This window comes from Theobroma cacao, chromosome 7, assembly GCF_000208745.1.
Source record: "Theobroma cacao cultivar B97-61/B2 chromosome 7, Criollo_cocoa_genome_V2, whole genome shotgun sequence".
NCBI classification, from domain to species: Eukaryota; Viridiplantae; Streptophyta; class Magnoliopsida; order Malvales; family Malvaceae; genus Theobroma; species Theobroma cacao.
Genome location: NC_030856.1, coordinates 1,283,533 through 1,414,340, shown reverse-complemented (window position 1 = coordinate 1,414,340; position 130,808 = coordinate 1,283,533). Strand labels below are relative to the sequence as shown.

Here is a 130,808-nt window from a genome sequence, read left to right as displayed (position 1 = left end):
CCTTACTGTATGTTTTCACTCCATCCTTTATATATGGGCAAGGCTTGGCATAGGTCACTATTCATGCAAAGCTTCTATCAAAGTCTTAACTGGTTACGCCATGAAAGAAATAGTTGTGAAGGTTGTCAGGACCCAAAAGGATAAAGAGATGGGCTTGAGGATTACCAGTAAAGACGGAAATCTCGATCTGCTCCCCAAAGGAAACTGTGAATTGCGAGTTCAGAGTGAAAGTGGGGAGCTTGACTTGGAGTTAATCCAGGCTGATGGGGATTCACGTATCATTCGTGGGAAAGGGTGGAAAGATTTCATTCGCCACTATCAACTTGGTGCTACAGTGACACTTTACCTTGACGACAGTGGCAGCTACAAGCTCCAAGCACGCAAATGAGCGAGCGTGGCCTTCTTGTTATAATTAAGTGGTATGCAAAATCTTTTTCAACCTTTGAATCCATCAGGGTTTTTGATTATTTTTGCTTGTTGCTTGTTTTGTATGGCTAGATCTTCTGGGTGGTTGAATGAGGTTATGCTAACCTCTTGCTAATGAAGTTTTGCTGGGGTTTGCACTTTGCAGGATAGTCTAATCCTTGCCTAAGTTATTTTTTGTTATCTACAGGCATGTTCATATGTGGATGGAGAGGTTGAGTTCCTCCTGCTGGTTGTTTTTTCACTTTACCAATGAAATGGACATGACTTCAGCTCTTGTGTTTTCCAGTCTAAGGCCTTTTCTTGAACCTTAAGTGCTTCTTTTGTTTATTTGTTTCTTGTCTTCAAGTTTCTATATTTTCCAGGTATCCTGTGCTTACTCTGGTTAGCAGGAGAGAGTTTCCGGTCCCAAAAGTGTTGCATGCCATGGATATCATATATTTTTATTTTATATATATATATATATATATTTGTTCAGTTTATAAGCAAATACGATGTTTACACCTGGAGGAAGGACGAGCTTGGGAACTTGTTCATCTTCGGGGACCATGGGATCTGCCCCACCTGGATCCTCACCCCAATATGTAAGTATACCTTTCTTGTTGATGGTTATTTGTTGACTGCTGCCTCAGTGCTAGTCCACGTAAGCAAAAGATGATAGAAAGCAATCTCCAACAAAGAGGAGCGTGCAAAAACGCGTCACCTGTGAACCCCTATGGTCGTCGTTTTAGAGCATCGGAAAATATCGAACCAGGACAAAGAAAAAATGGAGCTTAAATAGTTATCAAGTTCATATTTGGTTTCATTTTCCATGTCATCTTCACCTTCTTTTATTGGTTGCCCTTTGCCTTTAAACGCCATTTTTTCCCCTCCTTTTATTATCAAATCCCTTTTTCAAGTTTTTAATGGTTGCCATTTGCCTTCCAGCCCTTCCTGTTTACTGAAAAGACGAGAGAAAACTCTTTCATACATCTTTAATCGTGAAACCCAATTCTAATGGAAGAGGAGAGGAACATGATAGAGTTGGAGGGGTTGCTTTCAGCTTTACATGTAAGATTACCAAGAGATGGAACAACATGATCACATGCTTAACATGTTTTGAGTGATGATATACAGGCAGTTTGCAACCATTACAAAGGTCCATGTTTCAAAGAATTAATTCCGCCTCACCTGTGCCCTCTAATGTTAGCTTTATCACAATACCAATGGCTTTTTTGTTCTCATTACTGACCATATTATTCCAACATACACCATTTATGGTAGTTTGACTACCATAACACAATATTAGTGCTGAAGGCAATCTTTGATGTGAAATTTTACCTTGACTCCATGGTGGTAGGATTTGATACAAAGACCGCGTGGCGAGTCTTGAGCTGATTGAAGTTAAGATTCCCGCTTTTCCTTATTAGGGCTCGCTTAACTCAGACGTTGCATTCCACACAAAATGATTGCTTTTCATACTTCACTTTATTTCTATAATGCCACCCAAGTCTCCATCTAAACGGCAAATGGCACTCAATTGTTTGCCTTTTCGTACTTGACCTTTATTTCAATAATGCCATCCAAGGTGTCAGAACCCGAAGTTTCCAACATGATTTCTGACGTGGTTACTAAGTGCATAGGGGACTACAATGTTTGCCCTCCATACTTGACTTTACTTCAATAATGCCACCCAACGTTTCCGAAGTCGGTGATTGCATGCATATTTGCACAAATAGAATGTTAGCCCACGACGTCAAGAATTTAATAATATAATTTATAATTTTTTATTAAAAAATAATAACATTTCAATTTAGAACGTTTTAAATTTAAAATTAATCTCGAAAGAGCTCGATTGAAGTCAGATCTATCATCTATTGTTAATGAAATTAGATCTACTCTTATATGTTTCAAATTTATCAGGTTTATCATTTCATTAAAGAATCAGTTTTGTTTCAAAACTTCGGTAAGATTTTTTAGCTATCGGCCTTTACAATCAACTATTCATATTGGATGATTAAGTAAGAAATAATGCATTTTGAAACAAAAGTATACTTTGCAAACTCATAGAGAGAAAAAAAAGACACAACGATCAAAAAACTCTTGAATTATTCAAGAATATTCAAATAAGCTTTACTTTCTATTGAGTTCAATTAAGTCTCTATATTTTTATGTTGGATCAAATAAATTTTTATGATTAATAATTGATTAATTACAATTAATCATAGTGGCATGCAACTATATCATCACGTCACAACAGTATATCGTGTTATCACTTATTATAACATATCAGCATGCCATGTCAGTGTCATGTGACATTAAAAATAATAAATGATATTTTGATTAATTTAACCATTAGTTATAAAAGTTTATTTGACTGAAAATAAAAATATAAAAATTTATTTAATTCAAAATAAAAGTAAATAGATTTCATTGAACGCAATAAAAGAATAAAAATTTATTTAAAATTTATTGAATAACTTAAATTTTTTTAAAATATTATACCTAAAAAGAAATTATCCATGCCATTTACTTATTTTCGACAACCTAATTTGGGTCAAATTAGACTTAAAAACCCAATTTAAAGGCCCAAAATTTAAGCATAATATCTCCATAATTCCACACCCTGACGTCATTGGTATATATTTAAATTCAAATTTTGGCAAAGATTTAATTTTAAGGTTTTATAAAGAACTTTGTCATAAAACTATGAATAACTTGTTAATTAGGTGTTTTAGCTACGAATTTTATTGAATAGGACATTATTTTTAAATTAAATTTCAATTTTAAAAGTAATCACTCACTTTTGAAAAACAGAGAAAAAAATAAACAAAAAAATCCTTGGAAAAAAAAGGATAAAAAGAGGAAAAGAATATCAAGAAAGAAAGAGGAACCGACGTCGTTTTAACTGTATCCTTGCTGAAACCTGAGAGGCCGCTACCAAGAGTCACATCTAATCTTCAAGTCGGGGTGTGATGAAAATGAACTGTTACTGAAAATCTCTCTAAAACCCTAAAGCCCTTTTTTTCTCTCTTTCCTTCTCCCCATTCAAATCCCCAGGAATTTCATTTGCAAGAAAGAACATTTCTTTTTTTGAAATATTTTTGGTAAAAAATGGTGAAACTTCAAGTGACAAACCCCAAGGACTTACCATCAACAGCATCTTCTCCTTCATTGTTGTCTTCAAGGCCGTGCTTTTCTTCCAAAAAAGCCCTTGAAAAGAAGCTGCTTGAGGCGTCATTTATTTATTTAGCCCATACTAGCCAACTAAGACCCAACATTCAAACCCCATTTATTTGTTTTCCACAATCTAATTTGGGTCAAATTAGACTCAAAAACCCAATTTAAAGGCCCAATATTTTGGCAAAGTGTGTCCATATTTCCACACCCTGTCCTCATAGTATATATTTTAATTCTCATTTTGGCAAAGATCTAATTTTAAGGTGTTTATAAAGAACTTTGTCATAAAACTATCAATAATATATTGTATGAACTTGTGCATTAGGTTTTTTTACCTACAAATTCACTGAATAGGACATGTTGTTAGATACTAAACTCTTTAACTATCTTGATCTGATATACATTATGCTATTAATTTGTAAAAATTCAATAATTGTTATGATTGTAGATTTAATGATTGTTGAATAAATCTTTATTCAACATAAACAATTTGGTATCTTCTCATATCGGATTCAGAATTGTGATATCTTTGGTTACCATTACCATGCAAAATCAAACTTTTGCAAGCATTTGCAACCCTAAACCCTAAATCCTAAATCATTATTTTTAAATTAATTCCAATTTAAATGTAATCATCCACTTTTGAAAATTAAAGAAAAAAAAAACAAGAAAAACATTGGCAAAAAAGATTAAAAATTGTCCAGAAGGAATGAAAAACCGTTGTGGTTTTAACTGTTTCGTTGCTAAAACCTAAGAGACCGCTAACAAAAGGCCAATTAAACAGATTTGGGCCAAATTAGACCCAAAAAACCAATTTAAAGGTCCAACATTTTGCATAGTGCCTTGATACATCCACAATCTGTCCTCATGGCATATGTTTAAATTCTAATTATACATAGACCTTACTTTAAAAGGTGTTTATAAAGAACTTGTTATTATAAACTCTAAATAATATATTTCCTTAGGTTATTTTAACTATAAATTCAGTGGATAACACACTTTATAAAATGCGAAACTCTTTTAAATACCTTTGATTTGTTATAAATTACGTTGCTAATTTTATGAGAATTTTGATGATTACTATTTTTGTAGATTTAATAATTGTCCAATAATTCTTATTCGACAAAGATGATTCGACATTTTCTCATGTTAGTTGTGTACGTAATTTATTTTTTCTAGTTGAAAAATGTAACTTTCAACGATTTTCAGAAAACATGTATCCATGAAAATCGGAATTGATAGGTTTAACAAGAAAGTCTAATTTTCAATAAAATATTTATTTTTCATTTTATGCAAACTGAGCAGGTATTAATTAATAATAAAAATAAAGAATTTTTTTGTCTTTTCATCAAACGTGTCCATTCAAGTTTCAGTGTATTTGATTAAGTTCTTGTGTAAAAACCATTCGATGATAACGAATTTCAGCTGGCTGAACGTCTGACATTTATTTGTACTGCGAGTTTAAAGTAAGATTACCTTACTGTAGAATTTCCCTCTATTTGTTGTGATATATAATTATTCAATTATTTGTCATAACCGCTTTGAAGTCTACCAAAATTTGGGATAATTTAGGTCAAATGGGCCCATTAACACCCAACATTGGAAGCCCAATTACTTGTTCCCATCAAGCCCAATTGAACTCAAAAACCCAACTTAAAGGCCCAATATTATGCATAGTGTCTTCGGATGTCTAAAACCTATCTTGATACTATATATCTTAATTCTAAGTTTGGCAAAGACCTGATTTGAAGGTGTTTATAAAGAAGTTGTCATAAAACTCTGAATAATATATTGCTGGTTTGTTCATTAGGTTCTTTTAGCTATGAATTCCGTGAAGAACACCCTTTGTTAAAGGTAGAACTCTTTAAATACCTTGATCTATTATAATCTAGTGTGATGTCCTTGCGTTGAGTTGGGGATTGTTAATTTTTTTAATTCAGTTTAGAGCGGTTGGTGTTATAGGCATTTAATGTTAATTGTCTTGGCATATAAAATATTGGTAAATATTTCAGTTACAAAAAGCATTTTTTTGGAAAAAGGTCATGCAATGTAAATGTGGATGAAGACAAAAAATTCCAACAAGCCCCCACTCTGGTCATATAGCGCTACACAGCAAAAGCAAATAATGTGGGCATAGCGGAAGCCGTTTGACATTCATCAGCTGGTAAAAGCTGAGCCGACTACAGCCAAACACGCTTTTGATTGTGACAGTCTGAGTCCCAACACAGAAATCCAAGTAGAGCCGTAACAATTATTATCCACAGCCAACTATCCCGAAAACGAAAGCAAAAACTTTGAACCGAAAAGATGCCTAGGGTCCAAATGCCAGGCGTGCACGTGAGAGAAGCAGCTACCTGTACAAAGACTATCCATCTTAATATCATCTTAATGACATTATTCATAAAAATTTCTGAGTCCATTCGGGACAGCAGGCTTCTATTCGAAATTAGGACCCCTCTCTTTGTCATTGGGTTTTTTTTGTTTTTACTTTATATGATTTTTGATACTGTTAGAGTGAGTGCACATGGGCCTTTGTGCATCTCCTCTCCTTCTTCAACATCTTTTCTGTCTCTCTATCCTCAATGTGGTAAACTCTGACCCCTTTGCATAGTGGGAAAAGAAGAGTCTACGCCTGTGGACAAGGGATATTTTTACGAGGAGTTGTTGCAAGAAAGATGTCGACCTTTTGACCATTGGTGCACCAAATGTGGGCACAATGAGGGTACAAGAGATTTCTATCCCTAACTAAGTGGTGGACAAATAAGTTGCGAGCCGCTTACTGTGGGGTCCATGTTAATTAACCTGATTAAAATACTTAACAGTCTAACTTTACCTGAGGTCCAGCTTTTTTTGTTGGTTATAATATATCTATATATCAATGGCTGATATTATAATTGACAGAGAGAGAGAGCTTACTGTAGAATTTGCCCTCCAGTGTGAGCTTCATCACAATACCATTAATGGCTTCTTCTGCTCATTAATGACCATATTATTCCGATATGCACCATTTATGTTGGTTTGAGTTCCATAACAAGGTGTACAATATAGAATTAGTACCAATGCATGGCTACTGCTGAAACTGTATTCAAAAGAAAAGATTGGTTGAGTTAGATAGTTAACAGTAGCGAATTTAAAATTTTATATGAAAAGTAATTAAAATGTAAATAGAAAAGTATCATATTATATATATATATATATATATCAAATTTTATATATATAGTAATAAAAAAATTAAAAAAACGAAAGGTGACACCGTCACTACCTCTTACCACCGACCTTGACTCTGCCATGGCAATGCTTGATACAAAATTCGCTTGACCAGTGGAATAAGGTTCTCCGCTGTTCCTTTCAAGTTAGGTATTGGGGTTCGCTTAACTCGATGACGTTGCATTTGGCACAAAATGATTGCCTTTCATACTCTACTTTATTTCGGTAATACCACCCAGAGTCCCCATCTAAGCGGCTAATTGCTCTCACTGTTTTCCTTTCAGACTTTATCACTATTTCAATAATGCCACCCAAATTTGTCAAAACCCCAGGTTTCCAACGTGATTACTAGTTCCATACGGGGACTACAATGTTTGCCTTTCATACTCAACTTTATTTCAAAAATGCCACCCAACGTTACCAAAGTCGGCAGTTGCATGCATATTTGCACACGTAGAATGTTAGCCCACGATGTCAAAAATTTAATAAAATTTATAATATTTTATTAAAAAATTAATAACACTACAACATAGAATATTTTAAATTTAAAATTAATCTCAAAAGAGCTTGGTTGAACTCAGATCTATCATCAACTGTTGATGGAAGTTATTGGCACAAATAGAATGTTAGCCCACAAAAATTTAACAAATTTATAATATTATTTTTAAAAAATAACATTTCAACTTACATTGTTTTAAATTTAAAATTAATCTCAAAAGAGCTCGGTTGAACTCAGATCTATCATCTATGCTTCTAAAAAAAGGCATAATGCTCAAAAAATCTTTGAGTTATTAACGAATATTTAAATAAGTTTGTATTCTTCTATTACGTTAAATTAAGTTTCTCTTTTTTTTTTTTTAGATTAAATAAAATCTTATGATTAATTGTAATCAATCAAAATATTATTTGTCATTTTATATCCACGTGATTTTGATGTAGAAAATAAAAATACTACATGACCATGTCATCATGCCTTTTTATTATCCATAATGACATATCGACAAAATCCAAAATTTTTGAAACATTATATTTGAGTTCAGGTTTAGGATATCCTAATTTGAATTCGTGTTTTAAAAAGCCTTACCTTAATCTTACCATAATCGAATATAAAGTACTCTAACCTTATGTTATCGGGTTGGATAAATCGAACCCATGTCAAATTTTAAAAGCCCCACCTTAATCCGGTCCATAACCTAATATAGGGTACACTAACCCTATGTTATCAAGTTGTATACCCACGAATACTCGTATAATGATAACCTTTTTACATCCCTAATTTTTTTAGTAGTTTGCCACCTATTTTCTTTATTATCTCATATCATATGCTATAATTGTTGTTATGGTGGTACAAAATTTACTTTCACTACAACATTTTTGACCTTTGACTGCAACAAAAATTACAACTATAGGTGAAAAATATGCAATCTTAGCTAATGTATGAAAAAATATGGATGCACTTACTTATAGGATTCAATAGCAAATTTAAAGTACAATTGTATACTATATGATTGCAATCTTAAATCATATAGTAGCATATAAAATGTGCAACTAAAATATAAAAGATAAAGACACATATAATCTTCTAATATGCAACAAGTTTTATGATAGAAACACATGTTCACAAATCATAAAATGCCTCTAAAATCAGATTGCAATAACTAATGCTTTAAAAATCAAAATTTTCAAAAATCATTTTCGAAAGTATTTACAACGTGTATAATATGAGGTTTCCTTAAAAATGATCAACTAATTTTAGTAATCTCTCTTTTCCTCTTCTTCTCTCCAAGTCATATTTGTACATATATGTTTGTCCATTCTCTAACCTAATAAAATCATCTGACATTGAAGTTCCCAGCCTTTCTTACCTACAAAGATTAATTTGCAAGATAATTTAATATGAGATAAAGCATACTCTTTAACTAAAGTTAAGACCAAGCATTTGACAATCTTGTGGTGAGCTCTAGTCTAGATAAGTGCGTAGAAATTAGGACCCAAGTTGGGGATTCTTTCAACGCTCTTGAAAGAAAAAAAAAAAAAAGGAAAGGACAGAGGGAAAAAAAGAAGAGAGGATATTTCACATGCCGAAATCTTCTAGAGAAAGCGTGTCAAAATCTAGAGAAGAAAAAATAAAAACTTGTAGGACAAGCAGATAAGACAGCCAGGAAGTGTCAAAATTAAAAAACAAAGTCGAGGTTAATTAAGTGTGAATGACATTGTTACGTTTTGTATTCAAGCCGAAGGTCACATCAAGGTTTGGTGTGTTAATTTTTTTTTCTTTTTACTTTATATATGATTTTTACTTTCATACTTACACTTTTCTTTCCTAGATTTAATTATTTTGTTTATTTTTTTACTAATTTATTTCATAGATTCAATATACTATTCGGTGGGAAAAAAAAAAAGAGTCTATGGCTTTGGACAAGGGTTTTAAGCCATACTGATTTTACCTACAAATTGTTGTCAATTGTGGACTGCTTCAGCAGGCACAACAACAGTATCTGCTAGCAAGGGTGCATTGCCCATTTCACAGCATTCTTGAAATCGCTCTCAATAATCAAACCATAACTAGCTGCTCAGGGTAATTTGAAGCACTAAAGATGGATAAGGCTGCATCTCCCCATCTTGTACCTGTAATTTAGAGAAGGTCGCCTTGGCCATTCCTCACTCGTTCTGAAGAATTCCACCAATTCCAGATTCTCCAGGACACTCGCTAGTTGTTCCAATCACGTTAAACTTGAACCAACAGCTATAGCAAGAGAAGGCAATCTACAAATATCTTGAACAAAATGGTTTCATCAGGCCACTTCGACTTTACCCACCATATATACCGCCACATGAAGTTAAATTAAGTCAAAGAATTTCAGCCATCCTATCCCATAATTTATCCTCCAACACAATCGCATTGCGTGAAAACCGTACAGACCCTGTGACATTAATAAAGAAAGCCACATGTGATATTCCGAAATTTCATCAGCTTGCCTTCACAGAGTGATAAATCAATCCATGCCATGATAACGGGCTGCCTAGGGACAAACCAGGAGATGCCCCACTCGTCACACCAAATTTTCCATACCTTCCAAGCCTTCTTCACTAGTGAAAGATACAAATGGCTTACCAACGCCCTTCCCAGACTTGTAGTCAAAAGGTTTGAAAACAACAAAGAATTCAACTGTGGGTTCCCGTTTATTAAGATTCCTTGATTGGCCAACAATCTTCTAGATTGCTTTGCTAAGGTTGGAGTTAGCCGTCATCCAAAGTCTGGTAAAAATTGAGCCGAGTAAAGCCGAAAACGACTTGATTGATTGTGATAGTCGAGTCTGAAAACAGATACCACGGAAATCGCATCAAAATATAGAAAAGGACAATAAAACAAAATTTAGCACTAGTCGATATCTATGACATCCAGAAACTGCCTAATTAAAATACTTGACCTTTCTGTATTTTTTCACTCCATTCTATATATTTTCACTATTCACGCAAAGCTTTCTGTCAAAAGTCTTAACTGGTTACGCCATGAAAGAAATAGTTGTGAAGGTTGTCGAGACCCAAAAGGATAAGGAGATGGAGTTGAGGATTACCAGTAAAGACGGAAATCTCGATCTGCTCCCCAAAGGAAACTGTGAATTGCGAGTTCAGAGTGAAAGTGGGGAGCTTGGCTTGGAGTTAATCCAGGCTGATGGGGATTCACGTATCATTCGTGGAAAAGGGTGGAGAGATTTCATTCGCCACCATCACCTTGGTGCTACAGTGACACTTTACCTTGACGATGATGGCAGCTACAAGATCGAAGCACTGCGGTGAACGACCGGGGCCCTTCTCATTAGTGGTAACTATGCAAAATCTTTTTGAATCTTTGAATATCTATCAGGGTTTTTAATTATTTTTGCTTGTTTTGTATGGCTAGATCTTCTGAGTGGTTGAATGAGAGGTTATGCTTTTGCTGGTGTTTGCACTTTGCAGGATGATCTGCAGGCTTGTTCCTATGTGGATGGAGAGGTTGAGTTCCTTCTGCTGCTTGTTTTTTCACTTTACCAATGAAATGAACATGACTTCAGCTCTTGTGTTTTCCAGTCTAAGGCCTTTTCTTGAACCTTAAGTGCTTCTTTTGTTTATTTGTTTCTTGTCTTCAAGTTTCTATATTTTCCAGGTATCCTGTGCTCATCCTGCTCAGCAGGAGAGAGTTGCTGGTGCCAAAAGTGAACCCCCAAAGCAGTTTGCCATGGATATTTCATGTATTTTTATTTTATTTGTTAGCAAATACGATGTTCACACCTTGGGGATGGACGAATTTTGCCCGAGGTTTTCCCCCAGTGATGGGAGGACGTCCTTTTCACACTTTATTTGGATTGAGACCCAACGTTTCCAACTTCGGAATGTTCATGCATATTTGCACGCATAGAACGTTAGCTCACGACGTCAAAAATTTAATATAATTGATCATATTTTATTAAAAAAATAATAACATCTCAATTTAAAACGTTTTAAATTTAAAATTAAACTCAAAAGAACTCGATTAAAATCAAATCTATCATTTACCATTAATGAAGTTAAATATTTTTTTATATGCTTCAAATTAATTTATCAGGTTTATCATCTCGTTAAAAAATCAATTTTGTTTTAAAATTTTCGTTAGATTTTTTAGCTATCGACCTTTACAATGGACTAAAAAAGAAAAACGAAAGTCCAGACTGAGGCCGTGATTGAGACCGGCGAGAAGTAGCAAAGAGAGAGAAATTGTAAGGAGAGAGAATTTAGAAGACGATAAAGTTAGTGACGGAAAGGAGCATGGCATCCACAGCTAACATTTGGGCCAATTTTGCCCAAACTAGCCCACTGAGGCCCAACATCTAAAGCCCATTTACTTATTTTTTCACAAACTAATATGAGACAAATTAGGCTCAAAAACTCAGTTTAAAGGCCTAATATTTAAGCATAGTGTCTCCATATTTCCACACCCTGTCTCCATAGTTTATATTTAAATTCTAATTTTAGCAAGGATTTAATTTTAACGTGTTTATAAAGAACTTTGTCATAAAACTATGAATAATATATTGTTTAACTTGTTAATTAGGTATTTTTAGCTACGAATTCAATGAATAGGATATGTTGTTAAACTCCGAACTCTTTAATTATTAATTTGTAAGAATTCGATGATTGTTATGATCGTAGATTTAATGATTGTAGAATAAATTTTTGTTTGATATAGATGATTCAGTATCTCTCGTGTCGGTTTTGCATTCAGAATTGTTACAATCCTAGTTACCACTACCATGTAAAATCAAACAACTAAAAGCATTTGCAAGCCAAAATGTTCAAAATTTTGCAAGCCTTTGCAACCCTAAACCCTAAACCATTATTTTTTTAAAATTAAATTCCAATTTAAAAGTAATCATTCACTATTGAAAACTAAAGAAAAAAAATCCCTGGAAACAAAGGGATAAAAGAGGTAAAAATTATCAAGAAGGAAAGAGGAACCGACGTCGTTTTAACTGTTTCCTTGCTGAAACCTGAGAGGCCGCTGCCAAGAGCCACATCTAATCTTCAAGTGAGGGTGTGTTTCCCCAAAGATGAAAATGAAATGTTACTGAAAGTCTCTCTAAAACCCTAGAACCCTTTTTCTCTCTTTCCTTCTCCCCATTCCAATCCCCAGGAATTTCATTTGAAAGAAAGAACAATTTTTTTTGCAATATTTTTGGTGTCTTTTTTTGGTAAAAAATGGCGACAGTTCAAGTGACAAAACCCAGGGACTTACTATCAACAACATCTTCTTCTTCAGTGTTGTCTTCAAGGCCGAGTTTTTCTTCAAAAAAGCCCTTGAAAAGAGGCTGCTTGAGGCGTCACCGTTTTGGAGGGATAAGCTGTTCCTTTGCTCCAATGGAGACTGCCAAGATAAAGGTGGTTGGTGTTGGTGGAGGTGGAAACAATGCTGTTAATCGGATGATTGGTAGCGGTTTACAGGTTGGTGTTTTTCAGGTTTTCTCAATTGGGTTTTACTTAAAGTTTGAAAATTTTGTGACTTTCAAGCTTAATAAGTGTCATTTTTTGAAAGAATTTTGTGTTTTTCCCACCATTTTTTGGACTCTGAAATTTGGTGTAAACTATTGAAGTGGTTTTGCTAGTGGGTTTTAGCCTACATCTTCATGTGATAAAAGTTGGGAAATCTAAGCTCTTTCTCACTCAAATATTTTGTTTCTTGAAGCCAATTTCAAGTTTTCCATGGTATAAACCCACTGCCATTGTGGCAATTAGTGATAAAATTTGAGGGACTTTGGTGATAAAATTGTATGATAGTTGCCACAATGTTTTGCTTTCATGGAGGCAATTACTGATGATATTGCTGCTTTGTTTTGGAATTAGGGTGTTGATTTCTATGCGATAAACACGGATTCTCAAGCACTATTACAGTCTGCTGCAGAGAATCCACTCCAAATTGGAGAGCTCTTGACTCGTGGGCTAGGTCCGGCACTCTTTTTTTATCAAGAAAAATCATGATTTTTGTGATTTTATGTATGGCTATACACTTGGCTTTGTATTGTGTTAATGATTTGAATTAATTGACTGAAATATAGGCACTGGGGGAAATCCGCATTTGGGGGAACAAGCTGCAGAGGAATCCAGAGATGCCATTTCAAATGCTCTTAAGGGCTCAGATCTTGTCTTTATAACTGCTGGCATGGGTGGAGGCACTGGGTCAGGTGCTGCTCCAGTTGTTGCCCAGATAGCAAAAGAGGCTGGTTATTTGACTGTTGGTGTGGTGACCTACCCCTTCAGCTTTGAAGGACGGAAAAGAACCATGCAGGCATGTGCATTTAACTTCTTATATGAGTTCTAGATAATGGGGATATTATCGTGAAAGTCTAGTCTATACGTTAGCAGTTGGGTTATGCACTAAAACCATGATAATAACTAGGTATATAAAGTTTCTGTCATTTTAATGTTATAGTAATTTTGTCATATCTATAAATTTGCAGGCTCTGGATGCTATTGAAAAGTTGCAAAAGAATGTTGATACTCTCATAGTGATCCCCAATGACCGTCTGCTTGATATTGCTGATGAGCAGACACCTCTTCAAGATGCTTTTCTTCTTGCTGACGATGTTCTGCGCCAAGGTGTACAAGGAATTTCGGATATAATCACGGTCAGTGATTCTTTCATATGCCAAGCAACATATTCCTAAAATAAGACTGTTTCAAGAAGTTTTAGATTCTATATAAACATTCTAGTTAACCATGCATGACTTTGCTTATGCAATGACTATTGACTAACATATAATGATAATTTTTCCTATCAAGCATTTTCTGGATTCAACTTAGTATCTTACTGAAATTTCTTCCATTCTTTTTTGTAGATACCTGGATTAGTGAATGTGGATTTTGCAGATGTTAAGGCAGTCATGAAAGATTCTGGAACTGCAATGCTTGGGGTAGGAGTTTCCTCTAGCAAAAACCGTGCAGAAGAAGCGGCAGAACAAGCAACTCTGGCCCCTCTAATTGGATCATCAATTCAGTCAGCTACTGGTGTGGTATATAATATTACTGGAGGAAAGGATATAACCTTGCAGGAGGTAAACAGAGTATCACAGGTACTTATGGTGTTTGGAGTGATTGATTTCCTGTTTGCTGATTTAATAGGAAACTGTCTTATCATCTTTCTGAAGGATGAAATACATTCCATATTACATTCTTCTAAATTTTTGGGCTTTCTTACAGTCTATAGATATTATCAGGAGTATTCTCTGTTTTAATCTGTATTATTTTTTGTGAATTTGCAGGTTGTGACAAGTTTAGCAGATCCTACTGCTAACATCATATTTGGTGCTGTTGTGGATGACCGCTACAATGGAGAGATCCATGTGACTATTATCGCCACGGGCTTCTCACAGTCATTTCAGAAGACGCTATTAACGGACCCCAAGGCTGCAAAACAGATTGACAAACTAGCCGCGGGTCAAGAAAGCAAGGGAATACCCTTACCGCTCAAATCAACGTCTCCTTCAACTGTTCCTTCGAGGTCATCTCCACGGAGGCTATTCTTCTAATTCCTTTGATCTCCCCTTTCTTTCTTCCTTCTTTTTGCTATTATCTGTGTAATGATTTTGAAGCTTATGTGTATTAGATGCCATTTGTTTCTATGTTTCTGTGCCCTGCAAAATTTCATGGGTTTTCGGTAGTCCAAAATAGATATTCATGATTGAATAACACAAATTAGTGTTATGACATGATCTTGAAAAGCTTCTGTTTTTGAGGTTATGAAAATCTATCACATGGATTCCATAAGTAAGAGTCATGATACATGTTCTCGGATAATCGAGTAATCTGAGGTGGATCAGGGACATCGACAATAAAGAATTTTGACAAAATTTCTTGTATTTCTGCATAAACAATAACCAAGTAGCCTACATCCTTTGAGAACTACATAATCTATTTATGAGCAAAAAATTGGCTTACAAGATATATACAATCTATAGTTTCAAAGGAAGGAATAATTTACACATTCTTGTGAAACAATTGGCTTTGGAGGTATAGTTTAATCAAAGGAAGATGGAAAGCTCGGGTTTGGGGGTAAAGGACAACATGCTTTCACCAAAAAGTTCAAATAGTGATGCTAGCAAGTTCCCAGCATGTGTGTCCTCCTTCCAAGCCTGAGCTAAAACTGTTGAAGTCTTTAAAACTCGACCACTGGCCTCCCTTCCCGATATGTTATCATTTGATAACTGCCGTGATATTGATGATACACCAATGTTGGAACCTCCCATTGTGGCGGAAAAGCCACCAACTGCCCCTTGCATGTCAACTTGCATGGAATTTATCGGCATCATACCACTTGCACTGTCGGTAGCCATTTTCTTGAGCGGTGGTTGCTGCATCAAGTTGTCTGTGCTTGCTTTGCGTTTATCTTGATTAATCAGAAAAAACCAAGATAGTGCATAAGGAAGAAGGAAAAATGAGACTAGTGGATCAAGTATATACAAGTCTATGGTTTGAAGAAATCATACTTCTTGTCACAACTTTTCCACTGCTTTTCCAGACAGGACGATTTGGAGGGGCTAGCAGACCAGGGAACATTTTAAGCCTATCATACATGCACAGCCCAGCTGCACGCTGGTAGTGGAAAATTTTACAGCATTGTTAGTTCTGCTGCAAAGTAACAGCAACTGCAAATCAATGCAGTGATGCACAAAACCTGGTATCAAATTGGATAATAAACTCACCAGCAAGGCACCATAAACACACCAAGCTTCATGCCTTTTTATTTCATTCTTCTGCTTCTCAGGCTGCATTTCTGGTTCAAGGAGTTGCAAATATGCCTCAAGATTTGGTAGTATAAGTAGACGAACCTATCGAAAGCAGAAACCAGAGGCATTAGCAAAACATATAAAAAAGAAAATTTACAGAAAAAAAAAATGCAAAAGTACTATGTAAAAGTGATGCATGATTAAGATATCTGCAGAGAAAATGCAAACTTTCATTTTTGAAGTTATCAATTTATCTTTTCTTCAGATCTTGCAGACAAGAGTGATGAAAACAGCCTTTCTGGAAGAAATGGGCAGAAAATTGCTATCCTTGCAGTATCTTTGAAAGTAAAAATGCCACAAAACAGGTATCTTATTATTTTGCTAGTACAAGTATTTGAGAATAGAGGGTACCACGCTGGGTCCAAGGGCTGCTAAACCTCGAAGTGCACCATAATGCTGAGGCAATGTTTTTGTTGGGTCCAAAAAAGCATGGAGCAGAGTCCTTGTCACACGTGGCTGAAGATTGTGATAAACATGCCCAAATCTACAAATATTGACCGGTGAGAAATGTATGTAACAGTTTGCATATAAAAGACAAATCATGTTGGAAATTAAGTTTTAATACTATCCAAATTCAACCAATTAGCTAAGCACATCTAAGTATATCATAGTAAAAAGAGTAGCCAGAATGATCAAGAACAGACATGCAAAGTAAGATGCTCTACTATATACATCAAGGCACATAAAACAAATCTATGTATCCTGCATATATAAGCATGTTCAAACCTTTGTGTTGCATGTGGAAAATAGCATAAAAATGAATATGCACCTGACTTTGAAGTGGAGGTCAAGTTTACAACAAACTATTGGAAAAACCAAAATTAATAAACTTGGCAGGGACATTCTTTGTTTCAGCACTGGAACGTATTTACTTCTACCATGGGGTTTAATATGTACCTGTGAATGTGCAAGTAAAAGAGAAATCAAATCTTCACCTTTTGCATATTGATGCCACTAGCTTTGCTGCGAAGTTTCTAAGTTCCCAGTGATTGTCAGTGAATTTATTCCCTAATCTTTTTGCAACAAGGCAGGTAATAACAGATGGCATCAATTGGTGTAACTGAAGAAATTTTCAAAAAGAGAGAAAAATCAGATAGGAAGAAAATAAACCACAGGAAATTAGGCATTAGTTTGGGTACTTCTGAAACAATTGAAACAAAAAACTCACATAAGGTTCAATGTGTATATTTTCATTCTGAACAAGGCTCCAGGCAACACGCATCAATGCAAATAAGAGACGGAAATTATTTAAATTACGTGCAACCTGAGATAAGTGTGGGAAACATGTAAGCTTGAGGTAACCAAACAAACGTTCTTCTGCCATAGACATATTAATAAGGTAGAAAGGATCTTCAAGATAACCTCATCAGTAATGAAATACGTGAAATAAGGAGTTAAAGGATGGACTCCTGGGTCTGTTGCCAAGCTCAGTAATGCTCGATTAAAGACGACAGAGACAGATCTATTCAAAGTAAGCTCCACAATTTTCTCAAAGTAAAGCTGCATAGCAACCAAAAAAGTCTGTTAATATCATTCATAGCACAAAGTCTTTCAAAAATGTTCCTAACATAAAAAGAAAAATAAATTGTCCAACATACTTGAAGGTCTCTAGATAATACGTGCTTAACAGGTAATTTAACATCAACAGAAAGTCCATCTTCCTTGTGTTCAGCCCTTTTGCCATCAGAAGGTGCTGCAACGAAAGCAAAATGCCAATTTAGCATACAGATGATGATAAGTCTTAATAGGTAAAAACGGATAAAATCACAAAAGAACAGAAAACACAAGTGTGTAGCAAAAGCATCTGAATTTCTAATCCAAAAGCTGTTATGAACATAGATAAAGTGAACTTCCATTAATTGTGGTCACTTATTCCATCAGTGTTAACTAAGAAAGTACCTTCAACCGAAGCATTTTCTGGAATTGCAGGTTGAACGCCTTCGATCGCTAGCCAGTGAGAAGTAACAGATGTCTCAAGTGGCGCTTTCGATAAAGGTGCTTCAATCACCTGCATATGTTAGGCACCATACGAAGAATATAAGCAAAAAAATGCTTTAGCCACAGGCAATTACAATGAAACTTCTAACGTTGTCTATAATTTCTTACTTCTTTAAACTCCACATCCTTGTCATCAATGTAGAACAAATCCTTATGCCCAGCAGCTCTTTTGAACCGTAGTGGATCACGAGAGGCAAAGCCATATATCGGCTGATGAACATAAGCAAGAATTAAACTAAAAAACTCAAACTTTCCATACTCAGACCAGCTTTGTGGATTAATACACATGAACAAGAAATTTTCGAACAATTCCGACAAATCAAGATGCGACACATCATCAAAAATCATACTAAGAAACAATACCAATCAGCACTATTTTCAAGTAACAAAAGAAAAATATATGAAATAATTTACAGAAAGCAAATGTACCTCCACATTTCTAAGATTAAGAGCATTGTCCACGTCATCAGCTGTCAGAACCGTCCGCCGCGAATGGCGCATGCATTTAATCGCCTCCTGCATATTAAACACAAAATTAAGCTTTCTTTTAATTTAAGAAATCGGCAAAAAAAAAAAGATTAAAACTTTACCTGCATGATCTCGCGAACGCGATATTCGACATCAGGAGCGAGGGCAAGGGCAACATCTGGGGACAAATTGGTAATTCCAATGCTCTGTGCTACCACTTCAATGGCTTCTTTTGGAACGTTGCTCATTCTTAACTTCAAATTTGAATCGTGTTCGTATAAATTTGTTGCGTTAAAACAAAAAAGGAATTGTCTTTGGAAAAATTGGGGGCAAATAGGAGGGTGAATTGGGATTTTTAGGGTTTAACTGCAAGACATGCAGAAAGAGTTACTGGATTGGGCCTGGCCAGTTTCAGTTTTGGGCTCATCTGGAGCTCAATCTAGCCCAATAAAAGGTTGAAAAAGGCTTTAATAGTAGAAAAGCCCTTATACTGTGATCACCTTTTCAATTAAGTCCCTCATTTTTTTTATTTATATTAAAATGAGCTCTTAAACTTTGATTTGTATACAATACACCCGAAACAGAAAATTAATTACCATCAAACCTGACACCAACTAGCATTTTATGCCGGACGTGATATATGATCTAACAAGTTGGCACTTTCTGACCATTGCCGTGGGCAGTTGACATGACCTGCGCAGTTGGCCATGTCAGCAGCTCTGATACGATTAATGTCGTTGTAAATTGATAATTACCCCTTTGAAGAAACAACATGAGTCCAAATTTGCTAGACTAATTTCCGCATTCCATTAGATATACAGTGATGCAATGACACTTTCAGAAAACATCAGACAAGCAACTGGGAATGTTGCTGGTTGCAATGCTTTAGATTTCAACAGACAAAAGAAGAAGATTCAATAAATAGTTAAAGATGTGCCCAACAAGACTTAAATTACTTTGTAAATTTACAAAGTTGTTCTGAACGGCTCAGCATTATCTTCACACAAGCAAAGCACCAGAAAGATATAAAGAGAAAAGGATGAGAAAGCAAAATGAGAAGTTTCCCAACATGGAAGTAATAATTGAGAACCAATTCCACACACGACACACACTAAACAACAAGCTTGCAAGCAAGCTTGTTGTGTTTTTTGGCTGTTGTTGTTGGTATTACAAGTATTTGATCAGTAAGTATATGGCGACAACCAGAATCACGATCCCGATAACAGCTAAAAGCATGCACATACACGAACAACCACCTTTCGTACGCTTGTTCAAAATTGCCAGGTTTTTCTGCACTCTCTGTTACAAGAAAAAACACGACGAACAAAGAAAACATAATTCTTAGAATCCATCATGATAGTAAAATTTCATTTTGGTAGGAAACTAGTGATGGTAAATGCTCTAAATTTCAACTATTCTGGACTATAAGCTGCAAGTAAACACTTGCATCTCTTTGAACATGTAATATTTCACGTAATCTATCATTGCTCACACCACCAATGAATCAATGGTCACAAGCAATATGAAGGTAAAGGAAAATGCAACATTATCAGCAGTTACCATATTGCTTTATTTTGCTTCATTTCAAAGTAGCCAAAGAAAAGTCATAACCCAATCGGTTCCAACATAATTCAATAACCAAAGCCTATAATTCTTATTTTATTCGAGGAGATCTTTATCTATTTTAAATACTGCTTGAATAACCATGAATTCCTTCCTTCACCCCTGATGTGATTCGTCTCCAAAGAACTCCCACCACATGTCATATTCTATCGATTCTGTGGCCGAAATTCATTGCCATGAAGTGAAAATAACTAGGATGCATACCATTTTACAGAAATGCTACTTGCTACTGGGGTGTACTAAATAACTATATCAAACAGCAGTCATTGGATTTTGTTTCATTCAAAAATGAAAGGAGGATATAGTGCTATGCATATAATTCAGTGTTTTACCGCTAGGCGAGAATCAGTAACATCCACATGTCGGTCCAGATCATCCTGCACAGAGGGAGCACAAGATAATGTAAAGTTTACAGAAGATGAATCAATTGTTTCTAAGCACTAATTTTTAAGAAATACAAGGCAAACGACTATAGAAGAAATGAACAGAAAACATACAATGAGGCTGGTGTGCAGATCAAGTTCTTCATTGACCGCCAATGCAATATGCTTTGTGCTTACTACTGTCTCCTCCAACTTCTCAAGACCCTCATCTTGCTCTGCTTGAACAAGAAACCCCATAAGCTGAGGAAACTCAAGCCATTATACAAGCTAGCAGATGCCATTTGAAACTAAATCAACTTGCCTTTCATTATTTGCCGTTGAAGACCAACAAGGCCAGAGTTATCCAAACCAACTGTTCTACTCATGGCATCTGGCTTAATTTCTGGCCCCAGCAAGCTATCTCTGTTAGCGAAGTTTGACATGTTGAATGCAGAAGCCATATGGTTCGCTTTGGATCTCAAATTTGCAACCATGTCCTTGCGTCGATTCATCTCCTTCTCTGTTCTGTGACAAAAATACAAAGCATCAACAAATAGACAGAGTCAGTTTATTCTTCATACTAAAAAAAATTCCCAATTTGCAAGAGAACATCAAAGTACCATATCTTATAAATATTCCAGAAGACACATGATCAAAATTACACAACTCAACATCAATTTACTCCTACATACACCTCACTTAAGAAGACTTACAAGGGCCTCCCAGTAGGTCTAGATAAAAGGGACTGCAATCCATCTAGTCTAGTCCCTAAAATCGTAATCTTCCTTCTTATTGCAGATGCATGACGCTGAGTTTCTGGTCCTGATGCAGGTAAGGAACTCCTGTCAGATATCATGCCATTGATATCATCTGCAATTTTTACAGCTTCGTTATATTCTTTGACCCATGGGTCTGAAGAAGATGCCATTGACCTAAACAATCACAACCAAATACAATCAAGTAAAGAGCTGATATAAATGACCGAAAAAAGGACTCAATATCCAACCAAAAGGCATAAATTTAAAACACTTGAACATCATTCAGACAATGAAAAAAGAACAGATCAAAGCTAACTTAAGCAACAATGAGCTTGCATAACCCTTCCCTTTTATCTTCTCTGTTTGATGGCCTCTTTAGAAGAACCAGAACATCACTCACGGGGAAAAAGAAATTCTTCATACAACTGAGTATGAGCTTAGTTATTGACAACAGAATAGATATCAAGAAAATCCCAATAAAATTAAGCAATCAAATTATACCAATTGTCCTTCTTGTAAAAGAAACTTCATTCAGAACCGTCAACAAAATTTCCCTTTTCCTTCAACTGATGCAACATTCAGCTTAATTCTAAAAAAAACCCATGTTCAATGGCTTCTTAAGAATCCATACTTAAACCAACAAAATAAAAAAAAAGAAAAACCCTTTTTTGAACTGGGTATGAGCTCAATCACTCAAAACTGGATGAATATTTACTGAAAAAGCCTAACAATTAAGCAATCAAATCAAACCCAATTGTCCAAATAAAGAGAAAGAACGAAACTTGATTGAAACCCCATCAATAAAATTCACAACTTTCCCAAATTTGATGGAAATTAAACAAACACCACACCATAGAATGCAGAATTCAATTAAAAAAAGCAGGAATTCAGTAGTAACTTACAATGAGGAAAAGCTAAAATTGGAATAGTTGTCGATCAAATCCCCCAAAAGAAAACGAAAACCCCGAAAAGAGGAAAGCTTTCAAAGATCGGTGGGAAGGACGAGATCGGATTGAACAAAAAGAAATTGAAATTTACCTGAATTTGATCGAAACTACGATTGTTATAATCGTGGGAATTAAGGGAATGAAACGGCGGCGTAGAAGCTAAGGGACAAGAGGCATAAGCAACATCAAACACGGTAACGTTTGTACGGCCCCGTCGTCGTCGTTTACCACATTATTACACCCATTTTTTCCTTTTTTTTTATATATATATAAGAGAATTCCAAAAAAGGGCATCATTCGTTGTCTCAAAAGCACCAATTATTCTAGGCCACGTAATTATTTAATTTCATGTCAATTTTCATATACCAAAATGTTCGGCAGTGTAGTAGAATAAGACTGTATACTTAAATATTCACACCATCTTTTATTTATGAGATATTTTTGTAAGATAAAATTATGAATTTTAATATATAAAAACGGATAATACCTTAAGTATTGATGTGGACCGTAACATGGAACCAAAAGGGATGATACGTTACAGGTTGACGTAAATCATGACAATATAGATTATAGCAATGTTTATGAGCTATGGTAATTGTGCAAAAAAATGGAGTGATAAGTAAAATGCATGGAATGAGAGACTTTGTAATGATTTGTATGAATGATTGCAGTATGATGGATTTGGTATAACGAAGAATAGATTTAGCAAGAAACAATTGCAGTCAAGGTAACAAGAATGGATCAAGGGCGAAATCGCCAAGGACCCAATGTTTTTCCTGGATGAAATAGGTGGCTTCTTTCTTGCCCTGCTGCGCAGCCTGGAAGAGGAGAGTGTTTCAGTCTCTTTGCCTTGGCCAAGTTTACCATCACCAGGGAGATCGCTTTTCTGGGTAGTACTGGACTTTAGGTAAGACCAACTTAAACCTCTTTTCTTTTGTTCCTTTGTCATTAATTGGTTAATCTGTTAATTGTTTCGTAGATGCAGTTCTTTGATGTTAACTTTTGTGGTTATGTATAGGCTAAGCAATGTTCAAGGAGATTCCAAGTTAGATGTATAAAAGGGAGCATGCTCATCACTCTACTCCTGCTAACAAAGCAATGGATTCAAGTGACAGTCAACCAGCAGCTCAGCAAAGCCATCTGATGCAGCCGAAGTCTGCTGCACAAGTAGCTAAGCATCTGCGGGCAGCTGCAATCGTAACATCAAGCGCTTGAAAGGAAGTAGGCAAGATGCTTCAATTCTATGTCAAGCAGGGAAGGAAATCCTGATGAGATTATAAGCGTGAACGCAGCACACTCCAATAAATTAACCTTTTGCTGAGAGGGTAATGAACCTGTGACACAAATCCATGACCAAGGCACAACAGGAGTTAAGCTAAGTCTACATTGCAGCTGCAACTAAAGTCTATCCACTTTGACAGTAATGATTCGAATGATCAAACAATTATCCATTTCATCAGCTGAATATTCAAAGCAAAGTTTATCCATTGAAGCTGTTAAAGACTTGAAATGTTTAAACTCAATTGGATTGCACTGATCATCATTGTGTAGTTCAAATTTAAATGTAGATAAGCCTCATCACCATGTCATGTAACCTGTATAAGTATGTATATACTACAGTACGTCAGTGAATCAGGTCCTTTATTCATCTATGAAGGAAAGGAGGAGATGATGCCTGATCAAACCGAAGAAAGTGTGCCATATGTGGATAGTAAGGAGGAAGAAGCAGAACAAACAGGACATCTTGATAAGCTTCCTTTGGATCTGCAATCTTTGGTCGCTAGCTGCCTCATGTTGCATGACAATATGAACTTTCGTTGGACAACTACCATAAGAAATTGGCGAGAAATTCTCTACCTCCATGGCTTATGTCTTGTAAGAAGGGCGAAGGTAAATGCAAGTTCATTGATTAGCTGCAGCCAAGAAAGATATCCAATGAATAATCCTAACAAATCAAAATGAATTCAGAACGTGCTACTCAAGAGAAGGTTAGTGCCTGATGTTATCCTTTTACAAAGAGAACTATTCTTCTGAATTCTCTTCTTGTTTTGATTTCTGAGGGCATTGGGGAAGTTGTTTCACTTTTGATTGGAAAGTTCTTGGCAAACCTCAAAGACCTTGCAAGTCATTCAATCAAAGTTTTCTTGTAGAAGGAAATGGGAAGCTCCTACATGTGTTCCTGGTTTTTCATAGGAAAATGGCTCAGAGTTTTCAAGTTGAATCTCTCTGCAATGGTTTGGGTTGAATCATCTTCCTCCACCTTAGCAACAACAGGAAGAAAAGAAGAACAAAGTTTGCCTTAACCAGGTTTTAGAAGGTGTTAAGGAAGACATTTACAACACAAAAGAACAATTACAGAGTGGTTGAATTCAACCAAGGTGGTTCTAACATATGTAATTATCCATGAAACCAGGGTTTCCAGTTCTCAACAAAAGAAAGTACTGACAACCAGAATTACCAGAACATGTAATATCCTCAAAAAGCTAATTACATACAGTTTAAAACCATGATACAGACAGGAGATGCTCAAAGAAAAGAAACCTCTAGCAGAAAGTAGATGTTCAGACAGTCCTATTCCATTTTACAGGTTTCAGACACCAGCTAGGCTTTCTACATAGTGACATACATGGTACCATTTGTATTGCATACAATCATAAACATTGTTGGCCCTCCAGCTTGAGAGCAGTTTCGAAGTGTTCAGCCTTGGATTGTGGGAGATGATCTTGCCAGGTAGCAGCAGCACCAGTTCAACGTCTTCCTCTACCTCTCCTCTGATAACGCCTAGTATAGAGTATGCATAATACTGAACCTGGAAGTCCTCCGGGCTGTTCTGCGCCAAATTCGGGAACTCATCTATGTATCTTCGAGCAATCTCAGGGAACTTGGATGCCACATTATTGAGATTAACTCTGTATTTCACAAACCAACGAGAGTAATCAGGCTTCATCTCGAACACACGAAACCTTGGTGTGCTGATGGAGTCAACTTCAATCAGATGTAAATGGCCACGACATTCTCCAAAATAGGGAAACCTCTGAGAGCTCCAGAAACCTGTTGGTCCTGTCTGCATGCGCGGCATTGTCATTGTTTTCAAGCTTTCACTGTCAACATCAAAGTAAAGGGAAACATCTGTGGGGCTGAGCCAGTGGATTGCACCATTCCAGAATACCCCATGCTCAAAGTCTGTGTAATGGGGTGCTTCGAAAGGACCTCCAGAGAGGGTCCAAGCTTTAGTTTCTGATGAAAAGATCTCAATCTGATAAGTAGGAGAAACAAAGTGTTCAATGTCATTAAGACCTTCCTCACCATGCAAAAGATTATTATCATTTGGAATTGGGTCTTGCAAGTTGTTCATCAAGACACAAATGACCTTATAATGGGTCGATTTTGGAGGATCAAAAGCCAAATTAATCCCTGCCATCGACCTGTTTGCAGTTGCATTAGGTAGAGGAACAGTACCGAAACTCTTGGTGCTGGGATTACAGACACAGTAAGTAAAGCCAGAGTTATTCTCTGCAGAACTAAAACGGCAGAGAAGAAGCAGCAATCCATTGCAAGACTGCAGGATTTCAATGCCTGAAGCATTGAGAAACGAGAGAGATGGTACCTTAAGCATGTTCTGATCTTTGTCAAAGTTAAGGAAACCGAAAGGGCTGCCATAGAAGTAGAGGCCAGAGGGTCCAAGGTTGACATGCAAACGGATATGTTTGACAGCAAACTGAGGATCAGAAATGAGGGAAACCCATCGTTTGGAGACGCATTTGGACTTGAAAACAGATTTCACAGGCAAACGCAACAGAATCTCTGTCAAAAGATCTTGGTTAGACGCTACCATCTCAGCTGAACACGTTTGGTTTTCTGAGTTATCAGTCATTCTTATCTCTCTTTCTCTCAAAGTCTGTTGAAACAGGTGAGGTTGTGAAAGTGAAAGGTTGAAAGAGTAAACGTTGGAGGAAAGATGGTAAAGAGCAAGAAAATTGGCTTGTTTTGACATGTAATGTAATCCACACGCGGCATCCATGCACGTTCAAGCTAGCCAACCTGGATTGGCTTGAAGAAACGTTTTCAGACAATTTACAAGACAAAGTTAGAACCCCGTCCAACAGCAGCCTCTTTCCTTTTTTTCACTTGCAGATGTTAGTAGCAAAACTTGATTTGTTCGATCTATCAAATCTGTCCATCATCTAATCCAGTTCAGTTAATCAAACTTGGGCACTGGAGATCAATCCAAAGATAAGTTCTAAGCTCTATCTGACATTTTCTTGGTTATTTTGTTTACCTTTCCGGGACTTTCAAGGGGTTGGTTTGTGTTTTTACAGCAGACTGAAGGTAAACATAAGCAGTATCTTGTACACAATCGTAGTAATAACAAGAGGAAAAGTATAAAAATTAACTCTGTTTTTGAACCATTCTTCAATGTATCTCAACATTTGACAGTTAGTAAGGAATGTTCAAAGTTATACAGCAAACAATTTTCTGTTGCAACTCTTTTTACCAACATGGAACAGTTTGAAATGGGAAAAAGAAATGGGCCGAGCAGCCCTTGATTAGATTAGATTGACATATAACATGAATTTCCGGCTGAAACAGAAAATAAAAAAAAAAAAGAGAAAAAAATTGTAAATAACTTTGATCGAAAAATGGATGATAATTGAAGAAGAGGGGTTGGTTTTTCCTTTGTCCCCATTTTGTCCTAGGGCCCCGGCCGGCCGGTGGTGGAAGAATTTCACGGCACCAACCAGGGTTTCATTGGGGATTTTCCATCAGAATCTGAAATCAGGATCCACATCCATTGCCCAAGCAAACTTTGCCAGAAGAGACTTGTTGAATATCTGTGAAGCAACATAATAAGAAATGAAACTCAATTGACTAATGCATTATATTGGTATACGATCCTCTAGAACTTCATCCCAGCAAACATAGCAAATACTGTTTACCTTCTCAATGGGAACTTCATGCCGCTTGCACCATGCAACTGTAATCCTAGGGTCAAGGTAATTGATTTTGGACGTGCCCAATGCCACGGTTTTTAGATCCTCTTTAGTCTGCATGTCCCGTTCCATCTTCTCAATCTTCGCATTTGTTTGATCTATCTTTTTCTGTATCCTGCATATAAGTTGATGAATCAATGAAAGGGAACATACGTGAAAATTATATAAAAGGCTTAAGAAAAGGGAACAATCTATAATACGCTTGTGGGGTCAAGTTCCTCTTCTGCTTCCCATCAGCATCCTTCAATGGGGGCTTCCCTTTCTTAGCCCTGTCCAAATCAATTTTTAGCTCCTTTAGAACACCCTACAAGAAACAAGGAAAAGGTCAGCCTAATGGACGGAATGGGAAAACACCAAATTGTGAGGAAGAATTATTGAAATTTGAAACCACCATATGCAGGACATATCCTAAATGTGTGAAGTAGAAAAGACACAAGGCCCAAGAAGGAGCTAATGAAATTTTGCAATTTTAAATAAAATATGGAAACAGTCTATCACCAATGCAAGCAAAGACAGGCCTGCATGGACAGAACATACATAGGGAGCAAGCAGAGAATCCATTAGTATTTGCTAGTTGGTCTACAGCCTTCCATGCCAACAAAGCACTACTACCCCAGATAGACCTTGATAAAAATCCATCTAAATTTTCCAAGAAATTTCTAGAAAGAGTTATTACCTTGAGTTCTGTTATTTTCTCAGTCAACCTTGACATTTGTGCACTATGAGATTTTGAAATACTACGCTGATGATTACAAATGATTGCAACCTGTAGCAAGAACAGTCAAAATTAAAGATGGCAAAGAGGCAACCCAAAATAGATTCCTATATTAGCTAAACATCCAGTAAGATACAGTCTTTACCTCTTTGTTTGCACGCTGATAAACCACTACTTTTTCTGCCACATCCCCATCTTTGGTTTCTTTATTCAACTGTCATCCAACCAAGGAAAATCCAAATAAGAATAAAGTTAAGCAAAAAATGTAAAAACATCTAATCCAACCGAAGCACTCAAGTATTAGAAACAACAGAAAACTCCATAAAGCATTAGAATTATACAATGGTATTCTATCATCAAAATTGTTAATCTAAAAGACAAACTCAGTATTTCCATGTGAAGTATTAACAGTCTTAGTATCGTTCAAACATCAAACATAAAAACAGGATGACAGTCATCAAATATATAACTTAACAAAGTTCGTACACTACTTTGAAAGCTCTCATAAATTGTTTATATATCACAATAACCATTCTTTTACAATAAATTTCTCTCACATGCTTACCAATGACTCACAACTAGGCTATGCACAACATACATGTATGCATGCCCATTAGCAGTAATATGCACGTCTCACATATGGGTTGCAACATACCATCTCATCCAATGTAATAGAAGCATTATAGGTACGGAAGACTTTTGCTGTAAGCCCAGGCATGAGTTCCTTCAAATGAGCATTTAGTTTACTAGTATCAAGCTTGTCAAAAAGATCATCACTTTTGCTTTTCCCTGCATAAAAGAGAGACCATACTCTTTGGCTTAAGTCACATATCATACACTTATGAATCCTAACAGAGGTGGTCAACAACTCACCAGTTTGAAACTGTCCAATGGCCTTGTATACGGGAAGCTCAACCTCAACCGTGTTCACATATTGAATTGAATCTTTACCAAGGAAGTCAAACTAAATAATCAAAACAAGAACAAAAAATTAACACTGGTATCAGCCAGCAGGTAAGTGACTAGCAGCAATAAAATTCTACAAACATCAATTACCAAGCACTAATACAAATTGCACATCAACTAAAATTAACATGTTTAAACTTGCAAAGTCTTAGAAATATTAGGTCCACTTCAACAGTAACCAAATTTAGTAAAAAAGAAATACTCAAAATCTCTTCTTGGGAGCATAAACTGATCATACCTTCAATTTATTTGGAGGAATACATTCCACATTCCCTACTTTAAGTGTGCAGCAACCAACAGTATCAGCTTCATCATCATCCTGCATATGGCCAACCATAACATGAAGAATACCCAAAAGGAATTGCTTGAAAGCTTCTTCATGACTAAAGGTTATAGATTAACAATTGGCTATCAACATCTTTCGATCTAAGTACCTAAATCATTTTAAGTCTCAAATATTTTTAGAGAATAGATTGTTTTAACAGACACCAGACAAAGAAGACCTACATAATATTACTAACAAGCAAAAACCTAGATTAGAAATGGCACAAATCAAATACAAGGGTTGTGCACTATTATTTAATTTGAAGTTGAAAGAGTTAAAAATTGAATAGAGACCCAAAAAAACTGAAAGAAGTTCAAACAGCAACCATTGCAAATGATTTAGTGGATGATGTCAACCCAATTTTGCCCTTCTGCTATACTAGGACCAGCCACTAACATTTTCATAAAGATCAAAAGCAATGCATATAGGAACACCGAATATAAAACCTGGACAACACAAAAAGCCTAATAAACTACATCAACTCTAACAAGCCTTTTCCTCCATTCAGTTCAACCCAAAAAAATTGTTAATGTACTTGTATACAAGTCAAAAGAAACACAAATAAGACAGTTCATTGTACACATGTGACATACCTTCTCATTACCCGCCCTAAGAGCTAATTTATCAATAAGATAGGTAGCAACTGCTATTTGCCGCTTCATGACATCTTTAGTTGTAAAATCCTTGGTATATGCAGCTCTGATGTTCTTGATATAATCCTGCGTTAAAAGCACAAACGTACGTTTATACATAGTTCACTAAATAAAAAAAGCATCATCACATTGCTTATTACCTTCAGCATCCTTGCTTTCTCATATTTTTCCTTGTCACTTTGCCCCTTCAAAGAACTACTAGCGGCCAAAAATACGTATTTGAATTCTTTTGGATTAATGGGATCATTCCAGAAAGCTAACCATGTCACAGTATTGTCATGTTTAATATCTTTCCATCTGCCAATCAAACAAAAAAATCTCAAAATTAAGATAATCCAAATTGAAAATAACCTCCAATCCTTTCAAATAATCTAGAAAATGAATGCTCTATCTCTGCTTCTTAACCTTTCACCAGGGATTGGACATTCCGGAATTGGGGCATCTTTTCCAATATTAATGGTAATGTCACTTGGACGAATACGTCTTTTCAACTTTCCCATCTGATAAGCAACAAAAAAATTAAAAGAACATAATATGAGAACACAGAAAATTCAACTATCAGACTAAATCCACATGATTTTCTACAGCTTTAGAGCTGTCAAGCATGTCAGTAATACCTTTGGATGCTCCCCCCGACCTCGGAAAAGCCCAGGTGGTTCAACTCTGAAATTTCCTACCTGCAATTAAAACAATCATCTGAATTAGCAGCAACTTACATAAGAAGCAGAGAAATATAAATAAATCAAAAGAAAGCAGTTCAATTTAAAAGACCAAGAGGAGATTGGTGGAAGAAGAGAAAAAAAACTTATATATCAATATTACTCTCTCCAAAACCAGGTTTGGAATGTAGATAAGCAGTAACAAATTAAATAAAATCCAAAAGCAGTGAAATAAGTTTTAAAAGGGATAAATCAATTTCTATATTGAGGCTAACTCTTCACCTTTTCCTTGACGCCATCAACAATCGCCCACATAAACTTTTCCTCCTGCTTCAACTTCTCTTCTTTCAAAGCCTTCTTCTCCTATACATACAGCAATTATGCGTAATGATTATTAAACTTAATGATATTATCCAGAAATTGCTTTGAAAGAACATGATGAGAATAGAGATATGTAGGTTCTAAGACAGATATACTACCAGAAGTGATTGTATACATCATAGCCAAAAATTATTTTCAACCAACTTACTTCAGAACTCATCTGTTTCTTCTTCTCTTTCTCCTGCAAATGCCATTCATATATTGGAGTGAAATCACATCTGTCCAAGTCCTTAATTGTATGGTTTTTCCCCAGTAACTTACTCCAATCCTCCCAGAAATTCTTCTTGAACTGTGTTTTACTCATGTAATCTGTATCTTTCATCACTGCAAACATTGTTGCAACCTGCAGAATAACGGATCAGGTTAAGACATCTTGCAGCGAGTCAAATGAGAACTTTGAACTTTCCAGACAATTGCAATAACAACAGAAGTTTTCATGAAAATACAATAAAATATATATACAAAAATCTTTAAATGTTATATATATAGAAAGAGAGAGAGAGAGAGAGAGAGACCTCCTCTTGTTCAGGAGTCAAATCAACTGGCCGCCCATCATACAGCATCTTAACCCCATGAGGCGTATACGGAGATGGAAAAATGACACCATTGTGAACCAAGGTACTCCACTTTTTCTGCCCATCACCGGAACTAGGTGGCACCTTCGTTGACTTAATATATTTAGAGCTTTTCATCTCTTTCTTCGACTTTTTATTTATCTTTTTAAATGAAGAAGATACAACCTTGGTCGTTTTTTGCTTCATAGACGACAATTTACTGTTCGATGCAGTTGACTTTTTCATTCGCTGGGCAATTGGCATATGATCATCATCTTCATCAGCCTTTTCTGCTTTCACTGTTACTTGCTTGGTTTTCATTGTTGTAGGTGCATCTGAAGTCTTTGGCTTTTTAGCAGAAGAGTGATCTGAGGAATTGCCCTTATCAAGAGGTCTCTTACCCGACAGCGTAGAAGAATTTTGCTGCTTGCCCTTCATGATGGAACCATTCTGCTGAATTTTAGAAGCCAGAGGTTTCTTCTCATCACAGTCATGGAGCCTACTACTTGATGTCCCAGTATTGGACTTCACGTTAAACCTCGCCGACAAAGGAGATTCATCATCAGGATCTTCGGCAGACACTTTCACCTCAGTCTTTGGTACCAATCGCCGTGACTGGGCAGGAGCAGAAGTGCTAGCCCCTTTGTTGCCCTGGTTTGAGATCCCCTTAAGCCTGGCACTCAGAGGTAATGAATCATCATCATCATCACTGTTTGGTTCAGTGGTACCTTTAATTGGACTTCTCCCTTCCTTGACAGCAGTAGTCATATTCTGCTTCAATGCTTGTTTTGACTGATCATTTAATGAAGTTGATGCCTTAAAATTCACCACTGGTGACTTCACTGGTAAGGCCTTCGTAGATGAAGTTGATGCTTTTGGGCTCAATATAGGTGATTTCACTGGAGGTGACTTAGAAGATGAGATTGACTTATTCTTTGGGGCATTGGAACTTTGACCGTTGGGAGATCGTACATCAGAGACCTGCCTCCCAGATTGCCCGTCAGACCTTTGAGACGATGCCTTCTTTACTTCCGAGTTTAACTGATTCTGCTTAGAGGATGAGGTATTATTCCTCTTGAACACTACAGGCCCATCATCATCGTCATCATCAAAATCATAAACATGTTTGGCAGGAGCCTCAACAGCCATTATCCAACCACGAACTGTGTTGGCATGTATATCAAATCAAATATCTGATTAAAACAGAATTCCAATTACTTTTGGGAACAAAGCGTACTTTCCATCTAAAACCCTTATAAGTTGGCAACTAATTAAACCAAACAGATTATAATTCCAAATACAAGCTCAATTAGAAAACCAGCAAACCAAATCAAGAACCCCAAACAAATCCCACCAGCTAACAATACCTATTATGCCACATATCCAAAATTCAAAAACCAACCCAATAACTACCAGAATCATCTAAACCCCACAAAGAAAATAAAGCTTTTTTCCTTTATAACCTAAATGCGTATTCATGCATATTCACATATAAATATCCATAAAACCCTTATAGTAATTAAGGTCAAAACAGAAACAACAAAAACAACAAAGAATTCCAAACAAATTCCCTTACATGAAAAATACCCATTATGCCAAACACCCAAAACTCAAAAACCAACCTAATAACTAGCCCAATCATAAAAAATCCACACAAAAAAAAAAGGCATTTTCCATTAAACCCAAATGGCTACACATGCAAACGGTCACAAATAAGATCAAACCAATAACCCTCTACCTAACTTACAATGCCAAAAACTTAAATAAACCTAACCATTGAAAATACCCGATTGAAGGTTCTTCACAGGAGAGCCAATAAAGCTAAACTCCTTGCTTCATTTCCCCCACATAAAACAAAGGCTCTTTTGCTTTAAAAAAAAAAAAAATTCACCAACAGCCTCAAACAGTAAGCTGAAGATAACCCAATTCATAAAAACCTATCAAATTTCAAATTATTTAAGCCCTTTGGGACAAACAGAAAATTGATAAAATAAAAAATAAAAAACCCTAAAGAGGAAACAATTATGGGAAAAAAAGAGCTCAAATAAATGGGAAAAAAAATGGGTTACCTTTAAAACAGAAGATCAAAGCTTTGATAGAGAGTAGATCGAGTCACCTCTTCTTTGTTTTCTTAATTATTTTTTTATTTTTTTCTTCCTCTTATTTTTCTCGTTTTCTTTTCTTTCTTCGGTTTCTGGGTTTTTTTTCTCTTTTTCCCTGCCCTTTCCCTGATTCTGTGTTGTGTGTTAAAATGATAAAGTTACCATCTGATTGGTGCCCTTTTAGGCCTAGTAGTAGTTCTTGGGGTTTTGGGCCATGTAAGATCATTTTGGGCCTATGGTCCATTTTATTTTTGTCCTTTTTTTAAATTTTTTGTTATTATCTTATTGAATTTTATTTTTCGGTTGACAAAAAAGTTTTTGTATTCGAAATTAACATTAATGAATTATGAAGTTCAACAAATTTTAATTATCAAGACAAATTCTCATCGGTTTGTATTGTTTTAAATTCAAATAATTAGGATAGAATTTTAAAATTCAATGTGTGAATTTATGTTCACGTTGTAAAATCGATTCTTTTTATAAAGCATAATTTATTTAAATTTAGTAAGTTTTGCTATTATCTTATGCACTTCTAAGTTTTGATCGGCAACAAAAATGTTATGGGTGCATTGGTTTTTTGATCTTTACGTTGAGATAAAATATTTTTACATATCTCACAAAAGTTTCGTAGTTAAAATTAATATCAAGGAAAGATTGTAAAATAGTTTAATATTAATATCGACAATTATGAAATTGAACAATTTTTAAATATCGATATAAATATGCATCAGCATGTATATGCCTTTGTTTAAATTTGAATAATTAGGGTAAAGTATAAGAACCAACATAGGAGTTTTCATTTATGTTATAAATCAGGGTTTTTTTTAAGAGAACAAAATTGGGTTTTTACCCTTTTTTTTCTTTTCTTTTAATTTAGAAAAAATGAAAAACTTATAAATGAATTTTTATTATTTAATCAATTTTGATAGGATATTTCAATTTAAATCGATTAATACTTAAAAAAAAAGAAATAATAAAATAAATAAAAACCAATTATATGCCACATAATTGTCTAAAAGAAAGGTGACATACAAATTTGACGTGAAAGCTACTCCAAGCTTCAATTGAAGCCACAAAATGGGCTCACTTCCTGTCAAATATCATGTGCTATCTGCTGCATTTTTTTTCTCGATAAATTAATTTTCGATTATCAAATGGAACATTAATAATTTACAAAAAAACATGTCTAATTTCACTAAAAATAAGTTTAATATTTGAAATTTTTTTAATTATTAAAAAAATTAAATAAATTTTTATATTTTAATGTGCTCGATCAAATTTTTATATTTTTATTTTAAATTAAATAAATTTTTATAATTAACGATTGTTAATTGTGAGTAATTAAAATGACATTTGTTATTTTATATTTACGTAACATTGACATGAAAAATAAAAATATCACATAATTATATCATTATGTCATATCTTAATGTCGCGTGATAATACTAGCGAAGTCAAAGTGATAGTGGGATGACGACAACCACCACTCCTCTAGTTTTTTACTTTTTAATTTTTTTTATTATTATATTATAAAAGTTAAGATATATAGATTCGTGACCTTGTATGATTACTCTTGTAATTATTTTTTATATAAAATCTTAAATCCACTCTACAGAGACAGAGACGAAACCCACTTTGATAAAAGTGATGTCAGATGACATCATTAAAGTGTTGAAAATTTTTACTAATTATATTATTGATGTTAAAATTTTATGTATTTAATCATGCTAATTAACTCATTAATTTTTTTTATAATTTTATAAAAAATGAGATTTAAAATTCCAAATCAAAGTAAATTTAGTCATGACACCATTAAAAAAAATTCTAGATCATTCTTGACTGTGTAACAACTGACTACATGGCATCGATTTTTTTTTGACAAGTTAATTTATATTTGACTAAAAATATCAATATCCTTTCATATATTATTTAGAAAAAGGTGTCTAAATTAGTTTAATTACAATTAATTAATCATTTTCACTTTGAATAAAAACCTTAGCAAAAAATCCAGTAAGACCTTGCACTCTCCAATGGCTCTCTCCGCCGCACCCGTCCTCAACAGCGGTGGGAAAAACAACCACATGGCGGTAGCCACCACGAACCCGATCGTCAACGGCGCCGACATGGCCCAATGCAGCCTAGGCTTACTGGGAAACAACCTTTTCACCCCAAACTCCGCAACCACACAAGCCCCATGCAGCACAAAGTACCATGTCACCTCCCACGTGGGACTCACGCGTGTCACGTAGTAGAACAGGAGCTCATGCATCAGACCAGAAACTAGGAAAGCCGCCAGCACCGCCGGAAGTGGAGCCCACTTGGGACCCAACATGTTGTCCGTAAATGATCGCATGGGTTTGTATACGGTGTGGCGGAGCAGATTTGTTACCATGAGGTTCCATCTCTTACCCCAAAAGTCTTGCAATGATGTTGAGAGGTAAGGCTCATCGGACGGCGGCTCGAGTTCCAGCCCCGACGTGGCATGCACTAGACCGTTGGATACACCGAAAATTATGTCTATCAACAAGTACACCATGCAACAATATAGAAGCAAAACAATCTTTGGGTGCACGAAGTGTTCATAATCATGCGCACCGACCAACATGGCAAAAACCAAGGCTTTGGTTGGCCAATTTAGAGGCAATCTAGGATGTTTCGGACATGTTTGTTGAGGTGATTGGGTGCTTTTGGATGATGGGTATTTTCCATTTTCCTTGATTCTTATAGGGAAACAAGCTATGAGGATGAAAATGGATTAGGGAACATGGTGGGTAATGATGAGATGAAAGTGGTTCTTTCCCAAAGGCAAAGAGGAGGAGCTTGAAGTTGCCCAACCAAGACAAGAACAAGGCTGTTAAGCCTATAGGGAAGACATGAGAGAGGAAGAGAGGGAGGATGGTGAAGAGGAAGAGAATTGGGAGGATAGCAAGGAGCCTAAGCTTGCCCTTGGGGAGCTTTAAGGCTACAAAATAGCAATAGCATAGAGATGGTAGAATTGAGAGCCATACCTTGACCAAGGTCTTGATTTCTCCTTCCATTTCCAGGCTTTGGGTTCTTGTGAGTTTCCTTTGCTCATCTACCTCTCATTGCTTTGTTTTTGTGTGTGGAGAATGGATCTTATTCCTTTGTTCCATGCCCAACCTGTAAAGACAGCCTTTTCATTTTTTAAATATTTTACTTTTCGATGGCATTGGTTTGTATTGATTTGACAAAGGGTCCATCTTAGAAGTGATCAAAGTGTGTAATTTTATATTAGAGAATTGATGCAAACTTCTTTTGACAATTTTTCTCCAAAAGATTAAAAAGAATATTAAATTAGCCTCAATCATATAGTTTATTCGATCTCTCAATTTGGCATTTAAAGTCTTCATAGCTAACTTTCGTTCGATATTCTTTTTATATTATTACGTTACGTGTCTAATATCTTTTATAAAACAGACATTTTCTACCTCTCAATGAATTCAAGAAAGTAAATCAAATACATAAATTTTTTATGATAAATAAAATACATATTTAAAAGCAATTGTGACTCACAATTTTTCTAAATATGCATGCTCCAATTTGACCATTTCAGCCATCTTTTTTGACCCATATATAATATCCCCTTTTCTAACTCATCTGTTTTGGTATTTCAAACTTCATTTAGTATAAGCTAATTCTACAAAATTCTTTTACAAAAAGAAAATTAAAGGATTTTGAGAATTAATTAAGGTCACTTACCTTTGAATTTAAGGTCATGATGATTCATGGTTATTCATAACAGTAAATATGTTTTGCATTATTTCTCTTAATAAAATAAATTATACCCAATATCATAAATACAAAAAAAAAATTTCTTTTTTCATTTGATCAAAAATAATACTATATTATGATAAAATAAAGTAAAAAAATAGAATATACCAGTTATTTTGCCTTGGGCCTTGGCTGGGCTGGTTGGCTTTGGATTATTCAACTTGGGCAGCTCAATTTTGACCAATTTTTTTCTATCACATTTGGCCCAAGTTAGGTTGTTAGCTATGGCCCATGATCTAGAGAAGAAATATTGAAAATTTGCGATCAAAGCTAGGATTATTTCTTTTCTTTTATTCTTCTTAGAAAGAGGAGAATATTAGGATCATTTCTAATTTAAAGTAAGAATATAGCTATTAGTATCGAAAAAATCATTAAATTGAGGGTATCAAATTGGAAAAATAACAAAAATTTATCATTAGCACTTATACGAATAACACAAAATAATTATCGATAGTGAATTACGATAAAAAAAGAAACCCGTTATGCATCACTAATTGTATTTCCATAGAAACAAAACTTGGCAAGTTTTGAGGAGGCATTTCAGCTTCAAGGTGGAGATCACACTAATGGAGATTGGAGGATCTACACCTTCAGAATCTTACTGAATTGGCATGAATTGATTGCTAAGAGGTTTAGAGACATTTTCCCACCATTCTTTGCAAGAACAATGTCACAATCTAAGCATTTTTGAGAGAAAAAGGATCTAACTTACTCAGCTATCAGAAGGGTGACTAGCTAGAACTTGAAAAGTTCTATTTCTTTGCAAAACTTGCATGTCTATGTGTTTAGGGTTTTTATAAATACACTAATCCAAATGCCATTTAATTTAGGGTATTACATAGAATATTTTTCATAAATGGGCTTGAGGCATAAGACGTTTTTAGGAATGATCCTCCCTATAATTTTATCTGTTTTTAGCCAAGAGAAAAAAAAATTAGACAAAATTGTCTTTCATGAAACCGACCCATTCACTAGGCTTTGCGCCTCAACCCGAAACCTATTAACGGGTCAAGTATATTTAGGTTTACGCCTCAAACTTACTCATATTTTTTGAACTTTTCTCACAAGACTATTCATCTCTGGAGTATTCTTTACCATAAAGAAAAACGTTTAAGCATTTTGGAGTAGTTTTTGATACACGAAGAAAACCTATGAGCGTTTTGAGCATTTTTAAACATTTTAGAGTGATTTTTGATATATGAAGAAAAATTTTCGAATATTTTGAGCATTCATATTTGTTAATTATGTTGTTAAATGGAATATGGTGTATTGTTTGAAATTGTTGATCTTATTAAATGGAATTCAATAGTTTTGGTGCTTGTTGGGAATTATGTAACTAGTTTTTAAGTATTGCGTAACTGACTTTGGACATTATGTGACTGATTTTTGATAAAGTATTGCGTGACTAGTTTTTGATAAGGCATTGTGTAGCTAGTTGATAGGCATTGCGTTACTAACTTTGGGCATTACGTTATTAGTTTCTGATAAGGTATTACGTGACTAGTTAATAGGTATTGCGTAACTGACTTTTGGCATTGCGTAACTAGTTTGTTATAAGGCATTGCGTGATTAGTTTTTGATAAGGTATTGCGTGACTAGTTGATAGGTATTGCATTACTAACTTTGGGCATTGCGTGATTAGTTTTTTTATAAGGTATTGCGCTACTAGTTTCTGATAAGGCATTGCGTGACTAGTTGATAGGCATTGCATTACTAACTTTGGACATTGCGTGATTAGTTTTTTATAAGGCATTGCGTGACTAGTTGATAGGCATTGCGTTATTAACTTTGAGTATTGCGTGACTAGTTTTTGATGAGGCATTGCGTGACTAGTTTTTGATAAGATATTGCGTAACTAGTTTTTGATAAGGCATTGCATGACTAGTTGATAGGCATTGCGTGACTTGTTAGTAAAGCATTGCGTGACTTGTTAGTAAAGCATTGCGTGACTAGTTCGTAAGGCATTGTGTGACTTAGGCATTGCTTAAAAATTAGTCATGTAATGTATAAAAATTAGTCACGCAATGCCTAAAACTAATTACGTAATAACTAAAAACTAGTCACACGGTGATTAAATCACGCAATACCTAAAAATCAGTAAACTCAATTTTGGGGTTTTATGAATAAATCAATAAACTCAAGAACCTAAAACACATATTTTTTTTTTGCTAAGCCATGAAATTGTGCATTTCATAAAAGATAGGTTACAAAACTCCATAACCCTCAAAAGCAAGAGAAAATATATCTCTATCGAGAGGTCTTGCTCACTCCTCTTATACAAAAACAAAATATATTTTNCAAAATATATTTTTTTACAAAATATTCCCTGAACAATTTCAACTCAAAATCTCATAAAAAAAATCAAAATCCCTAACAAACATGCTTAACAATCATCCTAATCCCAGACACAACAAAACCGTGAACCACCATAAAACCCATCAAACATGCTTCAGCTGTTCTTTCTCCCTGAGCAAAATCGCTGCCTGTAAAGAGCAAAATCGTTGTTCATCGCCCTTAAGAACCCCAAGATTCTCTATCTAAAAAAATAAAACAAAATAAGAAAGAGCTTGATGTCATATCTGCGAATTGGATGGCAAGATAGACATATTTGAGCAGAGAGAGAAATCGAGATTTAATTTTAAAATTTTTATCTAGATGACGGGAGTGAGAGAAAACTGAAACCATTTTAATTTGTCCGAAATTGTTTAAAAAGTATTGTTGTCAAGTCATACCAAAAATTGGCCAAAAAATAATTAAAATTATAAAAAAATGATATTTTTGAATTGGGTTTATAAAGAAGGTTATTTCTCACAATTTCCTCTATTACATATTTGCTCTCAAATTAACTTGATTTTTCTTGTTTTATTAAGTCAAAACTCAAAAATTTAACAGTGACTGATCTTCTTGATCATCTCATCTTTTCTCTTATATAAAACTCGTTAAGGATATTAAACTGATCATTATATTCCTTACAGCAGATAAACTTTTAAAGACGTTAATGAGGTTTCACCTTCACAGAACTCTTTATGACTTTAATACGAGAAGAATAAAGCTCGTTAAGGTCATTCAACTCATTAAATTCTTTAAAGGCTTTAATGAGTTAACCGGCCTTTGACTCTACAAACAGTTTTTATGGTAAAAAAAGATAAAAAATGACTAAAAAGACTTGTCGATGTTAATTCCCAGAAAGGGAAGAACGTTACTAAGCTAATATGGAAGCAAACGTCTACTATCATAACCCAAATGACAGTTTCAGATTGTCCTAAATCATGCTGAACCTTTTTAGAAACTCCAGGAACGCATTGAATTCATTAATGACCTTTTCATCTACCCCATTTCTCAGGAGTTGTCTGTAAGATAACCAGCCAGCAGTCACTGCCAGATTTGCCAACGCTAGTGGTCCTGAAACCGATCTGTGAAGTCGAAACAGGAGCTTCTTCTTCAGTACAATCTCTATATCAACGAAGATCCCTTGCAGGACGAAGAACCAAGTTACTTCCCAGGTGGGAAACTCACGAGTTATGTGATAGTAAATGAGCTCGTGCATCAAACCCGAAGTGAGAAACGTTGCAAAGACAGCAGGTAACGAGGCCCATCGAGGTCCGATTATACGAGTAGAAACACTGCGGATAGGGCTGTATACGGTTGGACGTAGAGTGTCAGAGACCCTCAGGTTCCACCTACGACCCCAGAAGTCCTGCAACGAAGTGGCCAGGAGAGGTGCGTTGAACTGTGGCTCGAGCTCTACACCGAGGAGGATTAGAGCTGGGATTGCAGCCAAAGCCAGGAACAACTGTATCGTAAGGTAAGTATGGAAGAAGTAAAGGATCAACAAAACCTGTCTGGGAAAGCATTGTCTGTAGTTATAACAATGAAACAGCAATGCTAGAAGTGCAGCCTTGTTTGCAGCCTCTGATACAACATTCGGACCAGTAGTCCTCTTGGTTTTGGGTTGGGATTGTTTGATCCTGAATGGGGAACAAGCTGTCAGGATGAAAAGATGAGCTCCAGGAGGAGGTGGTGACAAGGGGCCTTGCTCGAAGGCTAGCAAGAGAAGCTTGAAATTGGTAATCCAAGCAAGGATAAACACTACGGGAGTACCTATATGGAAGCTGTGAATGTTCAAGGGGAGGACAGAGAACAAAGTTATGACAGGGAGGAGGGAGATGAGCCTTGGCAAGCCCTGTGGGATCTTTGCTGCAATGTAGTAACAGTAGTACATGGATATAAATCCCATAATGATTACACTGATGAAATTTTTGAGCTCACCCTCCATTGTTCCTTCCCTAATCCGTCAATCTTCACTCCTCCCCTCCTTTCGTTTCCCTCTATATAGGAATGGAGTTGGGAAATATACAACTGTAGATACTCTTAACCTAGTCTTTGGATACTACTTCTACCTCTTTTATTCGATCTATCTTTCCTTTCGTTACGTCTTAAACTAAAAAAGGAACAAGTATCGAGACATGAAAGCGATGTTTGAATACTCTTTTTTAATAATTTGGGCATTAATTCCACTACAGTGAAACATCCCAAACCTAATTCTTAACGAATAAATCAAATCATACCCAACATTCCTTATTGCTGTCTAAATTTTTTTTATTACACTTTCCTAATCTATGCATCCTATCATAATTATAAACATGGAATGAATATTAAAAAATAATTTTAAAAAAATAGTCATGAAGGGGACAACCGTCCAATTAATACTTAATTATGTGATACTTGTACATCATCCAACTACCCATATGTAGAATTAAATTCCATGCAAATTTATTGATCCTGAACTCTTGGCATGTGTCTCCACATTTTCTTCCAAGAAACATTTACTCTAATTAGGAGGGAAAAAAAAAAGTAGGTACAACTACCAACAAATTGCCATAAATAAAGTAGCTTTTTTGTTTTTACGAATTTATCCCATCCATCGATACGATTTTAAATCGAAATATTTTAGTTATTTTCGACTTACATAAGATGACAAATTAACGTTTGGTTCTATTTATTCAATTAAAATAATTTTATAATTGACTTAAACTTATAGTATTATTTAAAAATTTTAATCAAATCGACTGAAGATCAAGTATTAACTGTATTTATTTCTGAATTGATCGATTAATTTTACATAATTTTCTTCTAATTGGCCCCTAACTATTTAGAATTATTCAGAACTTTTGGGCCTTTTCTTCTTGCTATTGTTATTAGGGCTTTTTTTGAATTTTGGGCCAATTTGATTCTTCATTTTCTCTCTGTTATGCTCTATATTCAGAATTTGGGCCCAAATTTTTCCTGTTATTAGGCCTTTTTTAATATTGGGCCAATTTGATTTATTTTATATTTTTCAATAATGTATAAATAATAATGAAAACAAAATAGCTGAAATTAAATTAAAATTTAAGCTAATTTATAATTTAATTTATATTCAAAAATAAATTAAAGATAATCATAATGGACTCCACCAACTTTAAATGTATTAATTTGATGGAAATGGAAGCACATGATTCTTTATAAAATCTACCAACATGAAGTACTCTCCTATGGCCTTCTCATCCACTCTATTCCTCAATAGTTGTGGGAAAAACAACCAAAATCCGGACACCGCCACGAATCCCAAAGCCAACGGCCCGGAAACCACCGGAGGTAACTTCCAATTGACCGGCGTCACCTTCTTCGCCACCACCTCTATTGCCACAGCAACTCCTTGCAAGATAAAGAACCACGTCACCTCCCATGTGGGATACACGCGAGTTATATAATAATAAATCAACTCGTGCATCAAACCAGACACGACGAATACGGCGATGACAGCGGGCAACGAGATCCACCTTGGTCTGACTATATGAGTAGAGATACGACGTATAGGATGATACACGGTGGGGCGTAGAATACTAGTCACCATGAGGTTCCATCTATGACCCCAAAAGTCTTGTAGGGAGGTGGCAAGGTAGGGCTCATTGAATTGTGGCTCTATTTCAAAGCCAAAGATGGCTCGAGCCGGGATTGCACTTATGGCTAGGACTATCTCTAGCTCGAGGTAGGTGTGCACACAGTACATGGCTAATATTAAATTCTTGTGCAAGTGTTGCTTGTAGTTGTAAGAATGAAATAAGACAGCCAATAGCAAAACTTTTACAGCTAACAGGATTGACTTAGCGTAACCAGATGACGAGCTTTGGGGTGGTAAAGCTTTGTTTTGAATTGGGTTTCGTTTGGTTTTAATGGGGAGGGAAGCTATGGAGATGAAATGGAAAACACTAGGTGGGGGTGGTGAGAGAGGGCCTTGGTCAAAACAGAAGAGTAGGAGCTTGAAACTGGCAAGCCAAGCAAGGAAGAAAGCTGTTGGGCCACTGAGGTGGAAGGATGAGAGGTTCAAAGGGAGGATGAGGAAGAGGAAGAAGATGGGTAGTAAGGAAATAAGCCTGAGCATGCCCTTGGGGACCAGTCTTGCTGACACATAGAAGCAATAGCAGAAAGATGTTATGGCCAAGGTCCATACCTTGATGAAGTTGTGAAGCTCAACATCCATGAAGTTGTTGCTTTCTTCTTCGCTGTCAAGCTCTCTTTTTTCCTTGTGGAAAGAGCTTCTTCATGCCTTTATTTACATCACATGGATTGCTGAAAAGAGAGTAATTAAGAGGCAATAAAGTAAAGCAGAAATGCCAAGTCTAGCATGTGGACCTTGGAACAATATGGGATAGTTTATTAGTAAGAATTGCTATGGAGATTTGACTAAATCAGAAGGATATTGTAAATCTAGATACCCCATTGTCTCATCTTTTTATGAAAAAGGATTCAATTACAAATAAACTATATATATTTCCATTACTTGAGGGGCCTTTTGTCAGATCTACGATCACATTCCCAATATTTTCTTTACAAAATTTAAAGAGATTAAACTTTCTTGTACAAGCTTCTCATCTATGCCATAGGTCACAATTTGTGCGAAAAACAACCAAAAACCTGTCACCACCACGAACCCCACCGTCAACGGCACCGAAATTGCTGGGTGCAACCTCCACCTGTCAGTCGTGACGATCTTCTTCATCGCCACCTCCATAGCCACACAAACACCGTGTAGCATAAAAAACCATGTCACTTCCCACGTTGGATGCATGCACGTGAAATAGTAATAGATTAACTCGTGTATTAAACCCGACACGACAAACGCTGCCAAGATAGCTGGTAGTGGGGCCCACTTTGATCCGAGGGCAGGCATAGATATACGGCGTATAGGGTTGTATACGGCTAGGTGTAGGATACGTGTGACCATGAGGTTCCATCTGCGGCCCCAAAAGTCTTGGAGTGAGGTCGCTAAGTAGGGTTCGTTGAAATGTGGCTCGAGTTCGAACCCCAGAAGGACTCGGGCCGGGGTTGCACACAAGGCTAAGGCAATCTCAAGTTCAAGATAAATGTGGCAACAATACAAAGTAAGGACCATATTTTTAGGCAAATGTTGCCTGTACTCGTACAAATGAAATACAACAGCAAGAAGCACTGCTTTTATGAACAATAAAATACGTTTATGAGTTCTGGGGAAGGCCTTTTGGGGTGTTTGAATGCTTTGATGGCGGCATGGGGTTTCGCTATTTTTACTGTTCAAAGTTTTTCCGATAGCTGAGGATGACGTTTGTGGTGGCTGTGAAGGTGGGTCTTGCTTGACTTTTATAGGGAGGCAAGCCATGGAAATGAAATGGAAAAGTTTAGGTGGAGATGGGGACAAAGGGCCTTGACCAAAGGAGAGGAGGAGGAGCTTGAAATTTGCCAGCCATGCAAGGCAGAAGGCGGTGATGCCGCAGAGGTGAACGGTGGAGAGGCTGAAAGGGAGGATGAATAGAAGGTAGATAATAGGGAGGAAGGATAGCAGCCTTGGGAGACCCTTGGGGACTCTGGCTGATATGTAGTAACAATAACAAAGAGATGTTATGGCCAGAATCCATACCTTGATGAAGTTCTGGAATTCTCCGTCCATTTCTCCTCTAATTTCTTTGCAGCTCTCTCTCCCTCTCTCTTCAAAAGTGCATTTTTGAAACTAATGAAGTCACATGAAGTACAGGTAGGATACCTCAATTTCTACGTCAGACTATTTAATTTATTAATTGATGAATGATTTTTTTACTTAAAAAGTAAAATTCCATCTACTCCTCTCAATTTCCCAAAAAAGAAAATTTACAAGTACAATATGGAATCATTTAAACCAGATTGGAGCAGCCATGGATGTTCCCTTTCAGTCATACATCATAATTATGAAGGCCAGGGGCTTAGAGTTTTTTTTTTAACCTTTGTTCATAGTTGGTTACTTTGACGCAGTAAACAAGCCATGTTTAAGCTGATGATTGCACAAACTTAAGATTCTAAACCCCACATAACTAAAAATCTATTGTGGACTAACTTTTAAGTAGTTGGTAAATACATACCTACTAAGAAAAGAGAGGAATCACCGGACACCAAAATGATCTAAAATAGAACTTTATACAATCTATTTACAAAGTCATCTTAAATGGCTTCCAACAAGCAAGTTTGTGAAGATTGACATCCTAGAGTCTGTCACAATAAGAAACTAACTATTCATGGAGCCATCCAGCCGAATTCTGATGTGAATAAGGGTGGTATGGACCAGGAGCGAAAGCCATTGGGTGGGAAGGTCGGGTGGCTCTAGGATCGGGAACGGGAGGGCCTCTAAGATCATAAAAGGAAGGGCCTCTTGGATCATAAAAGGCATTTTGAGTTCCCATGCGTGGCTCAGGCCCTGGAGTACCCATCCTTGTGTGATTTCCCATAGGTGGCTCAGGCCCTGGAGTTGCCATTCTTGTGTGATTTCCCATGAATGGCTCAGGCCCTGGAGTAGCCATCCTTGTGTGATTTCCCATGAATGGCTCAGGCCCTGGAGTAGCCATCCTTGTATGATTTCCCATGGGTGGCTCAGGCCCTGGGGTAGCGAACCTTGTGTAGTTCAATTCATCTAGACGAGGAGCATATCGCTGCATTGCAGAAGTATTCATCCTGTAGGAGGGATCCACTGTTGCACCGAGGTGTACATAAGAGGGAGTTGACAGGGATACTGCTGGACCATATGCAGAGTCCAACCCAGCCGGATAATTTCTCTGAGTAGATACATCAGGATCCTGCCCATAGAGGCGAACTTTTGACCGTATATTAGCTTCTCTCTCTACTTCAGTGGCATAAGGTCCATGACCAAGGTTGTGGGATCCAACTGGATAAGGGTCGGTGTTATTTATGCTGTATCTTCTTCCCATATCATCAGCGACGCTGGTCCTCGTGTCACCGTATGAAGTTCCAACCTGCACCTGTGAACCATGCATGGTGGGAGTATGATGCCGATGAACTTTCTCACCAATCCCAGTAAGTGGTGCCGTCCTATGAGATTTGGAGACACCTTCCACTGAGTATCTACCACCCATCACATTGGATGGAGAAGAGTGAGGAATTCCACGGTGCATCTCACTTATAGGAGTCCTTACACCACTCTGTTTATCTAAGGGTGATTTTCCATCAGTTCTCCTTCCACGATTTCTCCCTCTATGCTTCTTCTTCCTCAAGGGTTCCTTGGATTGCTTCTTCACATGGCCATGATTGTCTTGGCCTTCTCTCTCACACTGCTGGTGAGGAGAGCATTCTTTTGGAGTTACAGTTACAGATGTCTCCTCTCTACGCTCCTCAACTTTATGATTTTGCATATGATCTTTCAACTCAGAAGCATCATTACAGTGACTGTCATCCTCCAATGGCTGTTCAGATATGTGTGTTTCATCGATATTTCTTTCCTGATTTGAACTCTCCGGTTCCCTAGGTAGGTGACCATGCTTTTCAGCTACGGTCTTGTGCATAGCTGAAAAATCAGAACGACTCCAAAGATAGAGAGGTGGAGCCATCACATTCCACTGATCCATTTGTTTGTCATTTGTATCAACAGAGCCAGGCAGGTAAAATGACTGGAAAAGAAGATACGAAAATCATCCACAATACCACAAGACTGTAATAAGAACATCACTGAAGTTCAACTACAAGGAACTGCACAAAGCAACATCTTAGTTACCTTTCCAGATAAAAATTGATTATCCTCCCAGACTAGTTCGTAAGAAGATTTCAAAAGTTTCTTTTTATCCAACCTGGTCAAAGGCAACAAATGTGAGTGTTTGAGAGAAAGAGAGTGAGCAAGTATGCGAGAGAGAAAGAAAGAAATGAAACAACTACCTTTCTGTTTCTGGTGGAACAATAAGGATCAAAAGCTTTGGGTTAAACTCGAGGGCCTTATTAATAAACTTGTTTGCCAAACCAGCTTTAACTCCAAAAGGAGGATTTAGCCCCATTATCTACTCAAAGGGTATACAAAAATTGATGTGAAATATTTAAACAGGAACACCTACATGTTTTAATTCTTAAATGAGAAAAAAACTCCCTCACCAATTGTGACCCCCTTGGCAACTCCTTTGGTCTCACAGTCATCCAATCCCTTTTCTCAAAATTAAAATCATTCTGCCAAAGACAAGAATATCAGCCACCCCAAAAAGATAAATGTTTACATGTAAAAACAAGGATTCTGGATTCTCTATAGATGTATTCAAACAGTCAGGATCCTTCTCTAATCACATGCAGGAAGACCAGTAAATACCATTGTCAAACCATGATGGACACTATATTGAGCTTGACCTCTAGGGCAGCCACGATGTACATTCATAATGCATAAACTGATTTATTAGAAAATAACATTAAAATCCAGGAAAGTAGAGCATACCTTTGCTTGGAAAATATCATAGTTTTTGTATGAGCACTTCTTCCCTGTCTCTTCAAGCTTTCTTTTCATTAGTAAACTAAAATCATTAGCACCACAACAAAAGTCGACAATCTGTTCATGGAAATAATCAATAGTAAGATAACCAGCTCAAGTTCCTTCTCATCTTTTCTATTATAGTGCTGCACATTATAGGGTGAAGGAAGGAACTGTCAACAAATAACATGTTTGTGGTTTTTCCAGCTCCTGACAAGGATATAAAAACAGCAGCCATATAGGGTGTATCAGAATTTGGAATAATTACTGTAAATGGTTTCCTAGGTAAGTTTATATTGTATATATCCAAGAATTGATAGAACTGATGTAACAAAATATTTCTTTTCTGTTTCTTTCATGATCTTTTTCACTTAAAAATGTGCATGAAACATTCCATAATGAAGCAAACATCACAGTGTAATCACATAGACTTGAGTGCCAAAAACATAAAAAGCAAAAGATTAAAACATTGCCAGCAAGAGAGAAAATAAAAAGATTTTTTTTTGGGGGGGGGGGGTAGACACAGAAACCCTTACTGTATCACCATCTTGAACATACCAATGAAGTCTATCAACAATCTGCACAATAAAAACCATAATTTAGCATTTCACAAGCACTATCAAAACAATTCTAGATGCATCAAACCATAATAGAACATGTAAAAGATACAAATGAATCGGATCAATTAACAAGAGTATGTAAGGTAATAACCATAAAATGAGGGAACAAAATGAAATTATTGTCAAAGAATAGACAGTATTATTCATGAAAATGAGATTTTATTTGTAAGAAGGGGCATCGTGGAATTCCTTATTCATAAGGACAAGGATTCTAAGAGTTGTAACTATAATTTATAAACAATTGCTGTTATTAGTTTCAGTAAGAATTTGGCTTTTTGAATATTGAAATCACTTTCCTGTACTCTCACCCATTTCTCCTTGAGTCTTTCCCTTTCTCCCTCTACTTTCTCTCAATATTCTCTGTTTTTCCACCTACCTCTCCCTGACCCTATTCCTCCTCCTGTCTAACATCAAGAAACTAAATATGTGTTAGATGGACAAAAACATGGTCACGACTCATGCAAATTCAAACAGTGGAATCCAACCCCGCTTTACCTCTATTTCAAGTTCCTTCAGTTTTAAAGGAATAACCAAACCTTATTAACAGAAACCAAAAATCCATTTATCTAACACTGACCATATGCAGATTACCAGAATAACTTATATCATAAAACAAAATTGAGCCAGAATGTTACATGTATCAACATAACAATGACATAAGGCATAAAAGGATCAAGGAAATTATAATAATAAGAAAACAGATATTAATGATTGAATTAGAAGATATTAGAACTAAAGCACAAGTAAAACAGAGCAATTTACCTCTTTAAGTTTGTCCACTTTAGTAAAATGGCGACCAAATGATGTGTAGCGCATGCCATTTAGAAAAGGTGCAAGATATACTCTGAGTTTGTTCTGAGAATAATAATTTTAATAGATTCAAGAACAAGAAAAAGAGAGAATGAGACAATGTACTAAATGGCAACTTGTAAAACATTTATGTGCAATAAACTCACAGTGCATATGTCCAGGGAAACTTTGAAGAAGGAAACAGACTACTTATACAATTTCACATCATCTTCTTTTAAGAAATAGGATAAATAGGATACAAATGCATCCCCCAACCAACCATTAGTTTTCCAATGAAACATAATGAATGCAGAACAAAGAATGCAAAGTCCTTCAAAAACGAAGTCATGGATACTGATTACCCTCTAATAAAGTAACTAGTAATAGGATAATTACAAATAATTACCTGCCACTTAAATATCTGGTTCAGAACCTCTGGCTCACAAACAGCCTGAGCATCTTCAATATTACAGCCATCCTCTAGTTTTGCTAAAGCCATCCGAACAGCCTGTAAACAGTTGAATAAAGGCTCAAAGGAAAAGAACACACACAAACATAGTAAAATCATAATTTTGCTAAAAGTTATAAAGCAAACTTGTTTGGGATTATGAAATACATCAACTGAACCCTCTATCTTCCCAAGAGTAATTGTTCTGTCTACAACACTTTTTGATGAATATGCATGTGTGGATGGAACCTTGTGCTTTGCTATGATATCTTCCAAAGTTATTGATGATTCAACCTCTTTCATCAGAGCGAATAATCTACATTGGAAAGAATAAGTCTAAGAACAAGGCAGAAGGCACCATTTGATGCATAAACTAAAACATCAAATCACATTAGTTTGCTTCTACGTTATTAAATATTAGAAAACAAGAAAAATACAACCAACTAAAGCAGAAATAAAAAGGCCACCTTCTCTCAGAGTCAGCATCCAATGAAGGCATTCCAGAGCTCATTTTTTTTGCAGTAGACTTGACCACGGCAGTCTTATTACCACCTTTGAGCATATCCTGTCTCCCAGGCTTAACCTGCTCACTCTGAGTCATAAAGGCGAACAGTTTGTCACCCAGGGAGGTCCTGTTTTGATCAGTTGCAGAGGATTTGCCAACCTTCATTGGCACAGAATTTAATTTCCCTTTCAAAGGCTTTATGGATGAACCAGGTGCTTTGACTTTTCTATGGGAATTTGTCCCAGGAGTAACTTTTTCACTCTTTTTGCTAGTTTGACCATCTTTAACAATAGAAGACGACTGCTTTTCTGCTTTCATGGCAGTTCTTTCCCATGAAGAGTCTTCTAATGCAAAACTTTTCTTCTTCAACCCAACTTTTTCATGACTTGTGGGCAAATCTGATGCCTTTCTCTTCTTCCTTTCATCAAAAGCAATCTTCCTATCTTCAACAATGGGGAATTTTATATGGTCCCTTTCCGGAGTCCCAATTTCATCATTGATCTTATGTTTTCTAGCCAAAACAACAGGATAAACAATTTAGCAAACGACTAAAGCATATCAGAGAAGGAAAACAACACATTTAAAACACTTACAAGCAATATATCAGTACACGATTGACAAGTAGACCATCCCAAGCCCTTGTTACAATACCTTCTTCGTCTATATCATCAAATCCAATCTCTCTGGTAGAAGCAAAAAGACCAACTAACTAGACCGTTAAAGATGTGCCATATTCTGATAACATGTGCTTAAAATATAAATAAAAAGATGAAAAATCTCAGCTGTACCTTGGTAAGCATTTCCTGTGGTATGATGTGGGGCAACGTCTACATAAAGCAAATTGCAGGTCCTGAACCTTCTTGTTTTCTCCTTGTTGACAAACACAACATTTATGAATGGGGCATGTAAAAAATTCCCCTGCTGAAATTTTTTGCCCATGCTCTTCTGCAGCAACTTTATCCCCCTTATGGAGCAATTTTGCCACACAATGTGGATGATAAAAGTGGCCACAGGTTGCATTACTACAGCGAAAGACCTGATGAAATAAATGAAACTTTTTTTGAGCCATTGCGGAGCAAGTGATGATAACTAGTCACAGGGAAAACAATCTGATAGATAAAATGCCATTAAAACAAATAGGCCAATGAGAAAACAAATTGACCAATGCCGATGAATCAAAAATAAAAAATTCCGATCTATATTTATTGTTCAGGGTTGATTTCACTACAACTGGATTATCTAAATATTTTGTTGCATGAAATGATAAATGACATTGCTAGATATAATACCTCTGCACCAGAGGACTTATCAGATGAACCTAACTTCCCACATGCAAAGCATTGATGCTTATTATACTCACAATTCTTGCATGAGAAAGTCTGCATTGCCTGCCATTCAGTATGAATTTAATAATTAGAAAATAGACAACAACAAACTAAAAAGCCGATTAAGCAAATATGGGTCACTAGCTTACTTCAACTTGCTTCTGAGTAAAGCCAAGAGATTCACAGAAAGATTCTTCACCAGCCTCTACAGTTGCATGAAATGATCTCAAGCATTTACCGTCACAACATAAAAGTTCACCCCCATTGTCACAAAAGGCACAAACTGAATCAAACAATTCATCATCCTCGTCATTGGAATCATCTTGCTCAGGGCCATCAACTGCATCATCTGCATCATCAACTATAAATCCAGAAATTGATGTGGCTCGAACATCCTGGATGATCACTAGGTAGACTTGCTCAAAATAATGTAATTTAGTGAAAGACATAAAGTAAGAGAATAATCAGATTTGAAGGAGTAATAAACCAAGAAAAGGCATATGTATAAGTGGAAATGTCCAACCTCATCAGCAAGTTTCCTCTTTATGGGCTTCTCCTCCAAAAATGTATGCAAAAACTGTTCAAAACATATACCTTCATTGAATTCAATTGTAGAAAAAACCAGAAAGATAGCAGCATCATTTAAAATAACTACCATCCCTAATATGTGCCTCTCAGGTTTTACAAATCAAAGAACCATGATATAAAATCCATTTCAGATTAAGACATGCTAAAAACAACTCCCACATCATCCAGTAACAAATAACATTTGAATGCACCAACAGAATATTACCAAATTACATACAAACCTTGGATTTTGCTAACGAAGCAGTACTTTTAACAGCCTCACAAATCAACTCCCTGTGATCCACCAAATCGTTTTGTGAAGGCTTCACCTCATACAAGCTGCAAACAACAGAAAAAAGAAAAACCCATTAACCATCATACTTGAAAACATAGCACATTCTGAAGGAAAAAAGAGAAACAAACACCCAACACCCAATAGGACTAATAAACTACCTAAAAGCTTTAGCTAACTGATCCCACAACGATTTCCTTGACAAATCCGGATTCCAACTAAGAAGATGCAAGCAATGAACCGTTATCAAAACGCTCCTAATTACAGGCTCAAAGCTCTTCCTGGGCTTTTGTAGCTTAATCCACCCGTTTTCTTTACTTAAAACCAAAATCTCCGGCTTCCCAAAATTAGACAAATCAAATTTCCACGCAGTGACAAGCTTGCAAATTGTCAAGAGCCCGTCATCGGCTGTTCCTCTCAGAAGCAGTTTCTTTATGGCTCCATTAATTAAGCTTTCTTTGCCCCCCAATTGAAGTGGCAACTCAGAAAAGGAAACCTTCTCGTCTTTCTCATCATCGAAGTAGTAGTTCGAGACGGAACGGAGTAAACTCTCTTCTTCTTCTTCATCAGAAAACGCCATTTCCACTCTGATCAAATTTAAAAAAAAAAATTAAAAAAAATCAAAAGCAATCGATTCCTACTAGGAAACGAGAAAGGGAAAAAAAAACACAATTCTTTTTCAAATAAACGGAAAACCAGAAAGTTCTTTTCCTTTCTTTTTGTTGTGAATATTCTCGGGAAACAAACGGCATTCTTATATCAATCAGTATGTTAAAAAGAAGAGAAAAGATTGAAAACAAAACGAAGAAAGAAAAATTAGTACCAGAGAAGATATTCAAAGGCCAAAAACCCTAGAACTTTCGCGCTTTTCAGTTCCTGACTATCTTCAGAATTTTTGGAGCTTGGGAAAATTTAAAAATAAAAAAATACATAAATAAATAAGAAGGAAGTTTTGAAGTTTGGATTTGGGCTTATAAATCTCTTGACTTTGGGCTCTGTTTTGGGCTTTAATTTGAGTCTGGCCTAAGAATTAAAATCAAAACTGATTTTTTCGTACTAAAATTTTAACTCAATTTCGAGCATTTTTGAAAGTTCGAGTCAATTTCAAAACTAATAAACAACAAAATTAAAAAAAAAAAAAAAAAAACTCGAGAAATGATAAATACTCAGTATAAGATTCAAAATTTATATTTTATAAATTTAACGTAAATCGAATTTCTTATTTCAAGATTCGATTTATTATTTGTTTAAATTTATAGAATAAAGCCTTCACAGTTTTATCCATTTTAAGAAAATGATTACGATCGACAGTTCTATTAATCGTATTTACTAATTTTTGTTATCAATTTTTTTAAAATAAATAAATATAAAAATAAGCATTTTCACCATAAAAAATAAGAAATAAATCTAATCTTCAAACTTTCTAAATATAGGGTTAATATGCAGGAAAACATGCAATCACATCAATCTAAGACACCCATAAAAACTTTCTATGAATAGATGGACTTTGAGCTCAACTATCCTTAATCATGAATCAACATTTCCTGGAAAAACCTCCATGAATGTTCCTTTCATAACCATAGAGCTAAGAGCACCAAGAAAAAGGGGTGTCTTTCCCCTGGAATCCTGTTTCCAAGCTGCAAATTTATAACCCAATATGGTTGTAAATTTGAAGAAACTTGCCCCAATCTTTGAATTGATAAACAGTATTCAGAAGTAAGAGTATACCATTTATGATATTTATGCTATTAATGTCAAAGAATATTATCTAAACGACTAAAAAGTATGTCCCCGCCGGCATCTCTTCTTTTTAAAAAACGTAGCCGGTTCAGAACCCTTTTTTTTTTTTTTCATTTTACTGTGTTTCAGGGAGGAATTTTCCTCCTCCCTATCTTTTCAATGAAAAAGAATAAAAGAACGAAAGAAAGTATAGCAATCCTTTTCCAGGTCTTGGTGGATGAGTAGATGCGCCATCTGCCTTTTTTCTTCATTTAATGGGGGCATAAGCTCTACCTTGCCTGCAACCATATTCACTCTTTATCCCTTCTGTCTGTCCTGATCATGTATGGGAGGTAAATAGTTGCAATTCAATATTGACTATTCAACAGGAGTATCTTCATTCTCGGCTTGAGATGAGACTGTAATGTCTGAGGCAGCATCATCGATGGTTAAGCTTGAGATCTCACCACACAGCGAGGAGCTTTCGTCTTCACCACTAACAGATGGTGCTGGAGATGCATCTAGCGTATTGATACTACCGTTGCCATTAGCAGGGGAGAGAATTGTCTCACCCTCTTCCGCTGCATGTTGAAGGCACCAGTACATTATGCTGGCTGTTAGAGTGAGGATCATTTTCTGGTTTACCTGCCATACCAAAAGAAGAGCATTCATTTCTGAACTCTACATAGTCAATTTACTCAGGAAAAGCTTGCAATATCTAAAACTGATTAGAGGAGTAGGGATCTAATCCATTTCCTAATTCCTATTCGTTGTAGAGATGTGAATTCGAGATTCACATTGTGGCTTTCATGCCTATGGAATTGTGCTAATTCTATTTTCCTCATTTTAGTTCTCTCTTTGAATGCTACAAGTAGTAGCTCTAAGAGAAACAAAAATTCATGCAATTCAATTATTTATGTTCTCATTACTTAATAGCTTGACAAAGTTGCTGAGACTAATGCATCAATCTGACAATGCAATGAAGAAGTAAATGACCTAGCACAGTTGCACCCATACCTCCATGATGTCCTCAGGCAACAAGAAAATGGAGCACCCAATCTTTCGAGCCACGCTTATGATATATGTTGCATTCAACCTCTTCTCCTCATCTATAATTCCAACAGGGACAAGAAGTGTTAAAGTTCAGCTAAATCTTGGCATTTCTCAGACGAAGCAAGAGAACTCATTCGCTCCTTTCTAAGTATAAATGATTCCAGTTAGCAAGATATCATACCACTTTCACCCTTAGTCACAAGGTTCCAGTTCACCACTCTTGGCTCCACGGCACTTAGAAGCTCAAGGAAAAACAGTCCATTGGAAAGGCTCTTATCCTGCAATTTAAAATAATGTATAAATCATTCTCAACTCTTAAGTATGATCGTTACTACCAAAGAAAAATGCCAATCATTGTAAAACCTTGAAGCTTTCAATTTGAGTAGTTCTTCCTGTACTTCTGACTTTCCTGTTTGCCCAATTTATGATATCAGCATCAGTTATCTCCTTTCCTCGGGAGCGGGATCTCAAACTCTTCAGAAGTTGAAGCATATTAAACCTCATCAATTGCCATAGGAATGCTGTAACACATGTAAACCATTTTGAGCATTTGCACAACCATCCAACATTCAACTTTAAACTGAAAATCTTTGCCAATATCAAACAACAAAAGGTTATATATATTTAGCCAAGCATTTAACGAAGAATAAATAAAAAAATATAGTGCAAGTAATTCCTGACAACATGTCGCAAGTAACCACCAACTTTACACGAAAGCTAAGTACAGAATGAAGAAAGCTCAAATATATTATGACAGGATATTCAGGACCAAGAAGTATACCCCTGAAGTTCTCTTACTAAAGGGGGAAAGTGGGGAAGGGGAATCCATTAGTATAACCTGAAAACATGCAAAGAGTTAAAATTTTCAAACTGCTTGCTTTTCCCTCACTTTACGGATTAATTTCCAATTAAAACAACAGCTAAATCAAATTATAAACAGAAAGCAAGATACACCAAAAGATGAAAAGCAACTTGTGATCATTTGCATACAGGTAGATGTAGTCAATTTACACCTGATATAGATTCTTTCTATTAAAATATACATATGAGTGTAAAACAAGGTTGAAGGTTGTAATGGAGGCAAAACATGCCAAGCTGTGAAGGAAATCATATGAATGCAAGGAAAACAAGCCAGAGGAGATTACCAACTATGAGTTTTTTATTTCCTTGCACTATATCATTTCCACCAACATTCACAACGGAAAATTTCAAGTGCTTCCCAATCTTTACCACTTGGTTGCAGTTCTCTACTTTTCTAAATGGAAACTTAATTGGAGGTTTTGTTGCATGCTTCCAGTTGACTGATCCAGGAGAAACCTTATCGAGCACCTCCAAAAGTATCCATCTGCATCAAAATCAAGCTTTTAACTTCGAAATTTCTGATATTGGAATTACAAAGCTACCTCCCTTCAAAGATCATCATAAATTAATATGACGGAAACAAACTTAAGTTGAAAGTGTTGAAACATATGCAAAAAGTGCCATCAGCTTGGCAATGAAAAAAATACATGTATGCCCTCTTGTACATTAAAAATGCGCACATAACCTCGCCCTAAGAGAAAGGACAAGCAATAAACCTGATGCTTTCATGGTTTCAACTTTCTCAGAAGGATTTCAAAACCTAAACCTTCTTTGTAATGTTTGCAGCAAATCTACAATAGGGATAATGCATGAAAATCGATCATTTTAACTACATCAACGAAGAGGAACACTTACCCAGTTCTGACATCCTCAAAGACATTATTAACATAACTCTCAATTCCAAGACTGTTGATCCATAGTCGAAAACATCTCTCTTCTCTGGAAATTTGCACATCATCAGTCATCCTTTCTGCAAAAGAAATCTTTTTGCTATCTGTACTCAGGCCATTCCTGCGAAAGCACACATGTTTTTCTTTCTCAATTATAGAACTAGACAGCATGTAAAGAGCAAAAAGCAGACTTAATGTTACAAAGTCAGTAAACAACCTAAAGCACCGACATGATAAAAGGATTGAAGACACAGGAAAACCATCGTAAGCAAACCATTGGGAATATACCACAGCCAAACTGTTTTAATATCAAATCATAGACCTTCTCCCAATCTGTTCTAGCAAAAAACTATGGATGGCAGAGAACCACTAGTAACATGCAAGACGTTACCAAAAAGCCATTCATGACCTATAGTACATGAGAAAAATCCACGCATCTTGACTCCTATTAATTTTATATTAACAATTTTGTAAGGAACAAGATCACAGCCTACTCCTATAACCTCTTAGAGTGGAGTGAGCTCCAGATTTGATCAGAAAACAGTCTTCTATGAGAAATACTACTAACTGAAAAGATTAAAAAAAAAAAGAAAACTCCTAAAAGGTTTGTGGTTTCTCACCTTTGATGAAAGATTTGAGCCACAAATGCAAGATTCAAGTTTGGTGAGCCCTCAACAATGTCTTTTGGGCTCAAATATCGTTTGCAGCCCATTCTCTCTGCATGGTCAAGTACTAGTTTAGCCCTTTCGGCAGCATCCTTAGTATCAAGGGTCAATGGATTGCAGTGCTCTGGTGCCAGAACATTAAGCAGGTAAGCATAGGCTTTTGCATCCTGCAAGTATGAGAAAATAAGTAAAAACATATCAAATTATCAATGCAAGTAAAATAGAGCAAAGCATCTAATTGATGTATAAGCATCCACCTCAATCCACTGTATCAGTTTATCATACCCTTGCACTAAATGTAATATTAATGTAGTCAAATACCTTCACATCTGAGGAAAAATTTGTAACAGTTTTCTCATAGCCTGCTTTATTTAAATGGAAATTCATCCATTTTAGTAGAACCTTCTCAGGAGCTAACCCCATAAGTTCCTCAACATCCTGCAAGTTACAAAAATTCAAAGGGAAAATATCAATCCATTTGTTTAAAACATGTTTATTTCAAGTATTTATTCTTAGCTAAAGATCAATCACATGATAAACAGATGTATTACTGAATTGCTATCCTCCACCAATTCCACAAGCTGAGGTGTCTTCTTAAGGTTGAGATCTGCTAACAGTTGGATCTGCAGTGGCCACAGATAGTAAGGATGAGAAAAAGAGTACCTAATAACAATTTGTCTTAAGTTACCATCCTAGTTTTCTCAGTCTATCAAGACAGTTTAAAGCCAATACAAGTAATCGCACATAAACAATAGAGATGAAATTTAGATGCCCACCTTTATAATTTGAGAGATCAACCCAAGTAAGAGATGAGGCTGCAATAAAAATAATCAAGATGAAAACCATCATATTATCAGAATATTTCATCCTAACTCACATAGGTAACTGTTTTGCTGTACTAACCCTTCCTTCAACCAAGTCCTGTGTGCCAATGTTTACCACTGTGCAGCCAATAGCCTTTGCAGAGTTGAGACAAAGGGTATGGTTCTCATTCCTCTCCCATGGGTTAAGTACCCTTTTTGTGTTGATCGCTCGTTCATCTATTGTTCCAGGCACAGCAACATTGATAAGCTTACTGCAAAAATACAAGACAGAACAGAATCAGTGCCACCACTCTGTACCAGATTGAAACAAAAAAAAAAAAGCAAATGCATAATGGAGGACACCCCATAAAAATACCATAAAAGTACTCCATCTTTTGCAAGATTGAAAAGGTCATTCGTAGTTGGATCCAGGGGAAGAAACTGCTTTAAAAATGGGTCATCCCCAAGATAAATGTTTATGTGTGTAACATAAGAGGCTTTTTCTGATTCACTGATTGTGTGAAGAAGAGTGGTTGTGGAGGCCTTTAGGAAGGATGATGAATTTTTTGGACCACCCAATTTTCCTGTAGCTTGACCTTGCAAATTTAAATACACCTGCTCATTCCATGCAACCAATCAAAATGTTAGCTCCCTTCAATGGATTCCAGTATTGGCCAGAGTTAAAGTTTATAATTCCCACTTGTATGCAACTTAACAGAATGTAAACTGCCATATAAGTTTGACTGAAGCAAATGATTCCTTTTTTCCATATGTTACAATATCACGCTGTTAATTGCAGTGAAAAAGAATACAACTGAGAGCATGCATTAGCAGATATATATATATATATATATATATATATATACATGACTCACCCTGAGGAACGTTTCAAAATCAATTTCATTGCTCATGTCACTATAGGATTCATCCAATATCTGCCTAATCTCATCCTCAGTCAACATGGTACTAAAAGCCTTCAATTTTACCATCAAGGACGGCAAATCCCCAACTGTGACTTTACCATTTTGGTTCTTTACTGAAACAAACTAGAAATCATAAAAATAAAAAAAAGAAAAGACAGTTAAAATTCAATCAAATTACATTCACAAAAAGTAACAATAAAATTGAATAATAATACAATAGTTGAAGCAATAAGCAGATGAGGAGGGAGCAAAGTATGCCTACCTTGGATTTAAGGCTGCGAAGCTCAACTTGTGTGAATTGGCTTTGAAGCCATTGATCAGAGACAAGAACACCAACAAAACTAGACATATCTACAGATTAGCCAAGCAAAGAAAAGCAAATTCTACCAAAATTTCTTCTCGAAATTACAACTGAACCCAGAATCCAATGCAGGACTCAGATTACACTCCTGACCAAAGCAGGATTCAAATTACACTCCTGAATTTCCTCTTCAAAACAACACCCGAGTAGCTAAACCTTCCAACAAGATTCCTCAAGCCCAGAATCTAAAAATCCAAAAACCAAATCAATGACTCAGCTTTAGATCATGAAACTATCCACATAGATTGCTTTAAACTTATATCAATCATGAAAATCCAATTCCTTTGTCCCTCACACATACAAACTAATCAAAAAGAATAGTCTAAAAATCAAAAATCCAAATCCAGAACTCGACTTTAGATCCCATAAACATTAGTACTAACAAGAACCCATCATAAAGCCATCGCCATAGATTGCTTTTAAGTTATACCAATCACCAAGAGCATCACAAAAAAATTGGAAATCCAAGAAACCGCCACCAAGATAACTAATTTTGTTCCAAAATTGAAAACTGGCCAAACTTTAAAACCTCATTTGACCAAAATGCAAAACAAAGATAATTCAACAGGAAAAACCAATTATGAAACACAAAGAAAACTCCCCTAAAAAAAATGAAAACCCAATAAAGAAAACATTAAAACAAAGCAAACCCAGAAATACTTACCTGTTAAAAAAAAGGATTCTTCCTGTTGTTTCAATAAACAAATTCAGTTCCTCTCTCAAAGTTTTTGACTTTACACCACATCAAAATTTACACAACCAATAACCATTTAAAGAATTAAACAAATGTATACTTATATTTATATATAGAGAGAGAGAGAGAGGAATGGGGCTGTAGAGAGAGAAAGGATCAATTTTTCTTCTAAGAAGAGCAAAGTGAAAAGGAGGAAAATAAAAAAAAATAAAAAACAAAAAAAAAACCGTTTTTAGTTTTTACCTCGAAGACAGAAGAGAACAGGACTGACTTTGAAACAGATTTGATTCTCTTCTTTCTTTAAGATTTGGGTGTTTCTGAGAGTATTGCAAAGAAAACGAACTCGCTTTGATTGTTTGACAGATCAGCAATCTGACAGGACACGTGTCCACATGGGGCCTGGAGGTGGAGTTTGGGATCTTGTGCAACGACCTTTTGGCTACAATTTTTGTACTTTTTTATTTTTTGGTGGAGAACTTTATTGTAATTTCACTACTTATTTAATATAATATAGTACAATATTGTATATACTTCAACTTAAAGAGTTGTCAAAAATTCAATGAGCAAAAATAGTTTGTGATGATGAAAGACAATAATTACTATAATTAATTATGATTAATTCTTGTATTAAATTAATTACAGCTCTATTTTCTTTGTCATTAAATTTTTTTAATTTTCACAAAAATTAAAATAAAAGAATCTTTAATTTTATTATATTTTATATTAAAATTTGATATATGTAAAACATTTAATACATTTTAATATGAAAAAAAGAGTATTCAATGTCTCGAAATGAAAAAAAATCATTTTTAAACATTTCAAAAATAAAAGAAATAAAACCCAAAGTGTAAATCTTAATAATTCTTAAGAAAAAAAAATATATCTTATACATTGTTGTTGAAATTTTTAAAGTATTGTATGCGAAAAACGTGTTATATTAAAAAATAATAAATTAATATAAAAATTGAATAATGAAATTTAAAATTTTTAATTGATATATAAAATAATAATTTGGAATAAAAATATTAATGAATAAGTTTTATATTATATAAAATAAATATGACTTTTTTGGTTTTGTTAATTTTCAATTAGATAGAATAGGGTGTGGACCAAAGAATTTGGGGCCAAATACTTTATTGTGATTACATTGGTATGGTCAAAAAGTAATATACAAATTAGATAATTTTTTGATTAAATAATTCAACTATATGGTATAGTTTATTAGGTAAAAAATAAAGCTGCCCAAATCTAGGATTTTGATTGCCAAATGAGTGAAGATTGTCCCCATCTTAACCCCATGATGGGAAATAAATTGGATCCAACTAGTGGTCCCTTTGTCCCCCACAACCCATATGCTCTCCACATATTTATATAAAAAAACAAAAAAAAATCATGTAAACCCAAAATAATTTTACGTGCACAGTTTGTCCGTTGACACGTTTTTAGATTTCACGTGTTTCGTAAATAAAGTAATACGTTATAGGTAGATTAGTAAACTTATTATCCCTGTCTGCGTATTTGGTTATAATTTACGTCTTAATCTTAATAATAATTTGTTAAGATCATTATATCTGTTTACGTATTTGATTATAATTTACGTCTTAATTTTGATAACAATTTATTAAGATTACTATCTTTATCTGCGTATTTAGTTATAATCTATGTTTTAATCTCGATAATAATCTATTTGTTTGTAAATTTTTTTTTAAAGAAGAGTCATTGGATGAATGAAGCATTCAATCTAATAAATTCTTCAATGTTGATACACATTATTATCTCCTTTTTAACAACCAGCTACCGACCAAACCGACCTTCATTCATATATACTTAATTCCAAATCTTATCCATGTGCCTCGCACGACATCCTATTTTGTTTGGAAAGGGACAAGAAGATACTGCCATTCTTTTAAGGGATAAGGTGCATTGATTTGCTACCCTGTGGGCATATATACGAGCATTCAAGGGGTGATACATCGAATTTCGAATTCAGTTTAAACTCTAATATAAGATATTTGAATTTTATATAATCGAATCAGATATTCGTAAATATTTATTATCATTTTTGCATGAAAAATAAATTTTTTTTTATTTGATTTTATGGTGAGCTCAATCGATTTAGATGTTAATTCTAATTAAAGCTTAAAAGAATGGCGGATAGCTCTATGTCTTTTGACAGCCCATTGAAATCTAATTACATTTTAATTGTTTGGACCTAAGCTTAATACTATAGAAGAGTTCTTACTCAAAACTCCTTCAAGTGAATAAAATTGAATGAATTCGATTAATTTAATTTTATTAATTTCAATAATTTTCATCGATTTTAGATATATAAAATTTATCAAACTAACTAAACTTGAATTTATTTAAAATTGATTGAATTCGATTAATTTAGATATAGATTCCGTCTGAAATCCGTTTGGACTTTTTTTTTATTATTATTGATAATTCAGTTAATTCAATGAATACTGACCCTTTGGCATGGATGAGCATTGAAATTCCATGTGAAAAGATTCCCATGAAATACATGACCAGGAAAAGAACAAGCCCAGATTTTCTCAATCTTAACAAAGAAAGATCAAACCGACATTCTTCTTTTTTTAATTCAGAATCCATGGAAAATATTCTTCATGGAACTTTGTTGGTTACCGAGCAACAGCCCTCTCGTGACTCTCCTACAGACTGGATTCACATGACATTTATAGAACCATATGCTTCAGGAGATTCCTATAAGTAATTGATTCTAGAGCAAGGGCTGTTAACTTGGCATTGGATTCAGGGATAGTTCTTGAGGCAGGAGAAATGGCCATGGCAGGTGAGAGACTTCTGGTGCATTGCCTGGCAGTGATGTTGCTCATTGCATTGGTGGAAGGAACCACCAACGAGCCAACCGTATGTAACATTGCCCTGACCAAGCTGAACTTGTGCCGGCCGGCGGTCACCGGGCAATACCCTCCACCACCAACCAAGGAATGCTGTGGTTTGATGAAACAGGCCAACTTGACTTGTCTCTGCAAGTTCAAGGAGGCTCTCCCTGCCTTCGAGATTGACCCTGCCCGCGCATTTGCATTGCCTAAGAAGTGTAATCTTCGCACACCACCACAATGCAAGGGTAAGTTCTTGACAGAGCAGTTCTCTTAATGATGAAGTGATGCTAAGTTGCTTTCTAAATTATAACTGATGTATTTTGTTGTTGCTCGCAGTCTGAAGAACTACAAGCTCACATCCACTTCAATGTTTCCTTGGGGCAATTTTCTTTTCACCACATGCTGAAGATTTCGATTCAAATCATGTTGAGATATAATTTGTATTGGAAGTTTATGTAATTTGTACTATTTTTCTTCTTTGTTGCAATCACTTCAATTTCTTCACATTTCTCCCTTGCTTTTGACTTTAGAGAGTGATAAATACTCCACAGATAGAGTCGACTCCTTTTTAAGGCAGTCGACCATTAAGCATAGATGGTTTCATCACCTAGAAGCACCAGCAAGAAGAGAAAAAAGCTGAAATATATGAAACTAAATCATATAAGTATGTGAATCATACAAGACAGCTTATCAGCAATGTCATGTACACAAATGGTAGTCTACAAAGTCTAAACCAGACTCATCCGACCCCTCTAGCATTCTGCTATCTCACGCTGCAAAGCAATCATGCTGCAGAGCTAAATACGCGCTCTATGGACATTAAAATCCCAATAGAGGGTTTAGGAAACGAGCAAACTTACTGTCATCAAGTGAGGCCTTGCCAATTTTTCAGACTGGACTTACCACTGGCACTAACAATTTCATGAAATTAGCATGATGTCGGCTATCTAACATGCCGGTGGACCGCTGCTAAGAGGGCCACCAAATATAGGCCTCATGTAGGTGTCATCAAACTTTCTCCAGTAGGAATGCACGGTGTACACAGGCCTTTCGATTAACATTGTCAAACTATCCTTTGCACGAAGGATATTGGTTGACGCAGATGCTTCGAAGGAGAGCAAAGGGAGGATCGTGTCCTCCTTTGGCGATTTTGATCCTAAGCTGCTGTCGGTCTTGTCAATTGCACGGGGAGGAAGCAGGTAGTATATAAGGGGCTTTGTTAGGAAGCCAAAGACCTGAAACAAAATGATTTCCTAGAATGTCAACTACAATTTCATTTATATAAGACAAGGCATGGACTGCTGATTAACAGTAGTTTGCATTAAGACAACAGAAATCAAGAAAACATTACTTCCGAATATACAGCCATATGGCACTATAACAATTCCTTCTTGGATTCCAAATCTTTAAAACAAAAATTTTCAGTAAAATTAAGTTACATACCAGCGTAGTGAACAAGACAACGATTATGGTGTTGGTTAGCATTGCAGCGCCAATTGGATCCCATGTAACACCAGAGTAGGTGAACTACAACAGTGAAGCAAGAAAATTGATGGAATCCCAATGAGCAAAGTTTAGTTATACATGCAATTCGAACATTACTCTAACCACATCGAACATCTAGCAAAATCGAGAAGAAAAAACACCTGTTTAAAAGCCAAAGCAATAGATACTGCCCCTCTCATCAGCCCAGCCCACCAGATAATTACCTGGATAAGTACAATGTTCATAAATTTCAAAACATCACATAATAAATTTCTTATGAGAAGGTTAGCATGGCAAAATGTGAAATAGTGACCTGGTGTTTAAAAGTTAATGGCAGTGGTCTCTCAGGACACCTGTTCATATAATTGGAGAATGCAGAGAGAGGGAATATAAATGCAGCACGCCCGAGCAAAATTAGAAAAACTATGGTGCCAAAGCTGGCCATTAAAGTCCCAAAACTGAAACCAACAAGTCAGGGCTACAGCTTTTCTAGAGAAATAAACAACTTTAGCAAGCTATGAGTAATTTTTTTCACCGATTCATCATCAGTTCACTTCTGTCTTTGATGAGTAACCAGAGTTAACAAGAAAAGGTAAGCATAAGTAAACACCTCAGTCTAGTGATCTTCCACTTCTCCATGTCAAAAGCATCCATTCCTACATAGAGAAAAATGAAGGTTTCTGCAACAAATGACATCATTGCAAATATATGCCTGCAAAGGAGATAACTAGAAGAAATCGGTGAGATGTGAAGCCTTGCTGAGCTCAATCATCCAAGAAACATTAGTCACTAATATCAAAATACATGCCTGGTTGTGATTCTTGAACTTTCAGTCACATTATGCCATGCATAGTGTGACATCAGAATTCCACAGAAGAAAACAGTGAGAATTCCACTAAGGGCTAACAGCTGCACCGACAAAATTGTTGTTGAGATAAAGAACAGGAAATTGCGGAAACTCTATTTTCTTTGATAATAGTTTTGCTTTAATGCTATAAAACATTAAATTTCAACCTTTTACCAGGGATTACCTCAGCTAACGTGTAAGACAGATAAGCCATTAAAACCATAATAGCAAGTTCACGAACAGTTGAATGTCTGCAAACGGATAGGAATACAGGTTTTACTAGGATGTCTCCACTATAATGAACGCAAAACAATGAGCATTGTGGCATTTTCCAATGTTTTTTAATTTAAAAAAAGTTACTAACCTTCCAAAGTAGAAGGTTTTAAGCAAATATGCTGTTACAAGTCCAAACTGCAAGTGAACAAGAAATAGACATGCCAAGATTTAGAACTATGAGACCAGCAAAGCCTAATATGACATATTAATATTTGGCATGTACTGTCGGAGAATGCTCTACAAGAGCAGTAACTCACAGTAATTCCGAGACCGGTACTCATTGAGAACAGGTAAAAGAAATCTCCAATCAACTGGAGAGACGACCGGCTGTTAATTCTTGCAATGTCGATTTTTTGAATTGCATTGAAGAGAACAATTGATGTTGCATCATTCACTACTCCTTCTCCAAATACTAGGCTGTGTAATAAGGGAGTTTCATCTTGATGAAGAACCTACAAGGAAACCAATGAAGTCTTGAAATTATCTCTCTATGAAACAATGCTATGAGCTGCTCATAAGCGAAAAATTGCAAAATTGATCAACCTGCAATGTACACACGGTATCTGTTGCTGAGAATATAGTCCCTACAGCTGAAACAGAACAGAATGAAATTCACAGGCAACTCTATTATAAGCTATCAATGCATAAGAAATTCAATTCTGCATATACATAACATAAATAAGGATCTAACCGAGATAGTCTCGTGCAGTCAAACCAACAAATCCTAGCTTGGGAAACAGCCACCAACTGCCTAGGACAAGAGTACCATTCATGAACGTATAAATACTTGATGCAAGTTGTTGCAATAAACTACACCTGACAAACTAACAGGAAAAAGGAAAAGAACCCAAAGCTTATATGGAATCAAAATTACCATCTGTAACAATTGAGGCTGAGATGAAAACCCCAATTACTCCAAACAGCATGATGGTTATAAAGTTTTGAAAGAACTGTTTCTTCTTCATCTGAAATCTGCAAATGAAGTAGCAACAGATAATGAAGTTAGTGAGTTTTCAAAAGCCATGTTCAGTCAAGAATTTGCATGACATATGAAAACTGACCTTACCCTGCATTGAATATGATAGGCGGAAGGAGATACATGAAGAACAGTTCTTCACTGAATCTTAGGATGTGAGAGCTTTTTCCTTTGCTCAAGAACAAGATCACTGTTCCAGCTATAAATCCCTGACCAAGAAGATGGGCATTTAGACTTTAACGCAATATTCAAATTGAGTAAGAAAACAAGAATACTAACAGAAATAAAGTAAAAAAAGAAAAAGAACAAAGAAATGAGAGAAAGAAAGAAGTTACAATGAAGATGGCAGTGATGGATTCATTGACCCAACGATTCTCTTCAAGCAAGTGACCTATGACTAAACACAGGCAGAGAATTGCCACAAACAATGAAATAGGCACCACCTTTTCATGCTGCTGAACTACATTTCTTATAAACTCAAACATCTCCATTCTTGTTCCTTCCTTTTACTTAATTCTGCATTCTTTATCATTAAATATCGATCAGATCAACTAATCAAAATCTTGGTCTTCCTTTCTTTCTTATGCTGATGCCTTGTGATTCTGCGACAAGAACAACTTGGGACATGAGATGTAGAACATGGGAAACAAAACAAGAGTGATGAGTTTTGCCAGGAAATATGAGTGTTGGCAGGTGGCAATAACACGTGGGGTTTCACTTGCATGGCTGTTTGCCAGGTGCCAACACAAACCATGGGTTAAACCTCTTGCTTGACAGCAGGTCCTGAAACTTCAGAAATGGATCAAGCTTTGCTTGTGGAATGCACAGGGTTTGGCCCAGTTTGAGGATTCCTCCTTGGGCCCTTCTCTAAGATATCCATCACATTCTCAACCTCTGATCTCCCACTCCTTTGGTAACCTCATCAATTTCTTGTTCCTGGTAATAAATGTTTTCCATTCTGGGAGCTAGGATTCAAATCCCAACCAAGGCAAGCTGGAGCTCTTTTAATCTAGATTCCTTGTTTCAATGCAAACCATAAAAAAGGGTATAGCTTGCTTTTGCTTTCTTAAGACGGAAAAAAGCAAATAACCACTCTTGTTATAGTGCCCCATGTCAGATACTTGATCATCAACACTATTCTCACATCTCCATCACATTACCTTTTAGAGCTCCTATTGGCTGGCATGCATATGTCATTTTCACACAAAGACTCACTGGTGAAAAAACTCATTTTCGATGAAATTTTCGTTAAAAAATTTAAATATTAAATGTATCAAAAAATTTCGTCAGAAATCTATAAAGTTCTTTGGATATAGCTTTTGTCGAACCTTGAAATCAATACAAAATTTTTGAAAATTTATCCGATGGAATTATTTGGATTATTATTGTCTTGGGGGTACAAAGAGAGAGAGAGAGAGAATAAATTATGTCATTGCATGTGCCAAGACCTGGCAGCATATGTACCTATATATAGAGAAAACAACCACATGCCCTACCATGTGTTATTGACTTGTTTCTGCAACATTTTAAAGACTATAGTTTTCCCTAAATTGTAAGACTATGATGCTAACATTAATGCTAATTTTTCCCAAAGTTTATGCCAGGGCAGTGGGCAGCTAGCCTTAATCTATCATTGCTCTAAAATTAGTAACCCTAACCCTAACCCTAAGTATTCAACATGCCCCCTATCGTATACAAAAATACTTTCCAAAAGTGATTTAAAAAAAAATCAGAACACAACGTTTTAAACTCAAGTCTCGCATATGAATTGGTGTTAATTTTTACGTTTTTCTCATAACTTTGATATCCGATTAATTTCTTCGTTTGTTTGTTAGTTGATTGATTATGTGTTTATGGACTTGTTTGCACCCGTACTAAAAAAAAAATACTAAATAAACTCTCGAATTATTTAACCACAACACTTGATTTTGCCAATGTCAGAAGAAAACATATCTTAGCTTTTATTTTTCTTTTTCTCTTTTGGGGGAATGCCACTTTGTTCATGTGGCTTGATTATTTGTAAAATTTATATTGTGAAATTTATCTTCAAAATATCAACTAATTTCGAGCTAATGCTGTCTCGATCTTATTAAAAAAAAAAAGTAAGATTTATATATCTTCAAAACATCATTGAATGTCTTAAATTGAATTAGTCGACATCATCTTGATTAATTTTTTATATTTCCAAATTAAGCAGATAAAATAGTGCAAATGGTGTTTAAATTACCCTTAATATCATTATCTTTGACTTCCTTTCTTTGCTCCTAATTATATCCAACTAATAAACCAAGCAGACAATTTTGATTTTGCATTAGAATAAAACAGAAACCCCTTCCCTCTATTAATCTAATTTTTAATTTTTTTTTATTTTTTTAATAATAATATATCTCACATCTGTTAAATCGAGAATATATGTAAAGATAATAAGAACCTTTCACTTATTATCAATCGGTTTCACGTTAATTGTCCGTTGTAAAATATATCAGATATTATAATAAATCTATCATCTTTATACATAAAAAAAATAAAAATAATAAAAGTAAAATCACACATATGTTATCTTCATAATAGGTTTGTCGTCCTTATTTGTTACAAATATCTAGACATATAAATATATCGAGCGTCATTTTGTTGTATATGCATTGACTCAAACCCTAAAAAAAATTCCCAAAGTCTACACCCAATTTGCCAAATGTTTCAATTTCACCATAAAAAATTGTTTATAATTGCTGCCCCAATTTTTCCTTCCCTTGTAGTGGTGGGATCCCACCTAGAACGTGACCATTTTGCGCGTTTCGGTGACCTCACGGTGGTGGGCTGGGACCAATGGGTTCATCCCACGTGGGAACTTGCCGGGCTGGCGATACCCATGTTGTGGACCCCATCTAGCTGTCCTCCAATCAGAAACTCTGTTGCTGGCTTGGGTTGCTGGCTCGAGCCATGGGTGCCCTTTTTGTTTGACCTGTTCAAGTCTTAGTCATTCTGTGGCAAGTGACGGGCTGGGCCCTATTATTGCTGCAGGCCAGGACATTCTGCAGTTAATTATTGGTTTTGATTGCATCAAAATTTCCAAACCCTCATGATCATCATGAAAAATCTTGACCATAGAAAAGAGTCTGATCTATCCTGATGTCATAATTGCTAGGTATAATTCCATTGTTTTCACTTTTATAAAATCGAGAGATCTCGAATTCACACAGGATTAGATCAAAGGTGACTGTCAACCCTTAAATTTTATGTTGTAATTTTATTTTATTTTAAAAAATAATTAATTTTTACTTTAAATATAATTATTGATCTGATTTAAGATTTTATATAATTATCTTTTAATAAATTTTTATACAAATTTTGATTTATTCAAAATTTTATTTTTAAATTATTTTTTTAACAACTGAACTTTGATAAATAAATAAAAAATATATTTCTCTCTTTATTAATTGAAGTAACTTGTACGGATAAATTATCTCTTTCAAAAAAACGTATCATGTTGTCTTGATCCGGATTAATGATAAATTATGTATTTTTAAATTTAATTTTTTTATTTTATTAAATTTAAAATAATTAATATGTTATAATCATTACATTTATAAACAAAATAATTTTATATAAAATTCTGATTTACAATTTTTTTTGACGTTAACTTTTCATTATAAATATGTAGGGTACATATTGCAATTAATTTTTACTTTAATGAGATCTTCCAACTACTTTTATAATTACATGCAACTACTTAGGAAAACTACGAGGACCAAAATGAAAATCACATGAAACTTGGAATTAATCCTTGTAATTTTTCCCTAAATTCGAATTCAACTTTAAATATCTAAATAAAGTAAAAAAAACAAAAGAAAAAGAAGAGAAAAGAGAAGCTCATGGTGATCATGTGGGAGCGATCACACTCAATCATTATCCCACAGCTTAGGACAAAACCTCCGACCAGCCGAGAAGCTTCCTTAGCGGGCTCTAGCCGAGCTTAGGACAACGCGTAATTCAGTTGGAAAAAAACTAATTTTAATTTATTTTAATTAAATAAAAATAAAGTCTATAAATAATAATTAAATAATTTAATTAATTAAAATTGAAGAAGATAAATAAGGAAGCCAACAACAAAGGCCAGCCTAAAAGTTGCAGTCTTTCTCTCTCTCTAAACTTGTACCGGTTTACGAAGTGAGGAAGAAACCGGCGGCGGAGATCAGTGGCGGAGGTGAGCTGAGGTTGTCAGCGGAGGAGATAGTTCCGGCAATGGGAAGCTTGCGCGGCATTACGGTTGCCGTTTTGGTAGTTCAAGCTCTGTTAGCTTCAGTAGCTTTGGTGTCTGCTCAGGGATCTAGTAATCGTTCTCGTTGGCAGACATTAAACGGTGTGTAGATTCTTTCTTTATTTATTTTTACTCAATTAATGAAATGACGGGAAAAAAGTTTTTTTTTTTGTGTTTGTTCGAGCTTGTTGTTTGATTTTTTTTGAGGTGGTTTCTGTTTGGTTGATGAGAAAGGGGAGGAAATGTTGAGAAAATAGCTTGTTAAGCTGGGAGCATTTTCAAATTTTCCTGTGTTTTGGCTTAATTGTTAGCTAGTTTTCGTTTGGTTTACTGGAAAGTGGAGGAAATGATGAGAAAATTTTGCTCAAGCTAAGCTTGCTTGTGAGCTGCTTGAGCTTTTCGCTGGATTTGTTAAATGTTGATTTTTCTTGAGTTATGTATGATTTTTAGTTAGTTTCTGTTTGGTTTCCAAGAAAGGAAAATGGTGAAACAATTGCTCCAACTATGCTAGTCTGAGCTTGACTTTTATTTTTTTTTCTTTAAATATTTTCTGTTTGTTTGCAAAGAAAGCGGAGGAATCATAAAGAGAAAAGTTCAAGATCCTTCAGAAAAAAAAAATTCAGGTTTTTTTTCTTTTTTTTTTCCGAAAAATTTGTCTAATTTCTCTTTGGCTACTTACAAAATGGAAGAAACGATGAGAAAAATGCATGTTTAAAGTTTTTAAATAATTCCCAAGCTTCTTGAAGTTGAAATCTTTTCCGTTTCCTTTTTAAAAAAATTTTCACTTTCTCTTCATAAATTTATGTTCCTCTTATTTGAAATTTAGTTTTTTTTCTTTTTTTCTAAAAAGAAATGCAATTTTTCTTCTTGTTCATAGTCAACCGCAATTTATAATCTTCTTTTTAACATTTCTGCTTTCTATGTTTGGTTAATATGTAAGCTAGCTTTGAGTCCTCTATTGATTTGAATTATACACTAGTAGAAATTTTGGACTTTTGTTGATGGGAAAGTGGAACAAATTGATGGAAAATACAGCTTCAAGTCTTGCACTGTTATATATACATGTATGTATGTATGTATGTATCATAAAACGTTGGGCATTTTTTTTATACCAAAGACCTTTCTCCTCCTCCCTCTACTACCTCTTTCTATATACAAATATGAGATTCAATAAATTCTCTTTTGTTTCTTATAGGAAGAACCGATACAAAAATCCGAAAAAGCCCTTTTTGTTTCTATAAAAAAAATTATTATGGTGCTTCTTCCTCCGATGAATAGGATAACAAAAAAAAAGTGCTAATTCTTGTTTGGTTATGAAGAACATTGACGGGAAGCAAATAACATGCGTTACGACATTTAACATTATGAGAAATAGACATGCTTTTTCAATTTCTGTTATTCAATAAGCTTAAATGGTTTGATTTGATACGCAGGTGATGTACCCTTTGTCATAGCACGTGGTGGATTTTCAGGAATGTTTTCAGACTCTAGTCCTGCAGCTTATCGTTTGGCGTTATTAACTGGTCCAACCAATGTGATCTTGTGGTGTGATGTGCAATTAACAAAAGATGCTGCTGGGATTTGCTTTCCTGATCTTAAGCTAGATAATAATTCTGACATTACAACTGTTTTCCCGAATAAGCAGAAGACTTACCTTGTTAATGGGGTCGCTACCAAGGGATGGTTTTCTGTTGATTACACCCTCAAGGACATCGGAAATGTCATCTGTAAGTTCAGCTCACAATTTTTCCTCTTTGTCTCTTTTTCCTGTCTTCATCAATGTTCTCACTATCATCATTAGTGATGTGCTTGTTGCCATTCTCATCATTATTTGTTATCTTCACAAACTTTGCTTGACGGATAATTAATGAACTTGTGATTACAAAGTTTATTTTAATGGTGTCAAACTAAGTTTTTAGTTTTGTAACATCAAACACTAACTTTGTCCTGACCACTAAGAACTCAGTTCAAGCACTTTTTACCAGCAATCAGGTAATTTATTCTGATTTTGATATGCTTATGCTAGCTTTCATGACAACATTATTCTTTATTGAGGTTCAGCATGTTGGTTTGATAAGTTTGTTTGGCTTGACGAGCTCTAAAGTGTTGAAACTATGAAAAAAATGTACTAGTAGTAATTTCTGGTTAAGCTGCTTCTCTGCCTTCTGCTATTTGTTTGATAAGTGACATTCTAATTTGATATTTGTTATCTGGACAGTAAATCAAGGTGTCTTTTCTCGAAGTAATAAGTTTGACGGTAATAATTACCCAATTATGACTGTTGCGGACACATATACGCTATTGAAACCACCTGGTTTTTGGTTGAATATTCAGGTAAAAATTGATCAATGCTTAATAATGCTTTTTTTTACCCTCTCCTCTCTTCTTTCTTCTTATCCCCTTGTTAAATTAGTATAACTTCATCTTCCTGTTCTTAGATTTAATTGACTGTCTTTCTGTTTTTGCAGCATAATGCATTCTATGCACAACACAATTTGAGCATGAGAAACTTTGTAATATCTTTAACTAGAAATGTGACTGTAACCGTTGATTATATCTCATCACCGGAGGTGGCTTTCTTGCGAAGTATTGCAGCACGTTTCCAAAGAAGCACAACAAAACTTGTCTTCCGGTTTCTAGAATTAGACACGGTGGAGCCTTCAACCAACCTGACTTATGGATCTCTCTTAAAAAATCTCACATTTGTCAAGACATTTGCCTCTGGAATCATTGTTCCCAAGTCTTATGTATGGCCTGTCGATTCAAATCTTTACTTGCAACCTTCTACCTCTGTTGTCTTGGATGCTCACAAAGAAGGGCTTGAAGTTTTTGCATCAGACTTTACAAATGATGTTCCATTTAGCTTCAATTACTCCTATGATCCTGTGGCTGAGTATCTTCAGTTTGTTGACAATGGCAAATTCTCTGTTGATGGTGTGATATCTGACTTCCCAATAACTCCATCAGCAGCTATAAGTAAGTCATATAACTGCTTGTATAAGCAATGTGAATGCTTGAAGATTTCTTCAAATTTGTTTTTGCACCTGATCCACAGATGTTTGTTTTTCAACTTCAAGTATGCTAAAATTTAAATTATTCTTATCTTTGTCTGAGTGACTTGCGCTGCCATCTTGCAAATGTCTTTCCTATTTTTGTAGCTTTCACAAATTAGGGAGCATATCCTGCTTTAGGACTTTGTTGGAAAACAGATGCCTGCTTTAGGACTTTGTTGGAAAACAGATGCCTGCTTTAGGACTTTGTTGGAAAACAGATGCACCTAAGAGTCTTGCACTTTGTTGGTTTTTTTCTCTCTCTATGTTTGCCTCATACTATGGTTGTATCATATGAATAAGAGGGTGAAGTGAAACCGTGTCTGCTTTTCCTGTCTCTTTTTACTGTCTTGGCCGATATGCCCAACAGAATTGCTTCGTCTGATTATTGAAAGAAAGGTTGTCTTACTTTTACTAGATACCATTATCTTTTATCCCTATTCGATAAGAACCATTTCACTTGAGATGCCAAACTTTTGTTTCACATTGCAGATTGCTTTGCTCACCTAGGCAGAAATGCTTCAAAACAAGGTATGCCATTATAGAAAAATCCTTCTGATCAAAAGATTTTGTTTTTTCTTGATGAGAGTTGGTGATAATGGTCACCAGATTATATGTTTTATGGTTCATTATAACCTGGTTTTCTTTTGTTGCCATGCTACAGTGGATCTGTTGGTCATCTCAAAAAATGGAGCAAGTGGAGACTATCCTGGTTGTACTGACCAGGCATATACAAAAGCAATTCAAGATGGTGTAGATGTTATTGACTGTCCTGTTCAAATGACAAAGGATGGGACACCTATTTGCTTGGGCTCTATAAATCTGATAGATAGCACAGATGTTGCTCAGTCAAGCTTTAGCAATCTTTCGAAAACAATTCCAGAGATTATGCAAGGCAGTGGAATATTTACCTTTGACATGTCATGGAGAGATATTCTAAGCTTGACAAGTAAGTTTAGTTCTCATTTGCTTGTTCTTTATTGTATTGAACTTTTGTGTTCTTTTCTTTTTCCTTTTTTTCTTTTTGAATAAAACTCTGCTTTGGGAGATCAATATTTCCTTGCATACAGTACTTTTCTCAGATTTATTTACTTTGCCCTATCTTCTAAATATGTGTCTTTGTTGCTGAGATTTAGCTGGCTTAGTCTATTGTTTATTAAATAGATATAATTGGCCTCAACTTTTTGTCAACATCCCTCTATTAATCTATCATTACTTAACTGCAGCTGCAATATCTAGCCCACAGTCAGAGTACAAATTGTTTCGAAATCCAAAATTCAAAAATGTTGGGAAGTTCTTGACATTATCTGAGTTTTTGGCCATGGCAAAGAGCGCTAGCTCTCTTCAAGGTGTCTTAATCGCCATTGAGGTCAGTTCTTGTCATCCTATATTTTTCCTTTTCAAGTTCAAAGTTTCTTGCAGTAGAGTTTACCGCCATTATTTTCATTCTCTACTAACATTATTGAATGGAATGATGGTTTCTTCTAGGTTAGGCACTGTGCATGGTGGCTAAGGTTGTCTGCCGTGCCAAGGGATAATGTTAGCATGGTATCTAATTTTGTCTCAGGAACATATCAGATTGAGTCATAATCCTAACTGGTAGTTTTGATTTATGCCATGTGAAAATATATTGAGCTGAATGGTCAAAGAAACATAGAAATGTAGTGTAATAAGAAGCTGCCACCATTGGCAACTCGACATATGTGGATTCATTGAATCCCTCTAAAGAGCCTATATCACTCAAAATCCCCTAACTTCTAGGGTGTTCAAAACTTTTAATAGTCATCATAATTGAATGTCATCGAGATTGGAAGACCATTCCCTTTGTTTTCCAAGTGTTGAAATAAAGTACACCCGTCTTGTAAGATGTCTTCCCTTATATGTAAGCTACCATATTTTGTTTGAACTTACTTGCAAAATAATGTTAATAGAGACAGGAAAGCTCTCTTCTAACTTAACTGATACTAAACAGAGTAATCTTCATGATTATTTCCCCTATTTGGGCAGCAAAATATTCTTGTTGTTCATATATTTTCTTGAGACTCTGTAGCAAAATCTCCAATCCCCTTTCCTTTGTTTTTTTTGGTAATCGAAAATCTGCCATCTCTTGAAACTCCTTATCTGCTTATAATCTTCATTAATGTTGATTTCGAGCTGGCTGTAAATGCTGTATATTTGTATTTCAAATGGTTTTTCTTTCTTAGATAACATAACACAAACAATTTGGTGAAGATTTTTGACATTTTTGAATTGTATGTTCCTTTCAGAATGCTGCTTACCTTGCAGAGCAGGGATTTGGTGTAACTGATGCAGTGTTTGATGCCTTGAGTGAAGCTGGCTATGATAAACAGACCGCTCAGAAGGTTATGATCCAGTCCAGTAATAGCTCTGTTCTAATGAAGTTCAAGGGTAAAAGCAACTATAAGCTCGTCTACAAGGTTGATGAAGATATTGGTGGTGCTCAGCAGGCATCAATTGATGACATTAAGAGCTTTGCTAGCGCTGTGGTCATTAGCAAGGACTCTGTCTTCCCTGAAAATAATGCATTTCTCACTGGTGTTACAGATGTTGTACCAAGACTACAAGCAGCTAATCTCTCTGTATATGTTCACACATTCAGTAATGAGTTCACATCTCAAGCATGGGACTTCTTCTCTGATGCAACTGTTGAGGTCAATTCGTTCCATGTAGGAGGCCGTATTAATGGTGTCATTACAGACTTCCCAGAGACTTCTGATAGATACCGGAGTAAGTGCTTGCTGGTCAAATTTTCACACTTTCTATATGTGTAAACTAAAAAATTTTCATGGCATTGGACTACCAGCTTTTTGCTTTTATATTAATTGGAATATGAATGTCTTACAGACTGATGTTGATGTGATAATCTGTTGTAGGGAACCGATGCTTGAACAAAGGCGATAACACACCTGGTTACATGAGCCCTGTCCAGCCTGGTAGCCTTCTCCAACTAGTCACAGCTGAGTACTTGCCACCAGCTGAAGCTCCGAGCCCCTACCTGACTGAGGCAGACATTGCTGAGTCCCCTTTGCCTCCTGTTGCAGCAAAAACACCAACCTCCAGTCCATCTGGTGCTGCACCATCCCCAACATCACCAAATGGACAGCCTAAAGTTGCTGCTTCTGTTATCGTGCCGCCTATGGCTGTGCTTCTCGCCTTTTGTTTACTGTTTTGAAGCAGTAGAAGAGTCAGCCTGCACTTAAACCATTTTGCCCCCTTTGTTTTTCTGTGTCATTGCTCGGATATCAAGTAGCTTGAAGCTTGTGCTGCAGGAGTGCTTGCGGCAAATACCACTCCTTTTGGTTCTCTTCCCCTCCAAACAGCAGTTAAATTATCTTACCTCTTTTCTTTTTGTAGGTATGTTCATTCTTCTCACTTGTATTTTGGAAAAAAGCACAAATTCTCGAGAGGTACATGTCTTGATGAATCCATTCCCTCTATTTGATTGGTGTAAGATATCTTGTGATCATTCTTTTTCGTGTGAAAACTATTATTTATGGATCGAATAGTCAAAAAAAAGCATGAAAACACGAGTAGTGCTATTCAACACTCGTCTCTCTCTCCCGTCGCTTACCTAGCTTTAGTTTCATCCGATTTTTCTGTAGAATCATGCATAAAAACCCAGTGGAAAAGTTGTCATGTTCTTCTTTCTTAAAGAAAAGTTGTCATTGCTGCCAAGATCTTATATAGATTCAGTTCTTTATCATTCCTAAGGTATTGTAAGTGGCAGAGTCGCCTTACTGTCATGATCTACTGAGATTCCGTCTTTAGAACTGGCATTAAATTTCGGCATTTAATGTTATTCAGGTTAAATTTTTGCCATTTCTCTGTTCATTCAGGGAATCTAAACATGTAATGATACCAATCAAGGGATGAAAATCAGCCCAACCATTGCTCTTTTCTCTCTTAACAAAGTGAACAAAGGTTTTGACCCTTTTGGTGGTTTGGGGAATTGGGATTATGGGAGAAAAACCTCACTTTTCCTTTGAAAGTATATGAATTTGGGGGGCATCTCTGCTTTAATTAATGGAGAATCTAACTGGTTTAATTACTTTGTCAGTAAAAAGAGTCACCAATCTCTGCCCAATGCTTCTTTAGTAACGCATTCTGCAACATTTCTCATACCCCTCTTCACAATTTAAAATATGGGTTTAGCTTATCATCATAAGAAAAGTTTTTGATAAATCGAAATTAAAATAAAATTATGGAAGATCGATTCTATAGAAGTGAATGTATAATATTTAATCACACAGCTTAAAAATTTATTTTCCGATGTTAAAAACGAGAGTCTAAAATTTTAATTTTTAGAATCATCTTAATGTAATTTAAACTTGTATAATTATAACTTGGTCTCTTATTTTAATTTTTCTATCTTAATAAATGAAAAAGATTATGCATTTAAGTGAAACAGATTTCATTGAGGAATCAGGGGGGGTAATGTTAATTCCTAGAAGCAGAAGCAATAAAATCATATTAAAGCCAAAATTAAAGGGACAAAGACAACATGGTTTAATTGTCTGTCCAGTTATATCCATGAAGACAATGCTATAAGCAAGTCTAAAGGAAGAAGAGGAATCAAATTAAGAAGAAATGGGTTCTTCTTCCAATTCAGTATTCCAATGTTTCCTCTTCATGATGTTCATGTTCCTGTATGGAAACCAGCAGGTCCAAGCAGCAGCCGCAAATCTGTTTAATGTGCTGCAATATGGTGCCTCAGGTGATGGAAAAACAGACAACTCCAAGGTACAATGTCAGTTTCCATTGGAAACTCTTGATTTCAAGTTTGATATTAGCTTATACTCGTCTATATTGGCTTGGTATAACTAAGATTGAATAGTAAGATTTTGCCATTTTGGCCTCTCAAGTGAGGCTCTGCCTCGAATTTGGCTCTTTGAATAGAAAGATACCCATATTTATCATTGAATCAAATATTCGGATGTTTGTCGTAATTTCATTTCATATACCTGTTATGGATCAAATATTTGAGTGTCTGTCGCCTTTTTGTTAAGCTGAAAACATAAGGGAAAAGAAAAGGAAAAAAAAGGAGATTATGATGTAATCCATTTCATGTTTTTCATTGTTAGGCCTTTACTAATGCATGGAAGCAAGCTTGCCAGAGTGGAGGAAACAGTGTGGTTTTGATCCCATTAGGGACATACCTGGTGCTTCCGACTGTTTTCCAGGGTCCATGCAAGGGTGCCATCGCGTTTCAGGTCAAGGGGGTGCTGAGGGCTCCCACCGACGCAGCCTCACTTCACCTTGACCATTGGATTTCCTTCCGGTACATTGACAGATTGACAATCACCGGTGGTGGCTCACTCGATGGCCAAGGTGCCTCAGCTTGGCCTTACAACACTTGCCTTACAGATCCTAATTGCCCTCCTTTCCCTGTTGTAAGTTCTTCAAGAAACATCCACCTAGAAGGATATATGCATTAACAATAAAAAGATCTAATGATCATTTTCTCGTTTATTTTTGGATTGTGTATCAGACACTGAGATTTGATTTCGTGACCAATTCATGGATCAATCACATAACATCAATCAACCGCAAGAACTTTCACTTCAACATTTTCGCTTCCACAAACATTAGAATCCACCAAGTCAACATATCAGCACCTGGTGACAGTCCCAACACAGATGGAATCCACATAGGAGACTCCACTGGGATCCATATTTCGGATTCGGAGATAGCCACTGGAGACGATTGTGTTTCCATGGGGCCAGGATCCCAAAACATCAACATCACGAATGTTCATTGTGGTCCGGACCATGGTTTCAGCGTTGGGAGCCTGGGGAAATCCCCCAATGAAAAAGATGTTGCTGGTGTAACTGTGAGAAACTGCACCTTGACAGGAACTCTTAATGGTTTGAGGATCAAAACATGGTCTCCGTCTCATTCAAGCAGATGTTCTGATGTTACATTTGAGCATGTTAATGTCGAAAATGTTAACAACCCAATTTTCATTGATCAAAACTACTGCCCATCTCACAAATGTGGCCGACAGGTATTGTCTTTTTTGTGCTTGTACATGCCAATGAAATTCAAGTATTGAAAAATTAACCCACTTTGGGGTGATTTTTTCTCATGTTTGCAGTGGGAGTCAAGGGTGAAGATTCAGGGTGTTAGGTTCAGAAACATATGGGGCAGCTCAAGCTCGAGAATCGCTGTCAATCTGCAGTGTAGCAGAAGCACACCATGTGAGAACATTGAGCTTAGGAACATAAACATAGATTACAATGGAGGTGGAGGAGGAGCAACAGCAGCAGCAGCCGCCTCCTCATGTTCTAATGTTCATGGTGTTGCATATGGACAACAACACCCTCCCTCTTGCATGTGGAAATCGTTTTCCACCATGTCGGCCCAATAGTTCCAACTGTTCTTTCTCATCTGCAGGCCAAACTACATAATGAAAAACTTTGAAATTCCAATCAAGTATTGAATACCTTACATTCATCTGCCCCCCTCTCTGCCTCATTCATTTCCTTCCCTAACCCTAAATTACTCATTAACATTCCCAACAAACTCATCGCCAATCTTCAGATACACACCTAAAACCATCAAGCAACATGATAAATTTTGGTCAATTTTAGTTTGTTGAATCTTGGACATTATATGGTTATGAGTAGTTGAGTGTTCATTGGATATGCCTCCCTATAATTTACAGTGGGCGGTTGAAAAGATTACCTAATTTAAATAAATGTTTTTCATGCTACAACTAAAATGTACCTTTAACCTTTAACATATATAAATAGGCTTTTGTAATTTGGTAACAAATAAGTTTTTAATAATAATTTAATTAGTATCATTTCTGTCATTTATTTTTTAAAATAGATCATTTTTATTGATAATTTGATATAAGTTGAAAATAATAAAAAAACAGAAACAACTCTTCGTTCGAATTTACTCTTTAACTGTAAAATCATGCACTAATTATTGAATTAAATACTTGAGTGTGATTTTTCGGTATAATTTGAACTCGGAAACTAGATGAAAAATTACAAATTAATTAGGATTCATTACCCTAAGTGCTAAATCACATTTTCCAATCCCATGGCTATATACAATGTCATACCGTATCTTTGGCTGGGCAAAAGGAAAACAATAAGAGAGAGAGAGAGAGAGAGAGAGAGAGAGAGAGCTGAGCTAGCAAAATGGAGGGTGAGCTCAACAATTTCTTAAGGTTATCTGTTATGGCCATGGCATCTCTACTCTACTGTTACTTGATTGCAGCAAAGATCCCAAAGGGCTTGCTAAGGCTCCTCTCCCTCATCCCTGTCATCACCCTCTTATCTATCATCCCCTTCAACCTCCACAGCTTCCATATAGGTGTCCCGACCTGGTGTTACCTTGCTTGGTTGGCCAACTTCAAGCTTCTCTTATTTGCCTTTGAGCAAGGCCCTTTATCATCTCCATCATCATTATCTCCATGGGGTTTTCTTGCCTTTTTGCTCACAGCTGCTTTCCCATTCAAAATCAAACAAAACTTATCTAAAACCAACTCAAAAGCATTGCCAAATTCAATTTCAGAGGCTTCAAACAAAGCTGTGCTTCTAGCCTTGGTGCTCCATTGTTATAGCTACAAGCAGTATTTTCACCAACAGGTCTTGCTAACCTTTTACTTCTTATACTCTTACTTCTCAATCCAACTCCTCCTGGCCGTGGGTGCAATCCCGGGTCAGCTTATCCTCGGCTTGGAACTCGAGCCACAGTTCAACGCACCCTTACTTTCCACTTCACTGCAAGATTTCTGGGGGCATAGGTGGAACCTCAGGGTCTCCGATCTTCTTCGTGCCGCCGTATATGACCCCGTACGTCATGTTTCTACACGTATGATTGGACCTCGATGGGCCTCACTGCCGGCTGTTTTCGTGACGTTCTTCATCTCGGGCCTGGTGCACGAACTGCTATACCATTACATCACTCGTGCAAGCCCGACATGGGAAGTGACTTTGTTCTTTGTCCTGCAAGGAATGTGGGTGGATATGGAGATTGTGCTGAAGAAAAAAATGGTGGCGACCAACAGATTTCGACTCCACAGGGCGGTTTCAGGACCACTGGCATTGGCATATATAGCAGTGACTGCTGCCTGGTTGTCTTATACACAGATTCTCAGACATGGAATAGATGAAAAGATCACCAGAGAATTCAATCTGTTTGTGGATTTCCTCGAGGGCACACACAGCATTCTCAGAAGAAACTTAGTTTTGCACTAAACAGTCATGTATTAGAGTTTACAATTATAATTACTGGACCATCTCAGCTTGCCAATTACTACTTTGAAGCAGGAAAGCATGCATTAACAAGTCTTTGACAAATGAATTTGTAATTCAATGGCTTTAAACTTGAGTGTACACCAAGCATTTATGCTTATATTTTTATTTTACTTTATTTTATGTTGCTTTCTTGTAATGGTAAGCTGGGCTTTTTTATGTCTTTGAAGTATGATCCGGGCTATTGTAAAATAGACCCATAATTTTAGACCTTTGAATTTTAAGATCCATGAATTTCAAATAAAAAATAATATATATAAAAATATAATAAATAAAATAAAATTTAAAAAAAAAAAGAAAAAAAAGGAAAATGGCAATCTAAAAGCTGATGAAACTAAGAAAATGGGAAAGGCCCATGCTTCAGCTGTTGGTGCCCCCAGCAGCTTTGGACTTGGCCCATGCTAACTCATGTCAGAACCCGAGGTCCTTGGGCCATTTTGAGCCCAAGTAAGGTATGGGCCCGAAAACCATTTTGTTGTTGGGTTTTGATTAAGATATAGGGATGTTATTTTTAGTTGTAGTTGGTAGCAACTTAAGTTAGTATATATGTAATAATAAAATTATCTCAATAAGAAGTATAATAAAATAAAATGAGATAGATTGATACGTATAAAATGAAATGACATGATATTATACAAAAAAAAAAAGTCAATCTACAAATATACTTGTAAAAAAAAAATGGCATAAGAAAGAGTTTCGACGAAAAAATGTGTTATTTGAGTTGACCCGATGATGGAATTTCATTCAGAAAGACAAAGAGTTGTTATTTTTGGGATGATTTTTTTAAGTGCGAGATACGATTAGCATTTCTCCTGAAGTGTCAGGATAAACTTTAATCTTATGTTCCAATATCTTGTTAATTTAATTAATCATCTTAAATATTTAAAAGAAAAAACTCATAGAATATTTTATTTAAAATTAAAATTAATATAGTTATTAATTAATTCAAACAATTATTACAAATAAAAAATTAGTGGAACCAAGTTGATTATTCAATAAAAGTAGTTTAAAAAAATAATAATAATTCATAAAAATATTGATTTAAATATAATTTTTTAAAAAATATATATAGTAAGAATAAAAGAAGTATTTAAGTATATTAAAATATTAAACATATTATTGTATAAATTATAATTAAAGAAATTGTTTTATAAACGCATTTATTTGGCACCATTCATGATTTTATCTTGACATAACATACAACACGTTTATTTTGCTAATGAGACGACAATTTCGATGATGAGATTTTCTTGAAAGACTTGTAGAGATGAATTCTTTGGAGGATATCCTAGATGGAGAAAACTTCTAAACTTCATCAAAGCATTGGAATGGTTAACCAATGATTTTTTATACACGTGATTTTTGTTTCCCATTTACTTAAAAGTGGTAAATCATGACCTCATTTCATAATTGCATCATATACGTCCATAAAGTTGAATAATGACATTTGATTTAAAAAATAATTAGAAAATAAGATTAGAAAAAAATAAAAATATGTAAAATCAAGAATAAAAAATATATAAGAAGATATGAGAATAAAATCAAAAGTTAAGATTAAAATAGGATAACATATGATTAAACAATACCATTCATGAAACAGGCGTCATAAGATGCTAATTCTTCCGTGTGTGTAAACGTACTCTCGAACCCAATTTTAAGAAACAGAATCGCAAACCAGGTTATTGTATTTTAGACGAACTTAAAATCAATTTAAAACTTTATCGAGTAGAACAAATTTTATAGATGATCAATCACATTTTGATAAAAAGATTGATGATGATTCTCAAATTTTTATGTCGAGGCAAATCGGTTTTCGAACCTGCACGTTATGACATCGGGGCAATGGCCTTGACATTGTTTCAATATCGAACCTCTCACTTGACATTTCATTTCACAATTGACATCAATTTAATTTACAATGTGTGTATATGTCCGTATGACAAATAAAAAAAAGCAACAAAAAGGACTTTAATTTTTTTTCTTACCACGTGGATACGGCCACATGAAAGAGCCACTGATAGGGATGATGGAACTCTGAACGAGGATAAAAGATTTTTATTTCTCCATTTTTACGTGTATTAGTAATATAAAAAATACAATCTTAATTAACGTATGCAATTTTTATAATAATATTTTGTTTATAATATTATTAAAAAATTATATGAAAAATATTATTAAAAATATACCGTTTTGAGCCAAATTTGTTATAATGGATTATATATTCATGCGTGTTGGCAGGAAGCCAAACTTTTTTGCAAAATTAGCTAAGCAAGTAAACAATCATGAAGTTACCATGCATCATGCACCAATATTGTTTGCTTTATAAATAGATTTCATTAAATGCTGGAGGTCACTCAATTTTATAACCCACCAAAATATTAAAAAAAGTTGGCATTTCACCTAACAATTTGATCTTACATTAAAATATTAAAATTGAATAAAATATGATCTTACAATAGTAAATTATCAGGTTCAGAAATTAATAATTTGATAAATTTTTATTCATTGATCAAAAGCATCCACAAATCACATAAAGTTAAATACAAAAATTAAATAATCAAACAATATATCTACAAAATAAGTTTAAAACAAAAAGACTTATAATTTCAAAATATTATTTGACATACAATATTATTTTCTACTAGATTTTGTTTAAATCCCAAACTATCAAATTAATAAAAAAAAAATTTAAACATGAAGTATTTAAAAATTTAATTTTGATTGAAAATTACTTACTATTGAAACCTAGATTAGTTGTTTTGAAAACGCAACCAAAGATCGAGAAGATAAAGCATCACTGCATGTCTCAAAGGTAGATCTGCCCTTGGTTATTTGTATTCATTGCACTAATAAGAAGTGAATACGGTTTGGAAATTAAGATGATATTTATTAATGAAACCATCATTTTTAATAACAATTATGTACAAAAGTAAAATTTAGGTTAGAGTACTTAATTAAAAACCGAACTTAATTTAATGCTTCAAAATATAAGATTAACTTGTTCAATGTTGCATATAATTAAAGAACAAACTAAACCATATATATTACGTTAAAATAAGAAAATGAAGGGGACGAGAGAAATGAAAGAAGCCAAGGAAATGGAGGGTGAGCTCAAGAACTTCATCAGGTTATGTGTTCTCACCATGGCATCTCTACTCTATAGTTACTTCATTGCAGCAAAGATCCCAAAGGGTTTGCTAAGGCTCATCTCCCTCCTCCCTGTCATCATCCTCTTATCCATCCTCCCCTTCGACCTCAACAGCTTTTACATAGGTTTGCCGGCCAGGTTTTTCCTTGCTTGGCTTGCCAACTTCAAGCTCCTCCTGTTTGCCTTCGATCAGGGCCCTTTGTCACTACCAAAACATGACCTTCTTCGTTTCATCCTCATGGCTTGTTTCCCTTTCAAGATCAGACAAAACCTACCTCCAGAAACACCATCTGAAGCCAAGAGTAACCCCATTTTGGAGGCTGCAACTAGAGCTACAATTGTATCGATTGTGCTTCGTACTTATGAAAACTATAAACACTGCGTGAATCACAAACATGTCTTTTTGATCTATGCTTTCGTCACGTACCATGGAACACAACTTCTCTTTGCCTTGTCTGCAATCCCTGCTCGACTCCTCCTCCAAGGCGTCGAACTCGAGCCACAGTTCAACGCACCGCTGTTTTCCACTTCACTACAAGATTTTTGGGGCCACAGGTGGAACCTCAGGGTCTCGGACCTCCTACGCGAAACCGTCTACAACCCCGTACGTCGTGTCTCCACCATTATCATCGGACCTCGATGGTCCTCGTTGCCTGGTGTTTTCGTGACGTTCCTCGTCTCTGGTTTGATGCACGAACTGCTTGTTTCCCGCATGTTTCGTCAGAGCCCGACGTGGGAAATGACTTGGCTTTTCATCCTGCATGGAGGGTTGGTGGATGTGGAGATAGTGCTGAAGAAGAAATTGGTGACGACCAACAGGTTTCGGCTTCACAGGGCGATTTCAGGACCATTGGCTTTGGCAAACTTATCTGTGACGACTAGCTGGCTGTTGTACACGAAGTTTCTGAGGATTGGCATGGATGACAGTTCAAACTCTCCATGGAATTTCTCAAGGGCTTGGCAACAGGCAAATACTAAACCAATTGCTCCACTGGCATAGGCCAAATGGTTCCTCATAGCTAGAAATGCCAAAATACTCATGTCCCATCAACTTTACACTTCTTGTTTGAGTGAAAAATTTAACAAATTAAGAGTTCTATCTATCCTACACTTAAAAATCATTATCTAGATAATTCTATTATGATCATATAAAATTTTGAATATTAAATTTAAAATATAAATATTTTTTTACGTATAGAGATAATAAATTTGTCTCGTAATTTTGAATATCAAATATATATATAATAAACTTATCGTTACGAGATAACAATTAAGATTTTGAATATAAAACATAAATATTTTTACGTATAGAGATAATGGGTTTATCTTGTACCTTTGAATATCAATTAATTTGTATAGGCTTGAGGTTTTCTTTTAGCTGCCACCATTCTAAACTGGTCCATGGCTTGAACTCAATGCTATATACATGAACTAAAGTAGAAACCAGGAAAACATGGGGTTAATTACCAGAAACAAAAGCAATGACAGAAATTACTCGTTGCCTTTTTCATAATGTCATAGTATTATATAAGTCCAAGAGAGTTAAAGAAGCCATGGAAATGGAGGGTCGTTAGCTCAAAAAACTTCATCAGGGTTTGGGTTTTGACAGTAACATATCCATGTCTCCTACTGTTACTTCATTGCAGCAAAGATCTCAAAGGGCCCTCTCTGATCTATTCTCCCCTTCAGTGTATCTACAGCTTGCCATATCTAGGTGTGTGGACCATCATGATACAGTTATAATAATGTTAAATTATGATTACATACTGTTAATTTAATTTTTTTTAAATTATTGAGAAGTTTAAGTCCTTAACCAATAGTCTCTCTCCCCCTTTTTAAATGTTTCAAATCTTATTTAAATATAGAAGAACTGACCTTAGTGCAACAAAACAGGAGAAAAGAGAGGTAAGATTCATCAATTTATTATAAATTAATTTACTAAAAAAAGGATAATAGCATCATCATATTGTAATCCCCAAATCATCATCACTGTGAAACATGCTGCTGTCTAGCTGGTTTTTGAAATTAAAGATTCCAAAAGTCTACACCCTGTTGCTTGGCAGACAATATAGTATTTGCTTAGGTTTACACCAAGGTCTTCCTTGTAATAAGCTTTTGACTTGACTTTTTTGTTTTCTTCAATTGTCCAACAAAACCCAAAGAGCGGGGATACGTTCTGTCCCTTCGTGTCATGCTTTTGTGCAAATGATGTCATTTTGGGATGAAACTTTCAACCTAAGACCAAAAAGAGAAGAAGCCCACCATAAGAAAATGGACCATCCCACCAAATCCAGAAGGCGGGGTGCACCACCATGAGAAATGGCCCAAGCCTTCATGGTTAATGATGATCATGCAATTAACTTAGCATTTAATGGTCATTAATTAATTAGATGGTTTTGAAGCAAAAGTTTTGTTTGTTGTTAGTTGCAATGAAGCAAGTGGGAGGAGAGGCTTTTGGTTTAGGCATGTACCCTTTTATCTTAGAAGCAACATCCCTTTCCCTTTCTTTAATTTCCTTCTAGAACATATACATATATATATATATATATATATATATATATATATATATATATATATATATGGTGCCAATTATTAAAAAACACAAAAAATAAAAACTGAAAGTATGATTAATCATTTTCTATTTTTATTGCATACGATTTCATCAATTTGGTTGAAAACATATTTATCTTTATTAATTAATAAGAATCGGTTTTAATTTTCAATCACGGGATTAACGGTATTAATCCCAATAATTCAGATTGATGTAAACAACATTTTGATTGAAAAACAAGCAAGAAAAAGACCTTATAATTCAAGTGATTGTGGTGTGGACTCGTGGGAGAAAATTTTGAAAATGCCACAAAATGAAAACTCATTCTTTGCTTTAGATTTTTTGTTTCTCTTTCCAAAAGAGTGACCAAGATATAATTGGAAGTCTCCCATTTTCTCATTAAAAATTGTCTTAATCCAAATGTTTAGTCATTGGTTCATTTGAATTATTCGCCTTGGGGAACCTTTTTCAAGCTTCTTACAATGCACTAGACAAGCAGTTGATATTGAATATATTGATGTGATTAGCTAGATATTTTGGCTAGCTTGACTATCCTATTCTCCCACCTTCTCCACAATTTACATTGACTAAACCTAAAACCACAATCAAAATGCTTCAATGTAACTGGAAATTAATGATAGTGATTCTTGAGGCTAGAAACCATGTATAGTATTATGATTTTTTAGGTATTATGCTAACAAATTTGTCACCTTCAAGCTTGGCAAGGGTACAATTTCACATTTCAAAGATTCAAATTGAATCACTTGCATGATGAACTCTATATATATAAAACCCTTGATTTTCTTTTGGATTAATGAAGAATTAATTATTAGAATAAATAAAATGTATGAAAGATTTGGGTGATGCTGTATATTGTGTTGTTGGGATTAAAGGGTTCGGAAGGTTACACTTCCTCTTGTATCTATTTTCATTTTCCATTCACAAATTGCAAATTTTTTTTATAACAAATATAATGATTTTTTTCTGTTTTGTTAATCAAAGGTATTAATGGACGTTTAATATAATGAGTATCGAAAAATTGATTTTCTAAAATCATTCTAATATAAGTGAAACTCGAAAAAAATATCAAGAAATTAAATTGAACCATGAATATTTATTCATAATGTTAAGGGTATTGAAAATTAGCAAAGCTTATTCCTTTTGGCAAGGGGAATAAGGTAAAGAGAAACAAAGAAGAATATGGAACAAGAATATCTCCCTTCATATTTGTGGACCAATAATCATGCTTTTGAGCTTTAAATTGTCACCCCCACATCAAAGATGCTTGAACCCTTGGAGTTCACTGTGGGGGGTGGAAAAATAATGACATGAAATGGACCATAGTTTGACACGTGTCAATCAATCAAAGGATGGGATGGAAACCACCCCCTGGCTTCCATCCCCACATCATGGCAACGCTATGCTGACGTTAATGGAAGAAGAGCTCCCTCCAGCTCAAGCAAACTCCTATGTGGGTCTTATTTGGCCGCCAACATTTCCCCTTTGACCTTCCAAAGTGTCACCAATTATGTCTCTCTTTCTCTACCCCAAGTTTCACTCTTTATATATTCGTTCAAATTCTTGAGCTTTTTCTTCACAAACCTTGTAACAAAGCCCAAGGCTTTTAGTAAACTTTAAACAGACAGAAGGAGGATAGAAATGCCTGAGAGAGAGAGTTCTTGTGTTGGTTTGAATGAGCCAAGGTTGGTGGTGAGGAAGTTCTTGGCTAGGCCACAACATGAAGGAGTTGGAGCAATTGTCAGAAGAAGCATAGGCCGGTAAGCCGAGCGGGAAAAAATGACATAAATTTGGTGTTTTTTTCAAAACAAGGAATGAACTTTTGATGAATTTGAGGTGTTTGGATTAAAGGGTATTTTTGTTTTTGCAGGTTTGAGTTGAGACACTTCGATCCTTTCCTTGTTTTGGATGAATTTTCAGGTTGGTGTCTCTGTTTTCGCTCTGTTTTTCTTTCTCTGTTCTTTTGCTCTGTTTTTTCCTAAAGGTTTTGATTTGGGATATTGCAGTTACAGCACCTGCTGGATTTCCTGATCATCCACACAGAGGTTTGATTCTTCTTCTTCTTCTTCTTCTGTTCTACTTTCGTGTTTGCAGATGTGAAATCATTTGGGTTCTTATCCTCTCTGTTTTTGTGTTAACAGGATTCGAGACAGTCACCTACATGCTTCAGGTACAGAAATGATCATTCTGACAATCTGGAATGCTTTTTTCTTAACAGATTAAGCATAATATGATCATCTCCTTTCTCTCTTTCTCTTAAAACTTTTTCCTTTTTTCATCCCAAAAATAATTGGAAAATGTAGTGTTTATGTACATTTAGAAACTATTCATTGCCGAATTAATAATGTCATTCACACTATCAAATTTAATTAAGCATAAAAAAGGGGTCAATTAGATGTGATTGTTCAACATAAAAGAAAGCAACAGATGGCTGAATTTAGTTGCACTCTAAGGCTAGAAATGAAATTGTCATTTCAAGTCATACCAGCCATACCAAATAGGGATTTGACAATGCCCCATAATCATCAAACGTAGACCTCAAATAATATGGTATGTTGGGTTTGCTTTATTGATTGTGTAAGCTTACCCCTGGGCTGCATGCAATTGGTTGATTTCATTAGGGGGCTTTAACACATGAAGACTTTGATGGGCATAAGGGGACCATTGGACCTGGTGACATTCAATGGATGACTGCAGGAAGAGGTATTGTCCACTCAGAGATGCCTGCAGCACAAGGAACCCAAAAGGGTCTACAGCTATGGATCAACCTCTCCTCCAAAAATAAAATGTAAGCTCAATCCATGGAGATACACAAGTTTTCCATTTAACTTTTTATCATATTATCTTTATTTCGAATACAAAATCGAATTTGACTGCAATGATTTGTCATTATGGATCTTTTCTTAAAAGTGGTTTTTGAATGCAGCACACTTTGCATTGCAATGTTTTTGCATATATTATGGTCAGCTTTTACTAAATGTGCCTGTCGTTTGAGCCTTGAAGAGAGAACCTTTAATGATGGAATTGGCTTAATGCTTGTTCCACTAGCTGGACATGCTGCCACAAAATCCTGCTAACTTTTTCAACCCTTCAACCCTCAATTGTTTAATCTTTTATTTTTCCAGGATTGAACCAAGGTACCAGGAAATATCAAGCAAGGATATAGGAGAAGCAACAAAGGATGGAATCAAAGTTAGAGTTGTAGCTGGTGAGGCCTTGGGATCAAAGTCACCAATCTACACCAGAACCCCAACAATGTACCTGGACTTCACTCTAGAACCTGGAGCTCACCTCCAACAACCAGTACCTGAATCCTGGAATGCATTCGTTTATGTCCTGGAAGGAGAAGGTACCTTCGGGCGGTTGAAATCTTCCCCTGTGAATGCTCACCACCTGCTTCTGCTAGGATCTGGGGATGGCTTGGAGGCATGGAACAAGTCCTCTAAGTTGCTGAGGTTCATCCTAGTGGGAGGTGAACCATTGTGTGAACCCCTGGTGCAATTTGGACCTTTTGTGATGAACACACAGGAAGAGATTGATCAGACAATTGATGATTTCGAGAACTATACCAATGGATTCGAGAAAGCAAGGCATTGGAGATCTGAATCTGGTCTTACCCTGGATTTCTGATTCTTTTGTTTTTGTCAGAGAATTCCACTGGTTAGCTTTGGCAAGGAGAAAATGTCATTGATATTCTAATAATCAAATATGTAAATTATACATTATGCTTAGTTAAGGCAGTTTCATTAATTTACTCAATTTACTCGATTTTATACACTACTAGTGAACCAAATGTTATCACCTAGCTTATTAAATTTTATTAATCAAGAATTTAGACAAACGATATGAACAGCAACAAAAATACGTTTTTTTTTATTTTTTTCAATCTTTTGTTTCAAAATAATAAATAAAGAAAAACATTTATAATGAAACTAAAACACAACCCTGCAAAGAAATTTGCTGCTAACCTATTGAAATTATTGCTTAATTAATCATGGGCTAGAAATTTTTTTGTTAATGTTTTGAATGTTATTAATAATATTAATTTTAATTTTTTTGTATATTTATGAAAAATTAAGAAAATATAATTTAAAAAAGAAAAAAAGACAAAGGTAAAAGTACAAAGCTACAACTCACTTTAACTTTCCCAAAAGGATCTAAACTTCTGAGAAAGACAACACAAAACGTGTAAACTCTGAGCCAAACTCGGGGAAACTTCCGAAACAAAGACTCTGTTTTTCAGTTTTGTTGTCAAACCAAAGTCATCGAAACCCACAAAACCTTAAAAAAAATCTTAGAACCCCAGAGGAAAAGGAGAGAAAAACAGCCCACCATGAACAAGAAACACGAAATTCTTCTCTGGATCCTCTTGGCTCTCTTTGCTCTCAACTCCATCTCTCTTTACCTTTACTTCTCCTCTTCCAACCACCGTCATGGGGCGGAGAACCACCGTGACACGACGGCGGAGGGTTTTACCGGAATGATCCCACACCATGGACCCCATTTGTCGAAGCCCTGGCCGATCATCCCATCATATCTTCCTTGGTCGTTGACCTCAAGCGTAGTTCCAAAGTCATGTGAGGCTTATTTTGGGAACGGGTTTAAAAGGGTGGCTGATGTTTTGCCCGCAAAGGCTGCAGTGAGATCCGGGTCGAGTTGGTTTCGATGTCATTACTCGGAGACTTTGAGGAGTTCGGTTTGTGAAGGTGGGAAGATAAGGATGGATCCTGAGAAGATTAGGATGTCAAGAGGTGGTGAGAAGTTGGAGGATGTTATTGGGAGAAGTGAAGAAGAAGAGATGCCTGAGTTTGAAGATGGAGCCTTTGAGGTTGAAGGCGAAGGAGCGAAATTGAAGAAAAAGAAGCTTGTGGGGCAGGAGTTTTTGAATGATTTTTTTCCTGTTGGGGATGTTTTGAGACATACTATGAGGGAATTGGTTAGGTCTGTTGTTGTTGTGGGTGAAAATGATTTCACTTGTCAAGAGGTTAGATCGGATTTCTGGATTTTTTTCCTTAAAATTTTGATATCTGTTCATTGATCTTGATGCTTGCTGGAATTGTTGATGTTAATGATAGTATTAATGATGGTTTGCTAAGTTTCTGATTACTTGGAAGTAAATTGATGCTTAAAATGCAGATATGGATCATAATTCAATGCAATTCTGTATGTCAAACAGATGCTTAGACTGATCTGTTTGTTTATAATCTAGGGAAAATTAGCTTGTCTTAGATGGATTAGTTTGTTTCATCGTTCTGATAGTTGTTTTCTCTTGATTCTGATGTCTGCGGATTTTGAGGTAGTTGATTTCTGGATTAATAGGCAGTGGCATTTTATGAATTGAGTTACTGCAACTTTGGTGTGAAATCAGGTAGTTAGAAAGTAGAAAACTGATCTAATTTGTAAGTTCAATTTGAGTTTGATTCAGCAGAGTAGTTGATTTGTCCGTTTTCTTCTAGTTCAATTCGTTTTGTTTCCTTCTCCTAATTTTATTCCTTTATGGAGTATGAACTTAATTCTTGCTATATTTGGTAGTTAGTTTCTTCAAATTCCTCGTCTAATTCAATGCAATTTGTTGATTGTTAGTTCTGCTTTTATGGATTCTGACATGGAAAGCTCTGATTACAGTGGGTAGAAGAGCCTACGCTTCTGGTAACAAGATTTGAGTATGCGAACCTTTTCCACACTGTGACGGATTGGTACAGTGCATATGTGTCTTCTAGGGTTACTGGCTTGCCTAACCGGCCACATTTGGTCTTTGTGGATGGTCATTGTGAGGTATACATGCTCATGCTCAGTATTCCATACTCAGTTTCTAATGTCATCTTTGTTCACTTTAGCATATTGGCATTCTTCATTTACCATGTTATTTGCTCTTTCTGTAGCCAAAAAACTTACGAGAATTAATGAGAAAAATGTTGGCGTTTTAAGCCGGGACAGGTGTTTCTACTTGCCCAAACGGAGTGAAGGGATGGGGTTTGTAGATAGGAAATGGGAGGAATTGCTAGGTTAATGAACAATGAACCAAGGAGAGAATTATATACCTATTTAAGCTTGTTGTGTATTCAAATTCTTAACTGTAATTTTTGCTCAGGGTTTTGATTTCTTGCGCTTCCAATGTACCGTTCTATAAGTTCAGCAATTGTCCTCATAAAATGGCAAAAATGTCATCTAGATGTGATTTAGCGATCCTACTTTTTGCTATGCTTGCAACTAGAAGTTGCTTATTATCGATATTTTGAACATCTCCTGTTGAGTTTATACCATTTGTCTACGAAATGCTTTATTATCCTACAATAGCTGATCTTTTTTTCTTGGCTGAAAATTTCCAGACACAATTAGAAGAAACATGGGAAGCATTGTTTTCAAGCCTTAGATATGCTAAAAACTTTGGTGGTCCAGTCTGTTTCCGCCATGCTATTTTTGCACCGTTAGGATATGAGACTCCATTGTTTAAAGGGCTTACTGAAGGAATAAATTGTCATGGGGCTTCTGCACATGATTTATGGCAAAGACCCGATGACCGAAAAACTGCTCGGTTATCTGAATTTGGAGAAATGATCAGAGCTGCTTTTGGGTTTCCAGTGAACAGACATCATGCTGATAAGGCAGTCTCAGGTCATAATGTTCTCTTTGTCCGTCGAGAAGACTATTTAGCCCATCCACGCCATAAAGGTAAAGTTGAATCAAGACTTAGCAATGAACAAGAAGTGTTTGATGCATTACAGAGGTGGGCATCTAATCATTTGGAATGCAAAGTAAACCTCATCAATGGATTGTTTGCCCACATGTCCATGAAGGACCAGGTCCGAGCCATTCAGGATGCTTCAGTTATTATTGGTGCTCATGGTGCGGGTCTCACGCACATAGTATCTGCAACACCAAACACAGTGATTCTGGAGATTATCAGCAGCTATTTCAGACGGCCACACTTTCAGTTGATCGCACAATGGAAAGGATTGGAATATCATGCCATTAACCTTGATGGATCATATGCAAATCCGGAAGTTGTCATTGATAGGCTTAAAAAGATAATGAGGAGTCTTGGGTGCTAAAATTTTTTGGTTCTGACGCATCATCTTATCTGAGCTTGAAACTGACAGATAATCCTAGCTGTTCTCATCATCTGCCTCTTGGAGTTGGCCTTGCAAGATTTTGCTCTTTTTTCCCGATTTTTTATGAGGCACTTACTGACGAAACATAAGGAGATTCTTTTCGCATGTTCATTCCTTCAAGAGATTCAATTGATAGCTAACTCAAAGAAAGGAGCTACATATTTGGTATGGTAGATGAGGAAATCATTCTTATTCGATTGATATAGGCATTATTCAGCAGCACACTCTGAGAGATGGAAGATTTCGGTTGCAGTATATGTTCTTGCAGAAATACTATTTAGCATACAGGTTTGAGTTCAATTTGTTCCTTTGAAACTATTCTAAGACACATGGCTGTGTTCCTGTACAATTTTTCGGGTACATCGTGGAATGTACTCCATGTCAGGTTCATTGGATTGAACCAAAAAAAAAGTGTATTTTATTAGTCTTTCGTTTGAACTGCAGAGGCAAAAATTTCTACATAAAGTAATATAAGAGTGTTTTTTCCATGGAAAGTAGGAATTGCCTTTGGTAGACTTACAATTCTTAGTCATCTTTGGAGCAATGACTAATCATGATGAAGTCTGCTATTTTCTACATAGTACCATCTTCCATGAATTTGACCATTACCAACTAAGCAGAGTCCACATAAACAAGCAAAACTGATAAGGATGAATTATTATTACCCCAAAATTTTCTTTGTCATTACAGAATGCAAAAGAAGATGAATTACAAGAAATATATAACAAAAATGCTTGATAAAAATAAAGTTCTTGGAGAAGCAAGACAGTGGCAAGAGCCCGTTTCTTGTTGTCAGGTTGATTACACCAACACCATGATGACAGCAGCCTGAAGAGAAAATCAGGGAGGATAAAATAAAACAAAAAACAGGGTATTCCTTGAATTATATATAATAATCTTTTGGGCTATTTATTAAGTAAAGATGAACAAAAAGGAAGGAGGGTTCATTTGGCAATAAAAGGAATGGGCTTGGACTTTGGGTCTTTTGCCTTAGACATTAAAGTGAACTCCATAATTTGACAACACCGCCCCCCGAACTTGCCTGTTTAAATCTAAATCGCAGCTGTCTAAGGTACGATGTTTCTTGGGTTTGTTTCGATAAGCAAAATCAGCATATGTACGCATATATATGTATATATATATATACATATATATGTACATATACATGTATATATAAATAAAGTTCGAAGTAAATATTCATACACAACAGTTTAAGACGAATAGTTGAACACAGGTGTATACATATATATGGCATATATGTGCATGATATGATGCTTAAGCATGTTGTTCATAGCCCTTGTTTCGTCCTTATTTGCTACTGCATTTGATCAAAGCAAAGGTTACTGTTTTATAAACTCGAATAAATGGAGAAAGCCTGCCAAATGTCTGACAAATTGTGTCTGAGAGAAATGCAAGTCTTCGTAGAGCTGTTCATGTGCTGCAAGCTGTCAAATTCACTTGGTTTGGGAGTAAGGGTGATTCTATTTGGTCATGGCATGTTTTCCATATTACCCACCTAAACTCCTCAATGGGATGTCCTGAAGTGTATGTGTTGGTGGGTTTGTTTTGTCGCTGTCGCCTCTTAACACATCTTGTTTTACTCGTTACAACACTACCTCTTTCCCTCACAGAAGAACTTGTCTGCAGCCTGTATTTGCTTGTATTTATTGTTCATGTTGCATGATTCTAGATAACATGTTTTTTTCCTGGATAGGTAACTGACCCATCTGTGGTGTGCACTTGCTTTGGTGATAAGCAAACATGAGTTTATGCTATCCATCCACACCCAAGAAGCTGGCAATTACCGTGGGGTGCTTCCTTGCCGGTGCAGGCCTTTTCGCAATCGGTACCCATCTCTCTTATGTATACATTGCCCCTCAGCAAGCTCGGACTAAAGCTCGAGATGAATTTGTCAAGGAACGGTTGAGAAAGAAATATGACAAACCTTAGAGCTGTACTTGTTCTCCTATGTACCTTGGTTTTTACCCACATTCTCTCCTTGGTGCTCTGCTCTCATTTAGTGCTATAGAGTAATAAGAACTGTCATTGGAATGTCACTTTGGGCTTAGGCTGTAGATGTAGTCTTCCTCCAGGGCTTCTTTCGGCGGTAGCATTGGCTTGGGGTAAACCTTGGCATCCTCAGCAAGTTGTATTGTGGAACTACTTCCATCTAGTTTGTTCATGCATTTGGTTATTTGAACAATGCTGAAACCATTCTTTGATTCAAATTTCTGATAGATTCTTATGTAATATAAGTTCATAATTACCACTTGCAAGATGACAGATTTATTGCTAAGGCAAAGGAGTCTAGCAAGGAGACCCTTTGCTTGGCAGATACTAGTTCCATTTTATGAAAGCTTAAAGCCCAGATACTTTACCCACCAAAGCTAAAGTGAAGCCTGAACATAAGATCTTTGAAAGATCCCCTGCTCATGCCACCAATTAGACCAAAAGAGTGCTTTTTGAACCTATATTGCAGGCATCAGGCATGCCATCTCATACTTGAAACAGAATTAACTCCATTTCTATCTCGGTATCCTACCACAATAATTCCAATTTTGACAAATTTATAGGCAAGTTGATCAGAAAGCCACATCCATATCAATCAAAATAAGCTGCATTTATAAACTTCAAGTACAAAAATAACATGCAACCGAAGTTATATAATAATACTGTTGAATAGGGCACAACCGACTAGTTGACATTCAAACTAAATGTTCAATACTAACACAATCTTAAATGTCAAACAACTGAAAAGGTGAAAGAAAGGCAAAAAAGGAAATTCTGATCTGAAAGATGAAATCTCGAGTAACAAAATTTTTAGGCAGCTCCCTTCCCCTTCTTTCTCTGGATCTTCTTCATGTAGAACTCCAGCTCTTTGCCTTCCAAGATATACCTGTCAAACACATTTGAAATCATGCTAGAATAAGAATGATAATAGTATAGTATGAACTAAAAAATAGTTGTCCTGCAGTATCCACCAAGAGATTAGTAAATGGAAAACCTATTATCTAGGCTAATTATTAGCTGTCCTAAAATGATTCCTTTTCTTTAAAAAGGATTGTATATGCCAAGAGTAAAATGAGAGGTTGAGGGAAAATGATCCAAGACTTCTGTAAAAGAACAAGACATGACATACCCATCAGCACGTCCACACTGACCAGGCCGTGAAGAGATACAAGCCAACAAACGACCACTACCAAATTGCTCCTCAATATGTGAGTCAAGCTTGCGATTCAGCTGACGCTTTTCCAGCTTCCTCAAGACATGGCCACTCTTCTTCACCTCCTCAGTAGCAATTTCACCATCCTATCAACAAATGAAGAAACAATGTAATTCATAAACAGCCATGCCCTCCGTCAAAGATTAAAAAAAACCACAGAAACATCATTATGCTATCTAAAGTCTTGCCTAAAAATATAACCTGGTTTGCTACATAATTTTTATTTTGTAGGGGCCCAAGTGGGAGAGGGTATATATAAATATATATGCTAGCATGACAGCAATAACCTCTCATATGCACATACAGCTCTAATGGCCAGAGCATATCAGATTGCACCAAGTAGAGCTGTGCAAAGACAATAATAGCCACTTGCAGGAAAGGGAGAAAGAGAAAAATTAAAATCAGCTATCCACTAACAAAATAAAAACACCACATCAACAGAGGAACTGATCTATTGAAACAGAGTCCATGTGACCAAAATATAAAAAACCATCCTCCTACCTCTCCTCCTTCTTTCTTGGCTGCTGCCGCTGCTGTTTTCTTCTTGCGACCAATGTCAACACCATAGTGCTGGAGATACCACTGCTTGAATGGAGCAGCATCAACTTGAACAATAGCACTCTTCACCAAAGTTTGAGTACGGACCAGCTCATTGTTGGATGCATTGTACACCACATCCAAAATTCTGGTCTTACGGGTCACAGCCTCACTCCCCCATGAGTAGTTTCCAGTGTCGAGCCTCAGAGCACGCCACTTCACATTTCCACCACGAACCCTAATCCTCCTGACTGTCTTGTTGCTTGACAACTTTGTGCTTGCAGGTTGCCTTCCAAGCTCATACCTTAAAAAAGAATCCACCATAACTTAGAAAACTAGACAAACTAAGATGGAAACGTTCAAAATCAAGACAAAGTAACCAATACCAGAACAACTTTCTCTAAAAATAAAACAAAGCAATAAACACATTAACAACAAGTGAAACAACCCATTAAGAAACGAAACTGGACAAGATCTCTGGCATCTAAACAAGCTACAAAGGACAACTTGTACAGTCATATAATAAATATCATAGTTTATGGTCATGATAAGCAATTTGAATCAGTTAACAAAAAAAATCCCAATAAATCTCAGTAAAATTGCTCCAAAAATCTCATCTTTCCATTCATTCTAAATCAACTTTCTAAGCAACTGAACAGAGCTAAAATGATAAAAAAAAATTAAAACACAAAAAAGAAAAAAAAGGGATTTTGCAGATTACTTTCTCTTCTTCCTCCATGCTTTCTTCTTGCCACCGGTGGCACGCCTCTTGTGCATTGAATCACGAGAAATACCTACAAAGAAAAGGAATTAAAACTCATTTCAGCAAGAAAATTACGCAGAAAATTACATGATTCAGAAAGAAATTAATGCAAAATTAGAGGAATTTGAGAAATACCCATTTTGGCTGAGGGAAAAAGCTTAAGCCTTTTCGGGGCTTTTGGGTTGAAGCAAATCTCAGAGCAGAAGGAAGCTAGGGTTTGAGAGGAAGTGATAGGCGGAGATTTGAAGCTTGGTTATACACCCAAAAACCCTAGTTTGTGAAATTACTTTTATGTCCAATTGGGCGGGTTTATGTTAGGGTAAATTAGGCAATCGATAGATCACAAGTTTAATCCCAATAAATGTTCGGGTTAATGATCCAGTCCATCAAGGCCCAAGTACTACTGGACTTTTAAGTCTATGTAAATTATTTATTATTTAAATAATAATAGTTTCTTCCATTTTATTATTAATTAAATAATAAATAATTGTATTAATTTAAATATTTTCTAAAATAAAAATTGCATAAAAACATTTTCTCCCATAAGTTTTCTGGCGTGGAATAATGTTATTTTATTTTATATTTAAAACCTTAAAGAACAATGTGCTTGGTTGGAATTTGGAAACAACAAAGCACCCAACTTTGTTCAACAATGGCAACAACAGGCTAAGCAAATTGGAAGCCGAATTATTCCTTATCTCTACAAAGCTCCATCACAACTTGCAAATTTTAAGATAACAAGTTGGTTCCTTTCTTCCCTTTTCGTTTTTGTTGTTGTAACTTAGAACCCAGTCCTGAAAATCAATCGGTGTATGCAAAAAACCAGTCTTTGATACATTTGGAAGGCCTTTTGATGGGGTTTGCATTGTTGGGTTCATTGGGTTCTTGTGTTTCATTAAAAGATTCCCATCAGTGGAATGTAAAGTTTCAATCTTTCAATTTGAAGGAGAGGTTTGGTGTTGGCTTCAAGTTGGTTACGAATTTCAAGGCTTGTAACCTTGTAAGAGTTTCACTTTGCAAGAATGAATTTGTTGACTTTGAAGAAAGAACAAGCCCCAATGAGGTAAATCCCACTCTTTTATTTCTCCTCAAACTTTCATTCTCTTTCTTGAGTCGTTTCTGATTCTTTTTGAAAACTTTCTTTTTGTGTGGATTTATGAGTGATGTTATAGCCTGGAGGATGCTGATTGTATTGGATAGCACTAGCTTTTGATTTGAAGAATTAGACTTGATTTTGTATTATGCCAGCAAAATCTCTGAGCAAAGATCTAAGTTGGGTATATTTTTGGCTTTTCTCTTCTTTTGATAATTAGGAATCTTGAACATGCTTAGCTGATATAGTATCCTGAGTGAGCAGTGTCATCTTTTCTTGTTGGCCCAAGGTAATGGCGAAATCTCTTGGAGATACAAGTTGAATTGCTGCCATTTTTGCATGGATGTTTATTTTCCTTTTAGGTTTAGCTTATGGTGTCATCTTTGGCTGCTGGTTATATATTATTTTGGGATTCATTAGCATTTGGCAGGTTTTCTTTGAAGAGTAGTCAGAAGCTTATTTGCTAATTTTGTTTTCTCATTTGAAAGGTCAGAAAAGAGATAGAACAATGCTATGAACTCATACACAGACTTGGGAGGGGAGTTGTGTACTTGGGTTCTTCACGGATGGGACCTGGCCATCCACATTACTCACAAACGCTTGAGCTCAGTAGAGAGGCAAGTTGATTTATAGAGCTTTGTATCTCTTTAAATCAATTTAGCAAATATAAGTCTACTTTGGAACAATTTTCCCAATGCTTAGGATTTTCTTCATTTTTGTCCTTTTTAAGCCCATCCTTTCATGAGTTTAATTTTCCTCCTTAGCAGATAGCAAACCTATTGGACTGTACCACATGGACGGGGGCTGGTCCTGGCCTCATGGATGCTGCTATAACAGGTGCTCTCCAAGCAAAAAAGCCAGTTGGTGGGTTTAAGATAGGTAGGGAAGCTGGAGAATGGTCTACCTCAAATTTTCATCCGTACCTGCCTTCAGAAACTTATCTTGCATGCAGGTAAATATTACTTTTTGTAAAGGTTTATCAACTCGATTCTAAATCTATGCATTTGAATGGTCTTCAAAATAAAATGCAGGTTTTTCTCTGCTAGAAAGCATGGATTGGTTGATGCTGCGGTTCGAAGTTCTAACTTTGATAAGACAGCTGTAGTTGCTCTCCCAGGTGGTGTAGGTACTCTCGATGAGATGTTTGAGATATTGGCATTAATTCAGCTTGAAAGGATTGGATCAGAACTTCCAGTTCCCTTCATCGTAATGAACTATGACTCATTCTATGCAAAGCTATTAGACTTTCTTAATGTTTGTGAGGATTGGGGTACTGTCTCCAAGGGAGAGGTTTCATCCTTGTGGAAGATATGTGACACTAATTCAGAAGCTTTAGCTTACTTGGCGGAGTTTTATGATCTGCCTTTTCCTGATGAAGGCAAGCAAGAAACCGAATTGAGAACTGCACATGAAAGAGTCCCTTAAAAAGTTTTGAAGCTGACAAGAGGATGGAACAGAAGGGGTTCTGTGCTACTATTCCATTGTTTTCCAAATTTGGATCCAATTGACTACTAACTCTGACAAATTTCACATGTATAAGCAAGAAGTAAATTCTGCAGAAATGTATTAACTAAACTGGCATCAATTGGTGACCCTCTCCATGTTTACTTTCAGAAATCTCTGTATCTGCTACAATGAATTATGAGAGTCAATAAATCCTGTTACTTGTGGAAAATAAGTGATTAAGCTTACAGTTGGCTGATTTTATTTATTCATCCATTATAACAAGAATCCTGTTATGTACTTCCGGTTTTCACTCAAAGTGGCAGCAACTGGTTTTATTGTATTGTCCTTAGCATTATCATTCAATCAAACTCAGAAGTAATACCATGCATTACATTTACATAGTTCCATTTGCAATCAAGTTAAAGGATCTCGAGATATGGTCATGATGTAGATTTGATCAAGCTAATAAACAAAACCATCAAGAACAGAGCAAAGAGCAAAGATCAAAATGTCTGAAATCCCACCTAGTAGCTACATGATTGAATACTCAAGTACAACTTTGAAACCCCTATGTTCTTCACATAAATTTGGACAAAGCAATGATTAATATACTTTAAAGTTCCTAGATCAACAATGGAATGCAGCAACAGTTAACAACCATGATGGTTTCTTTTGTAGGAAAACCTTAGGTCAAACAATTCATGTCTTTTCACATTATGCTGCACCACTCAGGATCACCATTGCGAAAGCCTTCTGGTGGTGGTGGTGGCTGGGGAAAGTGTTGAGCCTGTGGCTCAAAGTAAGGATAATGTTCATGATAATGAGAGTAATATGGGTAGTTTTCATATATGAGGTGCCAAGTTCTTTGTTGATGAGGATAGCCATAGTTATGCCCTGGTCTTCCATAGGGATTACAGCCATAGCTGCCATGATATGAGTAATCATAGCCATGTCTCGAAGGAATGTTCATCTCTCGATATCCAGAATCCACCCAAGAAAGATCTGCGTGCAACCCTATTTCTGCAAGCGTCCTCATAAGTTGTCTTGGATTTATTCTTCCTGTTATCTGGACAACTCCCTTTTCTTCATCTATGTTATAAGTGATTCCTGAAGAAAACAAACCAATGCTGATTACCAAGCAATGCAAATCAAAACAGAGGAATCAAACATAACAGATGACTTGTTCCTCAAGAAATGAATAACCATCAATGCTGCTCAAGACTCTGACAAGCATTGCATGCCATCCAACGAGCTGGGTATCGACTCTTAGAATACAGTTCTGAAGAAAACAAACTCCCCAGAAACAGTAAACTAGCATTAGCATTTCACAGAAAAATGTTCATAACTATTGAGAAAATAATAGCATCTGTCAAAATGAAACCAGAAAGGTGAAAGTTTTAGGGTAACCATGTATTCAGCAGGATAATCCATCATTGAGGTTGTTCTTCCTCTTCTTAAAAGCTAGTGAGAGACTTTCTTGATAGGCAATGGACAATGAACATAAGCAAAGTGAAATGTATGGAAGGCAGAATCATTAAGACTATCAAGTACCCTAATTAAATGTATCAAAGGAGATCAAGGAATTAAGGTTGGATTTTTGAGAAATTTCCTCCATTATTCAATGAACATGATCTTTCCATTACATCTTTTCCACATTCACTATGAAATATTTAAGAAAATCACAAAAGTTTTTGGTAAATCCCATGAAATCTTACTATTGGTTTTTTGGTAGGTAAAATCTCATATTCTTGGAATGAATAATTGTATACCATATCAGTCTTCCAGTCCTAGGATTTTTAGGGGGCCCTATCCCAAACTTTCCATTTCAAAATTGGTTTCCATTAAACATATATGCAATTTAGTTTTCTTCTAATTCCATGGTCCTGTTTTATTCACAAAAGTTCATTCATGGAAATTGAGGTTGCCCTTTAACTTGAACCCGAAGGTATCTAATGCAATTATATAAGGTTCAAGTATTTTATATTCGGGTTTGGGCTGAGTTCAGGTAGAAATTTTACTACATGTTTTGGGTTCGGGTAAGGTATGAGTGTCACCCTTTGGATATCCGAACCCATTTATATATAAATATATAAAAGATATGTTATATGCTTTTAGGGAATTGACCCCGTGCAATGCTCTTGGACAACCAAGAACTTGGGTAATATTTTCAAATTTTAATTGGATAATTATAGGGTTTGAATATCCTATAACTAATAAAGTTCGGGATAGGATACCTAAAACATATCGGGTATTTTACCGGTAGACATCCTTACATGGAATCAAGAAAGTTCATTCAACATAAAGCAACAGGTTTCGGTGTACAAACCAAACAAGGTGAAAGCCCAAAAAACCAGACATCAAACACAACATATTGATAATGTATTAGCTGCCTCCAAACATAAACCTCTCCTAAGACAGCCTTATTACAAGAAATAAAACCATAACAGATGATGTTTTCCTCCATTACCAATGGGAGAAATTACACTAGTACTAGTCAAAAAAGAAGGTTGAGGTCCCAAAAATTTACATCAAACAGCAAAAAGAACATTTGGGTTTCGAGCTGGGAGCTGGATTGCTGCTGCTGGTGTCATTAGCCTCAGATTCTTTATGGACAGGTCTTCCATATGGATCAGTTTCACATCCATACTGTAACCAGCAAAGTCGAGCTGCTTGTGCTTCAGCTTTTGCTAGCAACTTTAGCTGTAGCTGAGGACTGACTTTTCCAGAAATATAAGCTTGCTTTGTAAATGAATCAATCCTTAATGTGACACCTGATAGAGTTACAGCATCCAAAATTTTATTTGGCACAGAAGAAAAAAGAAAAAGATGAAATCAAATGAAGCAGCAACAAGGGAAAACACACCTTGCATAGACTTGAATAGTAGGCACATTGTCTTGTGCCAACCAGGAATATCAGTATCCACTAGCAAAACACTTTTCTGCAAGAAATTGTGCACTCTTAAGGATTTCACAGAAGAAGAAAATGGAAGCTGAAGAGAAATATGTAGTTTAGTTACCATGATAGGCTCTGATACTGGTTTGGGAAGATCAATCCCATAGTTTATTTGATGAGTAAGAGCATGTGTTTTGGCTTTTGCTAGCAACTTTAGCAGTAGCTCTTTGTCAATCTTACCAGAAACATGTGCTAACTTTGCTTGTGCATCAATGGTGTATGATACATCTGATGAAAAAGATTAACAACCACAAAATAAAATTAAAATTGGCATTAAAGAAAGAAACTAAATAAACAGAAATCCAGAAGAAGAAAAGGGAGGAAAACCTTGGATAGACTTGAATAGTTTAATCATTGTTATGTGCCAGCCAGGAATATCAGTATCCAGCTCTAAAATACAAGTCTACAAGAAAATCTTGAGCTCCTGTTATTAAGTTTGAAGGCAAAAATAATGATAAAAAAAGACAAATTCTATACAGAAGTAGTCTAATTACCATGCCTGCAGGTTCTCCAGCCATTGATGGAAAGGCTCTTGTTCTTGAATGTAACAAGTTTTAGGCAAAAAGTGAAGATTTAAGAAATTAGTATAAGTCAAACCTTTTTTTTCTAAGGAAGCTCTAAACTAGTGTCAATTATAAGGTAAGTGTACCGAAAATCAATGCCTTTTGAGAGCCAAGATCTTATTTCGTTCCATTTTCTTTGCTTTATATAATAATGATCAAGAATATTTTATGCTGTAGGAATGATTACTTGTATGATATACATCAAATATGGTTGGAAAACTTAGCAGTCAAGAAACTGATAAAAGACAAAGTTTCTGTGAATGTCCAAAACTTAGCAAATTTGGAAAGTTTTAGAACTTGATTCCTGGGAGAGTTTCAACCCTTTGTTTTCCCCGTAAAAATTCTATCATAGGTATCCAAGATTGAGGCCTTTTATGCAGTAAAGCTTCAAATTGTTATAAAGGCCTTCTGGACTGATTGGCTATGTTATGGTTTTAAAAGTACTAAAACAATAAAAGCTTATAATAAGTTATATTAGTTCGATTTTCGGTTCTAGACTTCTAGCTTGTGACTGCATATATTTGTATGATTTAGATATATTCAACTTTCCAATGTCCTAGCTTGAACAAAGAAATGAATTTCTTTGATGAGCCTTGGGTGAGATCTTTAATGGCTGAGCAGGTGAATGCCCCAAAGAAACAATGAACTATTGTCAGAGTTTCAATTCTACAGATTCATCAATCAACAAAGGTTGCAATTGTATTCAAACAGATCTTAATTATGGCTTTAGCAGGAACAATTTGTTCTGGTGACAATTCCAAATGAATCCAAGTACTGCTGCATTTCATGGCAGTAGATACATGAACAGAGGAAAAGCTGATGCTGTAGCATCCACAGTAGATATCAAGCCATATACTTTCAACATAAACTGAAAGAAGAAAAGAAACGGAAAGACCCTTTCTTCTTAATGAAAACCAAGTAGGAACATAAGAGTTCAGATATATCTTCCAAATTTTATGATTTTTCTCATATCATTAATACCTAGTTGCATCCATATGAATCCTTATAATAAACGGATTCATTCATCGAAACAAAGAAAAATGAAATCATAGACAAATGGATAAAAAAAACGATCATTTGTCTATGATTAACAGCTCTAATAGTAGCGAGTGGACCAATAGCTATGAGGTTCGAAATGTGGTGGATTAGGACCATAGGGGTCATAATAGCCGCTGTAATGGTAACTAGGCTGCTGACCATACTGATAAGGGTGATGAAGATATGGATGACTTTCATAGTATCCACTGCTGCCATAAGTACTTGGCTTTCCGGTCTTGATCCAGGCAACATCCATACCGGATTTCTTCAACTTCTTCAGAATTGAGTTTGAGTTTGCTCTACCAGAAACAAGAGCCATACCTTGTTCTGCATCTATGGTGTAAGTTGCTCCTACACAAGCATTAAAATCAATCCATTAGAGGAAACAAAAGAAAACTAGTGTTTTTATTCAAGCACCCGAGATAGAGGAGAGGGATTAACACCTTTGAGTTTCTTCAAAACTTTGGTCAGACTTTTATACCATTCAGGAGATTGGGGGTTAACTCTTAGACCACAAGTCTGCATTGCCGTTAGAAAGAATCATTAATCAAACCTCAGTTGTATTATAATTGTTCAAATGCCATAAGATTGGTGAAAGTAGAAAAAGGAAAAAGAATAAATAAAGAAGAAGACATCACTAACCAAGTATTGTTCTGATGATGATGAAAACATCTTGATGAAGTAGAGAGACTGCTACTGAAAATAATGCTACCAAATTTTTTTTCTGTGTTTCTTAGCAGAATACAAGATTTTCTTGATGGTTACTCAGGCTCAACTGCTTATAAAAGAGAAACAAACTGAAGTTATTATAACTGATTTAGCAGTAATCATGAATTAAGGTTTTAACCTTTTTTAATCAATGATTTAATAAGTTATTAATGTCAATTAATTGTGATATCTATGATTATAAGTAAGGAAAGAGCTTTAGGATATATGATTTTCTTCTGATGCTTCCCACCAGGCTAAAAAAGAGGAGTTTCCTAGTTTAGTTTATAGAGTGTTTTAACTGTTTCAACGTTCAACGGTTTCAAGATTAAACAGCCTCCCTTTCTCAAATCTTAGAGAGATTTTCTCTGAGATGCCTTAATTCACTTTGTTCTTTCATTTTATGACTCTGGGATGTGGCGGTTTTACACAATCAACTCCATCTTTTTCAAATTGTAGCAATGAAAACTTTCTGTAGTAATAAATGTTAGGTTTCACCACTGATAAAAAGGCTAGAATCAAGGATTCCTGAAAGTTGCTAATTAAACTTGTTCTTTGTGCTCAGCACTGAAAATCAGGGTTCAGAGATTCTATCATGTTTACAGGAAGTTTCGGACATGTTTAGAAACTCTGTTATGTTGACAGGAAATATCAGAAGTTCTGTCAGTTGAAGACACACAAAACTCAATGTTGGTTGAGACTAAAATGATCTTGATTGATCTCTAGAATTAACTCAAGCAAGTATAGCAGAGATGATAATTTGTCAGATGTATGCAATTCTGACATGTAGATTGTTCAGTGATAAACGAGAAAATTCTTAAGAATGCGTTGAGTTAGCAGGAAAATTGCCTTTAAGAGACACTTGAGGGTAACATGTAAGAACTTCATATTATTCATTTCATTAAATCATGAAAAGAAACAATACTCTATTTCCATTTCCAATGGTGAAGTTGAAAAAATCTCCACCAAGGATTCAAGTACTTCTAATAATAAGTACCAGATGGAAAGTGAACAAAATCCTAATGAACTTGTAAAACAAGTCAAGCATGACTTGGTCTGAAAATTATTCACATAATCATGCACTGAGATTCTCTGGCATAAAAGTGTTCCGGCAGCATTGGAGGCGGCGGGGGAAGATACTGAGGAGGTGGAAATGGATAAGGCTGGTAGTACCGATGGTTAGCTTGCCAATATCTTCCATGGGGATCATCAAAATGATGGTGATGATCTCTCTTTTCTGAAGCAGGTTGATGGGTTCCAGAGTCAATCCAGTACATTTGAGCATGTTTCCCTGCTTTCGCTAGCAGCTTGAGAGTTTTGCCAGGGTCTATGTTACCAGAAACACGAGCCAAACCATTTGCATCAATGGAGAAAGTGGCACCTGGAATTCCCTTCAAAACTTTGATCATGGACTTCTCCCAACCTGGAGTCTGAGTATCCACTCTAAGGATGAAAGTCTGCAATCAAACCAAAAAAAAGACATAAACAACTAGTCCTAAACACTTACAAGAGAAAAAAATGAAAGAAAAAAGATCTGATATAACTGTGTATGAAGAGGATCCTGAGTCCATTGAAAGTGGGTTTTCTAGTGCTAATGAAATCTTTCAAACTTGAATGATTCTTGCAATGAAACTGAAAGGAACAAAGGGAGGTTTCCTTGATAAGATATGGATGGAATGATAGTTGAAAACAAGCTTCTGTGGGAAGAGGATGAGTAGCAGTTTTGGTTTATATAAACAACTCTTTAATGTGGTGCATTAAGTAACCCAATGATTTGGGGTTCAAACAAGGAAAGTTTTGGAATTTCTTGTAAAATATAACAGACCAACTGATGGGAATGAATCACTTTTTGTAAGACTATTAACGTAGGATGTTTGCCATATCAGACCAGATATGAGATCACCACTACCCTTTCCTATACATTGAAAATGGAGATTTTTCCTCGAAAGATCAAAATTTCTGGTCTACTCGCTAAATTTATATTACAGCAAATGAATAGTTAAAATTTCTCTTAATTTATTTTTTGATTAAATACCCATATTTCAGAATAAGAATTTTCACATTAATTAGCATCTACATTGTCAAAATTTTTTTCCAAGTATGAATTAATGATAATTATAAACAAAATGTGAAAAAATTAATTTTATTTTTTATAAAATAATGATATTCAACTATTACTAAAGTTAACATTCAAAATCATTAGTCCTTGATTGAACATTTCAATGGCCATTTGCTTCTGGGATATAAGGAAATGCCTCCAATGGTGTACTCAACCTACCTATATAATTTAACCAGAACATATAATTGAATCAAGAACTGAGAATGGAATGCAACATAAGAAACAATTTCATATTTCTGCCTGCAAAAAGCTTCAAAATCTCAACTAAACTTTAAGTTTACATCCTCACCACTAACCACTTGCAACAATCTACAAATAACAGAAGTAAAAATGGCCCACCATCAGTTAGCCGGAGGAAACCTGCCTTTATTCGGTTTTACTAAGGAGTTGCAGAAAGAAGAAAAAGCTCCTTTCAGCTCATCGGGGAGCGGGAGTGAAAGAGGGAGTGCCATAGGACGAGGCCCGCTCTTGTTTCTCACAGAAAAGGAATGTGCCAGTGCTGGTTGCTGCTTGTTAAGCCCTTCAATGATAAAGGAGAATGCCCCAAATGTGAGACAGCTCTGTAGAAGTGCCTGGGGTGCGCCTGCATAAGCATAACCATTTCAAGAAAATAGGGTTCAAACTGAAACCTGTACTTTATAGCAAGCAAATGAACCTTGAGATTCTCATACCAGGGAAACTTAGAGCAAGTCCAGTGCAACATCCAGCTACACCAGCATTAATAACTGCAGAGAAAAGACAGCATTATTGTATATCAACATGCCAAGCACAAAAAAGCGGTGTTACTCTATTTTATACAAGGCATACCATCATCTTTTCCCCGCAGCCTCTTCAAAAAGCAAACAACCAAACTGTGTACTCCTGACAGTACTGCAAATGTCTATAAAGGGCAAATATATAAGAGACCTTAGATTTATTCACTCAAGGGGGAAAAACTACAAGTTAATCACATTATTCTGGAATCATGAGAATCTCATACCTTGGCATAAGATCCTGCCTCCACAAAGGATCCTTTAAAGCCTTTCTTTTTAATCAATCCTGAACCTGAGACAAATGCAGAAAGGGAAAATTAAAGAAAGGTCATCTCCCAAGTATAGAACTAATTTCTAGCAGACAAATTAACCACGACAAAATGTTAATTAAGAGTCCAAGATAAGATAGACTAGTAGAATATCCCGCCCAAAAGATTGCTTAGGGACTAGAGATTAAGCCCTAACACTGAAGTGCCACTAAAAGGAATAAAATTCAGGGTATTGAACATGCATTTTACAGCAACCTAGAAACTGAAAGAAAGAATACAATCCTACTTCTCAAATGTCCCAAGGACTAAACTCACTTTAGCTTCCCTCATTTTCTGGAGCATCAATGAGAATAACATGTCATATCACCCAATCTTTACATTTACACAGAAGTATTCTGATAGAAGCAACAGCCTAAGGAAATAATAGCAAAGTCCTTCTCTAATAGATTCAGATGCAAAATGAAAAATCACTGATTTCAAAGTCATTGATGCATGCTCATTTTCTTACAAAACACATCTAATAGTACATCCTTAACATATCACTACAACCTTAAAGATGCATGCAATTACAAAAATCAAGAACTTGAAAGTCTTATGCATTCGAAACATTCCACATGTCTTCATGAATTAGAGCACAAGCTCTCATATGTGACAGGTCCATCTCACATAAGGTCCAAAGTTATCAGAAAGAAATTTGTCAATCTTGTAAATAGGTAAGAAAAAGAATCCTAAGTCACCACTATCCAAAGGAAATTATTCAATCTAAATTACAATTTGAGATGCTGAAAAATCCATTGTTCAACATTATGAATATCTTATCCACTCAACTACTAACATTATTACATAAGCACGTTATTCATTATTCTACCACTTTCAGATAGAGCACAAAATTCCAATTACCATAACAAAACCAAATTCAAAATTCCCAAATACCCCATTTCTTCTACACCTCTAAAGACCTCAGAAAAGTAAACCAAAAAGAAAAACACCAAAAAATAGAATGAAAAATTCCCAAAAATTTGTTCTTTAACAAACATACAAAGAAAACCCATAAAGAGAAAAAGACTACCTTTTTTTTAAAAAAATTAAATGGGGCATCAAGCTCTTGCAAAAGAAAAGAGAAAAAGATACCATAGCCGAAGATGGAGCCCATGAAGGCACCGGCGGCGGAGTCTCCCGCGAATTGGAAGAGGCATACGGCAGGGGAATTAGAATTGGAAGGAGTTGGGATTATAGCTTTGGAGGAACTAGAATTAGGGTTGGGATTAGGGTTTGTTTCAAGATCAGTTTCAGTGGAAGAGTTGGAAGAATCCAAAGAAGCCATTTTTGTCCAAAAATCTGCTTCTCTCTCTCTCTCTCTCTCTCTCTTCGTGCTATCGCTGGCTTTGGAAAGAGCACCGATATCAAGTTTTGGCTATCTGCACACGACGTCGTTTTTTCCTCTTCTTTATTTCATAGGTTTTTTCTATATAAATCTTTTGTTTTTTTTATCCCAAATCAAAATTTCTAAATTTGAGTCTTAAATTTTAATTATCGGGTGTCTTTTAAACACAAAAATTAACTAATTTAAAGAGATTTCAAATTTAAATATTTTTAATTAAGGTACTAATGCTCGAATATCTTTTAGACATGAAATCAATTTATACGATAAAATTTCATATGTTCGCCCCTAAGATAACGAGCGATTACAATATTAATACTCGAGTATTTTTTAAATATAAAAATTAACTAATTTAAAAAATTTCAAGTTTAAATTTGTTCACTTATAAGGGAAAGGAATGATTAAGGTCAGTAGAGAGTACGAGATAGAGGAAGTTTCAACCGAAATTTCTATTATTATACCCGAAAGAATGATAGTTCAAGGAACATTACAAGAAATGCAATGCACACATGGTAGTATATATAGTACTATCATAGAATAGGAATAGTAGTATATATAGTATTTCATTTTGACCCAAGGAGGGTCTCTTTGATTGTCTTAGGCTGCCTCTGAATCAGTAATGCTCTTGGTAAATTGCTCCAAACTCTGCTCTCCAAGCCTGATCATCATCTGGGATTGAGCTGTTGTGTGCAGATTCTGAATCCTCATGATATAGTGGCTTCAGTGCAGATTCTGGCAGTCTGCTCTCTGCAAGGTACTGCTTCATGGTGATCATCTCCATCTTGTGTTTTCTTTTGAGCTTCTCCACTTGTTTCTTTAACTTTTCATTCTCTTGTTGGACATTAGTGAAGTTCTCCTGCAAGGGGCAAAGGTAAAAGAATAATCAACAAAGCCATTTTTTTATCAGTAAAAAGTGAATTTTTCAGTCAAGTTGATGTTGATGTTACCTCTGCAACTGAGGCAGCTTGCTCAGCTTCCCTGAGCCTAACAAGGAGTTCTCCAGCAGCATGAACAGCTTCTGCTGTGTCTCTAAGCTGGATTCTGAGACTTTTGTTCTCCTTTTTCAGGAGTTTTTTCTCCCTCTCCCTCTCAACTCTAAGAGCTGAAAGCTCAGCAGCCAGGGATTTGGCAAAACGTGTGCCGTGACCTTTGGCTCCTGCCTTTGCTGCTGCCTTCTTAACCTCTGCTATCCCTTCCATTATTGCCCGGTGCTTTGCAACCAGATCATTATACTTTTCTTGTAAGTCGGCATAGTGTTCAACCATTCTAGCATGCCCAAGGACAGCTCTGCTAAGAGCATCATCCAACTCCTCAGTGCACTTCTTCTCTAATTTCAGTTCCATCTCTACTTTCTCTGCACGGCAGCGGTTGGATTCAAGGTCCATCCTGAGCTCATCAGTCAATGATATCCAATCACTTTCCATTTCCATCCATCTCTGCCTTTCCCTCTCAAGTTCTTCATCGCTGTTATCACGACAGTCTACACTTTTTCGCAATTGAATGGAACGTGACAACAAAGATGATCTCAGCTTTTCAGAAGATCTGTTTGGAGATGCAGCAGTAGATGACTGCAATTTGCTCGTTAATGTTTGGGTTTCCTGAAGAAGTGCTTCCTTCTCATTCATATCACAATATTCGTTCCCATTTTCATCATTGTTGGACTGCTCAAATGGTATTATTTCATTCTTCAGAGACTCAGGACCATGTTCAATGGCAGAATTTTCTCCCTTATGTTTGTATTGCTCTACCTGTAGAAGGTCAGACTGTCAATGTAATCCAAGTTTCAGGAATCTTCATGAAATATAATTTTAAAGAGGTGAATAAAATTATTACCAGATTATTTAACTGCTCAATTTTGGCCGCTTGCTCCTTACAGACACTTTCAAGCTCCTTCTCTCTTTCAGTGGCTTTTGCCAAATCATTTGCCTCAGCCTGAAATAGAAGCAACAAAACATATGAGTATAGAACAAGGAACACATAAAGGAGAAGATGTTCCCTTAAAAAAGAGCAAGTCTAAACATACTGTGGTATCGCCATCTGTCTGTTGATTATCAACTGCTACAATCCACGTCTTCAAGCTATCCTGAACCCCATTAGGGTTATTGTCAAACTTTTGTTGACACGATGAACAAAGCAAGGGAGTAGAAGAACCATCTGAAGAAGGTTCTGGTAATGTTTGAACAGATGCATTGGCCTTGTCTGCTTCTGGACAAGGTTTCAGCATCAAGTGTTCGAAAGAGAAGGCAACTGAAGATCTGTTGGAAGCTGAACTACTCTGGTGATAATCTATAATCTCCAAGCCTCTTTGAAGGCTAGCAGCCAAAGATTCTGTAGGTCCTGGAAATATCTTGCTTGAACGTAAGGAGGATCTGATGTGCTCATTATGTTTGAGTGACTCTCGTATACATTGTTCTGACTCCGAACTCTCTGACACATTGTTCTGACTGGCCAAAAGTGCTGATGGGACGGCCATGCTTTTCCTTAAATTATTTCCAATTTTTGGAGACTCTGACAAAGTAGGCTCTTGGAGGACTGAAGACCGATGGCATGAGCTGATGGAGAGGCTATTTCTGATTGAAGGATCAACAGCCTTCAAGGGTTTTGTTGTAATTGAAAGGTCATCAGCTGATGCTAGAATGTCCTTAGGAGGAAGTTCCTTCTGAGGTTCTTCCCCATCAAGTTCTTCTATCCCAGTTTCTTCTGGGCAATGAATGTCATCTTCACTCAGCAAGTCTGTCTCACAACATTCTTCTACAGAAGAAGATTGAATGGAACCTCTCTTCTCAGATGGATCTCTTAAGTTTGTTTCACCCGAGCTATGTAAATAATCTAGCTGCTGACGTAGTTCCTTTACATCTTCCTCACCAATATTGAGCTCTTCTTCATAATTGTTATCCATGTGTGGTAGGAGCAAAGAACGGTTAAGACTTACTCTCAATTGGTTCAAGCTATTGCGTGCACTTCGCCCTATAAAATATCCACTTTTACTCCCAACTGAACTGTATACATCAGACTTTGCTCTTATAAGCTCTTCCTGTAATCACCATGATAACAGCAAGTCAGGTCATGAGTAGATGCAAGATGCAGTTAAAAATGGTAACTCTTGGCACAAAATTTTCTACCTTCAGTTGTCGAATCTGATCACTCAAGCCATTGACATCATCTTCGGATATTTCATTTATTACTGGCTCATTTCTTATGGATTTAATTCGTTGCCCAAATCTGAGAGTGCTCAGTACTTCACCACTATTTCTGCAGTCAAAAACAATGAGCTTCACTCAAATAATGACCTTTGATAAAACAAGTGCAGTTTTCAAATCTTTTAAAAAACAAAGTCAAAACAAGTAATTAGAATTAAATACCTGTTGTCTGCAGAAATGTTGCAAATAACTGTGAGTTTGGCGTTGCCACCGAGGGATTCTCTGAGTATACGTGTTAAACAGGAACCTTGATATGGAGCATCTTCAGGTTGAGTTTCTTTTGCAAGAGCGTTCACCAAATATCTACACCAATGAAACAAAAAAGAAATTATAGAAAAGCTTTGCTTATGCCAATAACCAACAATGACGGTGTTTAACTCGAGTTCTGAAACATGTTAACAACTAAACACCATCTTAATGATTTCCAAATTATGTGAGGGTAATGACAGCATACCCAAGCTGTGATAGGGACTTCTTGACATTTTTCCCTTCCTGGACATGTTGCCTACCCACATCTTCAAGTTTGTTTCTATCCAGTCCGGCAAGATCAATCAGGCTGATTCTGCTTGTCTTTGAACTGCTGAAACATTTTGATGAGGCTCCCTGTGGTATGAATCAATGATCAACCCAACGTTAAGAACAAATAAGGCTTTAACACAATGATATCAGCTCATTATTTTTTGCTTGGAATTGTTAAAATCTAGATGTGCATAATTATATATGGTCACATTGATCACGGACCTGAATACCATCCACAGTAGAAGCAAATGCCACAAAACTAAACCAGACTGACTAACACCACAAAAATAAGAAATCTGCAAAACTAAACTATACCTTGCACCAAGATTCTATGACAAAAGTAAACACAATATGAGACCGAGAGCTCTTAGAATTTACAGTTGTTGCTCCAACTTTTCTACTTGAAAGCCCCTGCAACACTCATATTAAAAAGAGTATTCAATACATGCATGGAGACAAAATTGCATGTCAATATGATATAAGAAGAGCATTTCAAAAAAAATGATATAAGAAGAAAGCATGCTAGATAAACATGCATTCAAAGTTGAAATGGTTTCCTGGCTACCTTAATCAAAATCTGAGTTACGTCCTCATAGCTAGAAACATATTCCTCAGTCAAGTTCACGACATACAATCCATTTTTTGGGTCATCCTTTATCTGAAACAACGTCCAATAAACCAGTTATACACCATTATGCACTAAACCGTGAGAAACTGTTAGTCAAGGATGTGAACATTCACCTCAAGGTTCCTTTGAGTTGGATCGAGTAAATCCCCAATGTGCTCATTGTAAATCTGTAAATCGTTCATACAGAACGCATTACATCTTTGTAAAGCAATAAGTCCATACATTGTTTATACAAGCCTTCAAACCAGTACATACCTCGAGAAAGGAGCAACGGCACTGATAATTTATCTGTTTCCCATCAAGGTTCTCTTGCTCCTATAAATTAAACATAGGAAATTTAATGAACTACACTTCCAGACTCCTGATACTCATTTCCTAATAAAATTCAAAGTAAGGAAAAGAGAAACATACTCTTTGAATCTCAGAGAACAGCATTTGGAAGATACGAGGAACAATCCCCTGGTGGCTTCTAGGTGAAGGATCCTCGACCATTGCACTTGGAGGACCCCACATCGTGTAAGACTTTCCACTTCCAGTCTATTGACCATTTAAGTAATTATATATGAATCATGGTCAGTTGGTCATATGTAATAGAGATAAGTCTCATCTCAACAAAGCACTCCAGTAGTTATCAACTTCTGTAGTTATCAACCCCTACCTCTGCTATCTATGGCTATTTATCTCTTTGTTAAACTCAGGAATTATCTCAAGTTTTGTACTTAAATAAGTTCTGCAAACATGTTGATGGAAATTTATCAAGTTCTAAATTTCTAAAGGCTAATTATAATAGCTCTTCTTCTCAATCCATCCTATCCTCATCATCCATAATCTCCCTCGACTCAGACAAAAACAATCCCATTGCTATCAACTCAACAAACCTTTCAAACTCACCCCATCAACTACAAACATGGCGGGAACAATTCCTGCCTTTGCTTGTTGGATATCACTTGATATAGAGATAGAGATAGAGAAACTATACACAAATTACCAGTAAATTTTCTTGATACGAATATTCATCTAAACAATATTGATATATTCCAAAAATTACCTGTCCATAAGACAATATTGAAGTGTTGTAACCAGACAATGCATTTTTAACCAAAGGAACACCAATTAACTGAAAAACATCCTCCTGGAAGCCACCAAAAACAAACAGTTTATGAGTCAAAAACACCCTTTTAAAAGAAACTAAAATTAGATCAAATGAGTAAGTACTGACTAACCTGATTAGAATTTGAATCAAGAACAGAATCGAATGTGAATTTGCGGTCAGAAACAGACAAGGAATCTGAAGAAATCTTCCTCACTGTTCGATCCACTTCTTTTTCTTGACCATTTATGGGTCTAATTCTCACTACTACCTATTTTTCAAAAAAAAAAATTACAGAACTTAATTTTCATTAAAAACCAAGCTTCAATTAATAAAAGGAAAAACCCAGAAAGATTTCATAATCAAGTTTCTAAATATGCTAAAGCTTCAAAATTATGGAAACTAAATTACACTAAAAAGTTAATAATCAAGTCTTAAAATTTACCTTCACAGATGGATCTAAATTTCCCAATTCTCCACTCTGTTCATCAGATTCAACAATCTCGTTCTGCTTAAATTCCACACAATTATTCAAAAATAAATATAAAAATTTCAAAAAATGGAAACATTTTTTTAAAATGTTGTTTACTATACCTTGATGGAAGTTTCCATAGGAGGCAACATTTCACGGTCACCGTCAGATGGGACGATCAAGGCGTCGGAAGTAAGCGATTTGGACAGTGGGGATTTGGGGAAAAACTGGGCCGAGTTATTTACTTCAATAATGTTGGGATCTGGTGGAGGAGTGTTTTCAGAGTTGGGTTTCTTTGTGCTCCTCTTAAGCTTCGATTTCGGAAGCAAATTCCGAAGTGAAGACGTCGAAATGCTTCCCAGGAAACGGCCATTCTCGGCGACGGCTGTTTCTTTAGTTGATTTCATTGTTTTCCTTTCTTTCTTTCCTTTTTGGGTTTGAGAAATGGAGAGATAAGGAGAGATTTGAGATCTCTGAGAGAGAGAGAGAGAGAGGGAAGAGTGTGCTTTGAATTTGAATGTGGAGAGAGAGGAAGGGAAGTAAAGGTTTTGTTGTTGAAGGGAGGGGGATGGAGATGACCGTTGGATCTTTTTGAATTTTTAAATCTGTAGAATCAGGGGGAGTATATGTGAATTGACTATAATGTCCTTCCATTTCCGACACTTTTATCGAAAATTAATTTGGTTGGAAAAAATATTATACCGGAAAATCTAATGTTTTCTTTTGTGTTCAATAAATTGAAGAAAATAGTTTTTCGTTATTAAGATCACCTTGCAGAAAATTATCGATTTTTAAGATGAAAAAGGAAAGTGTATAGTTTGTTTTGAAAAATTATCTTATATTCTTGACAATGTAAGATGATTTTTTCAAGTTAATAGAAAATATCTTACGCTCTCAGAGAGTGTCAATGGATTTAATTTCATTAATCCAAAAATATTTTACATCCACTTTTATATTTTTCCTTACAAACATGAAAAAATATCGAAAATCATTTTCATACTTTCCAATTTTATCAAGCTTAAACAAAATATTTAAAGCTCGACTTGTTCTTGAGTTTGGATTAAGCTAAATTAATTGTATTGAATCTAATTGAAATAGACTCGATATCAACTCCTTGCGATCTTATTTAAAATGAGAGATGTAAACTTATTTTTTAAATTAATATAAAAAATAATAAAAGAGTTTTGCTAAGTAGTATATTCGGTTTTTTTCTCGTATGATTTTAACCTAGTGTTAATATCAAATTAACTAATTATTGTTAATCGAAACATTATTTGTCATTTTTTATATTACATAGTGTTGACATGGCATGTGAAAATATTATAGTAAATGGTGACGTGATATGTTGATATAACTATGCAATATTTTTACTCTCTACGTTAATCCTACGTAAATATAAAATGATAAATAACGTTTTTGATCAATGTTAATTTATTAATTAATTGATTAATAATTATTATAAAAAAGACAAGAAAAACCTTTTTTTTATTACTGAAAAAGAAAAATTAGAAAAAAGATTCTTAATCATTATCATTATCGTCATCATCATCATCATCATCGGCCAAATTAATCAATAAGGACAAGAAAGTCAATTCACAACATTCAAAAATGTAGCCGTTAGTGGGCTGTGGTGGAGCCAAAAAGCTTGGGGCTAATAGTTGATAGACAGAGCTCTTGGTCCCCATTAGCTGTCCCATTAAATAATGATAGCTGATTTTAGTCCCCTTTTCCTTTGTCTTGTCTTTTGGGATGAAAACTTTAGCCTAAAAATGCTTTAAATTAAAGTTAAGATACATGTAGTTATTATTGAGTTTCGAATTAAAGTTAAGATACATGTACTTATCATTAAGTCAGATAATCGAAATTTCGTAAATATAAAAAAAATATTTAAAATGACCTAAAAATGGGTCTTAGGAGCTTTAATGGGCCATCAGTCAAGGCCATTATGCCTCTGCTCATAATCACAACAGCCTATTCTAATCCCAACCCACCATGCCCAAAGAGAAGCCCAACTACATGAATACAAAGCAAAAGTACTACATAAGAGTTTTGAATCTCATTGAGGGGCTCCCAAGGAGCATAGGATTCCTATCCTAGTTGTTTCAGTGTGTGCCCATCAGCATTAGCCACTAAAGTTTTGACAACACCAAGTCAACAAGCATTGTCAAACTTGAGGATCATGGTTCAACACAGAATTCAGAAGGGCAGGGCCCTTCATGAATCTGACCCAAGTTGGGACTCCTCCAATTAATATCATCTCTCAAGAAAAGGATTTCAGACCATATAATAAAATACCCCAATGTCAGCCACAAAGATGGTTGATATTAATGCTCTCCTTTAATAATTGTTATATTGAAATTTATATTTGATACCCTGCAAATGTATAAAAATAAACATTTGATTCATTGATAGGATATAGAATCTATACCTTTATCACTGTATCAAATACAAATCTGATCAGAGTAGGATGAATCCTGCATGGGACCCTAGTTCCTTGAAGAGCATTAATGCAGTGCATCCAATCATGCAAACTTTGTCTAAGCTTGTTGCCGTACATTTTTGTTCAGCCTAGTTCCTTTTATGTTCAAAGCCTGAGCCTGCCATGTACACCACCCCTCACCTTAGAGTTTGTCAGAAGGACAATAATGCTGGTCTAGTGACAATGGTCCTGATTTCTGGTTCTGTTAGAATGATTAACAACTTGTTCACTTCCAGATAGGGTTGCATTTTGCTCAATCACACCCCAAGGGTCACTTTTCTCAAATTTTAATGAATATAAAGTTTGCTTCTGATGATTTAATAAATGTACTGAACTTTTTTTTTAATACAATTTCTGTGAGGCCAATTGCTTTGCTGTAATCTGCTGCCTTTTGACACAGCCCAAAAGCTGAGGCTCCCCACTTTCTCTAGCTTTCTCCATTCTGTTCAGAAATTGATTATTGATTCCCCTGCTGCTGCAAGAGTTCCTGGCAAGAGCTTCCACTTTCTCTAGTGTTCTTAATGCCAGTGGACAATTGACTGGAAATACTTCAATGACAATGGAAATTTCACATTCAAAGTTTGTTGTAGTTTGCAGATTTGGATAAAATTTTATGTGATCATTTTTGTATTCATCCCATTCTTTGTTTTTGGTTTTCCCTTCCCCCCTCTTTCTTCCTTGTTGTAAGGTACAAGTTAATTCTCTTTTCAGCTTCCCAAAATTGTTAGGTCCAAAGCAATAAGAACAAAAAATTTTGCAACCCAAAATGCAGAAGAAAGCAAATTTCACTGCCTGAATTAAGGAGCACTTGGACCTCATATCTTTTTATCAGATTATGTAGAAATAGTATGCTCTTTGCTTAGGCAATTTTCCTTTTGCTGGATATATCTTCTACTAGTTATCTGTGAAAACGTCACAAGACCATAAACCCAGAATTATTAAAGTTAAATATGATTGAATACCATCGTTAGTATATAATACTCATACATTACCACTTAACTTCACTGTACCAGGAGCATAAATAATATAAAAAGAACAGCAACCAGAATGTTCTAAAATTTGTATAACAGGAGAATGTGGGATTGGTTGTGTTTGACAGGGCTCAATGTTACAAAAAGTGAAAGACACTGGGGCTTGAACAACAACCTAGAAAAGCATCTGACAGTAGTTAAAAATGGCCATGGTGATTGGGGTTGCAGCAAAGTTTTTCAAACTAAGCTATGTTTAATTAAGTTATCTGTCTGATATGATACCAAGAAGAGTCAAGATTTGCTGACATTTCAGCAAAGAAAACACAAAAGTTCGAAGTGACAAATGCAAATTGGTGAGAATATTAATTTAATTTAGCAAACTGTTCCTCTCAAGTGGAGCCTCAAAGATTGACAAATATTCTAACCCAGAAAAGAAGCTTCTCCCAGTTTTGTTTCTTGACAATTTTAAAAGGATCAAGACCCAAAAAAGGGTTTTTTTTTTGGGGTATAATTAAAAGTTTATTATCCTCATCATTTTAATTTTCAAAAAGACCTCACCCACCCAAAAGGTTCTTCAACAACCAAACTATTGCCTTTAATGGTGAAATTACAGGGATTATAACTTATTATAGTCAATGGGGGGGACTAAGGGTTTTGTACCTATGCTAATGGCAGTACGTATGCATATGGCAAAAGAAAGAGAAGAATTTTAATACATGAAATTATGCTCAAATTGGTCTCACCTCTCTCTATCACCCTTAAAATGAAAAAGAGTAAAAGGAGAAAAGGAAACAAGGTGAAGAGAGGAAGAAAGCTCCATTCCTATCCCTATCATGGGAAACCCTTTTCTGCCCCCCCAAGTGTCACCCCCTTGATTGAAAAAAATGGAAAAGGACTGTTTGGTTTGGAGGGTCAAGTGGGCCACATGTGCCATCCCCTCAAAAGTCTACCATTGATGGATTTTAGATGTGTGTTTTTTTCAAAGGGATAGTTAAAGGTCATTGATTTCTACCATTTTGGCTTTGCAAATAGGGATTTTAGTTTGAATTATACAGCACAAGACTTTGGGGGGGGGGAGATAGAGGAGCATGTAAAATAACAATGGGCCCCATTGCTGGAAAGCTAGTGCTCTCTTCTTCTCCTCCTCCTTCCCTCAGTGGAGGGAGGATTTTTGCCCCTAAAGCATGATGGAATTCTACACATCCTTTTCACTTTTTGCCTTAAGTCTTTGATTGATCTAACATCTCCTGTTTTCCACCCCTTCAAACAATTTGATCCTTACCACAAAGGAAAAGCATTTCCTCCTTGGGTTTTCTTGGGTGAGTTTAGATTAAAAAGATCCTTCAATTTTTTAGGTATATAACACTATCATTTATATCTATCATACTTGCCTAATAATAGATGAGTTATCACTTATCACGCACCAAAAAGAACATTGATTGATTTGTTCTTTTGCAATTATTGACATGCTGTCCCCCCCTCCCTCCCAATTAGAGCCTCCTATTAGTTGGATACTAGGCGGTTGAGGTTTGATTCCTTTTTATTTTATTTTAAAGAAAAACTTTTTTGAATAGTCTAAAACCCACCTACTAATTGACTCCTTCTATACATTCATCTGAATTAACACTCAAAAATTAATTACCCAAACTTCTTTTTGGGGGTCTAGAAATGCATGGTTTTGACCGCAAGCAGGGCAAAAGCTGGAACTAAGTTTTCAGATTTGCCATTGAAGAAAGGGCATTGCATTGGCAGCAGCCTGTGGCTGTTGGGTGTTTGCAGCAGGGTTGCTTTCAAGTTCACATGGGGGAAGACTGAAACAAGTATGGTCCTTACCAATAAGGTATAGACTTAAAAACCATTTTCCATGATGAATTGTTCTATACAAATTCAAATAAACTTGATATGCATTAATGATATAAATTTTCCTGAACCTAGTAGAAAAATCATTTCCAACTTCCAGTTCTAGTGTATTTCAAGGGAAGAACTAAAACATCTAAAGCAGTCCTTAGTATTTAACTATTGTTTCGGTTTTTAAATATTTGTTTTTCTTTGATTTTTACGGAGTTGACAAAATCTTCGACGTTATATTAATTTTAGATATAAAAAAAATCGATAAATATAACGAAATAATATCATTTAGATTCATTATTTGCATCCATTGACTTCATAGAACTTTAGTAAGAAAACCCAAATAGGAGAAATCACTGTCAAATTAGTAAGAGGCAATGGTTGATCATGGCCAAAGGTTGCATTGAGTACTTGCAATCAATGCATTAATATTTCTCTATTTTTCCACAGGCAGGATGGATAGGTAATGCAAACATTTCCCAATCAATCACCCTCTTTCCATTTATCATAATTTTGAGGTAACTTGTCATTATCAGAACAGAAATTTCCCATTGATTCCATTGTTAAAACACAAAATAAACAAAAGAATTTTCATCTAGAACTATTAATGCCCGAAGAAAATACTGCTACCTGACAATCATGCATGATTGTCGGATTTATCATATCAGAAATTTAGATTTTATTTACTTTGATCTCACTTCAATTCTTGGGTTTGGGATAATGTCAAATTCAGAGTAGGATTTGTCAAAACATTGTAAAGGAATGAAACAAAAAGAAAAAAGGGGGGGGAGGGCAAATAGTTGGTGGTCTAGCAATTTGTTCTTTGAATTTGGCATCTCTTGCTCTCTTTTGCATACTTTGAAGGATGCAAGAACATGATGAAGAACAAATCCAATGATAAGTAACCAAAAATCCCAAACTGATCAATTCCCATTTCTTTTCCATGCTTGAAAATTTGGCCAAAATTGCAAGGTAGGGTTATCTTGCAAGTTTGTCGAATTTTTAAGATGAACATCTAATTGATTATAGATGAAGAGGCTCATGTTATATTTATATATTCATGATATATTTGTTGATATTATTTTTATTCGCATGATCTATCATGAGATAACTTATCACGAAAGAGACAAGATGGGGAGGTATATTACTTGTTTTAATATCATATTAAATTTTTAAAACAAATATTTAATTTAAAATCAATTGATAATAAGTGAAAAAAATCGTGTTATAATCTTATTGATTTAACTTATAATCAGTACGATTGAGATAATTAGGTTAACAAAGCATGAGAAAAAGCTAAAGGTACGTTGAAGTATTCGAATGTGACAAAGGGGCTGCTATGATACCTTTTAGCCTCCAACGTTGACAAAATAGATTTGTAGATTGGTTTCAACTTTTTCTTCATTTTCACTTGTTACTCTTGAAGAACATATTTCTCTCAACACTCTCGTGATTTCATTGAGATGTACAAACTTATCAATTGATGCTCGAATGACAGAGGAAAGTAAGTGAAAATTGTCGAATTTTGTATTTTAATGGCCTTTTTGATGTACCCTTTTCTTTAAAACATGTTATGAATTTCGTAGGTGTTTGTTCTCAATGAAATGAATTCGAAGAAATTAAGTGAAAATGATAAATACATACAACCAAGATACAATCGATCTCCACCTTGAAAAAAAATCGTAATAAAATAATAAATTTATTTGCTTCTTTGACGTAACGAAAGATATTATAGACAAATAAACCGTACCATTAAGCATAGATTGTGATATTCTAACTGATTTATGATTTTAATACGGTTTAGTCAAGGTTAGACTTTTATAGTTGTAGGTACAATAAAGTTAAATGAAAATTGTGGGAATAGAGAGAAAACATACCAACATAGAAGCCAGTAAAATTCAGATAAATTTAGGGTGAATTGATTCCAATTTTAATTGTATATTCTTGAAGAGCAAAGAGATGAAAGTTGAAGAAATTCCAAAGTTTGAACCGTTAACAAAAGATGGAAGAAAAAGGAGAACGCAAAAGCCCCCCCACAGGGAAAAAGGGGGCGGCAGGCAGGAAGCAGAGACAGAACATGACAAGCTGCACAGTTGAAACAGTAATCACATTAACATGACCTTGGTGTCCCCACTTCCCCTATGAAATACCGCACACATTTCCCTTCTCATTGGCCCCGTCTGCCATTGCCCATTTCTCTTCCCTCACCGCGTGGGCCGGTGCTCCCAGTCTTCGTACCAAGAAAAACAAAAAGAAAAGAAAAACTATAACTATTACTATAATAGGTGGAAGAAATTTTCTTATAACCTCAAATTATTACCAAATGGCTTATGTTTCGATTTTCTATATTTGAATATATTCAAATATTTGATTCAATGATACCAATGAAATTAGAACAAGATTCGAGACTGTAATGCATTTGAAAGTTTGATTCAGTGATAAATTTATATATTTTTTGTTATGTAAAAAAAGTATAAAACTTGGGTAAAACATGAAATTTTATAAATGTTAAGTATAGGATGATTATTCGAAGAGAGACAGAGAAAGAGATGAAGATGGTATTAATTTGCTTACTGTATAATTATGTTACATAATTATGGAAGTATATATTTAATAATGATTGCTCTCTGACAGTGTACACAAATGGTGGGTAGTAAGAAGAAATAGTATAAGTCTTTGTAATCATTAAGAAATAGATAAGGAGGGAAAAAAAAACAAGGAACAAATATATCCATAACATACCGACCCAACAGCCCCAAAGACATACGCTCTCTCTCTCTGTCTGTCTATCCGACAAGTTTCCACACACGCCCCTGAGAATCCTCTGTGTTGGGTTTTTCATTTTTTGTTGTAAGATTTTATTCCTTGTCTTGGTTTTTTTTTTTTTTATTAGAACACAGTCTTAGTGCCGTGTACAACCAGTTCACTTGTTAGAAACCAAGAGAAGGCAAGGGAAAACAAGACCAAAAAAGATCAGAAAAACCAAAAAAGCACCTTGATTTTGGAACCGGGTTGTGTCCAGATCTCGGATTAGAGCCACAGATTCCAAGAGAAATATCAGTTCCTTTTTTTTTTCTTTTGACTTTGAAGGCATAAAGCTAAAAGCCCAAGGTGAATATAATTCATATTTTTTCTTGTTGTTTTTGTTTTTATTGCTTTGAATTTGTTTAAGTTAAGAGCAAAGTTGGGAATTTTAATTGCTTTTTATTTTATAATTGTTTTGCTTTTCCCCTGGTTTTACTCTTCCTTGGATTCCGGTTTTTGTGAAGAAAAGTTGGTTGCTTTATTGGAATCTGGGCTTGTGACTGTTGATGGGTCTTTGCATTCTATTAAGTCTGAAGTCTCTCAGGGGGTTTCGGAAACTAGCTCACTTGAAAGTTTCCATTTTTGAGGGAGGGTTTTTGGTTTCTGAGTAGTAAAGGGAATTCTCTATTTCTTTCAGTTCAAGCTGAGTTTTGGGGTTTGGTTTTCAGTTCCTGGTTTTGGCTATGTTCAGTTGGGGTTATGTCTTTGAAGCTGTTTAGTGAAGGTTCCAGCTTTTTTGGGTTGTTGGTTTCTTGGTTTTAAAATTGAAGAATTTTTTTGTTAAAAGTAAGGGCTAGAAAGGCTTTGGATTTGGGGTTTATCTTTCGGCTTTTGTCTTTGCTTCATGTTTTGGAGGTCGAGGGTCTTTGATTGGAAGTTGTCAGCTTAATAAAAATCACATCTTCTGAGTCTTTGGCTGCTAGATTTTGAGAAGGTTTTAGCTTTAGTAGTGGTTTTGCTTCTTTCAGCTTAGGGAAGGGACTAGGTTTGTGGCATGGGTTCTTAGCAACATAGAGGTTCATAATTTGGCTTCAATTTAATTTTTCATCAACTAGGGTTTTGCTTGAAGATTTTGGGTTTTAGGTTCTAATCAGGTTTTGGATTTGGAAATTGTTTCTTAGTGTCAGCTTTGAGTTCTATTTGGCTAAATTTGAAGCTTTCTGTTGTTGGAATTGGTTTGGGGGAGATTTAATTTTCTACGTTTTGATTTTTGGGTGACTTGATTTTCAAGGAGGTATTTCTTGTGTGCTTTGCCAGGTTCATTTTCTTGGTGTTATCATGGATTCCCCACAGTCAGTTGTTTCACCATTCAAGAGCTCTGCTGTAGCTGAGCCTGAGACGCAGAAATCCGACTTCTTCACTAGGAACTCCGGTGGCTTATTGAATGGGTCTGATGTTAACAGAAGGGAAGCTGTTGTGTCCAACCAAGAGAACTTCATTGGTGTTCTTGAGGTTTATGTCCATCAGGCAAGAGACATCCAAAACATCTGCATTTACCAAAAGCAGGATGTCTATGCTAAGCTTTGCCTCACTAGTGATCCTGAAAGCACAGTTTCCACCAAGATCATCAATGGTGGTGGGAGGAATCCAGTGTTCAATGAAAATCTTCGCCTCAATGTTCGAACTGTTGACTCCTCTCTCAAGATTGAGATATTCATGATGAGTAGAGTGAGGAATTATCTTGAAGACCAGTTGTTGGGGTTTGCGTTGGTGCCGCTGTCTGAAGTACTCCTCAAGAATGGGAAATTAGAGAAAGTATTCTCTCTTTCTTCAACTGATCTGTTCCATTCACCTGCTGGTTTTGTCCAATTGTCTCTCGCATATGCTGGATCCTCTCCCGAAGTAATTGCTATTCCTGCAATGCCTACAGATTTGGTTGCTGATGCAACTGTGAAGGATTCAGAAACAAGTGAGTGCGAGTTAGAAAAGATCGAGTTTCCGGATCCAAAAATTGTGAACGAGAACCAGATGATGGTTTCTGAGTATTTTGGGATCTCATGTTCCAATTTGGACTCTGAAAGTTCCGAAAGTTTGGTCACCTCGGATGCTGAAAATCAACCTAGTTCAGACATGGGTGTTCATGTAGTGGAAAGCTTCTCAACTGCTACTGTCAATTCCATCCAAGTTCCCAAGCTTGATTCTCCTCCAAGCAGTGTGTCAACTAATGGGGTATCATCTCCATCAGCTGCTGCAAGCTCTGAGTCCTCTGATGGTCCAACTGCTTCCAAAACCTCTCCTCAGGAACACAATTCAGCCCCGAAAGAGAAAACTGCAGATGTCGGAGATGGTGAGAGTGATTCTTCTGGGGCACAAAGTGATTCCATTGCAAAACCTGTTGTTTCTGTCAACATTGAGCCCGAGCAGAAGATGGTGCAGCAGGATATCGTGGACATGTACATGAAAAGCATGCAGCAATTTACCGAGTCATTGGCTAAGATGAAACTCCCTCTCGACATCGACAGTGGACCAACCAAATCAGAGAATTCAAGTACTACTGATCAGAAAATACAGGCATCGAAAAACAGCAGCTCTCGGGTGTTCTATGGAAGCAGGGCTTTTTTCTAAGCTCTTCTTCCTCTGTACTCAAAGGAAGACACACAGGTGACTTTAGATTTTAGGGTGGAAAGACTGGAGACTAATACTAATAGTGAGGTGTAATAATATGTATAATGTAATGTGTTGTTTTCCTTTGTATGTTGACATGTTCTAGCTGATGGGGGGGAAAACCATGACTTGTACTGTTACTAGCTTTGTTCCTTTGCAGCCTGCTGTTAGTATATATGAACCTTTCCTTTTATAACATGTCTTCCTTCCTGCTGATTTCAACTTTCAATAATTGCAAATAACATTCCATCTATCAACAGTCTATCTATGCATGTAATCATATTCTTTAACTTTTGGTCCCATGGTGATTTAAGGCCAAAAAGGGGCAAAGCATGCAAAAATTTTGCTTTTCCCCTGTTCTGCATAATTAGGTAAAAGATTCCATTGGACTTTAATCCTAAACTTTACATTTTTATTCCATCATAAGATCAAAGTAACATTCAAAATTTAAGGAAGCTAACAAGTTTTGTCATTCCAATATGCTGCAGTGGCTGTAGAGGTTATTATAACTTAATCAATGGAAAACTCGATAGAAAATGAGAAACCATTTTATTACATGTACACCAGCAAATTCTAAATAGGTACTTCAATGATTTCATTTGCTCTGATGGTCATGTGCCTTCTGCAGATCCATGCAATATGGCCATCATCCCTATATCTCACCCTCCATAACCCAAATTTATCTGCAATATCCTTTCCAGTTGAGCACCTCCTGTCCCTTAAAAAGTCCACCACCCATTGTTGTGCTGATCTTAGGTCTTGCTGAATATCTCCGGTCCTGTTTCTGTTTCGGATTCCATTTATCCGTCCCATTGCTGCAGTTCCAGCAGCTCCAGCAGCAACTGCTCCTGCTGCTCCATACATTACAGAAGAGTCAGCGAGATGGGCGACTTCCCTGCTTAAATCTGGTATCATGTTTCCCATCCCAGCTGCTAAATGTGCCCCAATTTTGAGTGCAAATGTTACCAGTTTCATGAACTTGGTCATGTATGGAGCTAAGCACTTTACAGCCCTGTTATCAATGTGCATTACTTCACAACCGACCTGATCTTCAACAACATGCATTTCTCTCCTGAATTCACATAACATGTGCAGCCGAAGAGCAGTCATGCCAGAAATAATGTTGGTTACCAATCTCCTTGAATAGTTTTCTGTTGTCACAAAATACAACATGTTGGGTACTTTCCGCCCTTCTACTTGAACATTGAAGTTCACAAGGTAGTTCACTTTGCGATGAAGCTCAATGAGAAGCCTGTGCTCATAATATCTCAGTCCCTGGATCTCCTGTTTCAAATCTCTTATTTCTTGTTCAATGATCTTTAATCTCTGCAATACTGTTTCCACCCCCTTGGCTATTCCACCGAAAGTTGGATCAACTTTGTCACTTTCAACAGCATTGGACAAAGAATTCTCTGCTTCATCTGGATTATTTTCTGGTGGAACTTGCAGTTCCACAGCAAGGTTGTACAGGTCATGATATCTTCGGTGTAACACTTCCCGGAAGTCATCATCTGATAGGAGGTCTCGAGCTAAATCAAACCCAGCTCTAAGAATCAATCTGCCCGAATCCGACACTGAATCCCAGGTGTGCTGATAATCGTACATGCTTTCAGCTGGAACTGAGAGTAGTGCTTGTTTAAGTTGTTGAAGTGGCACAAATTGGGATTTCCTGTACCTAGGAGGAATCAGGTTTTGCGCACACTCTGGCCTCATGATATTTTCAATCAAAGTTACACCATGGCAGAGGCTTTGAATTGCTGGAACTATGAGCTGTTGGATAAGCCTGAGTGTTTCTGT

At 35.8% G+C, this 130,808-nt stretch overlaps 24 protein-coding genes, 1 long non-coding RNA gene and 1 pseudogene across 32 annotated transcripts in view; 11 read left to right on the top strand and 15 right to left on the bottom strand.

Annotated features, from left to right (window-relative positions):
• On the top strand, positions 12,290-15,066 carry LOC18593404 (cell division protein FtsZ homolog 1, chloroplastic). Its single transcript, XM_018125105.1, has 6 exons — positions 12,290-12,747; positions 13,147-13,246; positions 13,359-13,588; positions 13,761-13,928; positions 14,139-14,372; positions 14,562-15,066. The coding sequence occupies exons 1-6, from the start codon at positions 12,505-12,507 to the stop codon at positions 14,826-14,828; spliced, it is 1,242 nt and encodes a 413-aa protein (XP_017980594.1). The 5' UTR covers positions 12,290-12,504; the 3' UTR covers positions 14,829-15,066.
• On the bottom strand, positions 15,139-18,799 carry LOC18593403 (transcription initiation factor TFIID subunit 6). Its single transcript, XM_007020613.2, has 12 exons — positions 18,674-18,799; positions 18,513-18,599; positions 18,192-18,293; positions 17,985-18,093; positions 17,684-17,778; positions 17,448-17,585; positions 17,254-17,349; positions 17,021-17,145; positions 16,437-16,569; positions 16,002-16,127; positions 15,786-15,891; positions 15,139-15,685 (listed from the first exon to the last, which is right to left on the bottom strand). The coding sequence occupies exons 1-12, from the start codon at positions 18,797-18,799 to the stop codon at positions 15,321-15,323; spliced, it is 1,608 nt and encodes a 535-aa protein (XP_007020675.2). The 3' UTR covers positions 15,139-15,320.
• On the bottom strand, positions 19,450-22,498 carry LOC18593402 (syntaxin-51). Of its 4 annotated transcripts, none has more exons than XM_007020611.2 (6): positions 22,333-22,498; positions 21,250-21,468; positions 20,859-21,061; positions 20,672-20,772; positions 20,507-20,551; positions 19,450-19,850 (listed from the first exon to the last, which is right to left on the bottom strand). In XM_007020611.2, exons 2-6 carry the CDS (start codon positions 21,462-21,464, stop codon positions 19,719-19,721), a joined length of 696 nt encoding a protein of 231 aa, XP_007020673.2. In that variant the 5' UTR covers positions 21,465-21,468; positions 22,333-22,498; the 3' UTR covers positions 19,450-19,718. The 4 variants fall into 4 exon arrangements, with proteins under 4 accessions (XP_007020673.2, XP_007020671.2, XP_007020674.2 ...); XM_007020609.2 differs by having other exon boundaries at positions 22,197-22,484; XM_007020612.2 differs by having other exon boundaries at positions 21,250-21,406; positions 22,333-22,484.
• LOC18593400 (F-box protein At5g07610) lies at positions 24,698-26,578 on the bottom strand. The gene has a single exon (XM_007020607.2). The coding sequence runs from the start codon at positions 26,260-26,262 to the stop codon at positions 24,832-24,834; it is 1,431 nt and encodes a 476-aa protein (XP_007020669.2). The 5' UTR covers positions 26,263-26,578; the 3' UTR covers positions 24,698-24,831.
• Positions 26,625-33,750, bottom strand: LOC18593399 (DNA topoisomerase 1). 2 transcript variants are annotated; one of them, XM_018124945.1, is made up of 16 exons: positions 33,555-33,750; positions 31,447-32,678; positions 31,080-31,274; positions 30,833-30,913; positions 30,509-30,568; positions 30,297-30,391; positions 30,032-30,188; positions 29,832-29,957; positions 29,152-29,232; positions 28,821-28,911; positions 28,603-28,736; positions 28,093-28,161; positions 27,909-27,998; positions 27,433-27,536; positions 27,179-27,347; positions 26,625-27,073 (listed from the first exon to the last, which is right to left on the bottom strand). In XM_018124945.1, exons 2-16 carry the CDS (start codon positions 32,632-32,634, stop codon positions 27,005-27,007), a joined length of 2,709 nt encoding a protein of 902 aa, XP_017980434.1. In that variant the 5' UTR covers positions 32,635-32,678; positions 33,555-33,750; the 3' UTR covers positions 26,625-27,004. The 2 variants fall into 2 exon arrangements, with proteins under 2 accessions (XP_017980434.1, XP_007020665.2); XM_007020603.2 differs by having other exon boundaries at positions 31,447-32,648; positions 33,555-33,740.
• Positions 35,515-36,765, bottom strand: LOC18593398 (annotated as a pseudogene).
• Positions 40,264-41,773, bottom strand: LOC18593397 (probable long-chain-alcohol O-fatty-acyltransferase 5). The gene has a single exon (XM_018124067.1). It carries the CDS (start codon positions 41,653-41,655, stop codon positions 40,642-40,644), a length of 1,014 nt encoding a protein of 337 aa, XP_017979556.1. The 5' UTR covers positions 41,656-41,773; the 3' UTR covers positions 40,264-40,641.
• LOC18593396 (probable long-chain-alcohol O-fatty-acyltransferase 5) lies at positions 42,817-44,158 on the bottom strand. The gene has a single exon (XM_007020599.2). The coding sequence runs from the start codon at positions 43,900-43,902 to the stop codon at positions 42,850-42,852; it is 1,053 nt and encodes a 350-aa protein (XP_007020661.1). The 5' UTR covers positions 43,903-44,158; the 3' UTR covers positions 42,817-42,849.
• LOC18593395 (probable long-chain-alcohol O-fatty-acyltransferase 5) lies at positions 44,107-45,414 on the bottom strand. The gene has a single exon (XM_018124040.1). It carries the CDS (start codon positions 45,343-45,345, stop codon positions 44,230-44,232), a length of 1,116 nt encoding a protein of 371 aa, XP_017979529.1. The 5' UTR covers positions 45,346-45,414; the 3' UTR covers positions 44,107-44,229.
• On the bottom strand, positions 45,795-53,619 carry LOC18593394 (protein ENHANCED DOWNY MILDEW 2). 2 transcript variants are annotated; one of them, XM_018125103.1, is made up of 18 exons: positions 53,532-53,619; positions 52,870-53,295; positions 52,659-52,755; positions 52,373-52,426; positions 51,999-52,244; positions 51,814-51,912; positions 51,313-51,560; positions 51,118-51,207; positions 50,487-51,035; positions 50,167-50,335; positions 49,978-50,079; positions 49,545-49,637; positions 48,699-48,740; positions 48,130-48,240; positions 47,799-47,870; positions 47,589-47,707; positions 47,431-47,503; positions 45,795-47,326 (listed from the first exon to the last, which is right to left on the bottom strand). In XM_018125103.1, the coding sequence occupies exons 2-18, from the start codon at positions 53,286-53,288 to the stop codon at positions 45,938-45,940; spliced, it is 3,972 nt and encodes a 1,323-aa protein (XP_017980592.1). In that variant the 5' UTR covers positions 53,289-53,295; positions 53,532-53,619; the 3' UTR covers positions 45,795-45,937. The 2 variants fall into 2 exon arrangements, with proteins under 2 accessions (XP_017980592.1, XP_017980593.1); XM_018125104.1 differs by having other exon boundaries at positions 50,188-50,335.
• On the bottom strand, positions 54,305-60,882 carry LOC18593393 (fimbrin-1). The gene is made up of 15 exons (XM_007020596.2): positions 60,648-60,882; positions 59,885-60,168; positions 59,575-59,745; positions 59,076-59,314; positions 58,800-58,971; positions 58,673-58,711; positions 58,448-58,519; positions 58,218-58,334; positions 57,852-58,063; positions 57,197-57,352; positions 56,626-56,825; positions 55,844-56,001; positions 55,662-55,758; positions 55,445-55,536; positions 54,305-55,072 (listed from the first exon to the last, which is right to left on the bottom strand). Exons 2-15 carry the CDS (start codon positions 59,969-59,971, stop codon positions 54,806-54,808), a joined length of 2,079 nt encoding a protein of 692 aa, XP_007020658.2. The 5' UTR covers positions 59,972-60,168; positions 60,648-60,882; the 3' UTR covers positions 54,305-54,805.
• LOC18593392 (putative lipid-transfer protein DIR1) lies at positions 63,295-64,031 on the top strand. The gene is made up of 2 exons (XM_007020595.2): positions 63,295-63,786; positions 63,878-64,031. The coding sequence occupies exons 1-2, from the start codon at positions 63,477-63,479 to the stop codon at positions 63,880-63,882; spliced, it is 315 nt and encodes a 104-aa protein (XP_007020657.2). The 5' UTR covers positions 63,295-63,476; the 3' UTR covers positions 63,883-64,031.
• Positions 64,164-67,741, bottom strand: LOC18593391 (sodium/hydrogen exchanger 4). Its single transcript, XM_018124080.1, has 14 exons — positions 67,461-67,741; positions 67,216-67,334; positions 67,024-67,121; positions 66,841-66,900; positions 66,693-66,739; positions 66,407-66,601; positions 66,238-66,284; positions 66,058-66,124; positions 65,835-65,935; positions 65,637-65,738; positions 65,340-65,484; positions 65,188-65,250; positions 64,985-65,068; positions 64,164-64,776 (listed from the first exon to the last, which is right to left on the bottom strand). Exons 1-14 carry the CDS (start codon positions 67,614-67,616, stop codon positions 64,489-64,491), a joined length of 1,572 nt encoding a protein of 523 aa, XP_017979569.1. The 5' UTR covers positions 67,617-67,741; the 3' UTR covers positions 64,164-64,488.
• Positions 71,234-78,002, top strand: LOC18593390 (glycerophosphodiester phosphodiesterase GDPDL3). Its single transcript, XM_007020590.2, has 9 exons — positions 71,234-71,485; positions 72,817-73,110; positions 73,602-73,717; positions 73,852-74,359; positions 74,926-74,964; positions 75,098-75,382; positions 75,660-75,802; positions 76,701-77,181; positions 77,328-78,002. Exons 1-9 carry the CDS (start codon positions 71,368-71,370, stop codon positions 77,624-77,626), a joined length of 2,283 nt encoding a protein of 760 aa, XP_007020652.2. The 5' UTR covers positions 71,234-71,367; the 3' UTR covers positions 77,627-78,002.
• On the top strand, positions 78,784-80,907 carry LOC18593389 (exopolygalacturonase). The gene is made up of 4 exons (XM_007020589.2): positions 78,784-79,194; positions 79,536-79,844; positions 79,943-80,458; positions 80,549-80,907. The coding sequence occupies exons 1-4, from the start codon at positions 79,042-79,044 to the stop codon at positions 80,819-80,821; spliced, it is 1,251 nt and encodes a 416-aa protein (XP_007020651.2). The 5' UTR covers positions 78,784-79,041; the 3' UTR covers positions 80,822-80,907.
• Positions 81,501-82,785, top strand: LOC18593388 (probable long-chain-alcohol O-fatty-acyltransferase 5). The gene has a single exon (XM_007020588.2). It carries the CDS (start codon positions 81,606-81,608, stop codon positions 82,665-82,667), a length of 1,062 nt encoding a protein of 353 aa, XP_007020650.2. The 5' UTR covers positions 81,501-81,605; the 3' UTR covers positions 82,668-82,785.
• LOC18593387 (probable long-chain-alcohol O-fatty-acyltransferase 5) lies at positions 85,798-86,964 on the top strand. Its single transcript, XM_018124616.1, has one exon. It carries the CDS (start codon positions 85,805-85,807, stop codon positions 86,870-86,872), a length of 1,068 nt encoding a protein of 355 aa, XP_017980105.1. The 5' UTR covers positions 85,798-85,804; the 3' UTR covers positions 86,873-86,964.
• LOC18593386 (pirin-like protein) lies at positions 89,908-92,221 on the top strand. The gene is made up of 6 exons (XM_007020586.2): positions 89,908-90,201; positions 90,312-90,361; positions 90,448-90,486; positions 90,583-90,611; positions 91,063-91,229; positions 91,567-92,221. The coding sequence occupies exons 1-6, from the start codon at positions 90,083-90,085 to the stop codon at positions 92,069-92,071; spliced, it is 909 nt and encodes a 302-aa protein (XP_007020648.2). The 5' UTR covers positions 89,908-90,082; the 3' UTR covers positions 92,072-92,221.
• LOC18593385 (beta-(1,2)-xylosyltransferase) lies at positions 92,596-96,129 on the top strand. Its single transcript, XM_007020585.2, has 3 exons — positions 92,596-93,425; positions 94,067-94,216; positions 94,771-96,129. Exons 1-3 carry the CDS (start codon positions 92,775-92,777, stop codon positions 95,491-95,493), a joined length of 1,524 nt encoding a protein of 507 aa, XP_007020647.2. The 5' UTR covers positions 92,596-92,774; the 3' UTR covers positions 95,494-96,129.
• Positions 96,476-98,317, top strand: LOC18593384. Its single transcript, XR_001928795.1, has 2 exons — positions 96,476-96,625; positions 97,268-98,317. It is a non-coding gene; the product is annotated as an uncharacterized LOC18593384 (long non-coding RNA).
• LOC18593383 (40S ribosomal protein S8) lies at positions 98,153-100,321 on the bottom strand. Its single transcript, XM_007020583.2, has 5 exons — positions 100,212-100,321; positions 100,035-100,107; positions 99,278-99,617; positions 98,693-98,862; positions 98,153-98,449 (listed from the first exon to the last, which is right to left on the bottom strand). The coding sequence occupies exons 1-5, from the start codon at positions 100,213-100,215 to the stop codon at positions 98,374-98,376; spliced, it is 663 nt and encodes a 220-aa protein (XP_007020645.1). The 5' UTR covers positions 100,216-100,321; the 3' UTR covers positions 98,153-98,373.
• On the top strand, positions 100,666-102,860 carry LOC18593382. Of its 3 annotated transcripts, XM_018124065.1 has the most exons (5): positions 100,668-100,817; positions 101,023-101,139; positions 101,663-101,786; positions 101,937-102,121; positions 102,201-102,860. In XM_018124065.1, exons 2-5 carry the CDS (start codon positions 101,099-101,101, stop codon positions 102,592-102,594), a joined length of 744 nt encoding a protein of 247 aa, XP_017979554.1. In that variant the 5' UTR covers positions 100,668-100,817; positions 101,023-101,098; the 3' UTR covers positions 102,595-102,860. The 3 variants fall into 3 exon arrangements, with proteins under 3 accessions (XP_007020638.1, XP_017979554.1, XP_007020640.1); XM_007020576.2 differs by having other exon boundaries at positions 100,666-101,139; positions 101,658-101,786; XM_007020578.2 differs by having other exon boundaries at positions 100,668-101,139.
• Positions 110,198-112,421, bottom strand: LOC18593380 (mitochondrial import inner membrane translocase subunit TIM22-2). The gene is made up of 5 exons (XM_018124036.1): positions 112,146-112,421; positions 110,973-111,037; positions 110,801-110,873; positions 110,665-110,718; positions 110,198-110,576 (listed from the first exon to the last, which is right to left on the bottom strand). The coding sequence occupies exons 1-5, from the start codon at positions 112,336-112,338 to the stop codon at positions 110,335-110,337; spliced, it is 627 nt and encodes a 208-aa protein (XP_017979525.1). The 5' UTR covers positions 112,339-112,421; the 3' UTR covers positions 110,198-110,334.
• LOC18593379 (kinesin-like protein KIN12B) lies at positions 112,821-118,803 on the bottom strand. The gene is made up of 16 exons (XM_018125232.1): positions 118,427-118,803; positions 118,278-118,340; positions 117,966-118,103; positions 117,791-117,874; positions 117,154-117,279; positions 116,998-117,057; positions 116,856-116,909; positions 116,680-116,772; positions 116,430-116,525; positions 116,050-116,198; positions 115,758-115,898; positions 115,518-115,647; positions 114,419-115,429; positions 114,229-114,327; positions 113,343-114,143; positions 112,821-113,251 (listed from the first exon to the last, which is right to left on the bottom strand). The coding sequence occupies exons 1-16, from the start codon at positions 118,709-118,711 to the stop codon at positions 113,009-113,011; spliced, it is 3,573 nt and encodes a 1,190-aa protein (XP_017980721.1). The 5' UTR covers positions 118,712-118,803; the 3' UTR covers positions 112,821-113,008.
• On the top strand, positions 126,229-129,238 carry LOC18593378. Its single transcript, XM_007020571.2, has 2 exons — positions 126,229-126,713; positions 127,665-129,238. Exon 2 carries the CDS (start codon positions 127,686-127,688, stop codon positions 128,970-128,972), a length of 1,287 nt encoding a protein of 428 aa, XP_007020633.2. The 5' UTR covers positions 126,229-126,713; positions 127,665-127,685; the 3' UTR covers positions 128,973-129,238.
• The window catches only part of LOC18593377 (protein TORNADO 1), a 5,046-nt gene continuing 3,639 nt past the window's right edge, over positions 129,402-130,808 (bottom strand). The window contains exon 3 of the mRNA XM_007020569.2: positions 129,402-130,808. This exon is cut by the window's right edge and continues 168 nt beyond it. Within this exon, the coding sequence (XP_007020631.2) occupies positions 129,585-130,808 (1,224 nt within the window). The 3' untranslated portion in view covers positions 129,402-129,584.

Bases quoted from the DNA above. Each gene is read 5' to 3' on its own strand.
- LOC18593383 (XM_007020583.2), bottom strand. The intron at 99,618-100,034 runs GTAATCTGCAAA...TTCTTTTTTAAG, and splicing joins GCATGGAGGAAGAAGAGAAA to GTATGAGCTTGGAAGGCAAC. The intron at 98,863-99,277 runs GTAGGAGGATGG...ATTTGTTGATAG, and splicing joins CCAAGAAAGAAGGAGGAGAG to GATGGTGAAATTGCTACTGA.
- LOC18593378 (XM_007020571.2), top strand. From the start codon at position 127,686: ATGGATTCCCCACAGTCAGTTGTTTCACCATTCAAGAGCTCTGCTGTA.
- LOC18593397 (XM_018124067.1), bottom strand. From the start codon at position 41,655: ATGGAGGGTGAGCTCAAAAATTTCATCAGTGTAATCATTATGGGATTT.
- LOC18593382 (XM_007020576.2), top strand. From the start codon at position 100,930: ATGGGGTTTGCATTGTTGGGTTCATTGGGTTCTTGTGTTTCATTAAAA. The intron at 101,140-101,657 runs GTAAATCCCACT...CTCATTTGAAAG, and splicing joins AAAGAACAAGCCCCAATGAG to GTCAGAAAAGAGATAGAACA. The intron at 102,122-102,200 runs GTAAATATTACT...AATAAAATGCAG, and splicing joins GAAACTTATCTTGCATGCAG to GTTTTTCTCTGCTAGAAAGC.
- LOC18593404 (XM_018125105.1), top strand. From the start codon at position 12,505: ATGGCGACAGTTCAAGTGACAAAACCCAGGGACTTACTATCAACAACA. The intron at 12,748-13,146 runs GTTGGTGTTTTT...TTTTGGAATTAG, and splicing joins TGATTGGTAGCGGTTTACAG to GGTGTTGATTTCTATGCGAT. The intron at 13,247-13,358 runs GTCCGGCACTCT...ACTGAAATATAG, and splicing joins GCTCTTGACTCGTGGGCTAG to GCACTGGGGGAAATCCGCAT.
- LOC18593395 (XM_018124040.1), bottom strand. From the start codon at position 45,345: ATGGACGGAGAATTCCAGAACTTCATCAAGGTATGGATTCTGGCCATA.
- LOC18593390 (XM_007020590.2), top strand. From the start codon at position 71,368: ATGGGAAGCTTGCGCGGCATTACGGTTGCCGTTTTGGTAGTTCAAGCT. The intron at 74,965-75,097 runs GTATGCCATTAT...GCCATGCTACAG, and splicing joins CAGAAATGCTTCAAAACAAG to TGGATCTGTTGGTCATCTCA. The intron at 75,383-75,659 runs GTAAGTTTAGTT...ACTTAACTGCAG, and splicing joins AGATATTCTAAGCTTGACAA to CTGCAATATCTAGCCCACAG.
- LOC18593385 (XM_007020585.2), top strand. From the start codon at position 92,775: ATGAACAAGAAACACGAAATTCTTCTCTGGATCCTCTTGGCTCTCTTT. The intron at 93,426-94,066 runs GTTAGATCGGAT...CTCTGATTACAG, and splicing joins ATGATTTCACTTGTCAAGAG to TGGGTAGAAGAGCCTACGCT. The intron at 94,217-94,770 runs GTATACATGCTC...GAAAATTTCCAG, and splicing joins TTGTGGATGGTCATTGTGAG to ACACAATTAGAAGAAACATG.
- LOC18593379 (XM_018125232.1), bottom strand. From the start codon at position 118,711: ATGAAATCAACTAAAGAAACAGCCGTCGCCGAGAATGGCCGTTTCCTG. The intron at 117,058-117,153 runs GTATGTTTCTCT...TTTAATTTATAG, and splicing joins TGTTCTCTGAGATTCAAAGA to GAGCAAGAGAACCTTGATGG. The intron at 116,773-116,855 runs GTGAATGTTCAC...ACGTTGTTTCAG, and splicing joins CAACTCAAAGGAACCTTGAG to ATAAAGGATGACCCAAAAAA.
- LOC18593402 (XM_007020611.2), bottom strand. From the start codon at position 21,464: ATGGCATCTTCTTCAGACCCATGGGTCAAAGAATATAACGAAGCTGTA. The intron at 21,062-21,249 runs GTAAGTCTTCTT...TTTTTGTCACAG, and splicing joins AGACCTACTGGGAGGCCCTT to AACAGAGAAGGAGATGAATC. The intron at 19,851-20,506 runs GTAAAACACTGA...TTCTTGTAACAG, and splicing joins TTACTGATTCTCGCCTAGCG to AGAGTGCAGAAAAACCTGGC.
- LOC18593399 (XM_018124945.1), bottom strand. From the start codon at position 32,634: ATGGCTGTTGAGGCTCCTGCCAAACATGTTTATGATTTTGATGATGAC. The intron at 30,189-30,296 runs GTTAAGAAGCAG...TTTGATTGGCAG, and splicing joins TGTCCAATCCCTGGTGAAAG to ATGGAAAGATATTAAACATG. The intron at 29,233-29,831 runs GTATGTCACATG...GGCCATATGCAG, and splicing joins TTAGGGCGGGTAATGAGAAG to GATGATGATGAAGCTGATAC.
- LOC18593400 (XM_007020607.2), bottom strand. From the start codon at position 26,262: ATGGATGCCGCGTGTGGATTACATTACATGTCAAAACAAGCCAATTTT.
- LOC18593403 (XM_007020613.2), bottom strand. From the start codon at position 18,799: ATGAGCAACGTTCCAAAAGAAGCCATTGAAGTGGTAGCACAGAGCATT. The intron at 17,779-17,984 runs GTACTTTCTTAG...CTTTCGTTGCAG, and splicing joins AGAAAATGCTTCGGTTGAAG to CACCTTCTGATGGCAAAAGG. The intron at 17,350-17,447 runs GTTATCTTGAAG...CACTTATCTCAG, and splicing joins CGTATTTCATTACTGATGAG to GTTGCACGTAATTTAAATAA.
- LOC18593380 (XM_018124036.1), bottom strand. From the start codon at position 112,338: ATGGCTTCTTTGGATTCTTCCAACTCTTCCACTGAAACTGATCTTGAA. The intron at 110,719-110,800 runs GTATGCCTTGTA...TTTTCTCTGCAG, and splicing joins GCTGCGGGGAAAAGATGATG to TTATTAATGCTGGTGTAGCT. The intron at 110,577-110,664 runs GTATGAGAATCT...ATGCTTATGCAG, and splicing joins ACTTGCTCTAAGTTTCCCTG to GCGCACCCCAGGCACTTCTA.
- LOC18593391 (XM_018124080.1), bottom strand. From the start codon at position 67,616: ATGGAGATGTTTGAGTTTATAAGAAATGTAGTTCAGCAGCATGAAAAG. The intron at 66,740-66,840 runs GTTAGATCCTTA...GTTCTGTTTCAG, and splicing joins GACTGCACGAGACTATCTCG to CTGTAGGGACTATATTCTCA. The intron at 65,739-65,834 runs GCATGTATTTTG...TCTCCTTTGCAG, and splicing joins AGTTCAAGAATCACAACCAG to GCATATATTTGCAATGATGT.
- LOC18593396 (XM_007020599.2), bottom strand. From the start codon at position 43,902: ATGGATGTTGAGCTTCACAACTTCATCAAGGTATGGACCTTGGCCATA.
- LOC18593392 (XM_007020595.2), top strand. From the start codon at position 63,477: ATGGCCATGGCAGGTGAGAGACTTCTGGTGCATTGCCTGGCAGTGATG.
- LOC18593389 (XM_007020589.2), top strand. From the start codon at position 79,042: ATGGGTTCTTCTTCCAATTCAGTATTCCAATGTTTCCTCTTCATGATG. The intron at 79,845-79,942 runs GTAAGTTCTTCA...ATTGTGTATCAG, and splicing joins ATTGCCCTCCTTTCCCTGTT to ACACTGAGATTTGATTTCGT. The intron at 80,459-80,548 runs GTATTGTCTTTT...TCATGTTTGCAG, and splicing joins CTCACAAATGTGGCCGACAG to TGGGAGTCAAGGGTGAAGAT.
- LOC18593393 (XM_007020596.2), bottom strand. From the start codon at position 59,971: ATGTCTAGTTTTGTTGGTGTTCTTGTCTCTGATCAATGGCTTCAAAGC. The intron at 58,335-58,447 runs GTAATACATCTG...TGTAACTTGCAG, and splicing joins TGGTGGAGGATAGCAATTCA to GATGTTGAGGAACTTATGGG. The intron at 55,073-55,444 runs GTATGGGTGCAA...TTGGTATGGCAG, and splicing joins TGCCTGAGGACATCATGGAG to GTAAACCAGAAAATGATCCT.
- LOC18593394 (XM_018125103.1), bottom strand. From the start codon at position 53,288: ATGGCGTTTTCTGATGAAGAAGAAGAAGAGAGTTTACTCCGTTCCGTC. The intron at 51,913-51,998 runs GTAAGCTAGTGA...ACTGAATGGCAG, and splicing joins TTACTCAGAAGCAAGTTGAA to GCAATGCAGACTTTCTCATG. The intron at 51,561-51,813 runs GTATTATATCTA...TTATTTCATCAG, and splicing joins ATAAGTCCTCTGGTGCAGAG to GTCTTTCGCTGTAGTAATGC.
- LOC18593386 (XM_007020586.2), top strand. From the start codon at position 90,083: ATGCCTGAGAGAGAGAGTTCTTGTGTTGGTTTGAATGAGCCAAGGTTG. The intron at 90,362-90,447 runs GTTGGTGTCTCT...GGGATATTGCAG, and splicing joins TGTTTTGGATGAATTTTCAG to TTACAGCACCTGCTGGATTT. The intron at 90,612-91,062 runs GTACAGAAATGA...TGATTTCATTAG, and splicing joins CAGTCACCTACATGCTTCAG to GGGGCTTTAACACATGAAGA.
- LOC18593387 (XM_018124616.1), top strand. From the start codon at position 85,805: ATGAAAGAAGCCAAGGAAATGGAGGGTGAGCTCAAGAACTTCATCAGG.
- LOC18593388 (XM_007020588.2), top strand. From the start codon at position 81,606: ATGGAGGGTGAGCTCAACAATTTCTTAAGGTTATCTGTTATGGCCATG.